At 36.6% G+C, this 144179-nt stretch overlaps 1 protein-coding gene across 2 annotated transcripts; it reads left to right on the plus strand.

Annotated features, from left to right (window-relative positions):
• Positions 1-6139: 6139 nt before the first annotated feature.
• Positions 6140-105575, plus strand: MDFIC (MyoD family inhibitor domain containing). Of its 2 annotated transcripts, XM_054495783.2 has the most exons (5): positions 6177-6273; positions 6566-6763; positions 25933-26055; positions 64283-64558; positions 102525-105575. In XM_054495783.2, the coding sequence occupies exons 2-5, from the start codon at positions 6670-6672 to the stop codon at positions 102770-102772; spliced, it is 741 nt and encodes a 246-aa protein (XP_054351758.1). In that variant the 5' UTR covers positions 6177-6273; positions 6566-6669; the 3' UTR covers positions 102773-105575. The 2 variants fall into 2 exon arrangements, with proteins under 2 accessions (XP_063523853.1, XP_054351758.1); XM_063667783.1 differs by lacking the exon at positions 25933-26055 and having other exon boundaries at positions 6140-6273; positions 6563-6763.
• Positions 105576-144179: the final 38604 nt, after the last annotated feature.

Raw genomic sequence — 144179 nt, forward strand, 5'->3', positions numbered from 1 at the left:
GACCTTACTTCGCCATCACTTAGAAATGATGGATTCATTTACATGCATTATCCAGATAGCTGGAGCAAGAAGCCTGGATGACAAGAAATTTAGGCTCCTAAGACTGGCTCTGTAATTAATCCATGAACTGACCTTTGCCAAGTCACTTAACTTCTCTGGGGCTTTCACATTTCTTTGTCTTTGTAAGTGTTATTTCTATCTGGAATTCCCTAACTTCTTTGACAGGCAAACTTACTCATCGACAATACTCAGTTTGGTATTATCTTCTTTCTGAAATGTACCCTGACTCTCCCCACCTACGCTACTTCCTTTTTGCTCCTGCAGTATGGTAAGTGTTTGTGACTGTTCTGCTGCTGCATTGCTGCCTTCTTCTGCCTCTGGCCTTATAGACTATGAACTCCCAGAAGACTAAAACAGTTATTTCTTCTATACTTGAAACTCTAGTGTCTGGCTTGTGGTTTGACATATAGCAAACATTCAATATATGTTTGTTGAACCTAGTGAGTAAACTTTATGTCTTTGTATTTTTCTATATGTTAAATGAAGGAGTTGGGTAAGACTGGTGATTTTTAAACTTGTAAAAAGCGGAAGAACCAGTTGTTTCAGTTAATAGTTAAGAGAAGGACTAATACACTATGGAGAAAGGAAGAAGGTGCTCTACTCTAAGAGCAGGGTTCCAGAAACCTGTGCACCTGACCTTCCCTGCACCTGATTGCACCTGACACAGTACTAGGAGGTGGAGCAATGCGATCAAGACAGCTTGGCCTGGGATCATGATTGCTAATTTCCCTTCCAGCTGTAAAATTGTCATTCTGTGAAATTTACTCTTTCAAGTAGCAACCTTTTTTTAAAGGAATTTTTGAACATGTTTGAAGGAGTTTTTCCTGGAATGTGAAAAGATTGACCTGACCCCCTAAAAACAGAATATAGCACTCACATAACTGACTCTTTCCTTAATGACTTAGGCTCTCATTAGGAACATTGACTATTTCACGAAGCTGAATTCACAAAGGCGTTGTTACAACATGTTTATTTTCCTGTATCTTCCTTGTCTGTCAGCTGTCATCTCTCCTGCTGTCAGTTTTTCTGACCTAATAGCTCCCTTAGCTAATCTCTTCCACTCAATGTCCCTGCGCCCTAAGTTTTCTTCTTCTAAAACAATGTGAGCTGAAACAATAGAAAATAAAGTTTGATTAGACGTGTGTATTCACAAAAGAACAAGTAGGATTTGAGAAGGATTATGTCTTTTGTGTTGGCAGTTTCTGAACATCATGAAGGTTATTTTAGGTATTTAGTATGTTGCTGTTATTTCCTGGTTTCTAGGTCATTGGGTTTGGGGATTGCCAAAGTGCTGCTTCTAACATAAATTAGGTAAATATATTTTCCAGAAAAACTACCCTTGATATAATCTGGGAATGACTCCTTAAAGGATTCAAAGCATTTAAAAAGTTTTTTTTAAACAAAGAAACAAAGCATTTGAATGTGAAACTTTAATGTATGTTTACTTATAAATCATACCCAAGTACTTTCGTACGAATGTGCAATACACTGTATAAAAACATACTCAAAAATAGAAATTAAAAATTATAACATAAAAACATATATAAATGCTCACTCTAATATTTTCTGCCCACATTTCAGTAGATTGTCTTATGCATCCCTTGGAATGCCCTTACAATTACACACCCCAGTTGTAGACCTCTGGTTTAGATATCTATGTAAGGAGATTAATTTTGACTTTACTAGGCAAATAAGCCTCTGCCCAAGTGAAAACTAATTTAGCTGCTTTCCAAGACATCAAATCAAATTTCTTTATCTCCAGAGCCTAATATGTGGCCTAGCATATAGTAGATGCACAATAAATGTTTGATGAATGTTTAATGAATGAATGATGAAGATTAAGTAGTCCATAAGGATGCTTTATAAACTCTTTTAATTAGTTCTTTACTTTATTTGCTTAGCTCATGTCAGACCTCTTTCACAATGTGCTCACATACTATTATATCATCATTAGTGTGCACATCACTAGGCAGGAATGGTTGTAAGGCACACAAGAATTTCAAAGGCAAGGGGCTTTGATCTGGGGCTAGGGCATTGAGTTCTACCGGCAGGCTGATACCCCTGGAGAATTTCCACCCACCCAAATTAAGACAGTTTAAGACATGGCAAAATCTAGCTTAATAAAGACAACCCAGGGGGATCTGGGGTAGCAAGTGGGACACTGACAGTAGTAGTACTTAAACAGTAGTGGTTCTCCAAGCCAAGCCAAAAATGGTATTATGTCACTGGGAAGGATGTGGAGAAAGGGAGAGAGGCCAGTAAGGATACATGTGGATTGAGTTCCAAGGCACAGCTGCGTCTCAGGGCTTCTGCTTTTACTCTGCACACTTGCCTTGGGCATTCTTATAACCTGCTAGTCAGCAAAGTACCATGTATATGCTTATAATCCAGTCCCATGTCCAGCAGCCTATGCAGGACAGTTCCAATTAGCTGTCTCATACATGCTGCATCATTTGCATGATTAGCTCAGCAGCTTTCCCCAAAACTGGCCTCTCCTGAATGTTTTCATCTCTGTAGGTGATACCACCACCATCAACCTAGATGCAGAAAGCTGGCAGTTGCTCTCGATTCCTCTAACTTCCTCATCCTTTATCCCTATCTACTTGGCTCCATTCCTTCTGCCAGCCAGCAGCCCTGGCCTCCAAATTGGACTCCCTAGAGCCACTCTCAGTCCTCCAAACAATTTTACGCATAATACCAGAGTGGCTTTTATAAATAGTAACTTAGAAAATATGTCTCCCCCTGCTATAGTCTGAATGTTTCTAGTTCCCCAACTTTCATATGTTGAATCCTAATCACCAAGGTGATGGTATTAAAACGTGGGGCCTTGGGAAACACTTGTCTTTTTTTTTTTTCTTTTTTTTAAGAGACAGGGTCTTGCTCTGTTGCCGAAGCTGAAGTGCAGTGGCCCACATAGCTCACAGTAACCTCCAACTCTTGGGATTAAGTGATCCTCCCGCTTCAGCCTCTAGAGTGGCTGGCTACAGGAGTATGCCACTATGCCCTGCTAATTTTTTTAAAACAATTTTGTAGAGATAGGGTCTTTCTATGTTGCCCAGGCTGGTCCTAGAGTGCTGGCCTCAAAAGATCTCCCTGCCTCAGTGTGAGCCACCACACCTGGCCTCTTGTGTCTTTTTGTAAGGACATTAATTCCATTCATGAGGGCTCCACTCTTATGACCTAACTACCTCCCAAAGGCCCCACTTACTAACACCATAATATTAGGGGCTAAGATTTTAGCATATGAATTTTGGGGAAACACAAACTTTTAGTTCATGACACTGAGTGAAAGAATGAGAGATGAACATACTGGAGTGCTTGTCAGGAAACAAACTAAGCAATCAGAACAAGCAAGTGCAGCCAGGGATGTGGGAAATGGGAGGCGTGAGGGACACTCAGGAGCCCAAACTTAACTCCTGCCATACCAGACACCAGGCTAATGGCATTAAGACCACTTCTAGGTCCTCCAGAAGGAAGACCTGGGTTACCTAGGGATGCAGGATAGCCTAGAAGAGAGATAGACCTGAGTTCTAATCCTGAAGGTACAATCCTGGCAATTTACTCATAGGGCTGATGGAAGAATTCATTGAGATCATTTGTGTCAGGTGCATGGCATGACAACCTGGTATTTTGATATGACCCTTCTGATACAGTCATTATGCCATGCTCAGCTTTACCCATCAAGATGCTTCTGTGTATAATAGTAATAATAGTTGATACTTTTGACCACCTTTTCCCTTGAGAGTCTTCCAAATTCTATAGGAAAACTACCTTACTTAGTGCTCAAAAAGAAACTCTTTGAAGAATTTCATTCTCATATTATGAGGCAACCAAGGTATAGAGTGGGTGACTAACTGTCCAAAGTCACACAGCTGAATGAGGTACAGTATTTGACAACCTTGGTGATTCTACCCTACAGCTTCTCATTTGCTCCTAATGTTATTTTAATTTTATGTCTTCTCCATTAAAGAGAAAGATTTTAAAATTTAATTTAAGGAATATCTATGGAATCACCCACCACGTGTGCAATATTAAGGACTGTGTGAAATTAAATGAACAAATACTTATTATTGATTATGACTTTCTAGAAGAAAGCTGTAACTTCTTTATATTATTGGACCTTAACATCTTTGTGAGAGAATTTTAAAAATAGGGCAAGGAATGATACAGGGATAAAACAGAATTTTCCAGAGCAGGTAAACAACTCCTTTGAGTGCAGATGATGCTGCAGTGGACTCTGAGATGTCCTAAATGTTTGTTCTCTAGTGGTGATGAAGTCATCTTCAGAACTGATCTGCTTCCATCAAACAAATTCCAAACAGTCCAGGCTCCTAGACAAGTTTTCAAGAGAGGTAATGCACTTGAATTCATACCATTTCTGAAATCTCCAAATGAAAAAAAAATGTTAATTATGTGTCATGGGGCAAAATGTCATTTGTCTTTTTGGGGAGAATGGTCTGAATGACTGTCATCAGCAACTTTGAAGGCTGTTTTTTTTTTTTTTTTTTTTTTTTTTTTTTTTTTTTTTTTTAATGGAGTCTTGCTCTTGTCGCCCAGGCTGGAGTGCAATGGCACAATTTTTTTTCACTGCAACCTTTGCCTCCTGGGTTCAAGCGATTCTCCTGCATTAGCCTCCCAGTAGCTAGAATTACTGGCACCTGCCACAATGCCCAGCTAATATTTGTATTTTTAGTAGAGATTGGGTTTCACCATGTTGGCCAGGCTGGTCTCGAACTCTTGACCTCAGGTAATCCACCCGCCTCGGCCTCCCAAAGTGCTGGGATTACAGGCGTGAGCCACCACTCCTGGCCAAAGGCTGGCTTTTTTACGATCATTGAAATCAAGTTAGAATGCACTGTCTGTTCATAGGTAACAAGTAAACCTTTGTAATCAATTGGAATAAATTCCAATGAACTTTTTGAAAAAATGAAACTTCTGGGATATTATTAATGATGCACCTAGAAAGACAGTGAATCCAATGTACATTTTCTTCAATTTTGATAACGTTACTGTGATTCCTCGCTTGTCCAAGAGAATCGAAGAATGAGTTCGTTCTAGCTTTCTACAAATGAATGCTGGATTTCACTCACAATGAAATAAAAGAGCAAAAGTTATCTGAGTATACCATTAAAGTACTATATATCTGTAAATTACTTTACACTTGCTATTCTCGGCTCATCAGATTAAGCTACAATCAGAATGTCTCATTTATAAACGGAAAGTTGATCAGCTTTTTTACTTCCGACCACAAGTTTATCTCCCCTCAGTTACCACTGATCCAGTGAGGCATTCAGCTTGCCATAGGCCAGGCTGGGGCCAGTACCATGGCATCCGCAAGGGTGCCAACCTTGTTTGCCTGGATGCCTCCAGCGGATTCGCGCATCTGCAACTGGTTTTACCTGATCAGGAATCCTGTTTGACCGAAGAGTAATTTAGGAGCCAGAGATGAAGTGAGTAAACGTTCAACCGAGGGGTCAAGGTTTCAAACGCACACTTTCTCTATCCCACCAGGAAAGTTCGATACTGTGTTTTCTTTTTTCCTTGTCCACCCTAAAGGTTTTCCTCAGGATATTCCCAAAGCCTCCGTCGGTCTGGGGGCAGGAGTAGGGAGAAGGGATGAGGTGACTTTTTGGGCGAGGTGGGGGGACGTCTGGGCAGCCAGGGACCTGCCCATTCACTCCCCTTTCCCAGCCCCGGGAGGGCTCAGCGCCCGGGTGGGGAGCCCGCGCCAGCCCAGGCCGGCTCTGGCCTCCTGACCCAGACAGCGCAGGGCGCGAGGGATCGCGCGGCCGAGCCCGGGTCGCGCCGCTCCCAGCATCGGGGCCGCTAGCCAAGAGTTCGAGGCCTTCCCGATCCGGATGTGATGAAAAGGAGCAACAGAGGGAGAAGTGTTTCAGGATTGTAGGAGTGGAAGGGGGGAAAGAGAGGCAGAGAGGGGGAAGGCCCCCTCGCAGGGGAGCCGGCTGGAGTGAGCTGGCTGGAAAGAGGGGGCGGAGTGCGCGGAGTCAGAGCCGCCACCGCTGCCGCAGTTGCCGCCACTGCGGCGTCTGGTCTGAGCCGGAGGGAGGCGGGAGGGACGCGCAGGGGCGGCCGCCGCCGTCGTCAGGCCACCGGGGCGAAAATGCGGCCGCTGCCGGAGCCTCGCTAACTTTCCGGGGCGGAAGAGGAGGAGGAGGAGGAAGGGGCTTGGAGCGACTAGGGTGGGATGCGGAGGTAGGTGGTGGTCTCCGGGCGGGGAAGAGAAGGGGTTTGATCCCCATCCCCGGGGTTCTCCCAAACCCAATCTCTCTTTCCAGCCCCTCCCCGCTGGGTCCACCTCGGACCCCCGGGACCCCGCCGCTGTCAACTTGCGCTGTAACAGTTTTCCTCGCTAGTTTCAAATCAAAACTTCCCCGGGGTGGAGTTTGAGGGAGGGAAGTGGAGGGGGAGGGAACGTCCCGCAGGGGTGGTGTGCTCTTCTCTAAAAACATTTTTTTTTAATTTTTGTATATTTTTCCGCCAGAAGCAGTCAGTTCCCTGCACCCAGCACCTCACAGCCCTTCCTCCGTGCGCCCTGCCGGGCGGCGAGCTAGACCGCAGCGGCGCGGCGCGGGCTCGGCGGAGCGGCCCATGTCCGGCGCGGGCGAAGCCCTCGCTCCCGGGCCCGTGGGGCCGCAGCGCGCGGCCGAGGCGGGCGGCGGCCGGCTGGGCTCCACAGCCCAGGGTGAGTGCGCGCTTGCAAGTGGCAAGCTTCTTTGTCATTGTTGCATTTTTCAGTTTGCTCACAAGTGTACAGATAGGGGTGGGGGGAGTGCTGTGAGGAGGGGCTCCCACTCGTAGTTGAGAACTTTTGCACAGTTCGCGTTACTCAGGCAAGTTCTTCAGGATCCTTGCCCTAGATCAACAACCGGGTAAGAGGGCGGGAACCGTTGGTCCCTCCACTCCCCCTTCCTTTGGTTGCGAAGAAACAGGATGACAGGATTGCTTCTTTCTTAAGCATATGCATGTTTGGGCCTAAGACTCAATGTGTAGGTTCTGAAGCGCTTCTCCTCTAGGTCTCTTCAGCAGAGCCAGGACTGCCGCAGCTGTCTGAACAAGCATGCACTCACTCCATTTCATCTTTCTGTTTCTTGTTGGCTCCTCTACGACCCAGTTGATAATTCAGGTTTCTGTGACCAATAGCTTTGGAATGGCTTATGCATGTTTTCAATAACTGGTTTGTTTTGAAATAAACAAGGTTTATAAGAAACACTTTCCAAGAATGAATTAGCTTCTTTGTGTTCTTCCAAAGTGTAAACACACACAGCCTATAAAATACTCTTGTGTCTGGGAAACTTCCATAACAAGCTTCTAAACGAGTTGAACCTTTCTTCTCTTGAAGGCAATATACTTCAGGTTTCCATTGGTGACAGAGAGGAAGGTTCTTAAACTTTTAATGCGTTTTACTCTAAGGATGGTTTTGAGCTAAAGAATTCTGTCACTGATATATCAGAACTAAGCAATTTTTCCAGTGCTCAAAAACCTACAATATAACCCCGATTTTAGGCATAAACTGATAGCTTTATTTCCCACTTGTACTAATGTAGTGAATCTTAGGGATTTTTTTTTAAGGCAGCAAAAATTGGGGAAGGAGTTAACTTTCAAGCTACAATAGGTAAAAGCAGAAAACATCTGTGGTTAAATTAAAATCTTCTGGCACCCAGGGCTGTTAAACTGAATTACATTTATCATTATTTTTTGCCTCTAAATGAGTGACTCAGCTTTCTAAACAGAGAAAATAAAAATGATTAACTGCAGAAAATCAGAGAACTAGAATGATAAACATATGTTTTCTGAGAACAGCCCGTGTTCTCCACCTTGTATTGTCAGCACAATCATTTTCCTGTCATTAGGCATGCCCTTAGTAGTCATATTGACTCACTGGTGGGCTGTTTATGCTCACACTTGAGCTGCTAATCACTATTGTTAAACCAGGCTTATGTCAAAAATCAACACCAAACACCCAAAGAAAATAATTTGACCTGAAAATAGCTAATATCTACAATATCCAACTTTAATAGTTTGCATTTTTAAAATCATCTGGGAGAATGTGCAGTGGTACTTAAGGTACCTGTGCATTAGGATGCTGGATGGTGTCATGTGATCTGAACTTAAGAACCCAAGCATCTAGAGTGGCCTGAAGTAGCACATTTGTTGGATACAACACACATTATCGGTGTAGAAACTCTTGGGTTATATTTTACCTGAAAATTGCCTTAGCTTTAGCAACATAGTTATACATTTTTATTATTATTAGTTTAACTTTGATCCAAAACTTTCTTTAAATAGGGATCAGTTTAATTTAAATATAAAGTTGATTTTTAAAAAGAGAATCTGCAGAATCTTGTTAAAATATTATGTCTTAAACAGGCAGATGTCATAAGGTGTATTTAAAGAAAGAAATTCTTAGAGCAAATGGGTAGAGGAAAGCTTCAAGGGAAGCTTGGTTAGGTTGGTTTTATTGATAAAGACATTTGTGAAGAAGCTTTGTTCGAAGGCCACTCTACTCTTAAGCCCTTTCTCAAGTTCTTTTATCCTCTTACTTCTGTCCTTGGATTCTTTATCATCCTTTCTGAAGAATAGCTTAATAATTCTACAGTAGGATATGGCTGCTTGGTTAACAGAAACCTAATTTTTAAATTCTTTATATTAAAGTCAGTAAGAAAAGTGGAATTTTAAATACAAATTAACAGAAAAAAATATTATTTCAGGAACGTGAAGGATATGATCAAGTCTAACCCTGCAAAGTTAAATATATATATATATAGGTAAATAATGACATTACAAGCTCTACATTTATTACTATACTATATTGTGATGAGCTATCCATACTCTTAACCAAGGGCATGGAACATTACAGTTGAAAGTAATTTTGGGGATTCTCTAATCTGAACTCCACATCAAGTCTAAAATTCAATTCTACATCCTTTTAGGTGTTTTGTTAAAAACCTGTAGTGCAGCCCATTCTAGTATTAGCATTAAGAATTAGAAAGGTTGTCCATATTGAGAGCATACTCTTCCTCCTTAAAATTTCTACCTTTTTGTTGTGGTTCTGCAAGCCTTTCTATTGTTTTGAAAGCATTAAAAAACATTACAAATCTTTCCCATGTGTTTTGAAAATAGTTACAGAGCAGGGACATAAGCTTACATGCTCCACGCTGTAAGAGGGAACCAGGATAGATGTCAGACAGTATGGTGCAATGGGGATTTTGGGGAACTGGAGAGCTCATCGGCCAGGAAACAACATTCCTCAGTTTTAGCTAATTGTTGCCATGTGGGTTAGTATCTTCAGATATTTCAAGTGATACTGGAAATCCAGAGTTTTATGTATCATCTCTCCGTTTTTAAGAGTTTGCAACTAATTAAACACAAATTTTGTCCAGGCCAAACAAAACAACCACAACTGTAGGCTGGATGTGGCCTCTGAGCAGCTAATTTGTGATCTCTCATACAGAAAATAGAAAGTAAACATGTAATTTAAAGCTATATTCTTATTTGTTACTACCTTGTGAAATATTGATTACTTTCTCATGCAAAGTACTTGTATACATGTCTTGATAGGTGAAAAGCCATTTCAGTTATACTTTATTTTAAGAGATAATGGATCTTGTTTGTGTGGTCCCTGTAATTGCCATTTGTCCTGGCTTGATTAAACATTTTAAAATTCATGTTATGGAACAACATTGAAAATGTGGGTATTTGCCCATTGGTGCAATGGTTACTAGAACTCCTATAATCCAAAGAGCCTTTGAATTAAGTGCTTCTTTCATAAGTTTGGGATTTGTAACTAGAGGGGTCTTTAGAAATAATTTAATCCAACCTGTTCATTTTTTAGATAAGGGAAAGGATGTCCAAAGAATTTAAGTGACTTGCCCAAGGTCTCATACACAGTCAGTAGCAAGAAATCAGGGTAAAAGCACAAATTATAACATAAATTGTATGTCATTGTGATAAATGCAGTTGAAGTAGAGAATCAGTTCAACTTTTTTATAGGGCTGGATGCATTGACAATAGGCTTGGGATATCGTGAATCACTTGAGCTTGTTCCCATCCCTGTATCTTTCCCCCAACCCCCCAAGACATTGCATTTGTCAAGACGTAGACTGTTGGACTCTGAGTGCTGGAATATACTTTAATGTGATAATGTGTGATTTAATGCACTTTTCTCTCTTGGGAGAGTCCTCTGAGACTATTAGGCGGACTTTTCTTAGCAGGATGCAAAATGCCGGTGAAGTTAATTAAAAATAATCTAAAATAGAAGCTGGGGAGAAAATCAAGTTGAAATTACATAAGAAGAGCTTTGATTTAGAAGCTCAGTTGAGTTGTCAGTAGTTTATAGAGGCTAATCAGATTTTCTTTTTGGGAAGCCAGTTTATTTCAGTGTATATAATGTATACTTGTACATATCTGTATTCTTCTATTTTTATCATATTATTTTATCCTTTTGCTTAAGGATGGCATTTCACAAAATGTGTCATCTTTGAACAGCTTCTAATCCTGGTTCTCTACTGGGGACAATTTTGCTCTTCAGGATACATTTGGCAATATCTAGAGGCATGTTTGGTGGTTGTAATGGGGGTGCTACTAGCATCTAGTGAGTGGAGGTCAGGGACACTCCTGAACGTTCTGTAATGCATAGGATAGGACAACCTTTACAAGAAAGAATCACCAGTAATGTTGAGATTGAGAAACTCTGCTATCCTTGGGGCAACTGACGTTTTTGGTTTCATCCCAGACTTATAGAATTAGGATCTCTGGATGTAAGAGCCAAGAATCTGCATTTTAATCAAGCTCCAGGTGCTCCTTAACTCTAGTTGAGAATCATTGTTTTTACAGACTTTAATCTCTGAAAGGATGTGTTATAGTGATAGACTCTTAAAAACAGTCCTTTTTTTTTGGAGGGAAAGACTTCAGAAAGCTTTTTAAAAGTTCACCTTTTCAAGTTTCAAAGTTTAAATTGTTATCACTCCATGTAAACTCTCTAATAATCCTCTCTAAGATTTTTTATCATATGCTTCAATTCATCCTCAAAATACTGCTGCATAGTCATCCTCAAAAAAGCTTATTTATTTTCATAATTATATGCACTATAATACAAATATATTTTTAACATTATAAAAGAAATGCAAAAGTAAAAATTAATAAGGATGAGAGACTAAATAAATAGAATTTTAATACTTTATTTCACCATCTCAGTAGATATTCTTGCTACCCTACACTTTGGAGACTCCAACATATGGCAAAACAAGGAAAGAAATCTCCAGTTTTCACATGAGTTGTGTTCCATTGTAAATTGGACTTTTGGAGCCTGGATTCTACTTTCTCATAGAAACAGAGGGATAAATTATATTTAGTTCCCTAATAAATATTAAAAGATTGTTAGAATTAAGGTTTATTAAATTTTGTGTGCTTATAATGATAACTCACAGAAAACATACTATTATAAAACTGGCAGCAAATACAAATAACCAAGAATAAAATTAAACTGAATAGAAATTGGTTTAAAACACTTTTTGAATACAGATGCTTGAGGAAAGACAGGCTTAATTAGAAAAATATAGAAGGGCATGTAGATTTGAAAGAGGATTTGGGAACATTTTCAATTTAGAAAATGAATCTTAGAACTTATACTTCTAACTTTTTATGTCTAAAGGAACTAATGTACATTTTATGATTTTAGTTATACAAGTGGAGGGCTTATCAGCTGGGCATATTCATTTTCCCTTTGTTAAGAAAAAGAACCAAATGAGTAAGAGAAGGATGTAACTGGGAAATAACTAAAAAGGGAGGAAGGAAGTGGTTAAAGAAGATATATCTGTAAATTTAAGACAGCATTTGGAGAGGTTGAACTGTTTGAGTTAAGAACTGTGAAAAAAAAGTTCTAAGGAATAGCATGGTACATGCTGAGCCTGTGGCTGGCATGTTAAGGAAATCAGTGCCATAGTAGAGGCACAAAGAAACTGTGATGGCAGAACGTGGGTGAGAGAAAATATCTCTAGTAGGGGATTTGGAAAAGCCTCAAGAAAAGTTTTGATTTGAGTTGGACCAGGAAGCATAGCATGGTTGTAGGACTCAGTTCTGTGGAGATACGTGGTAGCAAACAAGGCTTGGGGGAGATGATTACAGAATATTGGGTACTTCACCAAGACCATTGTTGGGGTTGTATGAAGGGTCGGAGAACAAGATAGCCTAAAGTCAGTTTCAGGAGGGCCCTGATTCTCTTGCTGAGGAGCTTGCATATCTCTTCTGTAGGAGTTGGTGACCACTGAAGTCTCTTAAGAAGAAAAGGACAGGAACCACTTGTGTTTTTAGGAAAACTGTTCTGGTGACAGTTCATAGAATGGTTTTGGAGGAAGAAGCAAGAGTGGAGGCAGTGATTATAATAGGCTGACAAAAGATTAGAGGACTTAGGGCGGCACTACTAGAAGTAAAATTGAGGAAATTGATTTAAAAACAATAGCAAAAATAGGATAGAACTTTACTTAGCTGTGAGAACCCCAGAGGGAATAGATTTTTACTTATTCATCTTTGAAACTCCTGAGACCAAGCACAGTGTCCACATTTTGATGAATTGATATGGTTGGGTAAAAAATATAGATATAGATATATAGATAAATATAGATCTATCTATCTATCTATCTATCTATCTATCTATCTATCATCTATCTATATATTTTGAGATGGATTCTTACCCTGTTGCCCAGGCTGGAGTGTAGTGGCACAATCTCGGCTCACTGCAACTTCCACCTCCCGGGTTCAAGCGATTCTTCTGCCTCAGCCTCCTGGGTAGTTGGGACTACAGGCACGTGCCACCAAACCTGGCTAATTTTTTGTATTTTTTAGTAGAGACAGGTTTCACCATATTGGCCAGGTTGGTCTTGAACTCTTGACCTTGTGATCCCTCTGCCTCAGCCTCCCAAAGTTCTGGGATTACAGGCTTGAGCCACTGTGCCCAGCTTCCATTCCTTTTTATAATGGAGTTAATAGACTGCCAGTTAAGGGACCTGCTATAGATATGGTGCCTCTGGATTTTGGCAATCAGACAACCTCTTTAATGATAGTTTTCTTGCATAGCCAGTGGTTGGGTAAAATATTTTATATGGGAGATGGTGGAAAAGTAGAAATTTAAGGTAATCCATAAGTTTGCTTTGGAGCCTGAGTGGAAACCTAGGAGGAGCTGTTGAGTCTTCTTAGTCACAGGAGCATTGAATATTTGGTGGATACAAAAGAGGAAAAGAGTTTTGGTTTGTTTAAGAGAAACAGGGTGCATGGAAGACTTCTCTTGCTTGGATGGGTGGATTGAATACACTCACTGTGCACTAATGAGAAGAAAGCCAGAAGATAGAGAGAAAATGAAGATGAAAGGAGATGGGGGAAGTGGTGCAGTAGGTGTTTGTAAGGGAAAGATAAAAATTCTGGGATGGAATGGGATGAAGGGACCAGTCTTTGGAAAGTTGGGAATATTCCTCTTTGAGATGGAGGTGGGAGAAAAGGATAGGTGATAATCTAGAGAAAATTTGATGTGAAAATGAATATTGAGGGCCTAGATCTCAGCAAAGTAAATGGTAACATTTTCTGAGAGCAAAGGAGGTTAGGATGAATCAAGAAGTTTGAGATGTCTGGAAATAATTTGGAAGAGGGAAGAATTAAAGAGGTAGTCAATCTGGGGCAAATAAAATGCCTGCTGGGTAACACAAAGAGATTAACTAGGACTGGATGGCATGAATTCTTAGTGGAAGTGATCAGCATTGTTGATTGTCTTTCTCAGCCAGGGAGCATGCAGGAGCTTGGGAAGGGAAGCAGATAGAATGGATTTTGCAATTAGCATAGGGTTGGAGGTTGGCAGGGTAGAAGTGATGAGAGGATGACAAGTGACAAGGGATGCGTATCACGCATGTGTGGGAAGTGTTTATGTTAACTGGTCTTGTATTCCAGGCTGGGAAGAGAATCCAGAGACCAGAAATGCAATTGACAGGCTAAGACCTCTGGTGAGAAAAAAAATTATGGCTGTTGCTTTGTTTGGTCAGTTCACATATGAGGATTTAATATATATGATTCAGTGACCTTTACATGGCTTTGAGGGAAGCTGTGGAATTTTTGGGTGTGTAAAGGCTTTTCCTGTTTCTTTGAACCTCGTTTCCTGGATCTTGTTGAGATGATTTCATGGAAAGAAGGCCTAATAACAGTGTGCAATTATTTTATTGGATTATGTTTCTATAATAATAAAAGGTTTGGGAGTAATAAGGAAACATCAATTGACACAATCTAAAGTTAGGCCATATGCAAATACAAAATTATTTAGAACAACAACACATGAAACAGATCAAAAAAATTCAACCAGATTATCTTTCTGAGACAATGTAAGTATTTTCTTGTACAAAGGCAGAGGATAAATCAAGTGATTTCTATGTTTCTACTTCTAAAAGCATTCAGTTTTTATTAAGAGAATACATTCTGTACTGACTAGATTCTAGATTTTGGACAGTTTAACTTCAGTGATTCATTGGAGTAGATCAAAGAAAGTTGCTGCAGCCCTTCTGTCTTAATCAGTGCTATGTACATGCACCAGTATTTTAGATACTTGATCTCTCTCTCCCTCCCTCCCCTTTTCCTCCTCCCTCTCTCTCTCTGTCTTTCCAGTAACACTTTATTGAAGTTACTTAAACTTTTAATATCTTCTTTTTACATTAGCCTACATGTCCTGAAGGAGGAAAGCTTTTTAACCTTAAGTTTTTGAAGACTAGTTATATTTTATAGATTCTTCTTCTAATCACTTAGGGTTTGCTAAGTAGAAACTATGAGAAGAGTTATTTTAACATGAATTTAATTTCGTTTGTGGTTTTTACTTACAGTCTACTTCTGTTTTCAGATTCACACCCACATGATCTCAAGTGAGATGATTCATATACATGTGCTTTTATGCCCAATTTTTGGTAGTTTCAGGAATAAAGTCTGAAATTAATTTTTATGCTAGCACATATATTTCACTATGGAGAAATTTGAAGGGGAAAACCCTGCCCACAAATATTTTTCGGTGTGCCTACAAGGTCCTGTGAAGATTAAGAATGTATAGTTTTGCCCACAAGGAATTTCTCAACAGGATGAGAAAGGATGAGACACAAATGTTTACCAAATTAAATTTCAATCTCTTACTGAAATATCAATTCAAGATTAAAATAACAGCCATGTGACAGATTAATTTATGGCCAGATGCCAACTAACTGGTATCATCCTGGAGCAGGTAAATTTAGAGGTTGAGAGAGGATTTCAGGATGGCGAGAAGGAATCAGTTTTGTCTAAGTTGGACTGCTAGTGACCATAGTTGAAGAATATACCGTTTGTAGAGTTTTTTGGTGAGAATTATGCCGTGTTGAGCCTTGAAACTAAGGTACCTTGTGGTCGAGCAGATGACAGGCTCTCTGAAACTAGGTGGCAGAGTATGAAGGAACCAGCTTCCTCTCTTTACTTTTGCCACTCCGAGGCATAGTCCTCCTACTCTTTTTCAAGGCGAATCAGCCCTGATCTTTCGGGTGTTTGTAAATGCAGATGCTGCTTTTGGGTTTCTATAAACATAGTTCTTATTTCTTTCATTACTCAGGCAATACATAAGATCTGAGAGGTTGTACTATTTATTTCTCATGGGGATATAAGATAAAATTATTAAGCATGGGAAAGTATAGGAGTTTACAATATAAAATATTCTAAAATATCTATGTTCAAATAACTCTATCAGTTTTTCACCAATATGCAAAACGGATATAATTCATACTTCAGCTAAGGAGTAACATATTTAATCTTGGTGTTAGGAAAGTATTTTTGATTGGAGGGTAAAGAGACTGAGGCACTGGTAGTGGGTGTGGAAAAGAAAGTATAGATTTGTGAGAAATTGGGGAGTTGTTACTAGCAGGATCTGGTAATTGATTATTTTGGAATAGGTGACATAAAAAGAAAATAAAGAGTTGAAGGTGATTCTGTAACTACTATTAACTAAGACACAGACAACAGTTATAGAAACAGGCAGGAAGAGAAGAAAAGTGGTGATGAATTTTGGGAGATGTTGAGTCTGAGTTGCTAAAGATATATTTATGTAGAGTTAAAACTTCAAATCTGTAGCTCAGTATAGGTGTCAGGGCTAGTAAAATGGATCTACAAGTTATCTCCTTGCAATTTACGGAAACTGTGGAAGTTGATGAAACTGCAAAGATGGTAAAGCCAAAAGAGTATAGGTTGTGGTCTTAGAGGAGAATCCGAAGAACTCATTGCTCTACAGCAAGGGTGGGGAGGACCCAGAAATTGAGAGGCTGAGTTAGTGAAGTTTTGTAAGTTCCTGATTTGGGCTTTATGAAAATTGAGAGACGACACACCTTCTGATTTCAATTCCATATCTACCATTCTGAAGTCCCAGAAATCAATTTCAGTATACTTCAAATTCACTTACAATTATCTTATTTGTGCCTTCGCCACTATTTGAAAGGCTCTTCTCTGTCCTCTGTTTATTTAATTCAATATCAGACTCAAAGCATAACTCTGAAATGCTCTTACAGATTAAACAATCCCCTTTGATTCACTTTTGATTTCCACTAGCCTTCATTCTTGTAATAGTGCCAAGTAAGCGTTCTTTGCTTAACTAGAGAGCTTGAGACTAAAAATGTTCTTCATAAAATAACTCTTGTGTAACTGAGAGGTAACAGAAAGGTTTTTAAAACTGTGGTGCATATGCAAGTTATCATGCTGAAAGACTAAAGATGGGTGTGAATCATCATTTAAAAAGGGGAAGATGATAGAGTCTTCCATTCTTTTTTTTTTTTTTTTTTTTTTTCCTTTTGAGATGGAGTCTCACTCTGTCACGCAGGCTAGAGTGCAATGGCGTGATCTCGGCTCACTGCAACCTCCGCCTCCCAGGTTCAAGCGATTCTCCTGCCTCAGCCTCCTGAGTAGCTGGGATTACAGGCATGCACCACCATGCCCAGCTAATTTTTGTAATTTTAGTAGAGACGGGGTTTCACCATGTTGGTCAGGCTGGTCTCGAATTCCTGACCTTGTGATCCGCCTGCCTCGGCCTCGCAAAGTGCTGGGATTACAGGTGTGAGCCACTGTGCCCAGCCTCCATTCCTTTTTATAATGGAGTTAATAGACTGCCAGTTAAGGGACCTGCTATAGATATGTTGTCTCTGGATTTTGGCAATCAGACAACCTCTTTCATGATAGTTTTCTCGACAAGATTAAGAAGGCTATTGTGTCTATAAGAGTGATTAGAATGTGATGCCTCTGAAAAGCCATTGAATCAACTGAGCATATTTAGCACAGAGAAGATAGAAGAACATGAGATACTTTCTAATATGGCACTGTCACATGGAGAGAAGATTAGACTTTGATTTTTTTACTTTGATTTTGCAAAAAGCAAAATGTGATGAATCAGTGAAAGTTTTAGGGAAGTAGATTTTAGCCAAATGTGAGGATGGTCCGAATAATTAAAACTCCGAAAGTGGAGTAAGCTATTTTCTGAGGCTGTTTCTCTATCCCTGTAAGTATTCATACCTACAGTCCTTGGCCTGTTCTTGGGAATGTTGGATGTCGAATGTTTTCATCTGAATTTATTCAGAGGTCCCTTGTCAGAGGGACCTCTGAGAGCACATCTAACTCCAGATTTCATAAGCCTATGAATGTTTGGCTTTAGTATGAACATACTGTTTGGCTGAATAAACATAACTGAAACTGTATGCGAGAAGGAAGGAGTTTGCTGTGCCTCAAGGTCAATCATCCTAAACGTTTATTCTTAGGGTAAGGTACAGTAAGTTTAGATGAAAAAGGTGCAAGAGACTAAGACAACTGAGATGTGTCCTGGTTCCTCATATCAGATTGCTGTTATCCAAGCGCTTATTTTCTTAAGTGGAAAGTACAGGAGTCTTCCTTCTCCCTTCATGAAGTTAGAGCCCTGATTTATTGAGATATATTTTAAATGATTGCTGCACTTTGTAACTATTCCTTTGCATATTTATACTCAATCGGATTTTCATATAATTTTGTAATTTGTTTTCCAATTTGCTGTGTACATATTCCATTCCTTTTACCTATCCCAAACCTACAAAGTGATTTAGTCAATATCATTTTCCCACCATTCTTTTGGGTCTAAATATACCATAAGCTTCTAAATACATAAGAAGCCCTTCAAATGAATATATTTTAGATCTTGCTCAGAAGTCTTATTACTTTTCAAAATACTGATAACATAACAATGAATTAATTAAATTACGTTGATTTTAGCATTTGATTTACTCAACAAACATTTATAATGTATGATTATATAACTTCCTTGTGTTTGCACAATCTTGAAGTTTTATGCATATGTTCACCATCTATTTAAATGCTTTGGTTATCTTAATGTGTATTTTTGGACAATGCGTTTTTAATCCATTTTAGAATGTTAGGCAAAGCAGGTTGGTTTTGCAATGTTCCTTAAAGGTCATTAGGCTTGAGGGTTTTTTTGTTTTTTTTTTTTTTGGATCAGTGAAGAAGTAAAATTCCAGAGCCTCAGGTCTTCCTGAAAGCTGCCTTATCTTTGGTTTTTTAAAGGTTACAGTTGGGAAACATTAGCAGAATTTCCACATTATTCTGAACTGCTGGGAAAATACAGACCTAGATTTTTTTTGTTACTTTTCCCAGAGATTTTAGTCTCAGATTACTTGAAATTTCATAAACTAGAATACATATTGATCATCTGTAATAATGCTGGTTTTTTAATGGAAGAGTAAATATGAAATTGTTTAAAGCAAGTTTGTTATAGATAAGGGAGGTATGAATATAAATTGCATATCAGCAATAACAATATACATAATATGCAGATTATAAATGCTCTGTCATAGATTATCATCAAATATTTAATTGAAGTGTATGAGAGCTAACATGCAAAAGTCTCAAAATTTAAACACAAAGAGAACTAGTTATACTCCTTTTTATAAGAATATAAGTATATTTTACACTGATTAAGTTTTATGAGGTTTTATGAAGATTCCTGCCAAGCAACATAATTTGTATTAGTCTTTCTTGAAGTAAGCAAATAAAGTATGGGTAACAAGTAGAAAATGTATTTTTCTTTTTTGTTTTTGTTTTTTTGGTTTGTGAGTTTACACACACCTCTGCCTGGTTCAGTAGAATATTTGAGGTGGCTTATAAGAATACTTTTTAAAAAGGATTAAAAAAGAGTAACGGTAAATATAAGTCGACTAGGAAACCCAAGTCTGGGGAAATCAGAATATATAGGTATAGGCTGTGGGGTCAAACACAGTTATTCAATTTTGAATGTAGATGTGCTTTCAAAAGAAAACTTTTGGGGGATATACTTTTCGTTGTCTATAAGGAAAAAAAAATAACATACAGCTACTCAGAGGAAATAATACTTTTCCTTGTATTCAGTCTAGAAACATACTTATTGTCTGGTTTTTCATATAGAGATCACTGAATGGATACTGCCCTTACCAGCCTCCTTATGATTTATTTATAGCATGTTTTAAAAAGGTGCTTATTGCAATAACACTTAATGTAATAATAATAGCCAGTGTGAATGAGCTCTTATTCTATATCAGACACTGTGCTTTCCTGGCTTGATTTCATTTATTTCCACATCCACCTTACGAGGTAGAGACTGTTGTTATTCCCATTTAAAGTTGAAGAATCTGACAAAGAGTAACTTGCCCAGGATCCACATCATTAGTGGTGGACCCAGGCATCTTGATTTTAGATCCTTTGCTTTTAAATGCTTCTCTAGTGCAGAGTAAATTTGGTGAGAGTCCTTCTGTCCCAGAGACACTAATGAGAATCATTTTATTTGTCAGGAAGGCTTCAAGTATTTGGACTTTTAAGTGGCAATATTGCCCCCAATTTTTTTGGAAAACTGTGGCATGTACAGAAATTTGAAGCAACATTCTCAGGTTCTTCTGTTACTATAATATTATTAGTTAAAAGCATTCAGTTATGGAGATAATATTATTGCTTGATTATAAATTGTTGGAAAAATATCCCTCTTCAATAGTTTGAACAGTTGTCTTATAGAAAAGGTAAAGCGTACATTTCTACCTACAAAGGGCAGAACTAAGAGTAGTTATAAATGACTTGATAGCAGATTTACGTTAAAAAAAAAAAGAATAACTTGTTAGTGCACCAACCTGACCAAGAATAAAAGTTGTTCCCTTGTGAAGTAGCAATCCTTGAAATTTTGGAGAAGGGCTGAGTATTGCAATAGACCTTTCTACACTGGGTGGGATGTGAAACTAGCTGAGCTGCAGAGGATTTTATCATCTTGTTTCCAACTGAATATCTATCTCTGAGACTGTTTTCTCGTCAGTAAAACTGAGCTAAGTTTTTTTCTTTATTGCGTTGTTGATGGTTCTGAAGATCAAATAAATATTATATATTTAAGTCCTTTGAAAACCATTAATATTGTAATTGCAAACATTGATTATTCTTTCAACAAAGAAAATTTTTATTTTTTTAAAACTTATGTAACAAACATATTAGTTGAGTGGCTATTATATGGCATATATCATATTTTATATGTTATTATCTAATTTATTATTAATGCTCTTAGATTTTTCTCTCTTGCTAATCACCATCTTATTATTTTATTCCCCAACTGTTGGAGACAAGCAAAACTACCAAGTTTTAAATTTAGACAATGCCAACTAGGTAAAATATTATAGAATTTTAAATTAAATGGAAATTCTATTTACCTGAATATTTTTCATTCTCCTTCAACAGGAAGAATTGAGATTGGAGAAGATTGTTTCTTACCATTCATGCCCTTCTTTAGAAACAGGAAAATAAAGGGCATTGATTCTGTAAGATAGATAGTCATTTCTGAGTAGGACATATTGTATTTAAATTGATCATTTGGAACCCTTAGTTTTTCCATTTTCTCTTGCTCAATTCAGGTTTGTCACTTTCTTTGAGAATTAATTCAAATCCAATGCCCTACAATGGCTTTTCTATGATTTCCTCTACTCCATTCTAAACACTCTTCGTTGTGTATATGAGAGTTTGGCTCTATTGTTTAGCTCTTGTGAACAATCAGATTTGCAGAATTTTAGAGCCAGAAAGGCCTCTGCATTCATCCAGTTCAACGCTCTCATTTCCTGACGAAGAGGATGAAGTCAATGAGTCCCAGTCACATAGATGGTCAGCCTTTGAGCCAGAATTATGACGGAGCAGTTGTCACTACCTTCTGTTTTGCAGTTGCTTGATTGTTTATGTGTGTGTGTTTGGTCTTCCCAGTGAGAGGATTTGTTGCCAGGGACCTCGCCTTTTTCCTCATCTAAAGGAAAGTAGTTCTTCCTCACTTCTTTGTCCAGAGTAGACACACTAGGATGCTCAGGAGCCAGCGTTTGGAAGTAGATGCCAGTGGTGTTCAACTATCCTTTGATCTAGTACTATTTTTAATGCATCTTAAATTTTTATTTTGATATCTAAAACATATTTCTTTTATCCCATTATTAGTATAATTGATTAGCGTTATATATAATTCAGATTTCATTTTTTTTTTTTTTTAAATGGGGTTTCACTCTTGTTGCCCAGGCTGGAGTGCAGTGGCGTGGTGGCGTGATCTTGGCTCACTGCAACCTCTGTCTTCCCGGATTCAAGCAATTCTCCTGCCTCAGCCTCCCAAGTGGCTAAGATTGCAGGAATGTGCCACCATGCCCAGCTAATTTTTTGTATTTAGTAGAGATGGGGTTTTACCATGTTGGTCAGGCTAGTCTCGAACTCCTGACCTCAGGTGATCCACCCACCTCGGCCTTCGAAAGTGCTGGGATTACAGGCGTGAGCCACCATGCCCAGCCAGATTTTGTATTCTTAATAGTTATCCTTACATGGAGACAGAAATAAATACCTCTATATTAATTAGATGATTAGATACAAATCTATTTTCTAGTACTTGGAATACTGTGACAAGGGGATGAGTAGCAACATCTGTATCTCAATATTTGATATACCTAAGTTTTTTTTTTAAATATAAATAGTTGTGTAGTACAAGATAAGAGTTCCCTTAGAATAGTGCCCCTCAAGCCTGGCCATATATCATGATGACATCACTCCCCCAGCCCCATACACACCTGAGTTGAAAACTCTTAGGTTGGGCCTGTGCATCTTTATGTTTCAAGAGCTGCACAGCGGTTCTAACCCCGAGCCAAAGTAGAGGACCATTGGCTTAGAAAGACAGCATTGTTGAGATAATGAAGGCCCCCTTTTAAGAGAAAATTGCTGCTTTGGGTTGGGGGGGATGTATGCCTGTAGGACATATAAATAGAAATCTTATAGAAAGGTACAGACTGATTTCATATGTGACTGAAATCAACTGATTGCCTGTGGGTTGTCTTTCAGGTCTACCTACTAGTTGAGTTGCAACTACAAACCTCCATTATCCAGAGTGAAATTTATTAAACCAGGGCTGAGTTCTCTGTTTCTCATTTCAGAAATAACGCAAAAAACCTACTCTGATAATGGAAATTGGTTACTAGAAACTTCCATTTTGTTATTGTAATGAGTAGTGGCTGACTCAACCAATTGAAAGCTTTAGTAAGGTTGGTTTCATGTTTGGATATCATGATCCCCATCTTACAATTATCTGTCAATAATCCTGCTCTCTCTTCAGAGCATTTCTTCAGTGTTAATATGTAACTGCCCACCATTTATGAGACTGCCATATGGGTAGCTCATTGAAATGAGTAAATAGTAAGACTATATTAATCAAATAACATGCATATATTAGAAAGTCACAGAACAGTCAAGTGGTCACAGAAGTTTTGTTTATACAAATGGAGAATTGGCAAAAGTCAATTTAAATTTTTTTATTGGGAACCTTTTCTGAATCTTACTTTGGGCTGGGTGCTGTGGATCACAGCAAAACCCTGAGACCAGCTTTTGAGCCAAGACATTTAGTTTTCAAGAGAAGCAAAGTTGAATAGACTGAGGATAGTGAATTAATAGTAATTGCATATTATTTACTATTTATTGAATATAATCAAACAGAGAATGATAGTTTTTTCTTTTTTGACCTGAGATGGACACTGGGAATCACCTAATTCTAGAATTTCACAAATAAGGAAACTTTCTTGAAAATGTGATAAATTGTCCATTAATAACAATTTAGAGCAGGAAGAACTTTATTTTTTGCCTAGAGTGGGTTATATAGTTGTACATCTATGTGTATATGGACCACATGGCATTTTCATTTATTCAATGGAGAGTTGAGAGGGTCTGTGTTTAGCACTCGAATATTGGACATGATTTAAATATGAGTCAAGTGTGTCTAGAGGCTTTATTCATACCTGTTTTCTTTTAGTCAGCAATGCTTCATAATGCCTTGGTTTCATGAATTAATTTTAATGGAATTAAATTTGAACAGCTCAAAATTATATAATTAATTTCATTCAGCTTCAATTAAAGTTACTAATTGAATCAAGCCTACTAGCATGACACCTGGCGGCAGTCAGCTACATAACAATGGCAGCAAGTCTGTAGGACTCTGCTGATGAGCTAGTTCACGTCTACTAGGGAGTTTCCATGAAAAATCTCTTTTATTGACAATCTCAGAATGACCTTGAGTTGACTGTAGCAGTGGAAAGATTTCTGGAGTTGTTTAAAAAAGTAAAGATTTTAATTGAAACTAACATATCTCATGAAGATTACATTTCTCTATGATAATGCTGAGTAAATGTTACATAAATCTAGAACATGTTGGTTTAGCATATTTTCAATTTATATTTTACTGCTATTTGAATATGGTTTTGTTTATAAAAATCCTTGGAAGTTAAGACCCCATTTGGTTCACAGACCTTAGCCTCTGGACTCGGTCCCAAGTGGGTGTCCCTCTATTTTTATGTGTTGAAATTTGTTTCATGGCAGAACTTTTAATTGTTGTGAAATCCCCATGGTACATGAAAAATTTTTGCATGTGCAGAAATTTTTTCCTTCCACTGGAAATGTTAACGCGGTTGACTAACAACTTCTGTTTGAATCTCTTTCCTTTCTTTGCTTCCATGGCTTGACATCATGCAGTTTTTCTTACTTCTCTAAACTCCTTCCTAACTGTACGGACTCTTCTTGGTACTTGGTACTCTTCTTGATATTTCTTAATATATTCACTCTTTTAGTGAGCTCATTAATTTGAATGGCTTTGGAAATCAAGTTTAGAAAGATGACTATTTCTAGCTGTAACCTTTTTTTCTGACTTGCAAATTCAAATGTCCAATACTTAATTCATCCACTAGACTGTAAACTCCAAGAAGGTCTGGGCAGCATTTCATAATTCATTGCATCCTCATCACCTAGCACAATGCCTAAACATCTACTGTGCAAAAATATATATTATTAAAAGAATAAACTGGTTTCCTGATTTTTAGCCTCTCCCAGTCAAATCCAAACTGAGAACTTGGTCATATCCAATCCCATCTTCCTTGATAATCTTTACAAACCTCTAGTTAGTTTCTCACATCTCCTCCCTATTCCATCTGTTATCCAGTTAATTAAACTCATATCAACTTCAATATGGACTTTGCTAAGTCTCTCTTTTAGTTTCCCCTGCTGTATTCTCCCTCTTAGATGTATTCATACTCCAATGGAATCATCTGAGTTCAGCCTCTTCTCCCTCAGTTGAAATAGAATCTTTGATTGTGGTATCCAGAAATATGTTTTTGTTTTTGTTTTTTTTTAGTTCTAAAACTACTTACAAAAAAAAAAAAAGCTCACCAAGTGATTTAAAGTGCAGCCAGAACTGAGAATCACAAGTGTGCACAAGTTTATTAATCTTCCTAAGGCATGGTTCTGATAAGGCATTTCATAAAGCTTCAGTGGCTAGTTTGACTTATTTTTCTTGCTTTCTTGCTTTTGAATTTCATCCAGATTTCTCACCTTAGCATTCTAATGTCCACACAATGTCTCTAATCAAACCTTCACAGTCTTCTCTCCTAATTTGCCACTCGTAGTACTTCACAGTCCAGAGAGTTGGAACCTTTGCCCAAACGTCTGCTTTTGGAGTTTGCCCGTGCTGTTCTTCCACTTTTCTCCCATCTGGACTTTTAGAAATCCAACGAATCTTTTAAAGACCATCCAACATGTACCATCTTCTTCAGTGCTTTTCTTGATCTCTGAATCCTGATGAGTATTTTTTCTTCCTTTGAACCTTTTTAGTGCTCTGGACCTCTCATAGCATGCATTTTACCTTGTTGCCAGTTTGCTTTTGGCTTGACTTATGCGCCCCAAAGACTCTACGTTTCCTTACATGTTGGCTTTCTCCCTGAGAACCCATAAACCCACCTGTGAATCTCTCATCCTAAATACCCCCTTCTCAGAGGATGCATTACACAGTCCTTGACTTTTTCTTCACTTTCTAGAGAGAGAATGCTGTACTTGCTTTCTATACCTCCTCACTACTCAGTCACTCCTCATTCAGCTGCAGGCTGACTTTCATCTCTACCACTCATCAGAGCTTCTTCTCTTTCACCTCTTTCCCTGCTGCTCAACCCCCTGCATGCATGGGCTCACTCACTTTCATGCTTCCTGTAACCTTTCCACATTTCTCTATCATGGAACATCTCTTGCTGTGTTAAAATTACTTGTCTACTGTAAACTTAACAGATTATTTTTACCATGAACATCTCTGGTTCTTTAATGCCAGGCTGATAGTAGGTGCTCGGTAAATACCTGTTACTGAGCCAATAACATAGGCAGCAGGCAATAGAAGTATACCTGTTCTATTTCCTTAAATTATGGCAGACTTGGAAGCATTTCAAAAAATGTATATACTAAAAAAGGAGAGAAAAATATATAAAATCAATTATATTAAATGTATCTTTTTTAATTCAGGAAAATGTGATAAAGACAATACTGAGAAAGATATAACTCAAGCTACCAATAGCCACTTCACACATGGAGAGATGCAAGACCAGTCCATTTGGGGAAATCCTTCAGATGGTGAACTCATTAGAAGTAAGTATTTTTAGAAAAAACTTTGAGTGATTTTGGGATATGACTATGATAATATATTCTTCGTTAATTGTCCCAGATAATTCTGCTACAAATCTGTAAATCAACAGTTTATCTAAAAGTGGTTTCATTCGTATTTTAAATTACAAAGCTAAAGCTAGGATATACATAATGCTGTCAGTGTTGTCTTTCTTCAGAAATGAAGAATTGACCCTTAAATATTGGACTCTTCTCAGAGAGATTTAGTCAAAATTCAGTTCCTTTTTGAGTAACAACTAAGTGGAAGTCAAACAACTCTAAGTCTATGTGGATAGAGAAACTAAAAAGAGAAAGATGGAGCTAAAAGATTAATGTTACTACGGTCTCTGTTCTTCTAGCTAACTGACTCCCAATTTTTTTATTATTAATATTTTATCACTGTTTGTTAAAAAAAATTTTTGTGATATTCTTCTTCCTAAAATTGCATACAAAAGCTTTGGTCTATTTTCATGTTATTCTTTGAATGCCCTGCAATACCATGTCTTTTGGGTGCTGATCAGAATGCTGAGTCCATGTGGGGTTCTGCTCTCGAGCTCCTGGAGTTTACGTTCTGGTCACTAAGTTCCCCTAGGTGTGTTCAAGATGAATTTGCCATACAATGAATTATTCGACATAGCAAACACGTAGGTGTAAATATTGCTGCTAAGCCACACCTGGAAGAGCATAGGGAGTAAATCTTTTGATATGCCCCTTTAGAGTAACCAAAATACCATGTTTCCTTCTCAGTTTTTCAGAGTAGATAGAGGAGAATTTACTTCTGGGATCAAATGTTTATTTTATTTTTAAAAACTTATTTCTTTAGTTTAAGTAACTTCATACTATAGATCCTTTACAGTCTTCCACATTACACTTATTTTGAAACTTAGAACATTTCTTTCCTCTCTAGAATGCCACTACCTGTCTCTAACTGAAAACTAAACAAAATAAATTAGAAAAAAAGAAGGAAGAGAGTCCAACTTAGGAGAAAATAAACAACAACAATAAAAGCACTACTGAAGGAAATTTCCAGGTTTCAAACAAAAGCTCTAAAAATGAGTATGTTTTAGGTTAATTTTAGGACCATTTTGGTTTTTATACACTTTGGTCTTGGAGAAGGGAGTAGGAAGGAAGGAAATGAGACTCAGAAATTAGTGAGGAGGAAGATTTATATAGCTTTATCCAAAGAATCATATAAACATTATTTCAAGTAAACATTTATCTCAAAAACATATATTGATTAGCGTTTATCTAATATTGACTCTGCTATTGTGAAACACATGATTTTGTGGAATAACTGGCCTATTTTATCTCTGATTTCCTAGCAACCAGAGTTAGCACTAGAAGAAGTTCTAGAGACAACTTTACCTCTATCTGTTAGGAAGCAAAATGGTTTTCTCACTTTTTTCTCGGTAGTAACAATTTTAAGTGTGTGCTTCATTTAATTGGTTTATTTCCTTAATCTCTTTTCCTAGGGCCCACAATAGGAAAATGTGAATAAGATTTCTTAGAACAACAACAACAAAAAATACAAACACTATTAAATAAGAATATGGAGAGTCATGCTAATGTGTTAAATTTGTTTATATTATTTGGTGAAGCTCATATTAGTCATAGAATCCATACCATTAAAAAGAATGAATTAAAATGATTTACTCTATGGTTTCATTGGTTAAGTGGGTACCAATCAAATATATTGTAAATTGCATGAGTTTCTTTATTGAGATAATGATGTATCCTGTGCCATGGGACTTTGGAACATTAGGAAACAACTGTCTAGTTTCTTACTAATACTCACTGAAGGAATGAAGAGATACAGAAATTTACACCCCCCTCTGAAAGGGCTGCTGGGGAAACTGACAGTTGAATGGATATACAAAAGATACTGGCCAAAGATAGCAATGCCACTCCTGCCTGAAACATAAGATGGCAAGCATTTCCAAATATTTGTGGGTGAAATCTGACTCTGAATTTTGATTATAAATTTCAAAAACTCCATTTTTGTTATTTTCCCAGTCACACTTTTCTAGACAAAGTCTACTTTGTTGGACCAACAGAAAAAATTTGATATCTGGATTTGCAGAAGTGGAACATTTTATATGATCTTTAAAACTGACTCAATTCTGGATAGCATTTGAGAGTTTGGTATTGTGGTAGCTTCTGCTATTCCAACTCCTTTGATATTAAACTCTCAGAGCTGCCTGACTTTCCTTCTTTGGCCTTCCCCACAGAGTCATTGGCCATCTCTGTGTAATTTAATGTCTGTCTGTCTTAACTCTGAAGTTAGGAAGATGTGTATTTTCCTCTTGCTTAAGCATCTCGCACATTTTGGGGGCCCAGAAACTCTTTTGTAATAACAATAGGCCCTGGAAAAGGAGACTCTGGCTCAGAGCTTCATGGGAGGAGGGGAACATCTGTGTTGAGTCAGGCCCGGGCTGGCTCCCATTCCAGGAGTTCTGTGTGGCTCTCTGAGCACCGTGGAAGAAGCGGACAGCTGGCTCTCACGGAATTGATGTTAGTGTTCCCACTGTAGCGCGAGTTTGGCTGAATAGAGGGATCATCAGAAAAATGAGTCTGGCTGGGGTGTGGGAACATTTTCAAATGCACAACCCACTCTTTTTCCAAGCTTCCATGGGGCAGATCAGCTGCATACGCAAGAAATGAGGGAGACAGACGCGGTCGAATGTGACTTCTTTTTCTTTATTCTTGAAAGTGGTTAGTGAGGGCTTGGCAGCTCGTGTCTCCGTTGTGCCGGATGGCTGCTGCCTTCTTTGCCGGACACTCAAGGCATAATTTATAGGGGACTGTTAGCTGTCAGTGTAATGAGGCTGTTTTTACTTTTCTTTGCTGAGAATAACTGAGCTCTGGAAAGTCAGGGAGTGGCTGCTTTGGAAATTGTATTCTAATTAAAGGGTGTATTCTCAGGCCTTATAAGGGATATTCAAGCTGAGAATAATTTCCAAATTATTCTATGAACTTTAACCCTGACCTTAGCAGACTACCTGCTTGAACTCATACTTGGTTCATGTTCTACACGGAAGTTTGTACTTAGTCTGCTTTCCCTGGTCCACCTAGAAAACATTGCGGGTGAAAGACCTGGGGTATTATGGTTTTTCAGAGTGTGGATTTCAAATTGGTGGCCCTTGAATTGCTAACATATTACAGAGAATACATTCTGGAAGTAATAAATAAAAAGAAGAAACTCATATGGAATCAAACATTTCGAATAAATAGGCCACACACAATCTGGTCAGAGAACGCACATTTTGGTTCTCTTTCCTATGAAATTTAAATTTAAAAAGACAATTCTAACCACTTAAATTTGTTTAAAAATTTCTAAATCAAATTAGTAAAGAATTAAAAACAATAGAGGTTTTATGAAAAAAGTTTATAATTGGAAATTCTCTTTTTTTATTTTATGACTTTTTATCCTTTTTACATTTCAAAAGGCTTTTATACTCTTAGAACATATTTTAGTGTATAATTTAATTTCTGGAAGGTGGCTTAAATTTTGGAATTTATAAGAGCACCAACTAAGCCTTTGGCTTTTCCCCTCAGATTAGCATATATGGTATTGTATATAATTTGAAGCTGTGCCTTGTTTTAATTGTCACTATTCTTCTGACTTAGTAAAATAAATGTTACAGTGAAGCGACACCATCAATTAATATTCATTTTTCTATTTAACCCGTAATATGCATAAACTGATAACAGGCAATAGGCAACATTTCATGTTTTAATTAGACAAGAAAAGGAACAGAAGCAACAGAAGCAACATTTTGATCTCAGTCTTTGGGGGGATTTCTAAGGTAGGAAGAAGAGTGTGTGTGTGTGTGTATGTGTGTGTGTGTTACTGTGCTTACACTCAGGCATGTGTAATATTTTCCTTTAATTTAGGTCAAATTCTACTATTCTAATTATTTCCTATAGAGAGCTTACATTTTTCTTTGTTCCTCTTTATAAAGTGCCTCAGGTCTCTATCTCAGGTTTTTCTAGGTCTTTCTGAAAATTCTTATTACTTAACTTTATCCTTGGACATTGCTTTTACATAAACGTCTCCTAATTCTGAATGTCATTACTTAACTCCAGAAATTTTCCTTAGCTTCTCTTCTGAAATAAATTTCCCATTAAATTAAACTATTTTGTTCAGCTAATTCTCTCCTTTGTGATTTTATAGAATTCCCATGATCTGAAGCAAAGTTAAAATGCTCTACTTAAATGGTAATCCCCATTCTATTTAACCCATTTATTCATTTTGAAGAGTTTTTAGCTCTCATAATAGTAAGCACTTAATTGGCAGTAGAATGCAAGCTCTTCTCCGGCTCACACTTGCTCACCCTTATGGAGCTGCTGTATCATGCCTTTTCACTCATCTTGCTACTTGAAACCTTTCTCTTGGCATCATCTGCAATTCCTCTCAACATCAACAGGCTCTGTTATTCGGAGCTCTATTATTTCTTTTCTTAGCCTTTGCCAACTTAATGCAGATCACCCCTTAATGCATACCATTTCATCACTTTAGGGAATGCCTCCTTTATGTAAAATACTGAAAGAAAAGCAGATACTCAGGTGTGCTATTTATATACTTAGAACATTTTTACTTTGTTGGTAAGGAAAGAGCATTGAGAGGTTTGTATTAAGTTTATTTCACAGCTCTCATTTGAAGGCACGTTTCAGTAAGTGTTAATTTGGATTTCCTTAGAATTCACTTTATATGGAAAAGGCCATCAACCAGCCCCTAGATAACTATGACCTAGTTAAGACTGGAAGATATAGCTATCGCATGATGTTTCTTGGGTAATCTAGGAGGTTTTTCCCTAATATTTCATGCTCATTCATTTTTGGGAGTACATATTGGAAGCAAATAATTCTGACTTTTGCCTTGCTCAATGTCTTTTCCTCCTCCATTTGGCTCTCAGAAAAATTCTCTTTTTATTCAATATGTTGGACAAACAGTTATGTGGCTGTAGTACACGTGCTTTGATTATTGTTTTAGAGGAGGATCTTTATGGTCAGTTATTGCAAAATCAAACCAATCGTTTGGGTTCAAGATTGGGTGGATAATCCTAAGTCAGTTTTGATGGGCTCCTGTATTTATCTCATTGGTCAATGGCAGCCATTAGGCTGTATTCTAGAATGGAGGTCAAGTTACCTGACACACTTCTTCTCAAGCTGCATTATTCCATCCTCATCTGGCTTCTGCCCAGAAGCTGGGGAGAACCATTTCATTTTGAGCCGATTTTTGTTTTGAGTATTTAATGTTCTGGGCCTGAGAGGTCAATGGAAACTGACTTCTAGGAGTCAGACTGTGGCTGTGTCATTACTGCTAATGCTGGGTCAGTTACCTAGGACCCTCTGTGAGCTCTAACTGCTCATTTTTAAAAGGGAGGTGCTAACACTTTATGCCTCATTGTCATTTTGATGATCATACAAGAAAATGCATATTGTATGCTTCCTTAGCACAGAGCCAAATGAGTAAGTACACACTGAATTTATTGGTTTTCGTTATTATTATCCTTGAGCCCAACTATTAGCTCTAAGGCTTGTTTTGTTTTGTTTTTTAAGTTCATCATAGCTGCATTGAGTTACATGTCCAGACAGGCTGGATCCAAAAGGTCATGTCTTTCTGAGACCCTTGATATTGTCTACAACAATAACCAGCACATTGATTGCTGCATGGTTTATGCTTAATAAATGCATGATGACTTAAGTGTATTGAATTAATGAGGGGGAGGGAAGAGATGCTTTGCCTACCTTGTCTCTATTATTTCAGACGTTAAGGTCCTGAGATGAAGATTCTAAATCACTACAGTATTCCATTTATTCTTTCTAACTCCCTTGTTACTCCCAGGCTTCACGTGGTTTATTCATGTCAAGTTTGAAGTATGTATAGATGACTTTTATGATATTAAAGCAATCAAGTTCTAAATTTGACTGTTGTTTACTGATAAGGCTACTTTGAAGAGTTTTCGGTGAAGTTCTTATGGTAGTGCTCTGTATAACATTCATTTTCTGAGGAGGTGAATAGGAATGACACTTTATTTATGGCCTTTTTTGCATCCAATATTCCTTATTTTTCTTGCCTACCCGTAAGAAAAAAAATTCGAGACGACCTTAGTTCCCTCCCTGCCTTTTGCATCCCTCCCTCCAGCTTGGATGGACTTTCCTTCCATCCTTCCTTCTCTCCCTCCCATTCTTTTGTCCTCCTTTTCTTCCTCTTTTCTTTTTTTCCTCTTTTCTTCTTCTTTCTTATATTATTCTCTGCCTTTCTAACAGATGTGTGTAATCCTACTGCATATATAGATATTGTTCATCAGTATAAAGGTATATATAATGAAGTCCATTAGTATTTAAAGATTGTAATTGGTAATAAATTCCTTCTCATATTTACCTCTAGTTCTCTGGATTTGTAAATTGGAATTTGCTCATGGATTTTAATGAGTTGTGAAATGACAAGTTATATACAAACGAATTTGCAGAGGGTAAGAAAAAAAGAGACTGCTTTACAATTTATGGAAGTAGATGTTTCTATGTATACTTCTCTGTGTTTCTCCCAAACAAAGCTTCTTTTTGTGTTTTTCTAGATACTTTCCATTGTGCTTAAGTGATCAGATTTGTTTTCATGAAGATTGGATAAGAGTATTTTTAAAGTGCTTTGTATACCATAAAGCACAATATGTGTTGTTATTATTGTCTTATTATTATCATTAATATCATTATTCTAATTTATTACTTTACCTTTCACTTTTATTACATTCTATGACATTTGATTTGTAATCTATATCCTACTTCTTTGGTTAAAGGTTTTTAATCTCTTCCTGTTATTCCTAAATTATTTGGGTCATTGTTGGGGGAAATGAGATGGCATTAAAGTGTAAGTTGTGGACAAGGGCTCAGTGAGGAGGCAGATTTATTCCTCTCCTATTTGAGAGTGTTTCTGAGCCTCAAGAAGGAGCTGAGGCTTGGGAACTGGCTTAGAGATCATCCCAAAAATGCTAACCACTGAAGAAATAAATAACATTTAATGATCAAGACCACAAATGCTGTGGTCTAGATAATTTTAGTTCTCAAACCTCAAACTTCCTGGATCTGAACACTCTGTGAACTTACACATAAATTCTATTTTTGCAGATCATGTTGTTATATTGAAATTTGTGAATTAGGAATTAAAGAGTAATTTTAAAAACAAAATAAAAAATTGATTACATGAAGACTGAATGCTTATGGTTTACCAACTGCGTTTTGTTGGAGATAACAGTGATGGGTGTGGGTTCTGCATTCAAAGTTTACAGTCTTGTGGGAGAGACAATTTATTGTGATATGATAATGTGTATTATGAGTGCTCCAGTGGGGAAGTGCAGGCTGTAGTAGGTTCTCATGGGATAACACAAACCCTAATGTGGGGAGGGGGCCAGAGAGAGCTTTCCAGTGGAAGTGTTGTCTGTGATACCTAAAGGGAGTCCACCAACTGAAGCCATTCATGGGAGGGGCTGAAGCTGGGGTGTTCCAAGCCCAAAGCACAGCACAGCTACAGTTCTAGAGGTAAGAGAGGACATGGCCATTTTGAGGGAAGCTGGGGAAGTTTTGTGTAAACTGGGATGTAAATGTTAGATGAGGTGTGGAGAGAGATGGGAGAGAAAGAATCTGTTAAAGACTTAAGGGAAGATAGCATTGAAGGGAGTAGTGACCTAATCAACATTGTGTTTTAGTTCGGCTATATTTTAGGATGATGACTCTGGAAATAGTGAGAAAATAAATAGGAATGGGAAGGACTGAAGGCATTAAGAGATCAACTGGAAGACTGTTATATAATGTCTCTGAGAAAGGAAGGTGTCTTGGACTGGAGTAATGACAGGTAGGATTACAAGGAGGAGATGGATTCAGCTTTCTATGGGATGTAGCCAGTAAGACATATAGGGTTAAAGGAATGACAGGTGCTGAGAATGAAGCCCAAGGTTTTAGTTTGGACAAGTGATAGTTGTGATGAAATGACAGTGGGGCAAATGATTTGTGGATATTGTCCAAAGAGGGTGTGAAGAGATGAGCTACGGCTATAAAATGGGTAGGGAAGGAAATAAAGACAAGAAGGGCATCACAAATAAGAAAAAACATCAGAGGGGTTAATAGTCCATAAGTTTTCTGTTGTTTCAGAAATAAAACAGGTATAGATATAGTAAATGAATGGAAAATATGGGAAGAGAAGATGCAGTATGAGAATGAGAAATATGAATTTAAGATTTCTGAGTTTGAATAGTCTCAGGGGAGGTAAAGGCTCAAGGTATAGTCATAAGGAAGATGGGTGACTGAAATAGTTTCTCCTAAACTAAAAGTGCTATATTCAGAAAAGGCTGCACAAAAATTGCCATGTATAACAGCTGGGGAAGAGGAGATCTAGAGGTTTGTTTTAATCAAATATATCCAATAATAGGTAAAGCAGGGTTTTTATCAATGTTTCTTGAATTTCAGATGCCTCATTGAAGCTTAAAGGGTCAGGAGGGGCCAGGCACAGTGGCTCACACCTGTAATTCCAGTACTTCAGGAAGCCAAGGCATGAGGGTTGCTTGATTTCAGGAGTTTGAGACAAGCCAGGGCAATATAGTGAAACCCTGACTCCATAAAACAAAACAAACACAAAAAATTCATTAGCCAGGCATGGTGGTGCCTGCTTGTAGTCCCAGTTACTTGGGAGGCTGAGGTGGGAAGATAGCTTGAGCCTAGGAGGTCGAGACTGCAGTGAACTGTGATGTATCACTGCATTCCAGCATGGGTGACAGAGGGAGACCCTGTCTAGAAAAGAAAAAGAAAAGAAAGACAAATGGTTTAGGAAGAATAGCCAGTTGGTCTGGTCATCTCTGGTTCTTTGCTGCTTTGGCCTAAGGTCAGTCACCTGTTGGGGATGAATGGAATAGTAGTTTGATATTCTCTAAGGTGAGGTCCCTGAAATGAATGGGGGAAAAAAAAATACAGATTTTTTGGAACCAGTCGTCATTATTGTAAGATTTCAAAGAGTCTTCTCCATTTAGTCTAGTAGATATACAAAATGATAATTTGAAAAAAGACATACGTCAGTATGTGTGTGTGTATATATAGATACATATGCATATGAAGGAAAGATTAATATCAAATTATACATGTGTGTTTATTTTTTTTCTTAATGCAAGATATAGATCCATTTCCTCACAATAGTTACCTTTAGGGAGTTATTTGAAGTTGAGTGAAAGCATATGGGTGAAGAGGACTCCCACTTAATATTCTGTATTCTCTTTTCTGTGTTTTTTTGTTCCCCATGAAGTGAATTATTTTATTATATTAAAACAAAAATATTTTAAAAAGAAAATTATCACGTGATATGGCAAAATATCACAGTGGGGTACCACCTCTTTAAAGTAGCATTATAGCTTAGTTACCTGTAGAAGATACTTCAGGTTATAGGTAGACCAAGACATTCAGCTTCCTTCAGGTTCTGTAGGAGACAGGACCAGCTACATGATTCGGAAAATGGAGGGCAGTGCAGAACGAGAATGCAGGGTCTCTGGTTAAAACATTATTATGAATTTCAAGAGAACAACAGCAGAACATTAAGCCAGCATGGGGGTCTTTCTAAGTACAGGGCTTTCCGCAACTGCATAGTTTCGCACCCATGATGCTGGGCCTGGCTGTAAGCATTGAAGGGGTGGGACTCTATTTCTGGTAAACATAAAGTAATATTCTATACCTATTTTTATAATTGTTTAATCAGTAAATTCCAAGAATTCAGGAAAGAAGGAGTTTTTCTGGGCTTGGGCGAATCAGTTGCTATTCTAGTCACAAACATTAGAAACTTGTATAGCTATGTGAAACAATTGCCATGAGCAAGCTCCAGAAGGCAGTGGTTCTCAGCTCCTAGCTGGCCACAGCCAGCAGAAGGCAGGAAGACCTGCTTCCAGTTTTATCCAAGGCTCCGTACAGTGTGTAGGGGTCTATCAGAATGAGAGGGGCTGGTGGAAATCCCTCTCTAGCAAGCTGAGAATCAGTACCTGATTTGCTCCATTTTTTTTTTTTCAACTAGCCTTTAAGGAGTTAGTGACAAATCCATGCTCCACAGTTTTCCACCAAAAGCTGGATTTTTTCGAGGCCCCTGAGTTCTGCAGCAAGATACACGAAAGTCAAGGGAAATCTCTTCTAAAACACACAGATGCTGTCTTAGAGGGTGAAAATTACATTAAAGTGAACCATAGAAGAGAGTGGGTGGAGAAATTTGTTCTGCTTTGGAACATTCTTTAATTAAGTATATTTTCCATGGTTCATGAGAACTTGTGAGAACTCCGATTAGAAAATTTAAGAAAAAAAAGATTCCCACCATCTCAAATTGTCATGAATAATTGATTCATGCCAGTGTGATCATAATAAGATCATACTTCAGATGCTGCCCATCATTCTCTGTCTTTATGAAAAAGATATTAATGTATCATTTATGTGTAGGCCTGTCTTTGCAGGTTATCTTCACGATATTCCTTCAGCATTGCAAAGGCGCTGTCATAATTACAAAGGAGACTGATAATGTAGGCAGCAGTGGCAACAACACCACACCCAACGAATGGTGTGATTATTAATAATTACCATTTTCTTCCTATTCTTTGTGAGTTGGGTTCTTATTATTACACTTCTCCCATATTCAGTAGATTTTTAAGTCTTATCAAATGGTTTTGTGTGAAAATATTTACTATTGAACATGGAAGATTAAACCCATATTCTTACATATTTAAGTTTTCAGTATTTTAGCCAATTTATGATAGTTGATTTTTAGTCTAGCTTTACATTTTTTAAATAAAAAGTCATTCAGCATTTTTAATTCAAATACATGTAACTTGTTTTTTGATTTCTAAATAAAAGGTTGTCTTTTAAATTTATTAAATTTCAAATATTTTACCCCAATGAAAGAAAAAAATAGGTATATATAATAAAAATGTTTTTTAAAAAGAGGATTGGAATAATATTGATTTTTGCCATAAAGGCTACATGTGTTTGGACTAATTCAAAGTAGATTGAACAATTTTAGGCTACAAGAACTTTTGATTATTTCAACGTTAAATTTGAAGCTTGTTACCAATCTGGGTCCTGGGTAGTTGATGTGAAGGGATGTTGATATTATATTAATTCCCAGTGTCACAGAAAATCAAATAGCAGTACGTGAAATTAGTCAGTCAGTCACTGTGTGAAACGGTGTTGAGTGTGATATGGCTGTGACTCTTTATGCCTTCTGCTCCACTTTCTAGCTATGTGGTCTCTACTACAGTTGTCCCTTCGGTATCCATGAAGGTTTGGTGCCAGGGCCCCTGAGCATACCCTAATATTCGGATGCTCAGATGCCTTATATAAAATGGCATGGTATTTGCATATAACCTATGCATATCTTCTAATATACTTTAAATTGTCTCTAGATTACTTATAATACCTAATACAATGTAAATGCTATGTAAATAGTTGTTATACTATATTGTCTAGGGAATAATTAAAGAAAAAAAGTTTGCACATGTTCCGGATAGTTACAACCACCTTTCTCCCCCTGCTAGATATTTTTGATTTGTGATTGACTGAATCCACTGATTTGGAACCCATGGACAGAGGGAGCTGATTTTAGTGTCTTATTTGCCTTTCTAGATCAGGATTTCCCAGTCTCAGACTGATGTAGAGCTTCTTTTCATTTCTTTGAAATCACATTGATTCTTTAAGTCTAACAGCTATACCTATTTCACTCATTCCACCCTACACAACATATTGATATATCTTGGACCTTTTTATTATGGAGATCTGCTCCATTCTAAGGTTTTGAAACCAGAAATTCACATTCTCATTTCTCCCTGTCCTTTTACTTAATAATAATTGTGCCTAATCTGCTAATTACGTTCTTTTCCTTTGTAGTATCTTATCCCCTTCTTGACTTCACCTGACTGTTTTCATGGTCAACTGGAATCTGCAAATGATCTTTCATGATCTCCCTAAATTCCATAATCTTCTGGCATTTCTGCCACGCTTGTGCTGAAACTATGGTAACAGACCACACATCGGTCGGTCTTCTCACTTCAGGTTCCGAGCCTGTGGGGCATAGAGAAAGAGTGTTATGTAATGGAAGGATTAATTAAAGAATAAATATGTGTTCTCTAATCTCAATTGAAATGTCTCTGCTTCTCAGTTTTTAGTTGGTTTCCATTTTTGGTTCATTATTGCCTTTTGATTTTATGACACTTACTGTTCTGTAAGGATTCAGATTATATTCTAGTCCCCTCATTACTGGGTCATTGTAGTTTATATTCAAGCACAGATCCTGGTAGTCAAATCCAGTTCTGGTCTACATGCCTGATACCTTAAGCCATCTTGGTCTATGTCCTGGAAGAATTAGTAAATACTACTATAGTAGTGTTTTGAGACTGATAGGTTGTGTTTCTCATTTAGTGCAGTGGGCTCTTATCAGTCCTTATTCTATCTGTAGCATTTGACAGGACATGTTTTCTGCTTGAAATTCCCTCCCTATCCTGCCACTTCACTCACCACTTTCTGCCTCTATAGTTCATGTTGACTTCCTTTCAGTCTCTCAGATGCCACTAGGTTCCTTTCTGCCTCTGGTCGGTCTTTTGCATACCAGATCTTCCTTCAGGCTTCTCCCTTCAGAAAGGCCTTCACAGACCCCCATCTACAATGGCTTTTCCTATTTCTCACAACACCCTTTCCTTTTTAGCTGTTGCCACAATTCATATTTATTTGTACAATTCACATGTCTAACGTCTGCTGGCTCTAAGTTGTACCCCAAGCAATCAGCATAATTCCAGGACCACAATAAACCTTCATTAAGCAAATTTGGATGATTGATTTTAAAAATTAAAATAAATTGATTTTTTTTCTCTACTACTTCCTTTCATGAACTTTTGCCACAGCCAAAATATGTTATTTGCACCTCTGTCCACTTGTCTAGTATTTTCCTTTTCCCAGGCTTCACTCATGTTACCCATCTCTCCACGTCTCCCGCCCAACAAGCAAGGCCCGTGTGATTTCTGCCTCATCTGGGACTGGGAGTGTTTAACTGTATCTCTCCTAAAGGATTCATTAATTTCAAAATTGTAATACAGGTGTTTATGACCCTCTTCTCCATTACTGGACTGAAGGCTCCTTAAGGGTAAGATTGGTGTCTCATTCAGCTCTGTAGCCCCCACATCCCTCAGCCCAGGGCCATGCACATAATTTCCCCCAAATACATTTATGTTAATTGTTGAATAAGTGAAAGTCTTTACCTTCTGACTACATTTAGCGTCTGTGTAGGAGACTGACAGCTTTCAATTAGTTAAGCTGTGGTAATTTGTTTAAAATGTGGATTGACTATCTTTGCTTCTCTTAAGGAGCTAATTTTCTCAGTTCACAGTTCATGCATATTAAAGGATGTTTTTATTAGTAATATTAACAATATTATTACCATAGCTTTTTACAGTTAATGAAGTTTTTCATATATTGATCTAACCTGGCCTATCAGCAGCTCAAGCATATGGGATGAGTATCATTATTATTTATCTATAAGACTGAGCTCAGAAAAGTCAAACAACTGGCCTAGGGCCATGCAGCTAATATCTTGATTTTTCAGCATACACCCTTAACCCTAGAGTGATTCTCAAATGGAAAGTGGGGTAGAGATAAGGGTAGGGAAGGGACTTTGTGATATTTATGGTCCTCTAGAGAGTGTTAGAATCATAGGAAAGGAGACAGTTTTTCCAAGTTATAACCTTATTCCAAGCTCCCAATTCTAGTCCACTTTCCTAGTTGAAAATTACTGCTGTTTTACCACTAGTATTAATAAGACTGCATTCTGCCCTTGTGTTGGCAAGAGAAAAGTTGGAAAAATTGCAGTATACTATACTCCTTCAGAACTTCATCTTTGTTGTGCTAAATTCAAAACAGTTCTTGGGCTTAATACATAAATATTATATATATATACACACACATATGTACACACACATATATATACACATATATACATATATTTGACATCTTAGAAAAAAGGCTTTTTTATTCTTTAATATCATTTACTTATTGCCTCCTGGAGAACTTGGTCTCATTCCAATGGATAGGTAGAGAATCTTAGCATATGCCATTTTTAATGTGCGATAAATATGCATTTTCCTTCTGCAGCAAGACAAAATCTTGATAACTGAAACTGATGATATGAGGTGAGGAAGGCATTATGATTCTATAGTCATATCCTTTTGTGTGAAATAATGGCTCTCAACTCTTTATCTTGGCTTAAAATACATACTGATGTGCAGAACCCACCCCAGACCAATGAATTTAGAATCATTAGGGGTAGGGCTTGGGCATTTGTAAGCCCCCAGGTAATTCTGAAGTGCAGCACAGATTGAGTATTAAGGTTTTTGACTGAAAATATTGCCCTAAAACAAAGCTTGTAAAATAAGTTGAGTATTAGTCACTTATTTGAATACTTAAAGACCTTGTTTCAGAAAGTGGTTTCTTACAGTCATGACTGATGGCCCACAGGAACTGATAGGTATGGCTCTCTGTTTGGGATAGTATGTGTATTGGCTCCTTGGCTTAACCCTTAGCTCTTTTGGGAAGTTGTTTTTTCAAGAGATGTCATCATTGTTCAGAATGTGTTTCTTACTTTTAGTTTTACTCTGTAGCACTTTTACCTAAGTTTTATAATATTACAAAAGAATGATTATAATTTGCACAGGTACTCTGGCTAAATGGTACAGTGAAAAGACTTCAAAATCTTTCAGATGTAATCATAAGAAATTATTTGATTATCTTGGGATTCTTGATATATTAAATCGAAATCAAGGTTTATGTTATATTTGAGTAAAGTTTTCAAGGATGAAAACTATTTTGCCTATTTTTTTCTGAAGAATTACAAACACCTGCTTCTTTCGTCTTCCTTTGACACTCTGTTCCTGAATTGGGGTAAGCTGTGTTTTTTAGTTAAAAATTTCTGGGATAAGCAGCCTTCCAATCAGGGGTTTGTAGATATATTGGAAATAATGTCTCCTTAACTATTATAGCTAGAGTTTGTTCTTGGCGTAAAGCAAAGTCTCTTATAATAGAGATACAGTTTACCTAAGAGTCATATTAATAAGTAAAAAAAAGATCAGCTTTTTGAATAATATATAAATTCAGATGGTATCAGTGGCATCTAGGCATTTGGGACAATACATAATTAGTTTCAATTCCCTTTGAGAGGGAGATGTGGATGTTAAAATAAATTGCTGATGAAGCATATACTTTGGAGAACAGTGTATTTCAAAACTGTGCAATATCAGCTTTTTCTTTCAATGGTATGGAAATATAGTGTAAGACTAAGAAGATTTATTAGGGGCAGCTTTAAGCCATTCTTACTGTATAAAAGTTCATAGTTTGCTCATTTAGGAGTAGTTACCAAAACAAAGATAATAGCAAATATTTATAAGCCTGCTAGGAAAATATTGCATCTATACAACTTTTGGCACCATTATGGTCAATAAGCCAATAATAATTATTTGCTTGTGTAAGAATAATCTGTATCACAATATTTAAGCATTTAATAGGGTTTGGTCATTTAATTATTGAAAGTTACTCTTTTATTAAAAAGTGAGTCATGAACTTACTCCAGAAAAACTAGCACTCACAAAGTAGGAAAACTTATCATTGTGAAATAAATATGTGCTGAGAAAGAGTAGAAGGAGCACAGCTTGTAATAAGTTGATTTTATTAAGTAAAAGTGAAGAAACTGCCTCTGTGGAAGGAACTATTTAGCTACCAGGAATAAATATTATAAACTAAACTGTTCTTGCAGGGTAGAATTCTAATCACTCTCACATTGAGGGAGTTCCCTCAATGGCTTTAGTGTTTCTGTGGAAACTAATTAGGATACCACATCCACAGTCCATGTAGTATAAGACCATATGCAAGCACAGTTTACCATATACTCTGGATTTTTTGGAGACACACAAACAAAATACGCTGTCTTCTTATTTTTTGCATAATTCTGTGAAGTCTTTACTCTGAAATTGATGAAGGTTATCACCGTTACCTTAAATATGTTTGAAACTATTTTCCCAGCTGGGCGAGGTGGCTCACGCCTGTAATCCCAGCACTTTGGGAGGCAGAGGCAGGTGGATCACCTGAGGTCAGGAGTTCGAGACCAGCCTGGCCAACATGGTGAAACCCTATCTCTACTAATAATACAAAAATTAGCTGGCTGTGGTGGTGCATGCCTGTAATCCCAGCTACTCGGGAGGCTGAAGCAGGAAAATTGCTTGAACCCAGGAGGCAGAGGTTACAGTGAGCTGAGATCGCACCATTGTACTCCAGCCTAGGTGACAAGAGTGAAACTCCATCTGAAGAAAACAACAACAACAACAAAATAACAAACAAACAAATAAACAAATGATTTTCCCTAAAATATGCAGCCCATTACTTAGCTAAGGATTCGCCACTCCTTGTTTGTTATCTTCCTCCGGTTTGCTTATTTTGATAAACATTGGGTTCATGATCAGTTCCTTGTCCTCATTAAGCCTAGAGGCAATGAGGGGTTTGTTGTACCACTCACTGGGAAGAAGTCTTCAATTTTGTTTGTTTATGTTATGACATCTACAGTGTTAAAGTAAAAATATTTAAATGATACAGTTCACAGAGTACATACTTAATGTGCAAAAAGCACAAATGTGTGGGAGTGTTCATTTTCTGAATTTAATTTTTCTTTTTACTAAAAATGAACAAACACAAGACCAACTATTACTTCTTGAGCCTAAAAAACAAAATTAGATAACTAAGCTCTCAGAGTCAGAATCTACAGCTCTGGTATGACTGAGTAGGTGTGATCATAGCCTGGTCAGTAATAATGACAGATTTTAGTGTCCATTTTAGTGTATGAAACACTAAATTACAGTGAATTGAAAAATGGGTGGTTTATAGTCCTAGAATAGTATTTCTCAGAGAGCAAATAAGACATTAAATCATTTGGGGATGGTTTTATTCTTCCTCTTAATTGAAGATGTAGTGTCATTTTCACATCTTTGTACATTAATACAAATGTGAAAATATTTGTGAAAGTTCTCGTGGAAGACAGGCTCATTATCATGTGCATCTCCACTTTTCACATATCTGCATGATAGTGTTTTGGCATACAACATTAAAACTTAGTCTTTTGGAAAATGCCATAAAGAAGTTTCATTATTCAGATAACTTAATTTCAACTTAGAGGGTTTCCAGTTAGTCAGGCCTATTGCAGTCCACTCTCGTGTGCCTTGGGAAATAACTGCTGAAATTTCACACACATAATGATTGTGTAGGAAGACTTTGGAATAAGTGGAGGCGTCAGTGACTATAGATACAAACATAGAATGGTGCTTTAAAAAAAAATAATGGAAGATACACCTGTGGTAAGCTAATTATCTTGACTCCCACATTCTAAATAGACTAATAATAATAATAATAATAATAATAATAATAATGATGATGATGCAACTGGAGGAAAAGTGAAAATAAAAGAATTGTTAAAAGTGTACCTTTCTTATCAGCCACTTCCTATTTAATAGGAGTGAGGCACTTAGTTAGACATTGTAAAGGTGCAGGCAGCACATAACACCAGTGTATAGTGAAAGACTATATGCACCTAGAGAAGGTGAGGTGTGGAGCTCTGTGATTCGGATACTAATCCTCACTAAAACTCATTCACTGTGGGACACTGGGTGAGTCACTTTGTCTTTTAGCTTTAACTTTTGCGTCTTTGAAATGTACTTGGAGAAAATCCCTTTCCTCACTACCTCACGGGGTTGGTGAAGGGTCAAATATGAAAATCAAAATGGAAATATTTTGTTAAGTCTCAAAGTCTCTAGATGGATATGAGTTACACAGAGTGATGAGAATAACCAGCACTTAGTTAAAGAAGAAGTACAGGGCCATTGTGAGTTATGCCATGGAAAGCATAGAACCTCTTCCTTACTGAGTTTTCAGGCTGATCCAGAGATGCTAAGCAGAGAACCAGGGAGAAAAGTAGAGCTTGACCCCTGGATCCTGCCACTGATTATCCAAGAGTAAGTGGGAAAGAGTCCAGTAGGTGTACAGTGTCCTTTTTTAAATATAGTATTAAAAAACCCCGCAAACACATATCAAAAGGGATTTCTACATATTAGGAGATGAGCCACTGCACTGAATAGACCCCTTTTATTTCAAAACTAATTTTCACTTTTAAATATAATGAAAGATCTCAATCAGAAAAATATGCACAAGAATATTATAAGCACCAGTCTCCCAGACACTCAGATTTAATAAGTATTAACATTTTGCCAAAATTTCTGGAGTTTTTTGTTTGCCTCTTAGGAAATAAAACATATTTTGTTCAATATGCAGATTCAATATGTATATTCTATGATTTTTGAAATCCCACTTAAATGATAGTAAATTAGTAACACATTTTAAAAAGGTATACGTTTAAAGAGATGCACAGACAAGGAAACAATAGTGGATCAAATAAGTGAAGACATTTCTTCAAGACGGCAAGTGGATGGAGAAATAATAACTAATTTTATGGTTCTGAAAATCTGGAACGTAAATGTCAATATGACACAAAACACAGTACTACCCCAAAAGGCTCAAGATTTGGAGGACCCAAGGCTCTTGGAAGATGGGATGAAATTTAGACCTGAGAAGAAGAGTGTGCAAGATTTAGAATATAAGGTTTCCTCCGCACGACCCCTGCCCGCTCTGGGCACTAGGCATAGCAGAGCAAGCATGGGAGTGTCATACTAAACACAGGGTGCTCAGTGAAATCGACTACCGAAAGGATGAGACACAATCCTTTCCCCCCGCAACACATGAACAGTCCTAACCTCTTTCTCTCTTGATCAATGTTGGCCATGAACCAGAGATTGTGAATTAGAGAACATGTTAGTTTTCATATTCTCTTTTATTCCCTAGTTCTTTAACTCAAAGCAAAGAAAGGAAGAGATTTAATCTTACCTCCTCCTGGTTGCCATTGCCACTAGTAGCAGCCCTGAGCTCCTGACACCAGGCTGAAAGCAGAGGGGATTATGACACTAGTATAGTTAATAATCGTTGGCTGTAGGTAGACAGAAAAGGGCTCAATCACTTTTCTCATATATGTCACTCATATACTCCTTATATGAGTCCATTCTTACACTGCTATAAGAAAATACCTGAACCTGGGTAATTTATAAAGAAAAGAGGTATAGTTTTCTTGTGCATATGCATGCTGTACAGAAAGCACGGCTGGGGAGGCCTCAGAAAACTCATAGTCATGGTGGAAGGTGAAGGGGAAGCAGGCACATCTTACATGACTGGAGCATGAGGAACAGAGCAAAGGAGGAGGTGCTACATACTTTTAAACAAGAAGATCTCATGAGAACTCACTATCATGAGAATAGCAAGGGGGAAATTTGCCCCCACGATCCTATCACCTCCTATTAGACCCCCTCCTACAACATTGGAGATTACAATTTGACATGAGATTTGGGCAGGGATACAAATCCAAACCATGTCACTCCTGCAGGTTAATTTCACTCTAACTGAATGTTTCTATTGAAGATATCATATCTTCCACGCTCTGTTATTTGTTTCTCTAGAAAAAGAAGAAAATTTTAATAATGATGTTGATAAATATTATTTAGATGACTTAGATTCTGAATTGCAAGGCATAATGAAGTGGGTCCTTACGTTGATTCTTTCCAGATTTTTTTCTAGATATCATGTCATATACGCATTGTTTTTCTACATGTTGACAATAAATCAGGGATCTATACTCTTGTAATTTAAAGACAGGGAAGGTGATCAGAGATCAGTGTGTTCAACCTCTGTGTTTCTCAATGGACAAATTGAAGCAGAGAAGTAAATAGTCTGTCCAAGAATACTCAGATAGTGGCAGAGCCGGAGCTATAACTTTTGAAAATGATCTTTGATAATCAACGAGAATATGTAGTAACCACTTGCAATTTGTAAACCATGATATGGGATTTGAAAGGCTGTATTAATAGAAAGTAATTACTTGAAATTAATGGGAGTTTTTAAGTTCCCAGATATATAGACATTTAATTCACCGTCAAGTTGCCCATTTTGTTCTCCCATAAGGGTTTGCCTTTATGATAAAAACTGCCCTTGGTCATCATTCTAACCATCCATGTTTCCAGTATTAGAATTATGATTCTCCAGTGAAGTGCATAAGGCAGGAGACAAGAATCTCTGGAGGAAGAGTCTGTTTTTTTTGAACCACACAGGATATTACTAGAGGATGTGCAGTGCTCAGATAAACTCTGTGGAGTTGGTAAAAGGTTGAGAACTACTGCTAGAGAATTATGTGTTTTAACCGAGTAAAGGAACCAGATTTATGAAATTAGACAAAAATATGAAGTTAGATACAAATCAGAGTGATAGTGTCATTTCTAAAATCTGAGCAGATTCATAAGAATGGCAACATGATTCCCTCACAACTATTCATTTCATTATTAAAGAGCATCAGATCATTCATACTATTCTTTCTAGCCTAAGAACAATTTTCATTCAATTTCAATATAAATAAGTTTGTATATTTCAGAGAAATGAATGTATGTGTTTCTTTCTTGGAAAGTAATTGTAGTATAAAATTTCTGTAAGTGTTTTCTAATATTCCAAATTGTGGTTGTATTTTACATTTCTATACAGTTGATGGCCCTTTATGTAACTTCAAAGAACCTTTTATTGGGAGTGTCTTAGTTTGCAGTAAATATTTAAGCCAATTTCTGGTCAGTTATACTGAGAGTCATCTTATAAATGAATAATTTATGATGATAATGGCTTATATGGTAAATAAGCACAATATTTGGAAGACTATTGCTGGGAATGGTTTATGGAAGTACATTCTGAGATTTTTCTAATATATTTGTTAATGTTTATAATTTGAATTAGGCAATAAATATACGTCCAGGGGACAGTGTGTGTATTCTCTAGCCACACTGGCTTTCCATCAGTTCAGCAAATGTGCTGAGCCTTGTTCGGCTTCAGGGCTTTGCAGGTGTTGTTAGTCTGGTCTGAGACCCTGTTGCTCCTTGTCTTTGTGGGGGCCCTTCCCCTTCAGATCTTTGTTGAAATGCCATTCCTTGCTATCCAAACTAAAAAATTCCCCTTGATATTCTCTCTGCCAGTAGTACTTTTATACTAGTTGCCATAATTTAAAATTGTGTATCTATTATTTGTTTGTTTTTGAGGCAAGACGTGTCAGCCTGTCACCTAGACTGGAGTGCAGTGGCACAATCATAGCTCACTGCAGCCTCAACCTCCTGGGCTCCAGCCATCTACCAGCCTCAGCCTCCTAAGTAGCTAAGAGTACAGGCACGTGCCACCATGCCTGGATAATTTTATTGTTTTTGTAGAGATGGGGTCTTGTTATGTTGCCCAAGCTGGTCTTGAATTCATGGCCTCAACTGATCCTCCACCTTGGCCTTCCAAAGTGCTGGGATTACAGGTGTGAGCTACTGTGCTGGGCTTTGTTTACTTAGATGTTTAGTGTATTTTTGTTTACCTTTATTTAACTCATCTTAGCACTGTGTCTGGTACTTTCTAGTTAAATGTCTGGTAAAAGAATGCATAACATAAATAAAACATAATTTTATATATAATGGGTAGTTCAACTTCCTGTTTTTCTTCAAGTGCTGAAATCTTTTTATTGTTCTATTTTTTTATTAGCTCCATGTATTATTCATGGTTTTTGTCTACTGTTGGAATACAGAGTTATATTTTTCTAACTATTGATGAAATTAATGTGAGGTCTATGGTGATGAATACATTTGACATTGTCATTTTTCCAGCTAATTTGAATTAGAAATAATAATTGGCCTTATGAATTATGTGCATGGGATGGTTTATAGGGGTTTGAAAGAGGCAGACACTTGCTACAGGTTTTAAAAATCATCAGGGTTAAGTAGAAGAAGTGTTATAGCAGGGAAGTACAGGGAAAGGCAATTGCATTATTTTTCTTAATTTGCTTTTCTAGGTAAGCAATATGTACTTATTAAGATTTTATTTAAACAATTGAAATGGGGAGCTGCAGAAGAACATTATTGTTTGTTTCTATTCTTCCTTGATGCTCTCCCCTCCCTTCCCCTCCCCTGCCCTTCCCTTCCCTTCCCTTCCCCTCCCTTCCCTTCCTTTCCCTTCCAACAGACTCTCACTCTGTCGTCCAGGCTGGAGTGCCATGGCACGATCTCGGCTCACTGCAACCTCTGCCTCCCGGGTTCAAGCAATTCTCGTGCCTCAGCCTCCTGAGTAGTTGAGATTACAGGCACCCGCCACCATGCCCAGCTAGTTTTTGTATTTTTAGTAGAAACAGGGTTTCCCCATATTGGCCAGGCTGGTCTCGAACTCGTGACCTCATGATCAGCCTGCCTCGGCCTCCCAAAGTACTGGGATTACAGGCGTGAGCCACCATGCCTGGCCCCTTGATGTCATTTTTCTATGTGGTCACTGTTCTCAGTGCTGGATCAGAAGAATAGCACTGTATGTATGTGGGCTTCCATGTGTCATTTAATAAATGTTTGTTGAGTGACTATATGAATGAAGGAATGGAATGTTTCTTGTTATGGAAAAGCATACAGTTTGGTGGAGAGGACAGATCTTTAAACAAATTTTGCTCTAGAGGCAGAGGAGGGAGCCACAAGGTTCCCAGGGGAACAATTTAGCAAAGGCAGATAGTAGATGACATTTCACCTAGGTGCTGATATAAGAGTAAGAGGTAGTGAAGGGCATTCCAAGGAGAGGACTAGTAGGTGCAAGGCCTAGAGGCATGAAAAGATTGTGATAAGTTTGGGAATCAGGAGAAATTCAGTGTAGCTAGAGTGTGGGAAAATAAGGAAAACAATGGCATAGGAGTTTGGAGCAATACTGTGAAGGGTTTGGAAGAGGCTACTGAGTTGTGATTTTATCCTGGAGATAGGTAAGTACTGCTTCATCTAGGACAATAATGTAAACAAGTTTTGTTTTTGGTTTTATTTTTTAGAAATGTATTTTTGGTAGTGAAATGGAAGATGGGCTGGAAGAGAAAAATCTGGACTCCCAGAGTTCAGGTTAGGAGACCAAGATAATCTAGATAAGAGATGATGAGGACTTAAACTGATGTTGACCAGGAAGACAGAGGGGAAAGGATGGATTATGGAACACAGTTGACATTTGAGAGATACTTGTGTGCAAGGCACACAGCAAAGGCTACTGATTCAGTTAGTGACAGGTGTCGGGGGATGAGCAGGGATGGGCCAGTTTTGTAATCAGGGAGAGTTTTCGAGATGTATTCCCTCTCTGACATCTATTAACTAGCACAGAGTCTTCTGGATATTATTAGGTGCTCAATAAAAGTTTATTGTATGAGAATAAGTAATATTTTCTTTATCTCTCATTTGGTTGTTATCTTTTCCTACTTTGTTATTTCATTTTTTCTTACATTTTATAGTTATATTCTGACACTATTTCTTAGTTTTGCTTTTGTTTTCCCCTAGAAGAGTACTTTGGTTAAAATGTATCATATGCAAAATAGAATAACACACCGCCATACAGTGTTGCTTCAGGTTATAATTTTCCATATATGTACAGTATGTCAAAAGGATGCTGTTTCTAGAGAGAATGTTTAAAATCCAATTCTCTAGATTTCTTTAAAGTTACTTTAGTGTTTCACATATTTGCCAGATGTCATTGTCATTGAAGATAAGCATTGTTTAATTTCAGAATTTTATTAATGAAAGCAATCTTTTGAGCAAATTTAGAAAATAAATTTAGTTTTGGTAGGGTATATTATTTATTTTTTTGTAGCAAAATTAGTTCTTCATAATGTCAAAGATAATAGTTAGTGTTTTATATTATCAAAGTAAATTCCCAAAGGTAAAGAATGATTTGTGAGTGCCACTGGGCTTGGCTGTGCTGAAATTGTGAGCCTGTTGTTACTTCTGATTTAATGACTGGGAGAGTCTGTGTTCATTGTGCTCACTCTGATGTCCTAGTCAGGAAACAAAAAAAAGCGAAAGGAAAAAACACCACCAAACTGGGTGATGTCATTTTAATATGGTTATTTTTTCTATCTGCAAGACAAAATCACCAAGATAACATTTTTGAAGCACCAACCTGCACTTCAGGCTGATGAGTACTAGTGGAAGGCATCATCTTGGAATTTTACAATTCACAGTCACATGACTACAGTTCCCACCAACAATATATCAAAAAGAACAGGTTGTTTGTGTCACTAAACACTATAATAAAAGAAAAAATAATATTTACAGAATAACAGTTTATACTAGAGCAATAGTTTAAAAGCTGGTTGTATATCAGGATTACCTGAAAGCTTTTTTCAAATATTGTTTCTGGGTTCCACTCCCTGGAAGATTTTGATGCCACAGGGCAGGGTTAGGCCCGTAGAGTGTATGTAGAAGTTGTATCTGGGAAGCATGGTTAGTAGTGATAGGACAATATGGAGGACAGGCTATTCTAGGAGATTGTTAATGGACAGAGTTTAGCTTCTTAGTGATGTTAAGGGATGAAGGTGCTGATATTCAGTCATTCAAAAAAGCGTATTGGATCTTTTTTTAAAAAAATAAATATATCTACTTAAAACAAATGTGTAAAAAGTTCAAATTTTAAAAATTCTGGTAAACTTCTGGGTGTTATATATTATTCCCAATACTTTTCTTTGTTTAAATTTTTAAAAAGTGTTGATGCAGTTGAAATTGCTTGTTGCTCTCTGAACATTTGCATCTTTCTTAAGAGATTACAGATTTTGTTCAGATGTACAAAAGTCAGGTGAAAAGATTCTGATTAGTTTCAGTCAGTCATGGTCATCCTGTTCCCCTTGCAAGTGATTGGTTTGGGGGTCAGCCTGTGACTCAGTGCTGACCAATGAGATGTGAGAAGACACCTCCTGGAGGGTTTCTGGAAAAGGGTTTTTAAATATTTTTAGAAAAAGACATTAAGGGAGAATGCCCCCTTTTTTCAAGGCTTGATGTCATTCTTTGATGAAATGCCTGAAGCTGCATCATAGACTCAGCTATGAGGGCAACAGTCAGATGAGAAATTTGACATGCTGGAGATGACTGTAAACATATGGAACCTTTGTCTTTCATGATATAAAGCTGTGAAATGAATAATAGTAGAGCTGCCCTATTTTCAGATTTTCTGTTATATAAGATGATAAATATTTGTAAGTTATATGAGGGCCAGGTCTTTATACATTTATTCTTTATAATATCCCTTATTCCAAGAATGGTGCCTGGCACCACAGTATATAAAACAAATATTTTTTGATGGGGTTGTTTGTTTTTTTCTTGTAAATTTGTTGGAGTTCATTGTAGATTCTGGATATTAGCCCTTTGTCAGATGAGTAGGTTGCGAAAATTTTCTCCCATTTTGTAGGTTGCCTGTTCACTCTGATGGTAGTTTCCTTTGCTGTGCAGAAGCTCTTTAGTTTAATTAGATCCCATTTGTCAATTTTGGCTTTTGTTGCCATTGCTTTTGGTGTTTTAGACATGAAGTCCTTGCCCATGCCTATGTCCTGAATGGTATTGCCTAGGTTTTCTTCTAGGGTTTTTATGGTTTTAGATCTAACATTTAAGTCTTTAATCCATCTTGAATTGATTTTTGTGATACCATCTCACACCAGTTAGAATGGCAATCATTCAAAAGTCAGGAAACAACAGGTGCTGGAGAGGATGTGGAGAAATAGGAACACTCTTACACTGTTGGTGGGACTGTAAACTAGTTCAACCCTTGTGGAAGTCAGTGTGGCGATTCCTCAGGGATCTAGAACTAGAAATTCCATTTGACCCAGCCATCCCATTACTGGGTATATACCCAAAGGACTATAAATCATGCTGCTATAAAGACACATGCACATGTATATTTATTGCGGCATTATTCACAATAGCAAAGACTTGGAACCAACCCAAATGTCCAACAATGATAGACTGGATTAAGAAAATGTGGCACATATACACCATGGAGTACTATGCAGCCATAAAAAATGATGAGTTCACGTCCCTTGTAGGGACATGGATGAAATTGGAAATCATCATTCTCAGTAAACTATCTCAAGAACAAAAAACCAAACACCGCATATTCTCACTCATAGGTGGGAACTGAACAATGAGAACACATGGACACAGGAAGGGGAACATCACACTTCGGGGACTGTTGTGGGGTGGGGGGAGGGGGGAGGGATAGCATTGGGAGATATACCTAATGCTAGATGACGAGTTGGTGGGTGCAGTGCACCAGCATGGCACATGTATACATATGTAACTTACCTGCACGTTGTGCACATGTACCATAGAGCCTAAAGTATAATAATAATAATAATAATAATAAAAAAAAGAAAAAAACCCAAATATTTTATAATAATGTATTTAAGTCAGTTTGCAGCCAAAGTTACCTTGAGAGATTTAGTGGGTTTTAATGGCACAATTAGAGGAAAAACATCTGTGTAAATGGTCTCAATCACGTTAATCTTTTATTTCTTTTCTTTTTTTCTTTCTTTTCTTTTCTTTTTTTTTTTTTTTTTGATGGAGTCTCTCTTTGTTGCCCAGGCTGGAGTGGTGCAATCTCAGCTTACTGTAGCCTAGACTTCCCAGTCTCAAGTGATTCTAACACCTTAGCCTCTCAAGTAGCTGATACCACAGACACATGCCACCACACCGAGTTTTTTTTAAAAGACGGGGTCTTGCTATGTTGCCCAGGCTGGTGAAAAACTTGTGGGCTCAAGGGATCCTCCTGCCTCAGCCTCCCAAAGTGCTGGGATTACAGGCGTGAGCCACTGTGCCCAGCCTCAATCGTGTTAATCTTGAAATGTGGTTAATGAGTTTGTCTCTCTGTGCCATTTGCAGATGCTTATGTGTTAAGTAACATTTTATTCCCAGGGAGTTTAAAATTGTCTTGCTAGTTGGATGAAGACAAAATCTAAAATTCATACCCCCCAAATCATGCTCCAAAAAATTAAAGCATGGGCAAGATTTTAATCTCAGGAGAAAGCAAATGAGAATAATGAGAAAATAGTGTCATTTTTACTTATTCATTTATGTGCTAGAAATTTCCATTATGTTTAAGCTAGCTTTCACATACAAAAAAGAATTTAAAATTTGTATATGTGAATCTACTTCTGCAAGTTTGGAAACTTTTGTTGCACGATTTATCTGAATATTGTTGTTCGATTATGTGGGATAAGCAGCTTGTTCATTACTTCTTTATGGAAGAAACTCACCAGGATTTTCTATATGGGTTGGACAAGATAATTAGCACCATCTCAGTTTTTTTCCTAAGTCAATTCTTAGAACTTTGCTTGCAGTCCTAAATTAGCAAATTATGTCAGACAGAGGGTCATCTATAATGAGAACTGTTATTAGAATTAAAGCACAAAGATTTCCTTTTCTCAGTGCATTTTAAGGGAATTTCTGGAAGCCCTCCTAGTAACAACTACTCACCAATGAACTTTGAGGGCTATGAGCACTACTATTAAAGTTTTGGAAAGGTATAATAATAGTATTGATTTTCTTCTGATTTGCCTTGTGTAAACTACCAGAAATAAATTTAATTTTGTAAATGCTCAGTTAGCAATCTGTATGTTCCTCTACATAATTCCATATCTCATAACTGGAACTTCATTTGCATTCCCACTGCCCTAATCTCAAGGAGATACAAGTTTCACTTGTATATTAAGTTGGGTTTGCTTTTATTACAAGGAGGAAAAAACTTTCAGTTACAAAATTTGACTTTGACTTTTCTGACGCTGTTTTCAAAAAGGTTACTTAACTAGTATTTTTGATGCATTTCTCTACACATAGTATGATATCTGTAACTGAATCTTTAATTCCCTAGTTACAACAGAGTGAATTTCTTGAATCCTTGCTACACTTCCACCATCCTCATATTATGCTTTTACAGCAATTCCCCAGACTCATGAAGGTGAAGGATGAAGTTTATAATGGTATTGAATACCAAACTGTTGCTTGATTTATTCAGGAAGGTTGTTATATGCTGGGATCAAATGACAGCTTAAAAGCTAGTATAATTCATCATCATCAGTTAATTTTCACTTGGTGTCCACTGGGTGCTGAACATCGTACAAGGCTCTTTGTCAGCATATATGTGTCTGATATGGTTGATGGAATTCTAAGAATATAGGATCTTGTACTGAAGGAACTCTATATAATCAAGGCAAGTCAGCAAATGCCCAGTATTGTTGAACTCTGTGTACAAAATGTATTTTATTAAAAATACTTTATTTTTGTGAAGGGTTCACGTCAGTAAATTGAGGTCCCAGATGCAGTATCTATGCTGCTACCAGAAGAAAGGGGTGATATTGGATAGGCCAAGAGCAGTTATCTACTATGGTCTTGTTTTTGGCTGATCAGCACACACTTATGTGTGTATAAACATGCAGATAATGTCACAATGTTTCTACTTAATGAGATCCAATGATCCCTCACACAAACGTATATGTACTTCTCTCCCTAATGAGAAACAAATCAAAGTAACATCCAGATGAAGCATCTAGAGGTAGTGTCATGTTATTCCACACACCTCTAGGTGATGTTTGTTCCTCCTCTGAAGTAATTCAGAAATCTGTCCTAAATCAAATTTGGAAGTAGCCCTTCATGATCCTGCAACATATGGCTTAAAACACCTCTGGATAGGCAGAATGTAGGATAGCCACAGTGTAAACTTTGAAGTACAGTGCTGGTCTAGGGAATGCACCATTTTTCCCTGATTAGGGCTGCTACAGAAGATAATATGGCCAGGGACTGTCATAAGCATCTTGTTGTTGAGTTTCTTCCCTCACCTTGGTCTGGGTTCTGTCCCAGTGGATTTGTTTACTGAAGGATTATCTGTTAAGAAGATTCCCCTTGTTTGGGGACCTTCATAGCCATCTCTGAGAAGGGGTTCAGGGAGGATTTCCTTGCAGGGGCCTTAGCTGTTCTTTCTTTGTTGGCAAAAAAGGACTTGGATTCAGATTCCCTTAGGGTGGAACAGTCATAAGCCTTTATTTGCTAGGCTGGGGATGTTTCTAGCAATACAGTTTCTTTATTATTTTTGTTGATTGCTTATCTATCTTATTTTTTTGGAGGTGGCAGTAGAGGATTTCATTTTCTGGTCACTGGCTCCAAATCTGTGTGAAATAATGATCTTTGACTCTGGTCCCTTGCTTCACCACTTTCGTTTTTGGGCTCTGGACTATCCATATCGCCTTTTGTATCAATTTAATAGCTTCCTGTCACTAGCTCTACCTCTGCAAGTGGTGAGGCTTGACCTGGGTTGCTGCGCTTTCCCCAGGATTTACTCCTTGTGAATGAATGATCTGAATGACTTAAAGGCAGTGAGTGGGGAAGGCACTTGGATGAGCCTGGAGTTTCAGTCTTCAACAGTTCAATCTCCTCCCTAATATTTCCAGCACTTTAGTCAGCGTACTAAATTCAAACAAGTAACTTGGCTGCTGAAATTCAGCTAACATGTATATGATTATCATAACTTTAGTGGTCCCAGATCCCTGGCTACCAAGGCTGTTCCTTAGTTTGTACATGTGTGAATGGCATAAAGGCAAGTGGGGGCTGAACTTCAGTTCTTTCTCTACTCACCAGCGCTTGAACCACAGCAAGCATGACTTTTTGAAATGTGTCTCTACAGAGGAGAGGACTTTGAGTTTACACAATAACAAATTTATTTGCACGTTGCTGGCTGTGCCTGTATCACCTGTAGGTAAAAAACAGCTTTTAATAAAGCCATCTACTTTTTCTAGTTGGCTTTTACTTCAACTAGTTAGAATGATGTTTATTGTTTTGTTGCAGGAACTTCCGAAGGCCATAAAAAGTCTAACATACCAATACATGGGCAGTTTTCTGCAGAGTGTGGTGAAGATCCAGTCTTAGTATACACATTTCAAGAACTGATGAGCTGCTCTTTAATATTAACTGCTGATTTTTCAGGTTAGGATGGAGTGATCTCATTGTTCCCATTCTTGCCTTTTACTTAGCTAACTTCACATTTCAACAATCTACTTCTGATACAGGTGTTTATATTAGGTCAGAGTTCTTGGTTTCAAACTTTTTGATATATATCCTTGTTTTATCAGAGAGCCTGAATCACACAGAGGAGAGTAAAGGGATCCAAAAGCAGGGCTGGGTCTGGGACCTCTATCGGAAAAGCGTTCTGCATCTATCTAAGTTTGTCAATGTATTCATTGAGTTGAAACCTGAGAGTGCTTCCTGCTTCTTAATGGGAGGTCTTCTTGCATGCTTTGTGGCCTCTATTGCTTGCTTTTATGCTTTTATCCTCAAATGAATGACAAATTTGGCTTTACATCAGGCTAGCTTTTGTACATCATAATTTCTAGTTAATTTCTCTGGATAATAAGCATTAGAGAAAAGCTATACTTGGATAAAATATAGCGGATTTTTTTTTCTTCATTGGTTTACTATCTGGGGATGTTTTAGTAATACATGCAGATCTTAAAAGAAAATGCTGATTATTCTCTTTAAAACCTTATATTTGGATTTACTTTTCTATCACATCATAGTTTTTCTGAAAAATGAAAGAAAATGTTTGTATATATTAACTTGAAAAATGTTTATTTGCAAAAAGGTTGTGGGCTGATTTACAGAAAAAGAAAAGCCAATAACACAGAATAAAAAAACAAAAGACAAATAGTAATTCAGGAATAAATGGGGAAAATTATGTAGAGGAGGATAAGGAAATGGAAAAACAAGGGTTAGAGGCTGGGAAGCTAGGCCTCCCCGTACATAGGAGGATCTGTCATTTCTCTCATTCGCATGTGAAGTCCTAATGTGGGGGAGGGAGGGAATGTTTAGGGTAAGGGGTGAAGTAACTTTTGTAAGACCACAGAAACGGGAAATACTGACTCTAGCATTCAAACCCCGGTTTGTCTTGTTCAAAATCTACATGCTTACCACTATTTATTTTTGCCAGTATCTTGTTTGAGGAAAGCTGTTAGCAGTTACACATACATTACTCCTGATACAAAGGTGATCAACTCATCCCAGATTGCTGGGGACAGACCTGGTTTAAAACTAAAAATTCTTCATCCCAGGAAGCCCCACCCCACTCCACCACCCTCTTAGACCTGAGTAAACTGGGATTGTTGGGTCACCCTATCTGATATCCTCCTAGCCGTGATTAGGGTGGAAATTTGAGAAAATTTTATATAATGGTATTCAAATGGCAAAGTAAGGTGGGATGGATACTTTTTCTGCAAAACTACATGATATCATTATTATACCTTATTAATAATTAGACGTTGCATTCTAAAGATTGTCAACTTTCTTTTTCTTTTTCTCTCCTTTTTTTTTTTTTATTTCTTTCTTGAGACAGGATCTCCGTCTGTCACTCAGGCTGGAGTGCAGTGGCCTGATCATGGTTCACTATAACCTTGCCCTCCTGGGCTCAAGCCATCCTCCCACTGTAGCCTCCCGTGTAGCTGGGATACAGGCATGTGCCATCACACCTGGTTAATTTTTTATTTTTTTGTAGGAACAGAGTTTCACTATGTTGCTCTGGCTGGTCTCGAACTCCTGGGCTCAAGTGATCCTCCGACCTCAGCCTCTCAAAGCGCTGGGCTCTGCACCTGGCTCAGATTGTCTACTTTCTAAGATCCACTGTAGCTGTGGATTTAGTAGCATTCTTTCTAATACTATTAAGAGATTGTTTATATGTTATTAATAGATTGTTTATATTTTTAGCCGATCATCCTTTAAACATTTCCTTCTTGTGAAATTTGGCATATTTTAAGTCATTTGGGCTAAGGGCAGTTTATGTATCGTGTGTGTATATATATATATATGAATATGTGTGTATATATATGTGAATATATGTGTATATATATGTATATATTCACAGTACATAGTTGTTAATAGGCCTTGATAGAAGCTATTAATGTTTTATAGAGTCTCATCATTAATTCTGTAGTTTAAATAGGATAAAAGTTAATTCCTTATGGAACAGTAGGAAATGAGCATTCCAGGTCAGTGAGAGGCTCCCCTCCCTGCTGCCATACAGATTCTTTTTGTTTGGTCTCTGGAACATCTCTTAAGATATTTCACTCAGCTGTGGTCAAAACTGGTTTGCTGCCAACTGCAAAAAAGAAAGTATAGAGAGGGCACACCCGGGTTTTAAGGCCCAATCCTAAAAGTGGCAGAAATAATTCCTGCTCTCATTCCTTTAGAGAGAACATAGATACATACCTGAACCTAACTGCAAGGGAAAGCTGAGAAATGGGACTAGCACGTACTCAGGACAATTGGGAAAATTAATTTGGAGAAGAATCTCTTACTCCAGGCATTATTTAAATCTAAGTACTCTCTAAATGTTCTTAATGAAATGCAGAAAAATTATTGCCTCTCTAAACAACTTCTAAAGTTTTATCCTTTCTTTGGGGATGGGGGTAGTTGTACTTCCTGTTGTCATCTGGAGATTTATTTTGCAATCGTTAAAACCGAACTAATGTTAGAAATTCTGTAAGATGTGATATAATCATAAAACAATTGCCTCCTTTGCGAGTTCCCAGCCAGGTAGTTACAGAATTTGACTGGGATCCTTAAATTGATCAATGTTCCAAAAAATGTCAGGATTCCAAAATGTATTTCAGTATGTTAAATATATACATCAAATAAAATAAAGATGGAAAATATGATGTCTTAAAAGAGTCCAGAAGCTCAAGAGATAAATAAATAAAAGATTAGAAGGCCCTTGCCGGGGAACTAAAGAAACAGATACAGAAAGTGCCAGAAGCTTCTAGACTATGTCAGTATTGGGATATAGGGTCCATGTAGGGTCTCCATATTGAGGAAGATTTGGATCAAGTTGATGAAAAGAGTTGGATATTAGGATGTTTATTTTAGTTGATTTTAGCCTAAATTCACATTATATAGCAATAAAAATGTAAGATAGTTTTTATCATATTAGTTGATATTGAAGTAACTTTTCATCTTCCTTTTAAAGTTGTTGTATATATGCATATAATTGCATATATATGCATATTATATATTTATATATCTTCTACTATCTGTGTGTGTATTTGTCCCATTGTGACCATGGAGTAGTAAAGTCCTGGGCACCAGTAAAAGCTTTGTTGCCATCCCTGGGAAAAGTCATTTAGATTTACACCAAGTCATTTTCCCCCTCCATATTCTACATCAATCATTTTGTTACTGAAAATTTTACATCCTGAGCATTTAATTTTGATTTTTTATGTGTACAACAACCATTTAAACTGAATAGCATGAGAATTCTTTTGTAATTTTATTAAATCTGACTTGCGTAAAGAGACCAGTGGCTGAAGATGATTTGCACATGATAATAGATTATACGCTATAGCAAAATGTTGCTTTATATTGCTACTCCAGCAGCTGTGGTTTCAAGTATAGTTATTACTAGCTACAATATCACCAGTTTTTTAAAAAAATTGTCAAAAGAAGTTCATGCTATTGACTCATTTACTCCCATATTTTTTATTATTATTGAAAATCACTAGACCTAATTCTATTGGTTTCCTTCCTGGTTGAAAACATTTGAACCTAGAAAGTGCAGTATTTCTTAAGACACTTGTAACTATTCATCATGGATATTAAAATTACAATCATGCTGTATTGTGTCAGCAATGATTAAAAAAAAATCTTTACGCATATGCTAAGCCGGTGACCAATGCTACCCAGGTTTGAAGATGCTGAATGTCCTTATAAGTGGTATTTGAAATTTTGATGTGTATTGCATTCATTACTGAATATCAAGAATACTTTTTTTTTGCTAGTATTATGGAGTAAATTTAAAATGGGGTCTTTTGTAGAAGCACCCATGCTGTTCAGAATGATATAACAGATGCCGAATGTTCACATATCAAACAAAATGCCAGCTTTCTGTAGAAAAGAGGTGTCAAAAAGTTTCTTTGTACCTTTAACGCATGTGATTATGTAGTACAAAATGCAGAGTTTGTAAAATTTCTTGAATATACAGGCAAAAAAATGAATAATTCAAAACAACTCATAAGTTCTACATTCTATTGTCCCTTTATAACGCAGGCAGAAGATAGCAGTGCGCTCCCAATAGAGCTGAATTTGCACAAGTTACACCTCTGAAAAATGCCAGATGGTCTATGGTCTACTTTTGAGAGCTGTCACATATGTAAAGATTTGAAAAAAGAAAGACAGCTGAATGAGAGCAGTGGATCATTAAAGGGAGAGCGAGGGTCCCTAGGCATCACTTGTGTTTTAAGAAGCATTGTGTCGTTTCCATATTAGTGTGCTTTTTTTTTTTTTTAAAGCCATACACAACTTTGACACAATAAGGAAGGAAATCTGTTTAAAGCCAAGTTGTTGTGGTTTAATCAGTCAGGCATTTTTGTTCTTTATTTGAAAATAAAATCATGTTTCCAACTTGGCTTTAACTGTAATTTTACCATAAGATTCAAGTCATACCCATAAATAATTATCAATAAAGTTAAATTTAATTTCTGTTGAGATAGCTAATGTATTTAAGGCTTATCCAGTTTTGATTTGACTTATATAATGCACACATCTGGCAAAGTCATTCAACTAAGAAATATTTTAATGTAAAAAAACTAGAGTAAAGGGATAATACTTGGTTATCTGATCATAATCCAAACTACAGTGAAAATAATTAGGTGACAGTGAAACAAAAATAACGTACTATTATTTATCTGCCAACAGAAATGTATATCATTTTGAAGATTGAAATGCGGATAAACCATTAAGGATGCGTGAGAATATCACTCCAGTCATACCTAGTAATTTGCAAATAGTCAATTTTGATAGCAGAAAAAGGTCAAATATGTCCATTTTAGAATTTGGTAGCCAGGATACAAGTGTCTTTTACCACTTTTATTTTTATTTACTAAAAATATTTATTACATAGTAATTCTAAATTTATTTTGAATTATGAAATATGACAGGATGTTTTTGATTGACAAGGAGTCTCCCCAGCTTTGGTCAATGACATTTCAACTCAATCAAGCTCTCAGATTGCTTGAATTATTCTTTCCAGAGGAAAAAGTGGTTTTCCAGAGGAAAAACCAAATTAGGTTTAACTGTCTTTTTTGGCATCTTTTTAAATACATATGCATAACTAGCTTTATGTTCAATAGTGGTCATTAGAATGTCATTCTAGTTGATACAAGAAGTAACAGAAGCAGCAAATTCATCTCTAAATCAAACCATTGCACACCCATAAGAAATAGATCTCCTTTTACAGATGCTTTGTAGATTTTAGTTATGAAAAGGGCATATGTAACTGCTAAACAGATGTTTACTTTTAGACTATTATTCCTCTTTATCACTAAAGAACTGAAAAACTGTAACAGGATGTTCTATATTAATTTTTATAAATCAGGTATTAATGCTAATAGACTTGGTATGAAAGTGTGCATTTAAGTAAAAAAATCCATCATTTTTCTAAAAATATGCTAATAAATGAGTAGAATATTTTGATATGTTAAGTTGTTTTTCCTTCACAATACATAGGATGTATGAACAAGAATTGAAGTAAACAATGGCTTACTAAAGACTTACTCAGATGCAAACTGTCTTTTTTTTTCTGAAAAATGCTTCAAGTCTTATGTAGTCCCCAAAGATAATAAGTCTTCTTTAGCACATTTATCAACCCCATGTATAACTGTTACAGCCTTAAATGCAATACTTTTCCAAGTGGAACAGTACTTCGTAGTCTTATGTAATTTACATTTCATAATTGCTCATAATCATGAACAGAAAAAAAGACTAATTAAAACAGTAAGTTTTAGGTTTTGAAATTCCAGGAAAGTATAGCACAGTAAAATTTTCACAATGAATGTTTTTTGTTGTTGCTGGTGTTTTGGCTGAAAAGCTGTGATATATAGCTTTGCTTAAAATGTATATAATGAAGATGATGATTTTAATACTTAATCAATGTAAACAGATAACTTTTGGGGGGCATCAGGGCTTTTAGCTGCAAAAATCTTGGCTAGTTTAAATAGAAAATAAATTTATTAGCAGCACATAGATGCTCCCAGAGTTATACAGACAAGGATCATGTCCATCCATTCAGTAGGGCTTTTCTGTTGAAAATCCCACTGCTGTAGCACTGGGCCACTGTTTTGCTAGGAGGTGAGGGACACCATAAGTTGTCCCTCACTGCTAAAATCAACAAATACCTCTTCACTCCCTGTGTTGAGAGGCTCCACCACCCTGGTGTGGCTAACAGCTTGCATTGATCACTTCCAAATGCAAGCCATACTTCTGTTTGGCAGAACTTAGATCACATCCTTGTCCTCTAGCTCCAGAGTAGCCTAGGGATGTAGCAGAGGAATTTACCTAACTCCATGAGTGTGACCAGAAATGCTAGACAACACAACACAACAGGCGAATATTCACATTTGTTTTATGATTCATTGTCTAAAAAATCATATTTGTTTGTGCTTATGCTATTAAAACAGTCTCCTCTATTTACACTTTAAATAAAAAGTTTTGTTTTTTATATATAGGCATTTAATACATTTGGAATTTGCATGTACTAATTATATTATATTAAGTATACTATACCCAAATATTAATTGTATAAATATTAACATTTATATAATTATATTTTATTTATATATTTATATATCATATAAATATTATATATGTATTATATATTTATATAATCAACATAATTATATTAGATTATATTGATTATAAACATTAATATTTGTGTTAATATTATTATATTAATGATATAATAAAATAATTATGCATATTAATTATATTGTACCCAAATATGTAGGTGTGTGCATGTCTACCTTATATTAATATATGAGTCCCATATTTGGGGCTCAATAATTTCATAAGCTTCATTGGCTTGTATGTCTATGCCTGGTCCAATGCTGTACTGCTTTAGGTGCTGTGATAGAAATATCTCATACGTCAAATCCTACAACCCTCTTTTTCTTCTAAAAATTTCCTTGGTCTTTCTTGATTACTCTTCCATATACATTTTTGGATCAGCTTGTCAAATTCCATAAACAAGCCTGTTGGAAATGTTATGGAAATGGCATTAAATAATAAATCGGGGAGAATTAACATAATTAACATATTTGTAGTCTCTCCACTTATTTGGGTTTCTTCTATGCCTTTCAGTACTGTTTTGTAATTTTTGCCATAAAACCTCTGCCCATTTTTTTCTGGTTTAATTCCAAGATACGTATAGTGTCTTTTGTTTGTTCGTTGGCTTGTTCTTTCTTTTTTTGCTATTGTGAAGAGTTATTTTTCTTGTTTATTTGTTAATTGGTTATACTGTTTGCTTACAGGAGCATTGTTGATTTTATATGGTTGTGTATCAATCTTGCTACATTTTTAGACTTTCAGTATTTATAGTCTTAAACTTAGATTATATATATACTATATATTTGAATGTTCCCCAGAACATTCAAATCTGTGCACATCTCAAAAATTTTGTTTATTCCTGTCTAGAAGTCAGACCTATTAAATTTGTCTTGTTTATTGCTTGTACTGTGATCTCCTGCATAATATTGCATAAGTCACGTAAGGGTGGGCATTTGACATACTTCTAAAGTCCTGACATTTAATTTTGGTAGATATGTTTTATTAAAGAAATTATCTTGTATTCCTAATTTTTCATAACTGGTTTATTTAAACATCAAATTAAAGAATAAATATAGAAAAGATTTTCTTCTGCAGGATTCACAATGGGATTTTTTAAAAAAACACTGTACTTTTCTTTGTATTGTCCAGCTTTGAATACCAGAACTTATCATTTCTTTCCTTTTATTTGAAAAGACAATTGAGTAGTTTGTTAGTAGTAGTAGTATTGAGATAACACTGTTGTGTCTATGCACAAAGAGGGCTCAGCATATAGAAAATAATCAACATTCTCTGAATGAGTCTTAAATTACCTTTTCAGATTTGTAACTTAAATTTTCTTTAAAACTACCCAAAACAGTATTTCTCTTGTCTACTTTTTATATCCTCATGCAAACCCACTTTTGATGACCCCATTCCCATGTTCCATTTTAGTAAATTATACTTTCTCTATGTCTGTGTTAGTATTTTTCTTTCTTTTCTTTGTTGCCGCTTCAGTATTGGTATCATGGATAAAACCCCAAATCTCTGTTACTGAATGTATTTTCATTATTTTAAAATATTAATTTCCTTTTCTTTAACTGGCTGACTTTTTCCTGTTTTTAATTTAGCCCAACCTCAGCGCTTGCCTCAGCTTCAGACTTCAGCACAGGTGCCGAGTGATGAGGAAATAGGCAAGATAAAGAACGGCCACACAGGTCTGAGCAATGGAAATGGAATTCACCATGGGGCCAAACACGGATCCGCAGATAATCGCAAACTTTCAGCACCTGTTTCTCAAAAAATGCATAGAAAAATTCAGTCCAGCTTGTCTGTAAACAGCGATATCAGTAAGAAGAGCAAAGTAAATGCTGTCTTTTCCCAAAAGACAGGCTCTTCACCTGAAGGTAAGTTGGAGATATATGTAGATTTTATTTGACCAGATGTAAAATAATATTTCCTGGTAATTATTTGATCAAGCAAATATAATTGAAGAATCTTGCTTATCCTTCAGACAAACAGGAATTTTGGTAAAATGCAGATTAACTTTCCCAAAGGAAAGCACAAGATAGAAAAGGAAGCAGTGGCAGCTGACATCCTGCTTTTAGATAATCGTCTTCTAGAGTGAATAGTCATTACTTTAAATATAACTGCTATACTTCTTTTTTTAATGCCACATTTAAAAATATAAATACAACATTTTGATGGCATACATGAGTGTGTGTGTGTATTTTTATCCCTCCCTGATGCAATATGTTATTCTGTAGTTCAGAGATAAGATTACCTGCTTGTATTTTTGTCTTGCAAATCAGTTCTTAAATAGACAAAGCTAAAATGAAAGATTATGTAATTTTCATGTTTTTGCCAGGGAATAGGCCAGGTGATTTCTGTTGCTTGACTGACCAGCATCTTCCAGCCGCCATGTTGGCCAGCACCGCAACCATCTCCTCTCCCATCCCATTTCAGCCTCACTGTGGTCTGGTCTTCAGCTCCTCCTTTAGAGACACTTGGCTGTGTTCTCTGTCCCCTGGGGAACTAGTCATTACCTCTTCAGTTCTATCTCATCCTGCCCTTGGCTGGGTTAAAAGCAGGTTAAATACTATGAACCTGAGAAAGTTCTTTATTAATCAAACAAATTGCACATGGTGACAATTAAAACAGACTCCCTTTACATGATTCATTGTATTATATTTAAAAAATAAAAATCTCCTCCCATATTTAAGGATCCGAATTTCTTTCCACGTATCCATGGTTCTCTGGTTTTCCTCCTTTCCCCTTTTAGCAGTTATTGGATGTCTAAAGTCTTGAATCTGTTATATGTATCTGATATACATATATTTCTCCTTATTCCCCTTTCCTTTCTATTTTGCTATGAAATCTTAAGTAAGAGAAATTCTGTGGAATGCCTCTGTGAAGTTGGTCATGCTTATTCATAGAGACAAATTGGGTTGTAAATAGGAAATTGTATTGAGAATTACCAGTAATGAGTGGGAGAAAGGATATTGCATTTTGGCTACAGGTGTCTCAAACTCAACTGAGATAAAGTGTTAGGTTGATCAAATGATATGATAATAAATGGTCTGCATAGTTCCAGGTCAGTGACACTACTTTCCAAACTAATTAGATTGAAAGGGACTTGATTGACACTTTAAAATGAGTTTGACATGTAAGCTGCATGGTCATCTCCGAAGCATAGGTAGGCTGTTAACTAAACTGGCTCTCCAAGGAGTTGGGAAAGCAATGCAATTTTCTTTAGAGGATCTTCACTTCTAGGTGATTGGGTGAAATAATTGAATGCAATTGAAATGTACTTGTTTTATACATTTGAATTCACTTATTATGTCCCTAACCTCTTATTTTCCATTTGATATTTACTTATTTTTGTATTAAAGAATGGTAACATTTGCATATCAATCCTAACTTGAAATAGCTTATGGAATGTTTATAAATTTTTTTATTATTGCTTGCCTTTAATACCATGTCTGAATTTATTTGTAATGTAGGAATGCAGCTTCATAAGTAACATATGAAGGAGGAAGAAAATCACCAGTATATGAATGAGATATAGTTTTACTCTTCCTCTTTCTCTCCCTTCTCTTTTATTCTCCACCTTCCCTCCCTCTTTTACTTTTTCTTTCTCTTCTTCTCTCATGCTCACATTCACACTTATGGCCTACCACAGAGCTCTGGATAAGGGAAGTCCCTTGTAATCTGTGTAATCTGCTTTTATCACAAAATATGTTCCAGATTGGGTTGGGGACATGAGGAGCATAAAATACAAATTTAAATATATAAACATTTTGCAAAGTCTTATCCATATCTTCATTGTAAGAGTATAGAATTTAGACAATTGTAGGTTTGTTTTATTGTGATTGCTTGAATCTAGATTAAAATTTGATTGTCCATATTTTTCTCAAAGTTCGATAGCTTCACAATTTGTTACCATTTAAGGTTGTGCCCTAAAATTTTGTGTTTCTTCTGACTTTCAGTTTTGAAGTTATGTTTATTCTCTGGCAATGTGCTGTAATAAAAACCAAAACCAAAACAAAAAAATCCATTGAACTGGTAGATGGCAAATTAAAAGGAAAAACATTCTCAATTCTGCCACCAGCTTGCTGGGGTACTTGAGTTTCTATGGGCCTGCTTTTTCCGTGGAATGAAGGGTTTGGATTAGATAATTTTAAAAATTAAGTTTAGTTCCAAGATTCTGTGAGTCTCTTTTTACAGCACCTGCTTTACTCTCAGGATAGATCTCTTGCTCTATAGAATATGTGATCTCTTGTTGAGGAAACACCTAAAACCTGATGTGCAGAGTGGGGCAGTGGCAGAAACAGTTGTGGTGAACAGAAATAGCACCTGAATTTCAGGAGGCCCATATGTCAGAACAGTAGGCCTTGAATAGGCGGCATGATTTATTGTGCAAATAAAAATGGATGGAAATGATTTTTTATAAAGCAATAAGAGTGGAGAGATTTAGTGGCTAGGTGTCTTAGTCTATTTGTGCTGCTATAACAAAATACCTGAGACTAAAGTTTGGTCAGGTTGGCTCATATCTATAATCCCAGCGGTTTGAGAGGGCCACTGGGGAGGATTACTTGAGACCAGGAGTTCAAGACCAGCCTGGGCTACATAGCAAGATCTCATCTCTACAAAAAAGAAAAAAAATCTACCTGGGCACAGTGGCATGCACTTGTAGTCTTAACTACTCAGGAGGCTGAGGTGGGAGGATCATCTGAGCCCAGGAGTTTGAGGTTACAGTGAGCTATGATTGTCCCACTATATTCCAGCCTGGGTGACAGAGTGAGACCCTGTCTCTAAAATAAATAAATAAATAAAACACCTGAGACTGGGTATTTGATAAAGATCAGAAGTTTATTTTCTCTCAGTTCTGGAGGCTGGGAAGAGCAAGATCAAGGTGCTGGCAGGTTAGGTTGTCTGGAGATGACCATTCTCTGCTTCTAAGATGATGCCTTGTTGCTGCATCCTTGGAAAGGGAGGAGCACTGTGTTCTCACATGGTGGAAAGCAGAAGGGCAAGAGATCAAAAACTGCATGAAGACTCTTTTATAATGGCCTTAATCTCATTAATGCGGGAAAAGCCCTCATGGCTAAATCACCTCTTGAAGGACTTACCTCTTAATATCATCACATTGTCCATGATATTTCAACATCTGAGTTTTGGAGAGGTGACATTCAGACCATAGTACAAGGCTTTTCTCAGTTTTATGATTGTAATGCTTCACATTTTTGTTAAATCCTCATCTTCTATGCCTGTTCTTCCAAAGGCAAATGAGCAAACAAGTGGCAAAATAATCATAACTAAAATTCTCAAAGCAGCTAATCATGCCCACTTTGACAATGTTTTATATGTCTGGGTACGTGGTGCTTGTGGTTGTGATTTTTGTACTGCATATAAATTTTATCAACAACTGGAATAACATTTTTTTGGTTCAGATAATGGAATAAAATATTTACAAATTTTCTAGTGTTTGATTAAGAACACTAAGGGCGTCTTTTCTAACCAGGATAGCAAAAACACTGCTAAGACATGATCCATTGCTTATACAGAGGTAAGGTTTGAACCAGCCATAATTGAGTCTGTGGGTTGGCAAGATGTTTTAACATGTCTGTAACTGTGAGTGTCTGAAGACCTGAAGACAAAGAAGCCTGCGCTTCATCAGGTACTTTTTTTTTTTTTTTTTTTTTTTTTTTTAAGGCGGTGTCTCACTCTGTTGCCCAGGCTGGAGTGCAGTGGTGTGATCTCAGCTCACTGCAACCTCTGCCGCCTGAATTCAAGTGATTCGCCTGCCTCAGCCTCCTGAGTAGCTGGAATTACAGGCGCCCACCACCACGGCTGGCTAATTTTTTTGTATTTTTAGTAGAGACGGGGTTTCACCATGTTGGCCAGGCTGGTCTTGAATTCCTGACCTCAGGTGATGTGCCCACCTTGTCATCCCCATCAGGTACTTTTTAAGCGATGTTGATTCATGTAATTAGAGTGCCTTCTATGTGCTACTTGCTTCTCTCACATGAACTCATTTAGTCCTCCCAACAACACTGCAATTCTATGAATTATATGAAATTATCTAATTATAAATGAGGAAATTGAGGTACAGAGAAGTTAAAGGAAGCAACCAAAGGCAACAGGTGCATGGTAAAATTGAGACTCAAGCTCAGACATTCTGGTTCCACAATCCGTGTTCCTAACCTCTGTGCTATTTTGTGTGACTAAAGTTTTCTGAAAAAAAGGTAATTTATCAGACATTTCAACATGATATAGGATATTAATGGTGTTACAGCTGTGGACCAAGCAGGGATCTTCTTCTTAGTATATATTTGCCTCTTAAAGCCCTTCTTACCACAGTTTTAAAAGCAACTCTCACACCTGTGCTCTCTGTTTTCCTTTTCCTACTAGACTGTGAATTCCTGAAAAGGCTGGACTGAATCTAAGTCAATTTTTTTTTATTGTACAGTGGTGCCCAACATAAAAAGTTTCTCATGAGTTAACAAATGATACAATGCTCTATTCCAAATCATTTTATCTTACCCTTCCTTGAAACCAGCCCTGGAAAATAAAATGTGTGCTCATAGTCACAAAAAAAAAATGTTCTTTTAAAAAGTTCCATTTTTGCAATGGAGGAAAGAAAACCCATGTGGGAAAAAAATTGCACATTTTATTTAAAGGTTATTAAATTTGTAGATTTCTACTTGTTTTGTATAATTAAATATTTTCATACATACTTTAATTTTCTGATTGCATCACCCAGGTGGAGAGTTTTAAGACTAAATGTTTAAGATTCTTGACCTTTGAAATAATTATAGTATAATTTAGTATCATATAATATTCAAATTGCCAAGGGTTTTCATTAGACTCAAAGACACTTTTCTTATCATAGAAATGGTAAATCTTAATATGTTTTACACGTGCCAGTTACATCTATATATTTTTGTAAAAATTAAGTTCCAACAAAATGCTTTTAAAGAAATTTTATACTTTTTAGGAATTTTTGAGTTAATTTACACTCCACACTTGATATTCTACATTTAGTATGCATAGAGAAATACATATCCAGTCCTAGTATATCATTGAACATAAATGCTGAACAAGACAGTGAAGAGCATTGTGTAGATGGAAGTAACTACAATCATCTCATTTTTAATCACATAGAAGCAGTGTGGTGTAGTAATTAGAGAACAGACTCTGAAACTAGCCTGGTTGGGATCAAATATTGGCTTTGCTACTCACCAGTGATGTGCCTTTGGGCAGGTTACTTATACTCTTTTTGCATCAGCGTCTCATCTCTAAAATGGGGATATTATTAGTGCCTACTTCATAGGATTGTTATGAAGAAGACTTGAATTGGTACTGCTTAGTGCTTAGAATACAGACTGGCTCAGATGAAGTGTTCGATATGTGTTAGCTGCTGTTATGATCATTAGTATAAAGGTTCATAGAGGGGTCAGGAATGTTAGTTTCTTGGAAAAGTCAATGCCTGGATGGGGACATGAAAGACAAGACAAAGATAGTTTAGGGAGTTGAGAATAGAAGGAGGCATTCAAGGCCAAAGGATTTTGTTTTTCTTTTTTCTTTTCTTTGTGTGTGTGTGTGTGTGTGTGCTCTTCTTTTTGTTTGTTTGATAAGTAAGGTTTGTTAGATAAGTAAACATGTGTCATGGGTGTTTGTTGTACAGATTATTTCTTCCCCCAGTTATTAAGCCTAGTGCCCACTGGTTATTTTTTTCTGATCCTCTCCCATCTCTCACCACCTCCCTCTCTGAAAGTTCCCAATGTGTGTTGCTCCCCTCTATGTAAATTCATGAATTCATATGTTTTATTCAGAGAACTACAAACAGTTTGCTGTTGTTGAAAAGCTAAATTAGTAAAGAAGATACTAGATGAGTAGGAATGAACCTACAGTCTATGGAGCCTGGGATGGCCCGTTCTTCTGAAGCTATTAATATCACACAGATCTATATGATTTATCTAAAGGACATCATATCCCATATATACTTTTTTGAAAAATTATGTTTTCTTTTCTCTCTGTAATACAAAAATTCCATGGTTGGAATTATATAAAATCAGGGTGCTTTCTTACCTGTAGCCAATACCGCTATGTATTAACCTGCCCTACTGTCTGCACCCTGATTACCTTTGCAGTTTTTTTGTACATTAATAATGAACTGTTATCGAAAAGGAAATGATGAATTGGTTTTAGCCATGTTGAGCTTGGGATGCTAATGAGCTCTATAGGAGACATTTGGACCTATAGAAGGACTGAAACCCAGTTTGTATTTTACAGGCTTTTCTGCTTTCTTTTTTTTAAAACTATTTTTTGGTTTCTGAGGTCTGTGACCTTTCTTTGTTTTCTTTTTAGGCTTCGCTTCTTTTTGGTGCATTTTCTCTTGCATTTATAGCAGAGGAATTTTTCAGAATATACCAGAGGGATAATGCATACTCCCCACCAGTAGGAGTACAGCCAAGATTCTCCAGGAGACAGTCTGGATAGGGCACACAGCTTTAAAAAGGGATTAAGCAGAATTGGGCAGGACAATTAGATAAGCCCATAAAGTGATTTCCCCTCCTTCTTGTGAATCACTGGTAAAATGGTAAAAATATCTTTCCTTGACCTTACTATTTCCCCTTCCTTTCACCATCTGCAAACTCCAGGTCTAACTCCTTGCACTTGGAATTGTGCCTCTACTGTAATGCATAGACATGTCTGTACACATGGACAGGTGAAACACTGCTGAATGCCTTTGTTTCTTCTCTCCCCTCAGCCTGGTATGTTCTCATTACTCTCTTTGCATTCTTGATCTCTACACATTTTTTCAGAACTCATCTTAGTCATCATCTCCTGATGCCCCATTTTGGGTGAATTGCCCCTTTTTTGGGTCTCCCACAGCAGGCTTGGTTGATCTATTAATCTATTAATCTATTGATCTATTAATCTGCCTTTCTGTATTAAAATGTAATCTCATTGAAAGCAAGATTCTGTCTTACTCATCTTTTAATGTTTAGCATACAGCCTAGTGCCTGGCTTATACAAGTTCAGTAAAAAGTGAGTTAGGAGTGTCAACTGGAGAACTAGACTTGTTCTTTATTACTCCACAGACATTGTGGTTGAAAGGGCAGGAATGGCTGAAATTCTTAAAGGAGAGAATGTGAAGGAATAAAAGGAAGGGCAAATATTTGAGCTAAAAGAAATTCAAAAAGAGACCCAGCACAGGGACGACTGTAACTCAGAGATCCTACCTCCCAGCCTCATCAAGTTTTCTCACTATTCCATATGGGTTTCAAACGACTACATATTCTTGAATCCTGAAGCCGGGAAAAGAAATTAGAAAGGTAAAATTGCAATTGAGTTGTTTGCTGTTAGTTTCAACAGTATTGTAAAATCTTATATTCATTTTTTCCCATAAAAAGCTTTTCCGTTTTGCCTGTAATTGTAGAAGTACTACAGTAGTATTTTAGTGGAAAGATAATAATAGGAGCTCATGATATGACCATAAAGTTATAATCAGAGCTTCCAGAAACAAATTTTCTGTGACTTTGGCAAGATATGTCACTGCATTCCTCAAAATACTTAATTTGCTTGGATGATGTTTTGTTTTGTTATGTTCTGTTTTCTCAGGCGCAGTGCCTTCCATCCCATGTCACAATCATGGTGTGGGCGAAAGGTTTAGAATTCTGCTTTCCAATGCAATATTTGCTAGTTCTTTGGAAAATAGGACTTCAAGAAATGTCACTGCTCAGCCAACACATTAAATTGAAAAATAGTAATACAATGAGGAGTGTGTGTGTGGAGAGTAGGCATGATCAAAGTTGACATATCAAAGTATAAATCATTCTGCACATATAAATCATTAATTTTTGTTTACTTGAAATGTTTAAATTGGCTTTTTTTAAAAAAATAAAGCAATTATCCATCAGAAGTGTTTATAAATAGTAAGTGTTTCTGTAGGGCCAAAAGTAAACATTTAAGTACCTTATCTTAAAGTTTAGGAAAATAAGTTAACTATGTAGTTTGTTCTCATACCTATGTATTTGGTGAGGAGCAAAGAAAATATTTTACAAGGTTCTGAAAAATATGTAACTTAATATTGAAACTTAGAGATAACTCAAAATATGCCTCAAGCCTCAGAGCTCTTCTTTTGTAATAACCAACAATTTATAGGCCATCTTAAAGAAGAGATAGAAGCTATCAGCTATGTATGGACTTCACCGTTAGTTTTTTGGGTTTGTAGACAAGCTATCTTAGGTCACTGCTTTAGCAAATTAAATTAGCTCAGCCTTCACTCAGGAGATGGGTGGGGAGGAAATAAAACAATGGAGATACAGATAGATTGGCCAGGAAGCTTTAGGGTGTGGGGTAGTTGGATGCAGAGGCTATTTAGAAACCAGGCTTCAGAATAATGGAAATAATTGAATAAATCCTATGACTCTACTAATGCACCAAAGTTTTGTTTTGTTTTGTTTTTTAGTACAGTGATGAAATGTTCAGTGATTTTTTTAGGTCAAACATAATATGTAGGCACAGCAGCCAGGCTGGAGATGAAAGTTTGTTCGTGAGGGATTCAACCCCAAGAGCTGTATCAAGTGCAGGCAATAGAGGAATTGAAGATTTACTTTAGAGTTTCAGGATTGAATGAGGTCCAGAGCTAAATCTGGGTAGACTTGGAAGAGCAGTCAGATATGTATTATTCTGAGCAGGACTGTCGTTAACATTTTAGTTCAATTAGTTTGGAAATTGAATAGAAATTAGGAAATTAGGAGGAATAGCTGAATGTAGTTTGGAGAGGATCATGAGTTGAGTTTTAGATCTGTTCAGTTTTGTATGATGATACATAATTCAAGAGGAGAATTCCAAAATGCATTTGGAAATACACAACTGGAGCTGGAGAGAAGGAGTTAGAGGCAAATATACTTATTTATGTTTGTTCTCATAGAGGAGACACTTCACTATAAATCTGGATAAGTTTTTTTAAAGCAGAGATTTCAGAGAAAAGGTCAGATGGCTGAGAACTGAGTGACTCAGCGATCACTGGAGGCCAGCCAGTTTGGTGGGATGGGAGTTTGGGTTCAGCTTGTGTGCTTGGGAGGCAATCCCAAGGAAAGTTCAGATTTTTCTCCAGAGGTAATATCAGATAGACAGTAAGTCAGAGTAAGGCCATACTGATAAAATAGCCTAGAGGAGCGGTCACAGTGCAAAGAGAAGGGGACGATTATCTGGCTGAGAGAAAACAAGAAAGGTGAGAGGGAAGACAGACTGGAGAGAATGACATCATGAGGCAGGGAAATAATGTTTTAAAAAAAGGAAGAGAACTATATCAAGGTGCACCAGATATTGATGACAGGGTCAGTAAAATGAACACTGAAATATTTCCGTTGGTTGTGACAACATGGACATCATTTAGTGACCTTATTAAGAGTTGTTTTCATGGAGAAGCCACAATGATGTAGGTTGTAGAATGTGTAAACAGTTCTAGAAAGGCCAAAATTCAGGGCAGAAGTGCAAGTCCAGAAGGGTTGTTTGTTTGGTGTGTATTATTTTGTTTTAAGATAGGAACAATTTCAGTATGTTTCCATTCATCTGGAAAAGATCCAGGAGAGAAGGAACATTTGAAGATATGAGAAGGCAATAATGATACATTCTTGACAAACCAGCATATAGTGTATTTAGACTTTAGATCTATAGTTTTAATACACTGAACTAAATGAATGCATTGACATTGTCAAAGCAAGAGAATTGAGCAACCAGAGAAGTATTTAGCGAATTCTTAACCTCGATGGCTCTGCTCTGTAAGGGTTATGTGGTTGATTAATTTTAGAAGACTTCTCAGTAACCTCTATGGAATGATTTGGTACGAGGACACGTAACCTTTGGTGATTAAAAAGCCTTTCTCAAATCCCTACTCCTACCTCATTCCATGAGCATTCATTGAGTTTGAATGGAGGGAATTGATAGGGCCTTAGAATTCTGAGTTCCAAGTCTCTGACTTTTGTGTTTTGGATCACAAATTGATTAAAATCAATAGCAGCTTATACTTTATGTTCATAAGGCCCTTAATTGAATTTAATCATAGCTTTTACACATAGTGTAGTATAAGAAGTAAAAACAAACATAGCTAAGCAAACAGTTAAAGAGAAGAAAATATAAGTAAAGGAACCACTGCATAATGCGGACAGATGGGAAATGGTAGGTTAATTTTAAAATATATTTAAAGTAAATTTATGCTTTAGTATGCCCTACTCATCATTGAATTACTATCACAAACAAAGGCTTGAAAAGGTTAAAGCTTAATCTATAATAAAAATGAGTTTTGATTAATTGTGATAATCTTTTACACAATGATTCTGATCATTTTTCATCACATGGGCTTCTTTGAGAATCTGACAAGAGTTATTATTTCCCCTCCCCCCCGCAAAGTTTTAAAGACAGACAACAAGATCCTGTTAGCACTTTTTTTTTTCTTTATACTTTTAAGTTCTAGGATACATGTGCACAACGTGCAGGTTTGTTACATATGTATACGTGTGCCATGTTGGTGTGCTGCACCTATTAACTCATCATTTACATTAGGTATACCTCCTAATGCTATCCGTCCCCCTCCCCCCACCCCATGACAGGCCCCAGTGTGTGATGTTCCCCTTCCTGTGTCCAAGTGTTCTCATTGTTCAATTCCCACCTATGAGTGAGAACATGCAGTGTTTGGTTTTTTGTCCTTGCGATAGTTTGCTGAAAATGATGGTTTCCAGCTTCATCCATGTCCCTACAAAGGACATGAACTCATCATTTTTTATGGCTGCATAGTATTCCATGGTGTATATGTGCCACATTTTCTTAATCCAGTCTATCACTGATGGACATTTGGGTTGGTTCCAAGTCTTTGCTATTGTGAATAGTGCCGCAATAAACATGCATGTGCATGTGTCTTTATAGCAGCATAATTTATAATCCTTTGGGTATATACCCAGTAATGGGATGGCTGGGTCAAATGGTATTTCTAGTACTAGATCCTTGAGGAATCGCCACACTGTCTTCCACAGTGGTTGAACTAGTTTACAGTCCCACCAACAGTGTAAAAGTGTTCCTATTTCTCCACATCCTCCCCAGCACCTCTTGTTTCCTGACTTTTTAATGATTGCCATTCTAACCTGTGTGAGATGGTATCTCATTGTGGTTTTGATTTGCATCTCTCTGATGGCCAGTGATGATGAGCATTTTTTCATGTGTCTGTTGGCTGCATAAATGTCTTCTTTTGAGAAGTGTCTGTTCATCTCCTTCGCCCACTTTTTGATGAGGATGTTTGTTTTTTTCTTGTAAATTTGTTTGGGTTCTTTGTAGATTCTGGGTATTAGCCCGCTGTCAGATGAGTAGATTGCAAAAATTTTCTCCCATTTTGTAGGTTGCCTGTTCACTCTGATGATAGTTTCTTTTGCTGTGCAGAAGCTCTTTAGTTTAATTAGATCCCATTTGTTAATTTTGGCTTTTGTTGCCATTGCTTTTGGTGTTTTAGACATGAAGTCCTTGCCCATGCCTATGTCCTGAATGGTATTGCCTAGGTTTTCTTCTAAGGTTTTTATGGTTTTAGGTCTAACATTTAAGTCTTTGATCCATCTTGAGTTAATTTTTGTATAAGGTGTAAGGAAGGAAAACAGTTTCAGCTTTCTACGTGTGGCTAGCCAGTTTTCCCAGCACCATTTATTAAATAGGGAATCCTTTCCCCATTTCTTGTTTTTGTCAGGTTTGTCAAAGATCAGATGGTTGTAGATGTGTGGTATTATTTCTGAGGGCTCTGTTCAGTTCCATTGGTTTATATCTCTGTTTTGGTACCAGTACCATGCTGTTGTGGTTACTGTAGCCTTGTAGTATACTCTGAAGTCAGGTAGCATGATGCCTCCAGCTTTGTTCTTTTGGCTTACGATTGTCTTGGTAATGTGGGCTCTTTTTTGGTTCCATATGAACTTTAAAGTAGTTTTTTCCAATTCTGTGAAGAAGTCATTTGTAGCTTGATGGGGATGGCATTGAATCTATAAGTTACCTTAGGCAGTATGGCCATTTTCACTATATTGATTCTTCCTATGTGTGAGCATGGAATGTTCTTCCATTTGTTTGTGTCCTCTTTTATTTCGTTGAGCAATGGTTTGTAGTTCTCCTTGAAGAAGTCCTTCACATCCCTTGTAAGTTGGATTCCTAGGTATTTTATTCTCTTTGAAGCAATTGTGAATGGGATTTAACTCATGATTTTGCTCTCTGTCTGTTATTGGTGTATAAGAATGCTTGTGATTTTTGCTCATTGATTTTTATCCTGAGACATTGCTGAAGTTGCTTAGCAGCTTAAGGAGATTTTGGGCTGAGATGATGGAGTTTTCTAAATATACAATTACGTCATCTGCAAACAGGGACAATTTGACTTCCTCTTTTCCTAGTTGAATACCCTTTCTTTCTTTCTCCTGCCTGATTGCCCTGGCCAGAACTTCCAACACTGTGTTGAATAGGAGTGGTGAGAGAGGGTATCCCTGTCTTGTGCCAGTTTTCAAAGGGAATACTTCCAGTTTTTGCCCATTCAGTATGATATTGGCTGTGGGTTTGTCATAAATAGCTCTTATTATTTTGAGATATGTCCCATCAATACTGAATTTATTGAGAGTTTTTACTATGAAGGGCTGTTGGATTTTGTCAAACGCCTTTTCTGCATCTTTTGAGATAATCATGTGGTTTTTGTCTTTGGTTCTGTTTATGTGCTGGATTACGTTTATTGATTTGTGTATGTTGAACCAGCCTTGCATCCCAGGGATGAAGCCCACTTGATCGTGGTGGATAAGCTTTTTGATGTGCTGCTGGGTTCGGTTTGCCAGTATTTTACTGAGGATTTTTGCATCAGCGTTCATCAGGGATATTGGGCTAAAATCCTCTTTTTTTGTTGTGTCTCTGCCAGGCTTTGGTATCAGGGTGATGCTGGCCTCATAAGATGAGTTAGAGAGGATTCCCTCTTTTTCTATTGATTGGAATAGTTTCAGAAGGAATGGTACCAGCTCCTCCTTCTAACTCTGGTAGAGGGTAGAGCTGTGAATCCCTCTGGTCCTGGACTGTTTTTGGCTGGTAGGCTATTAATTATTGCCTCAATTTCAGAGCCTGTTATTGGTCTATTCAGGGATTCAACTTCTTCCTGGTTTAGTCTTGGGAGTGTGTATGTTTCCAGGAATTTATCCATTTCTTCTAGATTTTCTAGTTTATTTGTGTAGAGGTGTTTATAGTATTCTCTGATGGTAGTTTGTATTTCTGTGGGATCAGTGCTGATATCCCCTTTATCATTTTTTATTGCGTCTATTTGATTCTTCTCTCTTTTCTTCTTTATTAGTCTTGGTAGCAGTCTATCAATTTTGTTGATCATTTCAAAAAACCAGCTCCTGGATTCATTGATTTTTTGAAGAGTTATTTGTGTCTCTATCTCCTTCAGTTCTGCTCTGATCTTCGTTATTTCTTGCCTTCTGCTAGCTTTTGAATGTGTTTGCTCTTGCTACTCTAGTTCTTTTAATTGTGATGTCAGGGTGTCAATTTTAGATCTTTCCTGCTTTCTCTTGTGGGCATTTAGTGCTATAAATTTTCCTCTACACACTGCTTTAAATGTGTCCCAGAAATTCTGGTATGTTGTGTCTTTGTTCTAATTGGTTTCAAAGAACATCTTTCTGCCTTCATTTTGTTATGTACCCAGTAGTCATTCAGGAGCAGGTTGTTCAGTTTCCATGTAGTTGAGTGGTTTTGAGTGAGTTTCTTAATCCTGAGTTCTAGTTTGATTGCACTGTGATCTGAGAGACAGTTTGTTATAATTTCTATTCTTTTACATTTGCTGAGGAGTGCTTTACTTCCAACTATGTGGTCAATTTTGGAATAAGTACGATATGGTGCTGAGAAGAATGTATATTCTATTGATTTGGGGTGGAGAGTTCTGTAGATGTCTATTAGGTCCATTTGACGCAGAGCTGAGTTCAATTCCTGGATATCCTTGTTAACTTTCTGTCTCGTTGATCTGTCTAATGTAGACAGTGGGTTCTTAAAGTCTCCCATTATTATTGTGTGGTAATTTAAGTCTCTTTGTAGTTCTCTAAGGACTTGCTGTATGAATCTGGGTGCTCCTGTATTGGGTGCATATATATTTAGGATAATTAGCTCTTCTTGTTGAATTGATCCCTTTACCATTATGTAATGGCCTTCTTTGTCTCTTTTGGTCTTTGCTGGTTTAAAGTCTGTTTTATCAGAGACTAGGTGTGCAACCCCTGCCTTTTTTTGTTTTCCATTTGCTTGGTAGATCTTCCTCCATCTCTTTATTTTGAGCCTATGTGTGTCTCTGCACGTGTGATGGGTCTCCTGAATACAACACACTGTTGGGTCTTGATTCTATCCAATTTGCAAGTCTGTGTCTTTTAATTGGAGCATTTAGCTCATTTACATTTAAGGTTAATATTGTTATGTGTGAATTTGATCCTGTCATTATGATGTTAGCTGGTTATTTTGCTCGTTAGTTGATGCAGTTTCTTCCTACTGTCGATGGTCTTTACAGTTTGGCATGTTTTTGCAGTGGCTGGTACTGGTTGTTCCTTTCCATGTTTAGTGCTTCCTTCAGGCGCTCTTTTAGGGCAGTCCTGGTGGTGACAAAATCTCTCAGCATTTGCTTATCTGTAAAGTATTTTATTTCTCCTTCACTTATGAAGCTTAGTTTGGCTGGATATGAAATTCTGGGTTGAAAATTCTTTTCTTTAAGAATGTTGAATATTGGCCCCCACTCTCTTCTGGCTTCTAGAGTTTCTGCCGAGAGGTCAGCTGTTAGTCTGATGGGCTTCCCTTTGTGGTAACCAGACCTTTCTCTCTGGCTGCCCTTAACATGTTTTTCCTTCATTTCCACTTTGACGAATCTGACAATTATGTCTTGGAGTTACTCTTCTTGAGGAGTATCTTTGTGGCATTCTCTGTATTTCCTGAATTTGAATGTTGGCCTGCCTTGCTAGGATGGGAAAGTTCTCTTGGATTATATCCTGCAGAGTGTTTTCCAACTTGGTTCCATTCTCCCCGTCACTTTCAGGTACACCAATCATATGTAGATTTGGTCTTTTCACATAGTCCCATATTTCTTGGAGTCTTTGTTCGTTTCTTTTTACTCTTTCTTCTCTAAACTTCTCTTCTCACTTCATTTCATTCATTTGATCTTCAATCACTGATACCCTTTCTTCCAGTTGATCAAATCGGCTACTGAAGCTTGTGCATTCATCATGTAGTTCTCGTGCCATGGTATTCAGCTCTATCAGGTCATTTAAGGACTTCTCTACACTGGTTATTCTAGTTAGCCATTCATCTAATCTTTTTTCAAGGTTTTTATCTTCTTTGTGATGTGTTCGAACTTCCCCCTTTAGCTTGGAGAAGTTTGATCATCTGAAGCCTTCTTCTCTCAACTCGTCAAAGTCATTCTCCATCCAGCTTTGTTCCGTTGCTGGCGAGGAGCTGTGTTCTTTTGGAGGGGGAGAGGCACTCTGATTTTTAGAATTTTCAGTTTTTCTGCTCTGTTTTTTCCTCATCTTTGTGGTTTTATCTACCTTTGGTCTTTGATGATGGTAATATACAGATGGGGTTTTGGTGTGGCTGTCCTTTCTTTTTGTTAGTTTTCCTTCTAACAGTCAGGACCCTCAGCTGCAGGTCTGTTGGAGTTTGCTGGAGGTCCACTCCAGACCCTGTTTGCCTGGGTATCAGCAGCGGAGGCTGCAGAACAGCAAATATTGCTGAACAGCATATGTTGCTGCCTGATCGTACCTCTGGAAGCTTCGTCTCAGAGGGATACTCAGCCGTGTGAGGTGTCAGTCTCCCCCTGCTGGGGGGTGCCTCCCAGTTAGGCTACTCGGGGGTCAGGGACCCACTTGAGGAGGCAGTCTGTCTGTTCTCAGATCTCAAACTCCGTGCTGGGAGAACCACTACTTTCTTCAAAGCTCGGTTGGAAATGCAGAAATCACCTGTCTTCTGCGTCGCTCACGCTGGGAGCTGTAGACTGCAACTGTTTCTATTTGGCCATCTTGGAACCACCCAGCATTGTGTTATTCTTGAAGGTAACTGAAGAGATTGGATAACTTCAGATCTAAAATCAAACATCTCTAAGAACTGACCAGATAATGAGGTGCCTACTGAGCCATTGTAACGTTTTTGATTTTGAGGTAGGAAAACTGCATCAGGTGATGGCAGATGGCTGACATGATCTAACTTACCATTTTTAAACATCACTTTGCCTTTTGTGCTGATAGTAGACTACAGGTACACAAGGTCCAAAAAAGGGAGACCTGCCATGACACTATTGCTGTGATTCACGTGGGAGGTAATAGGATTGGATCGGGGTGACAGTGATGGAGGTGATGAGATTTTGTTGCATTTGGGTGTATTTTGAAGGCAGAACAAGATTTGCTGAAGAATGAGATTTTGGTGTGAAAGACAGGGGTTAAGGATGACTCCAAGTTTCTGGGCCTGAGCAGTTGAAAGTATGGAATGGCCATTAACTGAGATGAGAAGACTATAGGAAGAACGGGGTTTGGTTCATAGAGGAAGGTCGTGTTTGGTTTTAAATATATTGAATTTGAGATACCCATTATCTGTACAAGTGGTGATGTGGAGGAGGTGTTTGGATAAGGGAGTCGGGAGTTTAAAGGAAAGGTCTGCAGCTTGAGATATGTTTTATGAGTTTTCAAGGTGCAGAATGTACAGTGGATGACATCACTGGCAACTGGGGTTCTCAACCCTGGCCTCTGGATATTTGGAGAAAGAGCTTTATGGCAAAGGGAATAGGAAATAAAATACAAATCAGGGATTATGATTCCTTTGGAATGGAGTGGGTCCAAGGTGTCAGCATCCTTTAGAAGCTCCCTATATGATTCTAATTTGAATGCAGGATTAAGAACTCTTGCCCAGAACATAGATAAAGTGCAAAAGTACTCCAAAAACTGAGCCCTGGGCCATTATGCCACAGTAGAAAATGAAGAGAAACCATCAAAAAAGTGAGGATGAGTAGCTAGTAATGGAGAAGGGATAAAGAGGGCAGCTTCGAAACCAAATGAAGGAAGTATTTTAAAACAGAGGGAGTGATCATGTGTCAGAAACAACTGAGAAATCCAGTAAGATGAAGGAGAAGTGACCATTGAAATTGTCATGTAGAAGTCACTGGTGACCTTCACACTTTTGGTGTTGTGATGGGGATAGAGTGTGATTGAGATGGATTCCAGAGAAAATGAGAAAGGAAAAATTGCAAATTGCAAATCAGGATTACTCTATCAAGGAGTTTTCTGAAAGGAGAATAAGTAAAAAGGCTGCGATATAAAGGTGAAAGTTTTTAGAAATGGGGTACATGGTTAAGTGCTATTGGTAATGAACTAGTAGAGGAGACACTGATGGTGCAGAAGAATGATGTTTTTGAGAAGGTGAGAGGGGAGGAGATTCATTACAAAGTACCCTGTGGTGTTGTAGGGGAGTGTATGTGCGTGCATGCTTATGTGTGTGTGTGTGCGCGCGTGTGTGTTTTATCTCTCTCAGATTTTAAAGAAAGGGTCACCTGGGGCAGTGGCTCACATCTGTAATCCTGGCACTTTGGGAGGCCAAGGAGGGAGAATGGCTTGAGGTTAGGAATTTGAGACCAGTCTGGACCTCATCTCTACAGGAAAAAAAGAAAAAAAGAAAAATTAGCCAGGCATGGTGCTGCGTGCCTGTGGTCCTGGCTACTTTAGTTAGGAGGCTGAGACAGGAGCATCACTTGAATCCAGGAGCCTGAGGCTGTGGTGAGCTATGGTTGTGCACTCCAGGCTGAGCAACAGAATGTGAAAGCATGACCCTGCATCTAAACAGAAAAAAAAGAAAAGAAAAGAAAGAAAAGAAAGAGAAAGAAAGAAAGAAAAGAAAAAAGAAAAGAAAAGAGAAAGAGAAAAGAAAGGGCCCATGCCTGCAGAGCACTATTTTTTACAGTGACTTCTTTAGTTCTGTGTCTTACACATATGAGGCACTTTCAATTTGTTCAAATGGAGCTCTTTCAAATGACCGGTAGGATATTCCATAGTAGATTTACAAGTTTTGGAGACTTTCTACCTAAGAAAATATTTTATCATTTGGGATGATGAAAAATACACTAAAAGTTTCCATTCATTTTAGAACCATTTCAAAAAATTATTTCTTAGTTACAATAATAGCACTAGACACTGCATAATACTACAATTCAGAGGAGGAAGTTTTGGGGAAAAATACAGATTGTGCAGGATGTTTGAATTTTCTGACAAAAACTGCCTAATGACTCATGAGTGTCTTGTAGTTTATAAAGGGTATACATAGAGAAAAATAGTATCAGAGTATTATTCATTGAATATAGCTTTCAACTTCAGTTATTTGAGATAACCACCTGTAGTAAAACCTTATCTCAGATGCTCATGTTAAATAAAAATATTTTCTTTATATTTTGCATTGGCCTAAATTTTACTTTAGCTAAAATATTTTACCTTTTCGAAAAATGAGTTGCATTGTTGAGGGTGGAAGAGTGAGTATATTTAAATCAGCTGGACTAAAGAAACATACTGATGTGTAATACATGCCTTAATTCATGTCCAAATGCCACATGATTTACCTTTTGGAAATCTGGAGAATGGAGAGCATTCTAAATTTTAAGCTTAGATGGATTATATTTGTATTCTTTGTCATTAACTGAAAGTACTTCTTATGATACTATATTTTATATTTTTTATTATTGCCTTTGGTGTCTTTATAAATTACCTGTTTTCCCCCCAACATTTTGTTACTATATTCTTTCCATTTCTTTTTGTGTGCTTCGATCTCTGTATATACTTAAAAGATCTGTTGTTTGCCTGGCTGAATTGACACCAAAATGTTTAAGAACAGAGTATGTTAATATTGGGGGAAAATTAATTTTGGACATGAAGTTTTTAAAAAAGAAGATTTCGAAGGAATAGGAACAAAAGGGTACCACTCATGTCAAGGGGTGTGACTGTTTTATGCTCTAGTAGGAGGAGCATCTTTGCAGATCTTTGCAGATCAAGCCTGCCACCTCCAGAGTTTTGGTTATCTCATTTTGGTTGTTATTCCAAAGTACACCTTCCATATCTCTGTCTGACTGTCTCTGTTCCCCATGTCTCTTCCTCATCTCTCCTTCCTCTCTTCTCTCATTTCTCTATTTCATACTTTCTCTCCCTCCCCTCCCCTTACCTGTTTCATTTGCAAATTTTACATGATTTCATTTAATTATTGACTACCATTTATAGAAACCCAATGGCAGTGATTAATGACACTTTCCACAATAATATTTGAATACTTTTTCAGACAGTTTTATTCTTAGCTTATATGTTTGTGAGTTATGGGTACATAGCTTAAAAGAAATAGCTCCAAAAATCTCCATCAAACACCTGGAATTTTTCAACAATGATTTTTTTTTTCTAGATTGAATTAGATTCTCATGGTATTTGAGTTGATTATTATTCTTTCAAAATACATACTTATTTAGCTATTTTTTTTAAAAATTACATTCCAAGATGACCCACCCTGACTCCCAAAACTAACTGAAGCAACATAGAAATACTGACTTCTCTTAGAAATGCTTTTATTTTTTAAATTACTTACATATAGTGTTAAACTATTATGGTTTTGAGAATATTTTATAATTAATATATATAATTCTTAACTAGTATTTTGTAAAATAGTATAGAAGGAACCTCATAATTTAAAGTTGACATATTTCTTAAAAACTCTTGTAATGGGAATTTTTTTAAATATAGATGGTTTAAGTTGAATATACCAGGAAGGTATTAGGAAGATTCACTTATGAACCTCCAGCTCAGGGGTCCTTAGCATTGGGGGAGGGTCCAATGTAAGTCTGAGAAAAGATAACCAACTTAATTTCACTAATTTCTAAACTTTAAATTAAATTTAGTATTTCTCTCAATTATACATATAGGCAATAAACTTCAGTGGCGTTAGTAGTACCTGTGTCTTTGTTGATGACATTTTCATATATTAAAGTTGTTGCAGAAATCATGAAGTATTATTTATACTAATCGCTACTTTTAAAATAGTACTTATCAGATCGCCACTAGAACTTGTTATTAATGTCTTTAAAAAGAAGCACATATTTATTCTACCTCAACTTTAATATTATCAACTATAGTCATAGGGCCACATAACATTTCATTCAACTATGAACCACGTATAGCATGGTGGTCCCATAAAATAAGAACACTGTATTTTTACTGTACCTTTTCTATGTTTACATATACAAATACTTACCATTGTGTTGCAAGTACCTACAGTACTCAGTACAGTAACATGCTGAACAACTTTGTAGCCTAGGAGTGATAGGCCATACTATATAGCCTAAGTATGTCATTGACTATACCATCCAGATTTGTGTAAGTGCACTCTCTGATGTTCATACGAGGAAATCACCTAATGACCCCTCCCTCAGAATGTGTCCCTGTATTTAAACATAATTGGTTTCCTTCAAAATCCTGTGTATTCTATTTTATGGATTTAAAAATACTTTATCTCCATGGCACATCACAGAAAACTAAAAATGCCTGCTCTTGCCCCTCGGAATCCAAAGCATTCTTTATAGTAAAAGTAATTTATTTTGTAACATACATGTTTTATAAATTTGCATTTCTGTATGTAATTTTCACAATACAGAGAACACAGATTTTTTTTTGAACAGCTTCTTTTTGCTTACATTAAATTGAAATGATAATAAAGGACATATTCAATTTCTCACCTTAAAAAACTATATTAAATATTAAATTCCTAACTAACTTGTTTTCATGTTTGCATTTTAATGTCATGCTTTTACCAGTGCATAGTCAGCAATGCCAGGATGCAGAAGAACGGAGAAAATGAACTTCTTGGGTTTTATATGCCACAATTTAGATAGTCTTAATTTAAATTTCCATAAATAAGTGCAAGAGAAAACAGAGGAAGTGCTTCGAAGTCAACAACCTGGTGACACATATTTTTCAGGGTTTTCAGGGAAAACTTCCCATGGGATTTTAATTGATATGCAACATAGTGTGGCCTCAGGCCCCCTTCCAAGCACAGGACTCTGGTAATTTGTACCAGCTTTCCTTCCTCTTGTATACTTGACTGAAGGGAAAAATGGAAGATGGTAGACATCCTCTCAAGTGGATGTAGGAGGTAATTAGAAGAATAAAATTGAATAATTATTAAGTAGTTTGCTCAAGGATATTAAGCATTCTGCCCACTTTGAAGGACAAAAAATATTCCTACAAATAAATAGTAGTTGTCTCTTAGAAGACTGAGAAATCCAGGAGTTTGGGGGAAATGTGAATATAATTGAAAGAAAAGAGCAAAATGGATTAATATACTAGTTTTCCAAAGAAATATTAAACCTGCCTAAATTTCCACTATAACTTCTCTTGGGAAATCAAACTGGAGGAACTGGACCTCTTGGGAATAATATCACCATAACATAACATAATTTGAAGTTGACACTAGAAGTTGAAGTTTATTTTTTTCCTAATAATTATGCTCAGGGAAGGATGCAGAAATTGCATTTTGGAATGACACAAGAGTAGTTATTTTAGAAAGAACATTTTAACATCTATGGTAGATATCTCCTAGAAAATGTGTTCTGTGGAGTGACAGGAGAAGCTAAAACCAAAAGCTATCATTACCTTAGGCCATAAAACTGAATTGCATGGAGTCAACAGGTGTTTATTAAGGGTGTGCTGTATGCCCAGGCCAGTGTGTTGGAGTTTGTAGAGAAGTCCTCTTTTATTTTTTAATCAAGTGCCTTTGATTTTTTGTTCCTGTTACTTTTAAAAAGTACACCCTTAGTTAGAAATAAGTATGAACCTACTGGCTCTTGAACTCTAATTAACCATGAAAAAAATATATATGTATGCGTATAAATATGTTTAAAACTGGCCTCCCAGCCCGGCACACTGACTTACACCTGTAATCCCAGCATTTTGGGAGGCCAAGGGGGGCAGATCACCTGAGGTCAGGAGTTTGAGCCCAGCCTGGCCAACATGGCTAAACCCTGTCTCTACTAAAAATACAAAAATTAGCCAGGTGTGGTGGCACATGCCTGTAATCCCAGCTACTTGGGAGACTGAGGCAGGAGAATTGCTTGAGCCCAGGAGGCAGAGGTTGCAGTGTGCCGAGATTGTGCCACTGCACTCCAGCCTGGATGACAGAGCAAGATTCTGTCTCAAAAAAAAAAAAAAAAAAAAAAAAAAAACTGGCTTCCCGTTATCCAGAATTGGATTTCCTGATGAAGCATTGAACTTACTTGTGACTCTGTCATTCTGGCATACCATCCTTTCAGAACCAAAAATCTGGATTCTCTGTCTTTTCAACTCCCCTGTCTATACTAGGGAGCTAAACACTCCTGAAGAAACCTTGATGACCATAAAAATCACTATCACTATGCATGTGTGGTCTCAGGTCTCAACCAGAGCCTCAGAATCCCTCCACAGAACTTCAGTATGTCCCAAATTCCTGCAACAAATCATTCTTGAGCACTTACTCTGTGGCAGATAAGTGCCACACTCTTCCAGGTACAGTTTGGGGACACAGCAGTGAACTACAAAGACAAGCAGACCTGCCCGCTCCCATTTTCCACAGTGGCCATCTCATTTTGGTGCTGTTCTTTTTAAAGAAGCACTTGGCAACTTTCCCTCCCCCTCAGGGGAAGAAGAGGCCATCCAGCTTTTCCTCAGGGTCTCTCCACCCTGGGCCCTACCTACAAACCTACCTGATTCTGAGCCTGTTTTTACCTTCCATTCAAAGGAGGAGATACAGCTCTTCCTGTTGCAGCACACACCGCATCACTGCCCATCTTTTCATATACTCACTCCATTGAGTAGCCCTTTCTGCATTCGGTTTGAACTTTCTTCTGGAGAACAGTGAACATATGTTAAGTCTTTCCTGTCTAAGAATGTATGTGTAGTGAGTGTGTGTAGGTGGGAGTGTATCTTTTCATGGACTTTGCATCCTCAGTTTTCTCCTTCTGTTTACAAATAGATGTCTTGGAAAGATAGCTGCATGTGCGGTCCCTGTTCCCTCACTTTCCAGTCACTCCTCACGTCACTGCTATTCATTTCTAGCCCTAACACATCGCTAAAATTTCTCTGGCCAAACAGAGTATCTGATACAACCTCCTTGAAATATTGTTATCTCTCACTTCCATGGGATCTCCCTTTCCTAGAGTTTCTACTTCCATGTTTACTCCTCTGTCTCCTCTGCCAGCTCCTCCCTTCCTTAAATGCTTTTGTTACCTTGAATCTCTTGTCACTGAGTACATTCTCCCTGGGTGGCTGAATAAGCCCATTCACTATGACAGTTTCAGCCACCTTTCACCCCCTAGCCCCAGACTAACTATCCCCCAAACTCCGGATCATGGTCTGCAGCTGCCTCTTGGAACATTTCCTTTTGAGTATCCCCAGACTTAGCAAGGTTCACACTCAACATATTTTAAAACCAAACTGATTTCCTCCTGCATTTCTTCCTTAGTAAATGGCTTCAGAAACCAGGGAGTCACGCTTGACTCTTCTCATCACTGCTTCATCCAAGGTCTTATCAACTCATGCTAATCCTACTTTCTTGATATTTCCTCAAAGTCATCCTGTCTGACCCCATTGGCACTATATTATCACTGCATGTCGTTCCTGCTTCCTCATTTCTGACAAGGAAAATTGAAGATGTTTTACCTGGTTTCTTTAGATCCAACAAAATATGGAGCCACTGGCATCTCTAAAACTGTCAGCTTGCCTCTGTGTCTTTGCATAACTTCCCCACTGGCTGGAACAATCTTTGCTTTTATTTCATCTAACATATGCTTCTTTAAGACACAACTCAGGAATCACCCTTACTTTCTCCTTCTACCCTATGCTCTCTCCTCTTCCCTTTCAGAGCTCCATCTTACAATCTGAATTGGATATTGGATATTCCATCCATTTGTGCCTCAGTTTTTCATCTGTAAAATGAGGTTAATAATGGCATTTATCTCATACAATTATTCTAAGAGTTTAGCAAGTAAATATTTATAAACTACTTACAGCAGTACCTGGACTGTAGTAAGCACTATATAAAAGGTTGCCAAATAAAAATTTAAAAAATACAACAAAATATGGAAACACTATATATTGGTGATGAGAACAGTCTTTGGAATCACATAGATCTAAATTTGAATCCCAGACCTCCCCTTAGTACCTTTGCACCTCAAGCCACTATATAAAGATTTTGAACCTCAGGTACCTCATCTATAAAATGAGCCAAATGTTTACCTTATGAGATTGTCTATCATGCAGAGGTAATGCCTGCGAGGCACTTACTATGTAACACCCCTTGCTCACTATTTACTCCAGTTGGGCATGGTGGCTCATGCCTATACTCCTAGTAGCTCATGCCTGTAATCCCAGCACTTAGGGAGGTAGAGGCAAATGGATAGCCTGAACCCAAGGAGTTGAAGACCTGCCTGGGCAATATAGTGAGAAGCTGTTCTCCACAAAGAGAAAAGAAAAAAAGGACAAAAAACGAAACAGTTGAACTCATTACTTACTCTACCAGCACGATGTGTTTGTTCAAATCACAACAGTTATCGCACTGTATTGTAACTATATTTTTATTTACCTACATTTTACGTTCCTTGATCTTTGTCTCTGAAGTTTGGGCAGAATCTGACATGTAGTCAAATGCCCAATGAAGACTTGTTGAATGAACATTTAACCATGAAGGTGTTGTCTCCAGGCTTCTATGCTGGTTAGGAATGAAGACTGTATTTATTCCATTTTTTTTCCACTTCCTATGCACTCACTGCTCTCAGAGAGTCTTTTGTGGCTAATTCCATGTGCCTCTAATGTCTTTAATGAACCAGAGTACACAGTTTACACTTTGACCATTGGCCATTATTTATATGAAGCCTACTTTCCAGGCCCACATTCAGCATCTATGACAAGGCAGGCAAGGCCCTGTCTTTGTGGGGTTTCTGTACAGTATGGCTATTTGCTCCTGGGGCTTAGCCAACTTACAGTCAACTTATATTCCGCATTAATTAACTTTCCATTCTGTTTTGAATATTGCATTAAACCCAGTAATGCTCCTGTTCAAGGCCAAGAAAATACCCTGTGCTAGATTTAACTATCTATTGGTTATAGAAAATAGATTATATCTTCCTAGAACTTTAGAGCTTGAAACAAACTTAGAGAGCATTTTCCCTTTCCTTGTATGTGTATCGACACCAAGTGAAATGACCTGTTCAAGATACTCACTCAGCCAAGTAGTGACAGAGCCAAGACCAGAAAGCTGGTTTTAAGTTTCCAGCATCACAATCCTTATACGTACGCTAATACTTGGCTGTCTTTGCCACTTATGAAGATGGAAAGGTGATCATTAATTGAAATACCTTTGTTTTTGTGCCCCCACTATGTTGTGTCCCTATTGCTAATAGCCTTATTTAAACCAAACAAACAGCTGTAACAGCCACAGACACTTACAACCCTTTCTTTTTGTAGTTCTGGCATTAGCTTGCCCAAATGGTAATAGGAAGTAATGAGCTGTGACAGGAATAACTCAGTTGGGGAGTGGCTCAGATGAAACGCAGGGGATTGGGAAGCACCTCAGGAAGAGGGTTTTAATTTTATCTTATTTTCCCCAGTTTAAAGTAATAATACACTAGGCCACAAAATTTTTATTGCATAAGAAAACTAGGTTTATTTGTTTTCAGCAATTTTAGAGTATGCTTGCAAACAACATGTTCATAGATCATTTTTGGCTCTGGAATTGTTTGTACACTAAATTAAGGCGGAGGTATTTATACCTTATAATTTCAATGTCATGCGGTCCTGTTCATCTGTGGCTTGCAATAGTGCCTTAAAAAAATCAAATGGTATTAATAGATAACATGGGTGGAGAGGGAGGGATGTGGAAAGAGTAACAATGCCATCATTGATTCACAAATTAATTCCATAAATAATAGGATTTACCTCCTGTGCACTGCTTTGAAACGTGCTTTGGTGTCTCATTTCGCTGTAACATTTCACTCTGCTTGCTTCGCTTCATCTTGCCTGGCCTGTCTGTTAGACTGCTGTGCTTCTTTGGTTGGGGCCTGTCTCTTCTGTCAGGGCTGGGGAGTGCATCCTGGGTCTTCTCAGGCGAGGCTCCTCCTGCCTGTGTGAGGTCTGCACCTCCTGCTGGGGATGCTGCCCTTGCCTCCAGGGGTCCTACAGGAACAGTCACTGCTGGGGACCTCTCAGCCCTTTGGATTGGAAAAGTGCTGTTTGGACTCTTGCTGAGCCCTGGCTGGTCAAGTGCCTGGAGAATTGTTGTGTATGATCCCAGTCCTGTGAATATTGTCAGTATCAGTCAGCTTTCTTTTAGTGTGTTTGTTTCCTCCCATGCTGCCATAAAGACCTTATGTCCTAGGTAACCTGGCCAACCCTGTGCATCTCTGTAGTAGGCTAATATCAGTGACTGAAAACACTGGATATGACCAAGGTGTTATTTTACTCATCATCATCATCATCGTCATCATCATCATCATCACCTTTTACAGAATCACCCAGTGGGTACATTATGGTTTAAGTTTTGTTAACAAGACAAAACTGATTTATTTTCATTTGTTACTTGCACAATGTATAAGCCAAAGACAAATGAAAAGAGATGAAGCTGAAATGTGAATTGTGAAATAAACACAGTTGGGAAAGTAAAATTGGAAAATATATTAAGCATCTGGGAGAGATTTTTTGGATTATTTTTACCCCAATATGCATTTTCATTAAAACTAGAGGATTTACTTGCATGTATTTTTGTCCTAGCCATAAATGGTATTGTTACCAACTTGAGTGAACTGTTGCACATTGATCATTTCTGGGAAAATGTGTTTAAGATCTAAAGTAGATTTTATTATCCAGAAATTATATTCAACTTTGTTATTATTTAAACTTCTTATATTAGAAATATTTCAACTGGCCAACTGAAAATAGCACCGAATAAGTTCAAGTAAAGTATAGTTTTACTGTTTTTGCTTTCTAGCTTCTGGAAAAAATAAATAGATAATAATTGAAATATGGAAAAAAGAGGTTATTATTTTTAAATCTTCAGCTGTAGCCAAACACAAGGTTACTAATTCTCTCTGGGCAGACTTATGCTTCACTCCTCTGCAAATTCTGTTGCTTAGAGTTACCTTCTTGGTTCATTCTTTCAAGTGTTTGAGCTGTGGTCAGAGCCTTTTACAAACCTCCTTAGGTTCAAATAGAATGGCCCGATGTCCGTGTGGTAATCAGAGTAAATGGAACATAGGTAGGTGGAGAGGTGTGGTTTTCCTAGAATAAATATTTTGCTATCATCTTCACTGCTGTCACAGTAATAATATTTAGTAAGCACTTGCATGTTAAATCCTTTATTAAGTACTTAATGTGCATTATCTCTTTTAATCTTCATCATAACCCTATGAGGACAGTAATGTTATTACCAGCTATTAAGCTTGTGATCTTAAAATGTAGAGATTCAGTAAGTGAATGTAAATATTATTTGCACCATTGATATTTTCTAGCCTTTCTTTCCCTCCTTTCTGCCCAAAAACTGACTTTCTGGGTAAAAAATTTTAAATAAGCACTTCTAATAACTAAACTTTTACCCCTCTTCAGATTTCTGTGTTAAGCTTCTAAGAATCAAAATATTTTCTGAGATCTATCTATCGTGTGTGTGTGTGTGTATATATATATATATATATATATATATATATATATATATATATATATTTCCTGGACTTTGTTTTGTTTTGCTTTTGATATAGAGCTCACTCTGACACCCAGGCTGGAGTGCAGTGGCATGATTATGGCTCACTATAGCCTCGACCTCCTGGGGCTCAGGTGATCTTCCCACCTTAGCACCCCCACCCCCCTACCCCCTCCCCAAAATAGCTGGGACTACAGATACCCGCCAGCATACTCAGCTAATTTTTTTTTTTTGGTAGAAACAGAGTTTTGTCATGTTACCCAGGGTAGTCAAACTCCTGGGCTCAAGGGATCCGCCCACCTTGGGATTCTGCCCGCCTCGGGATTCCAGGAGTGAACTACTGCCCCCCAGCCTAATTTCTTAGACTTTGTAAAATGCATCTCTTTAGAAAGGACTACTTGACCAGTGCTAGAGTTAAGTCATGACCAACAATTACTGGATTTGATGTCTCTGAGAGTTTGGAATATTTAATGAATCAACCACAGATCAGGCAACAGGGTAAACAAATAGAAGGAAAAAATCTATGCTATCCACTCGCTGTCATTTAAAATATAAAAGCAACTCCCATAGGATGGAGATGGATTCTAGGATTTGCACCTGTGGTAGGAAACTTATTGAGGAGTCAGTTTGTGGGGTGTGGGAGGGCAGTGCTGTTTTTTTTTTTTCCTAGGTTCTTCTGACTTTGTTGAGAGGAAAGATAATAATAAAGATTATTGTTCAATTTCCCAAAGTATGGTGTTCTTTGTCCTGCAGTGGAAAATGTAGCTTTTCTCTAACTTTCTTTTTACCTCCTGACCCATCTCACTTTGTTCCCCACTAGGAAAATGTTGACTGGATTCTGGCTAAGATGTGTGGCCTCTTGGGAGAGTCTTGTGCCAGAGCGTTCTGTGTAAGAGGCTCACTTTAGGCCAATTTATTCAGGCAGCAGGTCAGGCTAGGGCTGTTGGCCAGAAGTGCTGTGCGTCCTCTGTCTTGGAGACATGGAGCTACTTGGAGCTGAGCTACCGTGTGGTATTAGTAAACATTTCCCGCCCCCGCACACACTTGAGGAGCAGAACTCCCCAGAGATGTCTGTGTCTTGTCCCTCACAGCTGGGTTTTCACAGAGGCTAGATGCTCACTTAGCCATCTCGGCTGTGATTCAGGATAACCACAGCCTGCTTCTAGCTTGCTTTTTGATTTTCCCATTGGGAAAGAACAGTCGCAGTAAAGCAGTATCTAGGAAGAGGAAAGCCTTCACCCAGTCAGACTTCTGCACAGAGTCCTCTTATACCACCACTGGGCAGATGATAGTCATAGCAGCTAAAGAATGAGGAACAACTGGGGGTGCTCTGTGGTGTTGATGTTAAAGCTACAGAGTCAGGTTTGACCTCAAAGCAATTTCCTAAATTACTAAATACACATAACTCTTATTGTTCATGTTTTAATCCGTGGTCTTTGGTATATTATTGGCCTGTTAAATGCTAATAAACCTTTGTTTCTCAGCATGTAGTTTACATGATGGGGACTTGATTAAGAAAGTACTTTCAAGCATCTTATTTCATAGGAAACTTTATTAGAGATAAGAACCATTCAAATCTGCATTCTCTTAAAAATGGGTTGTGAGTTATTCTCAGAATTCTCTGCTGTCTGTCCTTTCCTGTACTCCACTTTAGCTGTTTGGTATCTCTGTTCCAGGAAATTCAGAGCACCTGTCATACCACATCTTAAAAGGAGGAAATGACAGAGATAAAAGAGGCTCATTTAGAGGAGAGCTGAGTTTATTGTGTAAATAGTTTTCTGATGACTCAATCAGGGTTCCTTTCACTTTAATAAACTGCATTCCTCATATTCCCTAGTGTAATTTGGCCACATACTGATCAGGTATCCGTATCAATTGGGATAATTTCATTATAAACTTACTTGTTTTTACAAAAGCTAATCTTCACTTTCATTTTAAGCAGCACAGAGTTCCTGGGATCAGTCACAGACATTTTCACCAGACTTCTAAGATGCCGTTTAAGTCAATTCCAATTGTTACTTTAATGCTGTTGAGGAGCTAGAAGCTCTCCAGATAACAGGCCAGCTGCCTGAGCATAACACTGATGACCTTTCATAGGACTCAAAGATTTTGTTTGGGATTGTGTCTTTGGTAATTCATAACAGGTTTTGTTGCTTTTTAAATCAAACATGGTAAAGATTTCCTTTTATGCTCTCCTTTTAGCTACTTGGCTTCTGGAGTGTTACTTTGTTTTCCTAAATTTACAGTAGCTGCCAGTCTTGTGCTGAGTTCTCCTCCAAGTACACTGAATTGTGCAATTCTTGCTTGGCCCAGTTTTGGACAGACATCTTTCCCAGAACCCAGTGGGCTTCTCAGAGGTTAAACAGTTTTGGCAAAAACTGTAAATAATGACTGAATAAAACCATAAAAACTGAAATCTCAAGAATAGGGGAAAAAGATGATTCCTGACTGCAAGCCACATGGATGCAGAGGACCCATTTTTTTAAAAAAAAGTTTGTTTCTCTATTCAATCCTTTTTAAGTTTGATCATTCTTATGATCTTCTCTTTGCCTCAAATAAAACCACCATTATCGTGCCTTTTATGATTCTTGATTCCTGTTGGCAGTGGTAGGGATAGGAACTATAACAACTGTTTCTTCTTAGTTTATTTTAACCTTTTCATTACCCTGAGTCACAGTCAAACTATGACTTAGAAATAGAAGGTTACAAATAGAAGGGTTTTATAAAAAGACCCACAAAAAAAATTCATTTTTGACAAGGAATAACAATCAGATCATTTAAAGATTTGGTGGAATTTAAGGAAACTTTTTTGGCTAATTTTTTGTTGTAATTTCTAGATATTTTTCTATTTAAAAAATATAGAATATGAATGTGTTTCTGGTAGATACTTCTGTAGATACATCTTGTTTAATATCTCTATGATCTTGTAAATGCATTTTGGTTTGCGGCTTCTCTAGATGCCTGTTAATAGATTTGGTTTTTCAGAGTAACCCAAAGTACTTTTCTAGTAAATTATAAAGGACTTTGTTTTAAAACAATGTCTCCATTTTGTAAGTTTTAATATTTACATAAATAGCTACTGCATATGGAGGTCTTGATCATGTAACTGCAGTCCTTAACGTTTATGTTTATTATTATTATTATTATTATACTTTAAGTTTTAGGGTACATGTGCACAATGTGCAGGTTAGTTACATATGTATACGTGTGCCATGCTGGTGTGCTGCACCCATTAACTCATCATTTAGCATTAAGTATATCTCCTAAAGCTATCCCTCCCCTCTCCCCCCACCCCACAACAGTCCCCAGAGTGTGATGTTCCCCTTCCTGTGTCCATGTGTTCTCACTGTTCAAGTCCCATCTATGAGTGAGAATATGCGGTGTTTGGTTTTTTGTTCTTGCGATAGTTTACTGAGAATGATGATTTCCAATTTCATCCATGTCCCTACAAAGGACATGAACTCATCATTTTTTATGGCTGCATAGTATTCAATGGTGTATATGTGCCACATTTTCTTAATCCAGTCTATCATTGTTGGACATTTGGGTTGGTTCCAAGTCTTTGCTATTGTGAATAGTGCCGCAATAAACATACGTGTGCATGTGTCTTTATGGCAGCATGATTTATAATCCTTTGGGTATATACCCAGTAATGGGATGGCTGGGTCAAATGGTATTTGTAGTTCTAGATCCCTGAGGAATCGCCACACTGACTTCCATAATGGTTGAACAGTTTACAGTCCCACCAACAGTGTAAAAGTGTTCCTATTTCTCCACATCCTCTCCAGCACCTGTTGTTTCCTGACTTTTTAATGATTGCCATTCTAACTGGTGTGAGATGGTATCTCATTGTGGTTTTGATTTGCATTTCTGTGATGGCCAGTGCTGGTGAGCATTTTTTCATGTGTTTTTGGCTGCATAAATGTCTTCTTTTGAAAAGTGTCTGTTCATCTCCTTCGCCCACTTTTTGATGGGGTTGTTTGTTTTTTTCTTGTAACTCTCTCACTACTCCTATTCAACATAGTGTTGGAAGTTCTGGCCAGGGCAATTAGGCAGGAGATGGAAATAAACGGTATTCAATTAGGAAAAGAGGAAGTCAAATTGTCCCTGTTTGCAGATGACATGATTGTATATCTAGAAAACCCCATTGTCTCAGCCCAAAATCTCCTTAAGCTGATAAGCAACTTCAGCAAAGTCTCAGGATACAAAATCAATGTACAAAAATCACAAGCATTCTTATACACCAATAACAGTCAAACAGAGAGCCAAATCATGAGTGAACTCCCATTCACAATTGCTTCAAAGAGAATAAAATACCTAGGAATTCAACTTACAAGGGACGTAAAGGACCTCTTCAAGGAGAACTACAAACCACTGCTCAATGAAATAAAAGAGGATACAAACAAATGGAAGAACATTCCATGCTCATGGGTAAGAAGAATCAATATCATGAAAATGGCCATGCTGCCCAAGGTAATTTATAGATTCAGTGCCATCCCCATCAAGCTACCAATGACTTTCTTCACAGAATTGGAAAAAACTACTTTTAAAGTTCATATGGAACCAAAAAAGAGCCCGCATCACCAAGTCAATCCTAAGCCAAAAGAACAAAGCTGGAAGCATCATGCTACCTGACTTCAAACTATACTACAAGGCTACAGTAACCACAACAGCATGGTGCTGGTACCAAAACAGAGATATAGATCAATGGAACAGAACAGAGCCCTCAGAAATAACGCCACATATCTACAACTATCTGATCTTTGACAAACCTGAGAAAAACAAGCAATGGGGAAAGGATTCCCTATTTAATAAATGGTGCTGGGAAAACTGGCTAGCCATATGTAGAAAGCTGGAACTGGATCCCTTCCTTACAACTTATACAAAAATTAACTCAAGCTGGATTAAAGATTTAAACGTTAGACCTAAAACCATAAAAACCTTAGAAGAAAATCTAGGCATTACCATTCAGGACATAGGCATGGGCAAGGACTTCATGTCTAAAACACCAAAAGCAATGGCAACAAAAGCCAAAATTGACAATTGGGATCTAATTAAACTAAAGAGCTTCTGCACAGCAAAAGAAACTACCATCAGAGTGAACAGGCAACCTACAAAATGGGAGAAAATTTTCGCCACCTACTCATCTGACAAAGGGCTAATATCCAGAATCTACAATGAACTCAAATGTTTGTTTTAAATTTATAGATTTGTTTCTTTTGATTGAGACATCATCTCCCTCCACACTGCCTTCTCTCTTATGTCTATTTTAACAATGCAACTGGCAGTTTATTAATTCTTCAACTTAGTGATGACTTTGTTCTTACATATTGAAGGGTAACATTTATTTTCAACTTTTTATTAAAACGAAAATTCAGAATAATTTTTTAAAAAGAAAAGGAACACAAACCAAGGCTAAAAACAGATAGATGAACAAAACAAATCAGCAGAAAGTTTTGGATTTGTAACTGATCTTCCTCCAAGGAACATCAACCCAGTGTTAGAAGTGACCCACTCCTGTAGCAGCAGCATAGCTTGCTGACTGAGAGCATGGTCTCAGGAGGTTAACTGCCTGGGTCCTGATCCTGTTTCTGCTACTCACTCCCTCTGTGATGTTGGGAAAATTTCCTAAATTTTCTGTGAATCAGTCTCTGCATTGGTAAAATAGGCATAATACCAGTATGACTTCTTAGGAGTATTATTAGAATAAAATTAATCAATATTTATAAAGACCTTACAAGAGAGTTTAGTACAAAGTAAGTTTCTAATTTTTTTTCAAAAATGAAAAATTGATGAAAACATTTCTACTTTTAAGATAATATGTTTCTCAATTTTGAAAACAGCAAATAAATACTTCTCCTGCATTGAAGCTAGAGCTCCTATTCTAGTAAAGCAACCACTTACACCAATTAGTTATAGAAAACAGGTTTTGTTGAAGAAGATAAGTTAGCAAAGGAGTGTTTGATCTATTTAGACCTAAGAACTAAAAAAAAATTCTTTGTCTACTAAAAATAAAATGATATTTTAACAGGCAAATTAATTTGTAAATCTTGTTTACTAAAGTAGGAGTTATGAGAGATTCATTTCTTGGCTTAAGGCTTTTAAAATCTTAATGACGTGTCATTGTAGTCTAAGATCTGGAAGAAATATTAATTCTCAAATGAATATATCCTATGGGAGGCAACTAGTGGTTTAGTTTGGCATGTCACTCCCATCTCTTTTCATCCTCAGGGCTATTGATCTCACACCAATCACATCCAATCTCTCTCTCCTAATTGCTTATTGGTTTCTTCCACCTTTCTGTCATTGGCATAACTGAGTTCCTTGTTTTGAATCAGACACTAAAACTTTTTTATTTCATTCTGCTATCAAATCTTATTAACACCTCTTCTTCTTTATGCTGACTAATTATCAGATTTTTCTATCTGTCGCTTAACTTACTCAGCCATGTAATCCCATATCCAGTGTTATCAAACAAGATTTAATTTAGCTTTCCCTTCCTCACCTTAAACTCTCTGAGTTCAAAAGTTAACTTATCTCCCTTTTGTTAGTTTATTTTCATTAAGACAAGTCACATTCTGAGAGAAGACAATCATTTAACAAAGGACCAGTATCTCGAATATCTGAAAAAGCTTTACAAATTAATAAGAAAAAGGAGGCAACCCAATATAAAAGTTAGGGAAAAACATGAACACGCTGAACACACACTTCAAAGAAGAGAAAAATGAATGGCCAATGAACATGAAAAAATGTCCAAACCTATTAGGAAACAAGGAAAGGCAAAATAAAACCACCATGAGACTCCATTTGACACACAACTTGCACATGTTAAATTGTGACAGTTTCAAAGATTGGTGAGAATGTGGAGTAATGAGCACTCTCACACTTGGTTTGTGGGAGTAAATTTTGGAGCAACAATCTTGGGAACAAATTTGGCATTATCTAATAAGATTAAAGATGAGCAAGCCTGTGACCCAACCATCCTACTGCTGGTTACTTAGCATGTATGTTAGGAGACTTGGATAAGATTGTTTCAAACTGCAATATTAAGAACAGCAATGTTAGGAGCACCAAAAACACTGGTGATGACCAAAATATCTATAGATAGTAGAGTGAGGCTGGGCACAATGGCTCACACCTGTAAACCCAGCACTTTGGGAGGCCAAGGCAGGTGGGTCACCTGAGGTCAGGAGTCCGAGACCAGCTTGTCCAACATGGTAAAACCTCATCTCTACTAAAAATACAAAAAATTAACCAGGCATGGTGGCCGGCACCTGTAGTCCCAGCTACTGGGGAGGCTGAGGCGGAAAATCGCTTGAACCCAAGAGGCAGAGGTTGCCATGAGCCAAGATCGCACCACTGCACTCCAGCCTGGGTGACAGAGTAAGACTCTGTCTCAAAAAAGAAAAATAAAAAATAGTAGAATGGATAAATCAATCATTATATATTAATTCAATGGAATACTAAGCACCTGGAAAATGAGTGAACCACAGCTACATGAATCAACATAGATAAATCTCAAATACAGGATGTTGAGCAGAAGATGCTACTCACAGCAATTTGCAGAGTATAGTTTCTATTCTGATATATTTTTTAGGGGTGTGTACACATGTACTGCTGTGAAAAATACAATAAAAAGCAAAGGAAAGATCATTTAATATTTAATATTTAAGACAGTGGTTACTTCTATGGAGAGGAAGACAGATTCAGGAAAGGACCAAAGGAAGCTTCAAAAATATTGTAACCATCTATTTCTAAGGCTAGACGAGACATTCTTTCCCCTTTAAAATGGATAGACCCATTACATATAGTTCTATGTCTGATAAATTTTATGACTAGTATATAAATAATTTACATAATCAATAACTACTCTTAGGCTTTTAAAAATAGTCAGTTAAAGGTTCTTCAATGTCAAGTGGGTTTTTGTAGAGTCCCTCCCTCAATCTTGATATTTAAGCATTGCATAGTGGAATAGAAAGTTAAGGTTTCAGTGAGGTATTGTTGGAATTAGATAATATGGATATTCACTTGAAGGTACATTGAATAAAACCGGCTTGCTACCAGTTAAACACTATCTTCTGAGTAATAATGAAGCTAGCTCTTTATAACATTACAAATATTTTACAAATCATGACGATAATGTAATTCTGGAAAAACTCAACTGAATAGAGTCATATAAGAAAGATGCTGCGATGAAAGTATGGAAACAGTGTTGATAGAGGGAAACCACGGACACTGTCTAGAAATCCAGAACGTTGTAAGGTTATGGGCCTTTATTCATGTAGGTGGATTTTAGAGATCCCCTGAAATGATTGGTTACTACCAGAAATCAATATTAGGGGAAGATGGAGAGACCTGAAAACTCTCACAACTCTGTTTTTGTTTTTGTTTTTCCAATTGCTGCATGGACCATCATATGTAAAAGTGGGCTTGGCACTAAAAAGAAAGGAAAGAACAGTGTGTCCTTCTACAGACACAACTCTGGAATTTCCTTTTTGAGTTCTCTCTGACCCTTCCTCCTTTTCACCATCTGCCAGGTGGAGTGTATGACTTTGTGTTTCCACATTTTCTCCTTTCATGCCCTGAATTCTCTGCAAAGTTAGAGACTGCAGAGAAACAGAGGGGTGTTCAAGGAGTTAGGGAGTTTATGATGGGATGCTTAGGGATAGGCCTGTAGAGTTAAGAGACTGCTGTAGGTACACTGGTGTTTGTTTTTCTTAACCTGAAGCATTTGTAGCCGAGGAATTTATAGTAGAGGGATTCTGTCAATTCACATCTACTTGCAGTTATATGGCATTCCATAGAGAAGAGCATGATTTTTTATTATAGCATGGCTGCCAAGCAACAAGCTGGTTTTCTTTCCTTCATCTTTGGTTTTCACAGTTTGCTGACACTCCATCGAAGGCACTTAATTTTAATGCCAAATACAGAAACACAAAGGACATGTGACAATGGGAAGAGGGTGGGGTTGTTGTGTCTTATCGCTATTGTGGGTTGTGGAATCTTCTTATTAAAACTTACATTATACAAAATACAAAAACAAAAAAACAAGGAACCCACACAAAACAACCCAGAATTAATTCTGGTAAAAATTCACAACTATTTCTGATATGAGGCAAATGTCTTATAACATTGGTTTTAAATGATGTTATTACATGTGTTAAAGTTATCTAGAAATAGAAATTTCCTTCCATTACTCCTCTCACTTGCCCCAGAATTATAAAGGAATGGACATTAGAACATTAGAATCTGAATTTATTAAATTATAATCTGTTTGATTTCTCAACTTTTTTATCAGTTTATGAAGTTTAATGAACATTGTTGTTTAGAGAGGCATTACATTATTAGAGATGTGTCAGGAGATAACAGAGATGTTAAAGTTCTTTGCCACCAAAGGAAGTGGGAAAGCAATGTTACTGTGTCATTATTCACATTTGCTAAGGTACAAATTCCTTTGTTAGAAGTAGGCAGAAGAATCACTCTAGAAATGATAGTTGGACCCAACCAGAGAGTCTCACTGTTTTTATTTAATATTTGTGAAATAAAAAGCCTAAAACCATGAAATTGAATCATTTGTATTGGAAAGTGAAGTCTTAATGGATTCTGGTTTAACTATTGAATTAATTTTTCAATAATACATAAAATATTTCTTATTTAAATTTGTTCTTTTCCAATTTTAGAGCAGGTGGGTGGACCAATTGAAGGAAATTTCTATTTCTGAAGGACTTTAATAACTATAATGCAATTGTTTTAGCCCAGTGTTATAAAAAGCAATAGGATATAGAAAGATGAGTAAGAAGGATAGAGAAGTGGTATCTAGGACTAAGGGTCATTGCACAGTTTGTGAGAGTAATAATCTAATACATGTGAACACATGTGCATACACACAATACTTTTTTTTTTTTCAAACTAAGTACTTCTAAAGATCATTCATCTAGAGTTTAACTTAAGCTCCTTTTTGAGCTTCCAGCTCACAAAGCAAACTTCATTTGGGTTGTGGATTACTTAACTATTTTGCTCAATTCTTATTGAGTCAATTGATAACATGTATTTTGTGTTCCTCCTTTTTCTCACTATATGGTCTCCTCATCACTGAAAATGAAGATTGTTGTGTCCACTGCATCCTGGCTTGCTTGTTCTGCGAATTCCTGACCCTTTGCAATATTGTCCTGGGACAAGCATCATGTGGCATCTGCACCTCAGAAGCCTGCTGCTGTTGCTGTGGTGACGAGATGGGGGATGACTGTAACTGCCCTTGTGATATGGACTGTGGCATCATGGATGCCTGTTGTGAATCATCAGACTGCTTGGAAATCTGTATGGAATGCTGTGGAATTTGTTTTCCTTCATAAATATTTATCTTTTGTTTGTGTTAAAACTGGAGAGTGTTTAAAAATTTACTTTTGAGGGGAAGAAAAGCACATTGTAAAATTCTCATGAAACAACATGGAATTTGCACTGTTAACTCATTATTGTAAGTAATCTCTGGAAGCCTTTTTACTTTAACCAAATCTTCATGGTTTAATATGTGAAAATTTAACTACTTTAACTAGTTTTATAAACTTCTTAATATGTTACAATAACTTAGGGACATTTTGACACCCCCCTCCCCAAATGTTAAATGTCTTCTCCTTTTTCACTGATATTTCTGTTTCTTCTAACCATTCTCAGGAGCACTTTGCTCCAAATATATTATTTTCCAGTGTGTATTTAAACCAGGCAGTTTATTTTGATATGTATCTATTCATGATTGAAAGAAAGCAGTCTTGGCCAGGCACGGTGGCTCACGCCTGTAATCCTGGCACTTTGGGAGGCCAAGGTGGGCAGATTGCCTGAGCTCAGGAGTTCGAGACCAGCCAGGGCAACATGGTGAAACCCCGTCTCTACTAAAATACGAAAAGTTAGCTGGGCGTGGCGGTGTGTGCCTGTAGTCCCAGCTACTCGGGAGGCTGAGGCAGGAGAATTGCTTGAACCCGAGAGGCGGAAGTTGCAGTGAGCCGAGATTGTGCCACTGAACTCCAGCCTGCACTCCAGCCTGGGCAACAGAGCGAGACTCCATCTCTGAATAAATAAATAAATACATACATACATACATAAATAAACCAGTCTTTATTTTAAAAGAAACTTTAGGAAACAAACCCACATAATAGTTGGGAACCAGTGTTGATCTCTCTCCCTTACCTTCTTCACTTGTTCAACAGACTCTGAATGGCTACTGTGTAGACTCTCTTCCTCAGACTGTGGGGACAGATACAATTCCACTCCTGTCCACAGGAACATGAGATTTAGCAGACTAAGGAGATCTGTAAAGAATGAACCATACCACAAGGCATACTGAAGTGAGGATTATAAGAGAAATAAATTGAAAATGCTGTCGGAATATGCAGAAAATTGCTACCAGAATATTCAGTAAGGCTTCAGGGAGAATGTGGCATTTGAGGACTCTCTTAGAATGAGTGATTCATCTGCTATTTAAATGAATTATTTAGATTTTTGACGAAGTTTTAGGTGGACACCCTAAACTGTGTGTGCCTTTAACCAGTTAAAAGAATAGTGCCTTCAGCATACTTTTTTATTAGTTGTAGGAATATAGCTTTTTAAACAAGCTATAAAGTTTAAACTAACTAAAAATATGCATTTTCTTACACATAATTTAAATGTTATCATACTTTTTTTGATGAAACATAATGCCTTAGTAAAATAACTCTATTTAATAAAGAAGATTGAGTACTCTGACACATTTCATTTAAATTAGGAAATTTTTAATATTAAAATCCCAGTTTTATGAGTTATTGAAAGGCTTTCTTTTCTTTTGAGAGCTTTAGGTCTTTTTGGGATGAGAACATTTTAGTTGTTTGGTTTGTTTCTTAAGCAGTGCTATTTTTTGTAAACACAGATAAATGGAAACCATTCTTTTCAGTGCAGAAGAAATCTAGATATCCACTACTGTGACCAAATTTCTGTATTACGATTTTATGTTAAATTAAACTAATATGGCAGGTTATAATGATCCTTAAGTGTAAAGAAATCAGTCAATTACAAGACTAATTATATAGTTATTGAGACGTAGCGTGTGTGGCTTAGATGAAAGGGAGAGTGAATTTTCATACCATGCACTCTCCTACTCAGTTTGATCTCTCTAAAATTGTAGTTTGGTTTGATTTAATGTACTTCTTAGTAGAAGTTTTGAAAGTATGCTTTGGGATTAATAATTATTTTTATTTTTTCTGGCTGAATATCAAATTGATAGTAACAACAGAAGCATAATTTTAGGAAGGCTTTCGCAAGCCTAGCCTTTTAAGAGAGGTTTTTAACCTGAAGCATGAGAATATATCACCTGTGGTTTTTCCTTTGAGATGAAACCTAGTTTCTAGTTATATCAATACTTAAAGGGCTTAAAAAAGAAAAAACTTAGCAAACTTTTGAATCTTTCTTTTATTGCTATTTACACATACATACACACATACAAAACCTTTAAATTTTGGGATCTGAATATAATTCTGGTAAACAGCTGTCTTCATTTTTCTCCTCTAAAGAACTTAATTCAATTGTTACATAAAATATAAGGAAATCTTTGTACTCTTTTACAGTAACCACAATCTAAATATTTACATATACCCAAAATTAACTTATGCTCATATATTAGGATGTGAGAATATCATCTGTTTATGGACACATGAAACCTCCTAATGACCTGGAATTGTTAGAATATTTGACTTTTTATATGCAAAGTTTTTCAACCAAGTGATTTGTCTAATATTTAAACATGTACTGGCACAATTTGTGATGAAAATATTAGCACATTTGAAATAATGTTTCTGCATAACAGAGAATGTTAATGGATACCAGAATTTTATTTTTGTATTTATGTTCATAGTACGTTTCCTCTTGTCTACTCCAGACAGTCATTCCATAAAGCATTTGTATAATTAAAAGGAAAACAGAAAAAGGAAAAGTAGGCAAATGTGAAAATAGTTTCAATATATCTTATGATTTCTTAATGTAAAATGTTTTGTTGAAGTATATGGCTATCATGACTAAGTGCTAGAATTTGTAGTTATAGGCGGTGTCCTTTTAAATGTGGAAAGGCTTTTAAAATATTTTAAAACTGGACCTGTATTATCCTGAATACACTATTTTGAAAATTTTTAAAAATGACTTCTTTATTTTGCTTTACCATATGTTTATATCTAATTGACATATTGACTAATATTTGAAAGAATTCAACCATAAGTTAAAACCTGAAGGTTGTCTTTATCCTGTTTCACCCCTGTCTGAAGATTTCCTAGTCTTCTTATGTGAATCACATGACTCATGTCCATAAATGAACTATGAAAGATATCGATCAGTTTATGATCATTGACATGTGATTTCAAAACACGGTGTTCTTTTAAAAATCTATAATATGTCAAAATACAAGGTTTTTTTTACATCGTTTTAGTAAATTAATTTCATTTATTTACTTTGGAGCTGTATTTCCACTTAGAAAAACTAAGGTAATTTTACAACATATGCCGAGATTAAAAACCAAGGTAAAAATGCTCAAACATCTATGAAATCGAGTCTTAGATTTAATGAATTTCACTCGAAAATAAATGATCAGAAGAATTTTCATCTAAGGCATAGAGTGGCACAATTTTTGTAAATGCTTGCAGTTAGCATCTAACTAAAACAATACAGTATGACTTTATTTAGGAGAAGGCTTTTTATTTAGAAAATTATTTTTTCATTTTTACAGTGTATCAGCCGTATCCATTTTCCTCACCTGGATAGTCAATGTTATCTGAGCAGTTCAAGGAGTAACCAAGGCAACCTTATGTAATAACTTTCCATTCTTTATCCATACAAACTCTTTCAGTGCCCTAGATTCCAGCGTTATAAACGTCAAACATCACTGCCTAACATAAATAAGACTCGAGACTTAACATAAATAAGTATCTTGCCTTCTTGAATGCTAGTTAAATGCTTAGATTTACCTAACTGCCTAATGAATCAGGTGATTTATTAATAAGATAATTTTTCAAATTATTTAAGACCTTTATGCCCCTTCCAATTACTTGTGATTTGTGGGCCTGTAGGATTGTTGCATCTAATCTGACTGGCAACAGAAAATGTCATCAAATACTATAATATCCATTTTGTTTTCTTTTACACTAATACAGCAGAACATATCATTTTTGTTTTAAACAATGGTTAATATATTAATAGGGTTTGTTCCACACTTACTATTTATAGTTTTTATAATCAAGCATTGGGTATTAAAAGAGAATCCTTTCAACCCTTCATCTCCGTATGCCCATACAGTAAATCGCAAGAAATTGCAATTTCTTGAGGCACCTCAAGAAAGTCACATAACCCCCAAGAAGTTTCAACCCTGGGAATAAGTTTGGCATCTCCCGTGAGAAAACAGTTTCAACAGTGAACCTGCCAGTATTTACTTCCTCATTTAAGATTGCTTTTAGAGTCTGCTTAAAATAGAAGGCGTTGAGGAGAGGGGATACTATTGTAATGCAGCCCTAACATGGAGGGTGGGTGTTGCAAAAACTGTCATTGGTGACTAAATCTTCTACATACATTGCAAAATTCTCAGTGGACAATGACTGCCCCTTTTAAAACACTGTAACTCAAAATATCATATTTATGACCAAATTTTTATGAAGACAATAGACAATCTGGAAATGAAATAAAGCTACAGCCGAGCCCCACCTGGAAAGCAGTGTCTCTATGCAAACAGAATCTGCACCACCCATTCTTCACCAAGCTGTCATAATAGCATGACACTTTCCGCTAGAGCCTCAGCTATAACACTTAAGCAGCCAGATGTCAAGTTAAGTAGCTTCCTGCCTTCTGACTGAACTGTGGCTAGTAGTTCTACTTCCATTGTTTGTTTGTTTGTCTGCTTATGCCCTCAATTCCTTACCACATCCCATTTAGTGCTCACTGAAAAGGAAGCATTAATTTAGTTGTGAGGTGACCATGAAGAAATCATTTCAGATAACCATCCTTTGACACATTACCAACATGGGGTATAGATATATGTGTTAAAGACAAAGTATAGCTCTGCAATTAGGTGTTCACTTCCAGGCAGGTCTTTGTGTGAGGTTTAGTTGAGAATGTAATTATTAGGAAAATGGTGAAAAGCAAATTCAAACAAATTCTAAGTTTAGCTTGAAAAATGGAAAAGGTTCTTAAGTTCTGTCTGATGCATAAAGGGGTAGAAGCAAAGGAATTATGCTCCAAAGCCAAGAAAGAGGGTGTACAAAAGCAGCTGATCCACTTGACATAGTTCATAGCCTTTTGCAAAGGAATAAAAGCCTGTTGAGCAGGGAACCAAAAGATCTCATTATAGGATGAAGCCAAGCCATATTAAAGCTTGTGCACTAGTAACTATGTCTAAAAACAGCCTGCTGTTTTATATTGAACCAATACATTTCTTAACTTGGTAGGTTGCAGTGTAAAGATGTACAGAGCCTGTCTGCTGGATGCTATGCCAATTACAGATGTGGCAGAGTGGTGTCAAACACCTACAAACAGTTAGATCGCAAGCAATCTTAGAGTGAAACAAAAGAAGTTTTAAAATGTCACCTCAAAACCTAGTTCATCCTGTGTGTTTGGCTTTTAGAGTCTTGAAATCACCTTTATTATATAATTTCATGTGGACGTCATATGCTCCCTCAATCAGAATGCACAATTCTTTCAAGGACATGAATAGTGCCTGAGAGATAAGGAGAATATCTTTTAAAAGTAACATCTTTAGATGACAAGGTGTCTCTGATCAGCTCTGCAGAAACTGTGTTTTATTGGTGCTGAGGTGAAGGAGGAGTAAAATACTCATGAATACATATTATGTTAGATTTTGTTAGATCATCAAAAAGAATAATTGGGCGTATTTACGCAATTACATTTTAGTAAACTGTTATGCCAGCTTAACTATAATACATATTCTGGTAAAAGTACATTAAATCGCAATCCAAAGGCAATTTAGCAGCTGAGGACATTATTTTTATCTAATTATTCACAAATTAATGAATAAAATTAAATTCCAATCACTGAAGAAAATGAAGCAATGGCGAGAATCAGAAGTACAGATTAGTTAAAGCAAAGATATGCAATGCATAACAGAATTAAAGCATTTCTTTTATTCAAACTCAGTGCTTAAAAAAGAACAAATCCATCATCTTGAAATTTGACTTGTAGCTTGACATTAAAAATAATATGAGTAGAATTTTCAGTGGGGTAAGCACAAAACTAGTTCAAGTTGTGTCACTCTCAATTACTGTACTCAGGTGGTGTACCCATTAAAATTCCCACTTGTGGGTTCCGCTCGCTATGCAAATGGGGTCATTACCTGGAGAATTTAATTGGTTATGACACTGGGAGTAGGACTTTTCCTTTCATAATAAACCTACTTACACACATTTTCGCTAGAAATTTGATTGTTATATATAGTTTGCATTGTTTTGCTCTATAAATATTTACAACAATTAGACTGCCCTTACTTATTTTTTACAAACAATTAAAAATGGGTCCAAATTAATATGATATGGTTTATTTGTCTGTAAGGCTAGTTAAAATGAATCTTTTGTAAGTCATATTGCTTATCAAAACATTATTTTAAAAAGCCTTTGTATCTTCCCAACCATACATCAGATGTGGGTACATTTCCAGCAATGTTTTTCATCATTTAATAGTAACATTTTCTCTTTTATAATAGTTCTAAATATTTAATTTGAAAGGTTTCTTCTATTTTTCTCCTTTTTGTCACTTTAAAAAATATGCAGCTAAGGAGATAACCTATCCTTAGATTATATATAAAATATATAATATGTAATATTGCTGAGGAGCCATGTCTATAACATTTCCAAGGTCTTTATATTCACTGATAGCACTGAATGGGGGCGTTATGTTGTCGGAGTCAGTCCTAGAGACGCTTCCACTGTTAGCCATGAGACTACTAAATTTAAAGCGAAAAAACACCAAATTGGTGTGAAAAGCACAGGGCCCCATACAATTTTAATTTATTGTGGCAACTTCAACTAGAGAACACTATGTTTATTAGCCACCTAACAAAAATATTGATAATGGCCTGAATTTACAAGGAACACTGAAATTACAGTGTGGTTTAGTGGATATGATATCAAAATGAACATCCAAGAATTGAGTTCCTAGACACTGACTCTAAGAGCGGTTCCCAGAGTGAACTTGAAGTGGGAACAGAGTTGCTGTAAGTATTAATGGGATAATCTCAGGGAAGCACTAACAGTTTCTTGAAAGAGGGGGGTAACACAGTCTAAATTTTTATTACTACATCAAGCTCTACAACAAGCCAAGGTTTTATCACTAGTTTATCTGGACCTAAAGGGAATATTTTTCCTTTAATGTAAAAAGGAAATCAGAGAAAAATAATTCCAAGGATATAGAAAAGGAAATACTATAAATTTATAACTGGACCATTGGGCAGGATTTTTAACATCTGAAACTATGGGGAATTTCCCATAGAATATCAAATATGGATCCAAGTCTCTGACATTCATTTTTCTATGATATTTCTAATTGTGCCCGGAGGATAAGAAAGAGTTGGCGCATCCAATAAATATAATCATTTACATGCACGGAGCTCCCTTTGAAGTTAATAGGACCTATGGAAAGGGGAGTTTTGCACCACGAAAACGAAGTTCAATGTGAATCTAGTTCTTTCTTTTTAACATGCAGTGGTATTGCCAATGCATTTGGATTTTCTTGCTGCTTATCTTTCCTTTGTGTGTGATGTTTAAGTTGGAGCTGAGGGAAGTGCTCCATGTGTAGAGGAAAGATAGCCCAAAAAAGAGGATGTGGTGATTGGCAGCTTACACTCAGGGACAGCTTTAGGAGATAGCAAAGTTGATAGGGCTGACATTTGTAGAGCTTGTTTAACTTTTCAGAAGAAAGCCGTATCTGTTTTCTCATTTGATCTTCACAAAACTATGATTCTTCTAGGATAGACGTTTTAACTTCCATTTTACAGATGAAAAAACTGGGACAGATTGCTTAAGTTTACTTTTTAAAGTAACATTGTTAGTTACTGATAGACCGAGGAAACCGAATTTCTATTTCTGGATCTTTCCATTAGAAGGGCATATTTCTTATGTAATTTTGCATATTACCAAATGTAATAAATAGATTCAATCAAAACAGCTTGGCTTGAAGCTGGGATGGAAACATGCGGATCTGAAGTCTTGCCTGTCTTGTTTCTTGGCTCCCATCTTTCCTACCTTGAGTGGGTATCATGACTTGGGCTCTAAGGGCGGATAAAATTCATAGCTACTGTACTACTTATCTTTCATGGCATGCATTTACCCAAAAGTCAATGAACTCACAATGTGTTACTGTTCTGTGCCTACTTATCAATGATGTCCATTGTTTTTGGGTGGATGAAGAATCAAGAGTTAGATGTTCTTCGTAAGATTAGGTGTCATTCATTTTCCATTTACCACCCTCAGATCAGTTTTCTCTTTCTGCCTGATTTTGTGCCAGGGTATCTTGCTTTCTGATTTCCAGTTGGCTTTGGCTGATGGTAGGTACTGGTGGGAAATCAAAAGATGGGAGAGAAGTCAAGGTATTAATTCACACCCCACCCTTACCCCTGTTCCTTCCAGACAGTGTTTGATAGTAGCTCTGTTCCTCCACATTAGGGGTTCCTGTGCAATTGCCCCTCTCCCATAGCTACAGCTCTCTCCTGGTACCTCTTCAGGCTTGTAGAAGTAGAGGTTTTCCAGTGTTGTTAGTTCCTGGAACTTTAAACTCCTTTGTTGGTCTTCTTACAACTGATTGTTTCTCTGCTAACGGTCCCTTTTATTAATCTCCCTTCAATTAAACCCTATGAGGGAGCCATCTGTTTCCTGTCAGTACTCTGAATAATGAGGTATTGAGAAAAAGCGATCTTGTTTGTGTGCAGACGCACGTGTCTGAGTTCAATCTTGTTATCATGTATTTCTAAGATTTATGAAAATATAAATCCTGGGGTATCTTGTATATTTGTGTCTATTTACCATTGACAGTTACTCAAATATAATAATACAATAATACAAGAACTACACTAGACACTCCAGAGACTTAATAGTTTTGGTTCAATGCCTACATATCCTCCTTGTTAACGTTTGACACTGTAACAATCTGGGGATGGGGGACAGGGAAAGAAAGAGGGTATCAATACCATGAATGATACGAAGTTTATGGTTGAGTTACAAGGCTTTAGGATCCGCAAAGGTGAGGAAATTTTCCTTCATTCCACACAACCTAAAATGACTCAGTATCACTATCAACATAAATATACCCATAGGAGAAATCTTAGCTTACAGCTTGCAGATCCACCCAGAAATGCCATATTTGGGGATTCTATATAAATGTACCCAATGGTTAAAAGTTAATATGGCATCTATATGCCTTTGGCACCAAACATTTCTAAACTAAGGTGGGTCTGTTATCAGATCTTAAACACGTAGTTCAATCCTAAGTTAAATAACTCACTACTTTTTTTTTTTTTGGGGGGGGGGACGGAGTCTTGCTCTGTCACCCAGGCTGGAGTGCAGTGGTGCAATCTCAGCTCACTGCAGCCTCCACCTCCAGGGTTCAAGCGATTCTCCTGCCTCAGCCTCCTGGGTAGCTGGAATTACAGGTGTGTGCCACCACATCGGCTATTTTTTGTATTCTTAGTAGAGACAGGGTTTCAGTATGTTGGCCAGACTGGTCTCAAACTCCTGACCTCAAGTGATCCACCCACCTCGACCTCCCAAAGTGCTGGGATTACAGGTGTGAGCCACAGTGCCTGGCCTAAAGAGACAGAATGCACGTTAATTCAATAACATTAAATGGTTGGAATAGAAACAAGTATAATTGCAATGAGAGTTGAGAAGTGAGAGTGACTAAGTCTCCCTAGGAGAATCAGGAAATTTTCTCAGAAGAGGAAGCATTCAAACTTGGATTTGGAGAAGTTTTCATCCATGCGTTATTTATCCATGCATTGTGTATTTACAGTTATGTTGCAGCAGGATGGAGAGTAGGGACCGATAGGAAAAAGCAGAACTGAGTCCAGTGAGGCAGCACCTTAAACACCTTGCTGAAGGTTCCCAATTTTGTCTTGTAGGTGATACGAAGCCTTCTGAAGATTCAAATCAAGGAAATGGTGAGATCAAATTTATATTTTGATCACATTTTTATGGGGGCAGCAGTATGGATGATGAACTCGAGGAGATGAAGAATGAACTTGGGTAGGCAGTTGAAAGATTTTCCATTCATTTAAAAACACAAAAGATGGTGAGGACCTGATTTAACACATTGGCTGTAGGGACAGATGGGTGAGAGGGAACTGGAAGTAATACCTTTCTGGAAGGATATTGAAAGACTATCCTAGGTAAATAAACATATTAAATGTGCCCAGTGTTTGCATACAAACTGACTATCTGAATGTTAAATAAAAGTCAAGTTCATAGAAGTTATGAAGTACATTCATGTTTCAGGTCACAAATGTTATATTTTCCTTAAGCAATGCAACAGATTTGAAAGTGATTCACAGGCAGTTTCACTAACATTAGGAACTTTCTTCATAATTCCTATTAGGGTTTACATGACGACAGTGGTAGTATATGTGGTGCTTAGGTGGGTGAACTAGTAAGATAAATACCAGAGTAAAATCTTCCAGTTCCCTAGTATGCCAATGTTGTATGTTAGCCAGAGGGTGCAGTAGGCAGAAGTGAGAGAAACACAGGAGCCAAGGAGAGATGGACAAGGCATATCCAGAGTCCCTGGTATATAAGAGATGTTCAATTATATATTTGTTGGTTTTTAAGTGAATGAATGGGTAAATATATATGCATATTATAGGATGAATAACCTAAATAATGTGAACAATTGGATATGTAGTCCTAAGATGCATACTGCATGACAATTGCAAGCATAATAATTGAAAGAGAGAAAAAATTTCCACCAACCTATATGCACACACTGACTTGACCATTTTTAACTAAATCAACTGATTGCTAATTGATTTTTAACTTGCTTAATGAAGAAGTTCAGTTCCCATCGTAAGTCTTAGGTACTGTATGATCCAAATCTCTTTGGTTGGCCTCCAGCAGCTCTGCAATTAGTGAGTAAATCTTCCAAAATTATATTTTTGCCAGCCTTTGTCTTTTTACACAACCTGATTCAAATTCTCAGTCAGGCATGTTCCAAATTTTGTGTTAGTCTGGGAGGGTGTTTACTGGCCCCAAGAGATTGCCTAATTTGTCATAAATTATGTGCATCACACGTTTTGTTTTCTTAGGCCGAATAAAATGATCCAAATATGCTTTAACAATTTTATTTTCACAATAAATTACAAAAGGGTCATGGAATGAAAATTTGTTTTTCTTTTCAAAAATAATTATGCTAAAACATAAATATTTAAATCTGCATTGGGAATACAAGTGAAATTTCAAGGTCTTTAAAATACAGGTGCTTACAAAGAAAAATAAGTGAGAAGAGGAGCCACCAGGGCAAAAGCAAGCCACATGGATTATTTCTGTCTCTAGTGGTAGAGGATGCTACTTAAATGAAATCACAGGGCAGCTTCCCAGGCAGATGTTCAATTTGCATCTGGCAACTAGATCATCAAATAAGAATAAAGAGATTTTATCTGTTCTTGCAAATATTTATTTTGAAATAATTGTTGAAAGCATGGGAGACAAGGCAATGGGAATCTAAACCATAATATGAAATCTTAAATTTACCAGAATCTTGAAAGGTTTTATATTCTGATTCCATGAGTGTTTTTGTGTTAAGTGAATGCCATAGACTAAAAAAGGAATAATGGCTGAGGCTTTCCATTAGTAGTGAAGTCAAAAGGTTGCCATTCATTTGGATTACATTTTCTCTGAAGCAAATATTTTTAGGCTCTTAGTCCTAAAATATGATGAATTGTACTAAATACATAGACAATGCAGATATTTAGGCAGAGGTTATCACAAAATCTATCTATTTTTAAAATATTTCAATACTCAGTGCTAGCATTTTAATTATTTCTTCTTCAAAGAAGAGCATCCATCTCTGACAAATAACTATTTCCATGGGGACCAAAGTTAATATTTAATAAGAGAAAACATTTCACTTTTATGCTCTCTTAAATTTCAACAAATATATAATTTTGAAAAGTATCAAAATGCCAGAATATCTTTGTGATAAAAAAGTTATATCCTTTCTAAATTCATTTAAAAATTCCCATTATTTATGTTGTCAGACTGTCTTCAAGAAGTTTTTTCTAAATGAAAAAAATATGGTGCGATAACATATTGCATAATTACATTCCAGGTTTGCATTAATAAAGTATTATACTTGTAAGTTTTACAAGTAGAAGTAACACTGTGGTTGTCATATATTACAGTACACAAAATTTGATTGTTATGGAGTAGACATCTGCCAGAAACATTTCAGTTTAGCATGATGAATTTACCTTAGCCCTGTCAAGAATAACATTACAATGCCAAAGTATTGCTTTGAATATATGTTGAAAAACAGAAATAAATTTGTTGAGGTAGGGTTTCAAATCCCCTCAGAATCATGTCATTACTGGTACTAGGCACATGTGAGCTCAAGTTACTCTGTGGGGGATTTACCAATAGTGAATGTCACTCATTTAATCAGAACAGCTAAAGAAAAGATATTGTTGACTGTGGGTGATGCAAGGAGTTTATCAGCATCACAGCAAGGATTCTAGCATACTCAATTTACATAAAAGTATAAGGATATTTAAAACATAATCCCTTTCCAAGCCACTTAAACATATTTGCACAGGAAGTTTCTTGTCTGTAGCCCATTTTTCTGCTAATGGTATACTCCTCTGAAAGAATTAGCCTAATAACTAATAAAGGCTATATTTACCTAAAAATACTGAATTATTGCCTTCTTCTTTTTGTTCAAATAGTGGAAGGTACACTTTCCTTGTGTGTGAAGTACAAGGTTATTACAAGGGAGACAGCAGGAGAGGCAAACAACAGGCAGATTGTTCCAAACTCACGCAGGAACTAGTGACACATTGATTTCCAGTGTCTCTGGGAGCCTTGCTAGATCACTGTCTCCTCTACAGTGCACTGTGGCAATGCCAGATGAAATTTTACTCTAATTTCTTGAAAGACCTGTGAATTCTATCAAGAATTTGCTGCACACTTCGGAAAGATTTTACAGTGTAGACATGACCACATGATAGGCTTCTTATATCCATAGCAACTTTTAAAGTCTAAGATGCAGAATAAAGACTACTGCCTTAATAATACCAAAGGGCCACATCCACATAGGCAAGATTGTGAGCAAGGTTCACAGTTTAACTACCATAAAATTTAGCTGCCGCTTTCATTTGAGAAATGTGGCAGATAAAAGCAGTTTCAATATTGCACCATTGCATTAATGTAGATGTCTCACAGATATATTAAATTTTTTCCTCTCAACACCATGCTCTAAGAAAGTAGTAAAAGTATTATGTTTGCATGATACTGATTTGACATGTAGTCTGAGAAATACATGAAATGTATTTTTAAAGGACTTGGCTTATGAAAAGTCATATCTGAGGGAGTGTGGAATCAATTCTCAGGGATAGTTTATGGTCCAGGAACTCTTACAAGGTAATGGGAGAAACTGGTGTATATATGTATGTAAAAAACTCTAGCAAAAGAAAAATTAATATCCTACATTGAAACTCATCAAAGGAGAATAATAAAAATCATACAATAACTTTTTATGTTTATATACGCAACATGTCAACAACATTCCCTTAGTTTAAAAATTATGTTGATGTCATTTTCCAGTTTGCATTTTGTATCTTCTGGTTGCTTCCAACTCAGCTAGAAGTACAGATTTTTATTATATTCTGGTGAGCTAAGTATAAAGAGATTCCAGAAAATAATAAACTTTTAATGGTGTACTGATACAAAGACATACACACATACGTAATTAGGATATAGGAGATCTATCTATCTATCTATCTATCTATCTATCTATCTATCTATCTATCTATCATCTATCTATCTATCTATCTATCTATCTATCTATCCATCTATCTATCTATCTATCTCATCTCCTTGTTTGATGTAACCACCTATATCCTGGAAGAACATTCTGAATATCTGATATGGAGGAAGTTCACTGACACTACTGTAGCAAAATCTGAATAGAATATAGGCATGAGGAATATAGTTGTCTCCTCCCAAAAGGGGGAACCCATGGAAAAATAGCTCAGATTAACAGAAAACATGGACAGGTAGAGAACAGATAAATACAATTATAATATACTAAGAAAACATTAACAGAGACCATTGACAGTGTTTAAGCCAAAGGATTTGTAGAACATCGAATCGTGACACAATGGACTATCACATCACTGCAGAACAACAGAAAAGGATCACTGCACTGTTGGGAAAATATTATTTTTATTAGAACTCTGGAAAATCCTTTTCCATATGAATTCAGAATGCAGGGACATCATAATACATTTGGCATCTCTCCAACATATCTTCTATATTGAAATTGAAAAAAGATTTCAAATCTTATCTATTTGCGTACTACAGTCTGGGGAGGGGAATTAACACTATAAATCAAAACGATTTCTTCTAAAGTTACTTACATGATAAAGCATGTTGAGTTTTTTATTTGTGAAAGCTTCAGAGACTTTTTGCAGCCTAATACCACTATTCCTGGGGTTCCACCTCTGGCTTTTAAATAAGGCAAAATATGAGAAACTCAGAAACTGATGCTCAACATTCTTTCTGACACACAAGCCTGGAGCACCAAGTTTCCTAAGAGAGAAATTGCAATTTATAAAACCTTTCAAAATAGGAAATAACATTCCAATAACTTAATATTATTGCACACATAATGCCTTTGTGTGCACAATAATTTTTAAAGAATAATTTGAAATATTAAGCTAAATTAACCCTAAGAATATAGCAGTTTGTATAAATAGAAGCAATACTTTGGAAATTTAGCATTAATCACCGGCAGGACAAGTTTTGTTTTTAAATTACGGCTACATCTCTGGACCTGAGCATTTGTCTGTGCCATGTGTATTACTCTTCTCTTTGCATTCTGGGTGTGGACATTTTTCTTACGACTTCTGACTTTCCTTTTATATTTGAGCTCCATTTTCATTCACCACTCTTTACTTCTCCCAAATTGTCTGTTTATAAATAAGTTCTCCTCAGTTGATTCTCTGTACCTTTCAACTGAGTTTGGCACATAGTTTTGAAGCAGCCACTTTTTTCTAGGCACTGGGAAGACAAGATAAATCAACATTGCAGCATTTATGGAGCACACAGTAGACTCAGGGAAATAACAAAGTGAACAAATGTTAAAATCCATTGTGAGAAGACAGAGAAATGTGAAAATCCTATGGGATTGCAGAAGACCAAAGCTTGGGAGGAGCCAGAATTATGATGGAAATGTTATTTGAGTCAGTTCTTGAAAAATGATTTCAGGCAGACACGAGAGAGGATTGTTCATGCAGAAGGAATAGCATCTACTACAAATACACGAAGTGGTGAAGAGCACAAACTTGTTTTAAGACCAGAGGATGTTCAACGTGGCTGAAAAACAACTTCTACAATAAGGACAAAGTGGAAGATGAAACTGAAAATAAACTGTGGCTACATTGTGAAGGTTTTTAAAATTTTTATACCATGCCAAGTAACTCATATTTTGTTCTCTCTGAAATAATTTAAAGCCAGAAGTGCAGTTTCAGATTTGTGTTTTAGAGAGATCATTAGGCAAATACAGTGGAAGATACTGGAAATGAGGGAGAGGCAAGGGAGAAAGTGAGACCAGATTATGAGGCTGTTAGTATAGAGAGGTAAGTGATTGTCTGGAACTCAAGGCTAAGGCTAGGGCAGTGGGGAAAGGAGGAGGGTGGGTGAAATGAGACATTCGGGAGATAACTGATGGTCAAAGAGAATGAGAAAGAGTCAAGGACAACACCAAAGTTTTTTTTTATTTTTATTTTTTATCTTGAAGAACTTCCTTATAATGATGTCACTAACCAAGATAAGGGACATTAGATGAATGGAATGTGCTAAGAGTGAAGGCCCCATACAACATGAAAGTTAAATTATTCATGCAGTTTGACATGCTGGATGGTACCTTAAAAGAGAGGTCAGTAGTAGAAAAGTGAATTTGAGAGTTGTTTTAGCTTGGATGGGGTTGGCCTGAAAGAGGAGTCTGAAGCAAAAATTCACATTTAGCTTATTTGGGAAGTGATCTCGAGAGCAGGCATGAGGGAGCAGGAAGAGGGAGACAGATAAGGAGGAAAAACCAGGTTGAGTGTCATTGAGGTTGTCACTGTGGGTAGTGGGGCTCCATTCCACCACTGAGAAGACACACGATGTTTCCCAGAAATGTGCACCTAAAGGATAGGAAGTAGGGACATTAATCCGGAAACTCCTACTCCATTGCCTGACAATGCTCCCAGCAGTCAGATCCCACATTGCTAAGCTGCACTTACTCTGGCCAAACTGGATTCCACGGTGGTCTGAGCTAGAACTCTTGACGCAGAACATTAGTAAGGGGTTACTTGATGCTAGATTTTATCGGCAAGCCCTCAGGGGACTATCAATGCTATCCGCAGCTGAAACAGAGGTAGCACTCTTAGAGCGCTAAGAGGTGTGTCAGGGCATTAGATGTGTTTGCTATAAAAGGCAACCACAAACAGGTGCTTGTTGAAGCTACTAGACTTGATGAGATCACTAGAGTAAACACATAGACCGGCACCTCTTTTCATGGCCAGATTTCACTGTAAAATCATAGAAAGTATGAGATGGGTTTGTATTTATTTCTATATGCACTTTTCTGGGAAATAAGTCCATCATTTTCTTCAAGCTTTCAAAGCGGCTGTTGATCCAGAATGGCTTAAGAATACAAATTTGGAGCAGGCATAGAAGTTTCAGAAAATAAATTTTGAGAAAACATTTAAGAGTCAGAGAGAAAATGAGGAAAGAAGTAAGTGCCCAGGCTTTGGAATCATAAAGGATTGGGTTTGATCTGGGCTCTGTAATCCACCGTCTGTGTGAATTTGAGCACATGACTGCCTTCTCTGAACCTCATTATGCTCCACTGTAAGAGGGATAAAATGGAAATAATAACACATATTATGGGGGTGTTGTGAGCATAAAATAGGAAATACGTGCTAAGTACCAAGGATAAAGTAAATGCTCATTAGGCCCGGCGCGGTGGCTCACATCTGTAATCTCAGCACTTTGAGAGGCCGAGGCGGGTGGATCATGAGGTCAGAAGATTGAGACCATCCTGGCTAACACGGTGAAACCCCGTCTCTACTAAAAATACAAAAAACTAGCCAGGCATGGTGGCGGGCACCTAGAGTCCCAGCTACTCGGGAGGCTGAGGCAGGAGAATGGCGTGAACCCGGGAGGCGGAGCTTGCAGTGAGCCAAGATCGCGCCACTGCACTCCAGCCCGGGCGACAGAGCGAGACTCTGTCTCAAAAAAAAAAAAAAAAAGTAAATGCTCGTGCTCATTAAATGTAGAGTTGTTAGAAGGTGGAATAATACCCATAAAGAAACAGTATCATAGAATCCAAGAAAAAATTGCAAATATAGTTTTAATTAGGCAAGTATATAAAATATACTAAAAAGGGCTTATTGTATTTTTGATGACTTTGTCAAGAATAATCAAAATGTATGTGTTGTGTAGAGGTGGTCAGGGAAGTCGTGTGTTGGTGAATGTAGTATTGAATTATCAAAGCAGTCTCACACAAATCCAACATCACACCCAGTATTAAGCTTTACAAATAATTTTAAAGTTATCCTCAATCTAGCACAGATAAAGCAGAAAGTTCTGGGACTTCTGTGTGGCTCCTTGGGTCCTTCTTTTTAGACTGTGCATATTGTCTTTGGCCCAGAGTCATATGAGGCTTCCAAGTAAGGTCGTGCAGTATCACTTGATACAGTCAGAAGCATTTAAATGATATGACATTTCCATTTTTTTTTAAACCCAAGAAAGTTCTACAATTTATGGGACATTCTCCTAGAAGTCATGCCTCATAAATCCATAGATTTATTTGGATGTATTTATTATATATGGATATATTTATTATAAATAATCCCTTCCTCAGGGACATCCTGCTAAGAGACTTCTGTGAATAAGGTCTCTTATTCCTAGCTAATATTATTAGCCTATTTGCATAGAAGTCCAGCTGACAAGGAGATTAGATCAAATTACTTTTCCTTATTTTCTTGAAACCAGAGGTCCTCTCCATTGGCAAAGAGACTGAACGTATCCTGAACCAACTGCTTGAACTCTGTTCTCCTCAATATCTGATTCATTGCCCCACTCATCTCCAACCCAAATGCCCATTCACATTTCTCTTCTGGTAGATAAGTAATCATCTGTAATTATTCGGTGCACATTCTTCCGGAAAATTATTTTAATATTTACATACTTATTTGTGTGTGTTGAGTTCAAGAATGGGTTTATAATGTGTGTATATTCATATGTGCTCATGCATATATATGTACATATGATTACATATATATATAACATGTGTATGTATTCATATACGCATATGTAGTTTTGAGATTTTTTTCCCTTAGCAATATGTCTTGGAGATCTTTCCACATCGTTTCATGGAGACTTATCGCAGTCTTTTAACAATGCCTACAACTGTGAAGAGTCTGAGAGCTATACTATATCTGCAAGTTAAAAGTCAGCCTGCCACAGTTTCATAGATGCGATCAGAAGACAGAAGATTCCTGGGCTAAAGACAAATAACATAATTACTAACAGAAGTAGCAATATCCAGAATAACATCATTTGCACCAGGTCTATGAGCTCCAATTCCCACAGGATAAAACAAAGAGGGATAGGCAATGCCTGTACATGCAAGAGACTGGGTTACCCAAGCTTAGAGAACTCACATATTTTCTAATCTGCAGCAAGCGAATGTGTTCTACTTTTGTCCTGGAGGAATATGTTATATTTATTACACTGGAGAATAAGCAAACATGACGAGGGCTTCAGAAAGAGATGCTATCTCTATCTCCCAAGGATGTTCATTTTACAAACATTCTTGTTATTCATGCAGAAATGTGAGACACCCAGTATCTGAGTTGGATTTTGGGTTTGCTTCAAGTCTGAATGCCCTTCTTCCTGCCTCTCAAAACATACGTTTTCCTATAAACTATGATCTCAAGTAATTTAAAGCACCTATTTTCATACTCTTTTCAAAGAACAGTGGGAGCCGAAGGCAGGGAACAGGAAACAACTTCCCAGATACTTGTATCAAGAACTAAGCTTGATGTAGGTTCCCCACATTGTGTGGGGTCTTCAGTACATCACAGTAAAAGAACTTTCTGCTATCTTGACCTGTGTGTGGGTCCAGACCTCAGTGGGGACACAGCCTCAGCTTCATTTATCACTTCATGTACCTGTTTCAGTCTATTCTACAGAAGCTTGTTTTGAGATAAAATCTCTCTCTCTCTTCCTATATATAGAATCTATCCATCTATATATATAGATATAGCTAATATATATCTATACAGATATTTGGAGAGTAAATTTACAGTTTTGTTGAAACTATTGATTTTATTTCCAATCTCAGAACTTTCTTTCTGCGCTAATAACTTGATGACTTTAAAACACTTATGTATTTGCCATATATTAAATATTACTGTCAGGTCTACCAAGTTATAATTACCCAGAATCCAGACACAGATCTCCTGGGAGGCAGGGACAGAAGAGGATATCAGCACAGGAGTAATGAGGAATTAATATGCTCAGTTTTAAAATATATAAGGTTTGTCAATATTAAAAATTGAACACTATTTTTTGGGCCAATGATAACCATCTTTGTATCTCAAATTTAAAAAATCCAAAAGTAAGAAATAACATTTGAATATAGCTCAGAATTCAACGAAATTTTTTTATCATTTAGAATTCTATAAACGTAGAAAGAAAACCATTTGTCTTTTAAGAAATACGGTAACTCAAAATACAACAGTGTAGCGTTTAATTTTCTGCTGTTATTTATAAATAGTGTGAAACATAATTTTTAAAAAGGTTTCAAAGTTTGAATAAATTTTTAGGCACAATTAGTGAAGGACAACGCAATCAGTCCTTGAAGGACTTTCTTTTCTAATATTGTGTACTTTTTACTTAGATTGTCACTTATCTAGTAATACGAATTAAAATAAGGTGTATATATATATATGTGTATATATATATACATATATATATTTAAAACAGCATACCTACATATTCAGTGGGGAAAAATTAGGTAAATATCAAAAACACATCCTTCAACTAAATCTTTATCTTAGAAAAAAGACCTAAATCATTTTCCAGTTCATTTTTGTGTTACACACAGAGTTAAAAATAATACCCTTCAGAAGATAAGATTTATTAGAGGTTTTCCTACCTGAAATTTTTTAGAGAAGTTACCAGATTTATAAGATTTTAGAAGATATAATATTTATGTTGCTATTTTGTACTAGTAATATTTAAATTAATAATGGTGGCCATTAAAATGTTGTCTCATTCGGATATTCAGTCTATATTTCCCCCTGAATCTCCCTAGAGCCTCATAGTATGCAGAAATTTAAAATCAAACTTTTGGATGTCTTAGACCAGTAACATTCCAGAAACAGTTTTAAGAATAAACAGGATTTTTCAATTATTTTGTTTTGCTATGAAAATACAGTGTTTTAAAAAAAAACTGCTAATTTTAGTTCATATCATCAAAAGACTTTTTAAACACACATAAAATTAATCAGAGACATAATGTTGGAATAAGACATCATGTTGAAGCAAACTCCCTGCCTTCAAAAGATTACACTTCAGGAAGAAGAGACAATAAACAATATATGTTAGCTGGTGATGTTATATCAGATTGAGAAAAATAAAGCAGAGTAAATGGAATAAGGAGTGACAAAGGTTGTTATTATATTGTATAGAATAGATGAAGAAGACCTCTCCAATAAGGTGAAATTTGTACAGAGGCCTCCATTATCCGGGAGAAGAATGTTCCTGGCAGTGGGAAAAGGAAGAGCAAAGTCCCTGAGGCAGACACGTGCTTGAGATGTTAGAGGAACTGCCCAGCATCCTGCATGGCTGGAGCAAAGTGAGCTAGGGAAAGACCACCTAAGAAAAATACTAGAAAGTTGGTGTGTGGCCAGATTATACAGGGATTTTAAGCACTTTAGCTCTAACTTTGTACAAAATAGTTAGCAAATGAACTTTGAGCAGAGGAGTAATTTTGAGCTCTGTATGTGGGTCCTTGATCTGCCTTAAGATTTTTATCCCGCAAAAACTTATTGTTTTTAAATTTTAGAAGAATCTTTGGATTCATTGAACAGTTGCAAAGACAGCAATGAGAGTTTCTGTATTGTTATTATCCAGTTTCCCCCATTAGTAATAACTTACATCATATTTTTCAAAATTAACAACCAACATTGCTACATTACTATTAACCACATTTCAGAGTTCATTTAGATTTAATCAGTTTCTCCATTAATATCCTTGATGTGTTGTACAGTTCAGTCCAGGGTGTTGCATTGCTTTAAGTTGGCTTGGTTCCCTTGTCTCCTCTGGTCTGTCACAGTTTCTCAGTCTTTCCTTATTTTTTGTGACCTTGGCAATCTTGGGTAGCAGTGGACAGGTTATTCAGTAGTGGTGGTTGGCTAGGGATGGGAGGAGGATGTTTGCCAATTTGATTTTTAAAGATTCTTTGGATTAATGTTATATGTTAAACAAAACAAACTATTATTCTAACAATGAGCAATAGGACTGGATAAATCACAGGCCTTCCCCAGGAATCTTGTCAGAAAAATTATCTAAAGAAGAGGTTCTCAAAATGTTGTCCACATCCTCCTGGGAGCCCATGGGAACTTTGCAGTTGGTCTTCAAGATTAAAACTATTTTCATAGTAACAGGAAGACACTATTTTATGTTTTTCATCATGTCAATATTTGTATACTTATGGTGCAAAAGCATTGGTGAGTAAAACTGATCTTTAACACAAAGCATGACATTGGTACCAAGCTGCAAAATTAATCATTGTCTCCTGTGTCAGCACAAGCTGATATTAAAAGAAGCTGCCATTTTCCCTTAAGAATATATTTGATGAAGCAATAATACCTACTAGTTGCATGCAATCTTGACCCTTAAGCACAAGATTTTCTAAATATTCAGCTTGATAAAATTGGAAGAACACTTTTGCATGCTATAATAAAATGACTATATTGAGGAAAAACACTTGTGTGTTTCAATCATGAGCTAAACAAGCCACTTTCGTGGTGAATCATTTTTTCTTGAAACAATTACTAATAGACAACCTACCGTTTTTCAGGCTGGTATGGTATTTGGCAGACTTATCTCAAAAATGGATGAAGTAAATCTGTCACCTCAAGGGAAACAACGGTCAGCATTTATTGTGAATAATAAAATTTGAACTTTCAAGTGAAAATTTGAATTTTTGAAAATGTGTATCCATTACTCAGAATCTTTTTTTAAAAATAAAATCAATGATAATAACAATAAGTGCAATTTGAAAACATTTTATAATGAGACATAATGAAAGATGTTAGTATTCGGAAGCTCTGCATAACTAAGGGAACCAAATTTCCCAAAGATAAATGAATGATGTTATAGGATTGTGTAAGGGTAAAAGACCACTCAAAGTGCAAGACAGGTCAATAGATTTTAATGCAACAGTACAAAAAGCTTATTGACATGGTTCCAGATTTCTAGTTGCAATTAACCTGTAAGAGACTAGTGTGTGTGCAATTATATATGCGATATTTTGTGTGTAAGGACCATCAAAGAAGAATATCGACAACTATTTTAAAAGGCTATCATAATATTCTTTCTTTTTCTATCAACATGCCTGTGTGAAGCTGGAGTTTTCTTCCCCTAATTTAAGCAAAGCACCGTATTGCAATAGACTGAGTACAAAAACAGATATTAGACTCCAGCTCTTGTCTATTAAGGCAGACATGAAAGAGTTTTGCAAGTGTGTAAAAACAATGGAACTCATGGACACAGGAAGGGGAACATCACACTTCGGGGACTGTTGTGGGGTGGGGGGAGGGGGGAGGGATGGCATTGGGAGATACACCTAATGCTGGATGACGAGTTAGTGGGTGCAGCGCACCAGCATGGCACATGTATACATATGTAACTAACCTGCACATTGCGCACATGTACCATAAAACCTAAAGTATAATAATAAAAAAAACAATGAAACTTTTCTTCCTAAATATCATTTTTCACAAAAACATGATATTTGTATAGAATGTATTTAAAAATATAGTTTCACAAAATATCTTTGTTTTAATTTCTAATATGGAAACTATGGACAGATATAACCCAGCATAATGGAAACCTGAAATTAAACGTTTGAAAATTGCTGCCCCAAAAAACTGCTCTGATCAAACCACCAGTATCTTTTATATAAATATTTAGTGACTTTTTAGGTTTGAAAGCAATGGGGAAAAGACATAATGTTGAAACAAAGTCCCTGATTCCAAAAGATTACACTTCAGGAAGAGGATTCACTTCATGAATTTACAAAATATTAAATAACCAACTTCAAAACACAGAAACAAAATTATTAGGCAAAATGGCTAACTGGGAACATTGTTACCACAAACATTAAGAGACAAGGTATTGATATCCTTTATGTAAGAATACAGTGCTTTTTTTTTAAAAAAAAGAGTAAATTCCTAATTTCATAAAATTTTCTCTCTAGCGCTCTCACTCTTTTAGAAAAATACGCTAATACTTAATAGTGGTTGCCTCTAATTGGTGAGATTTGAATACTTTTAGTGATTTTTGTTCTTCTTTCTGTGATCTGTGTTTCCCAAATTTCTAAACAGCATGCCAGGAAAAAAATAAATTGCTAAGACCAAGTATTTCAGGCATTTAAAAAATTATTATTAAATTGATAATTTATCTATATTAGTATTCTTTACTACGCAAAACCAAAAATCAGTCATTCTGAAACTTTGTAATTATTTGAATAAAACAGTTAAGAGTGCTTAAATGCATTTATATATGGTTTCCTTATGGATATTAATAATTAATAGATTTTTTGATGCTTCCTCCAAGCATTTTGTACTGTTTCAAAAATAAAGTATATTACATATAACTTAAAAACGCAGAGCCCCAGTTGTTAGTGTATTAATAAGTGTCTTTGATTACTTACAATTCTGATTTTTAAAATAAGAAATATTTGATGAGATAAAAGAAAAAAATATTAGTTTAAATAGGTTTGGGTAATAAATATTGATTTAAATTATTCTTGCCTTACCAGTACCCTATTATTAAGACAAATCAAGAATTGTTAATATCTGATCACACATGATTTTAGAGATTGGCCAAAAAAATTTGAATTGTGGAAGAATTAGTATTTAACTTATTGTGTTTTTATTTCCTCACTTATATTTCAGTGTGAGATAATAAATGAGAAGGGAACATTTAAATTAATTTAAAACTCTATCTTATTTACATGATGGCATTTCAGCATTTCCATATATTTAAAAATTTTAAAATATGCTAAAATGAAATAATAAAAAATTAAAATTCTACTTTGTATTTTCTCTACAGTAAAGTCAGATTGCAATATCTTTGCTCTATGAACCATCAAATCTGTCAGCAGAATTTGTGATAGTTTAAAAATGTCTGTTCATGTACATTTTTTATTTCTTTTGGTTTTCCTAGAAAAACAATACCTAGCCATATCAACCAAATATAGCCAAATTCAACCTCTCTTCCCCAAAAAGCTTATAGGTATTTTTAAAAAATGTACTTTTAGAGAACTTAAAGTGAATGGTTTGCAGCTGATCTCTGCCATTTTTGAGTACTCTGGTGCTCTTCGAGACATCAAATGGTGAGTTTACTAACAGGACCCTCAATTCTGAATTTCTCTTACCCACTCGAAATTCTGAAAATGGTTGTGCTTCTAGTGATTGTGCTATGAACTCACTTTACGAGAATTGTCTTTAGAAAGTTTTGTTTACATTATATTCAAAATCCAACAGGATACTCTTCTAGGTGATTAAATGTACAATAATTATAATTGCTTTTCTTTGTGAATTACCTAATAACTTATGTTTCCACATGTTTTTACTAGGCAGAAAGGGATTCCATTATTAATTATAGTCATCTATAGCTATGAACCAGAATAAATTTTTATCCATTAGGAGTTCTGTTGTTAATATGAAAATCCAGCTCAGCTCCAATTTCGTCCCTTTGTTTCCCATTGTTCTTCCATTTCTCACTTGCCTTTTGATTTCTTTCACTTGGTTTGCACCAGTATTCACCTCTTCATCTGAGAGGGCTGCCTCAGATTGCCATTAGGTCAGAAGTCACAAGCTTCCTTTAACTTTTGTTTGCTTTTCAGCACTCTAAGCTAAGCCAGTTGAACAGATGTTCATATTTGTTGTTGAGCATGTTAAGGAATGCTATAGAAAAAAATTATTTAGGGTACTTCAACCCTTGATGTTTATTTCCCTAAAAATCTTGAGGCAGTTGAGGGGCAGTTGTTTTTTCTCCTTTTTTCTTATTGTCTGGTTCGATCAATTTGTCTTTCCTTGTAGGGGTATTGAAAAGGTCTCATTTTCATGTTTATTTCTCCCAAATGGAATGAACTTTTTGTATGCCTTCATTCAAGTTTGTTCCTACATACATTTTTATTTTAATCAAAGGCTTTCTTGGAGTGAGTGAAGGCCACCTACAGAGCTAGTTTATGTCTTTAAAAGCTTTGTTTATCACCCAGAGTGATAGTCTATCATAGAGGATTCATTTTGGTTCAAGGACATATTATTGTCTTGATTGGGCTTATACATCAAAAGAAAGAATTAAAGGGTTCTGATGAAAACTTTCCACCCGACACACAGGTGGCTGAAAGTATGTGCTATCTTTTCTTGGGTCCTTTTGTCACCTTTCTTAGCTTTCTTGTTTTGAAACATGATAATAGTAGTATTTGAGTTTTCTGGGGATTTTTGTTCTATATTGCATGCTGTGAAAGGATTTTTCTAGGTTCTGCTTCTGGGCTCCCTCTGATCTTGTGATGTTAAACACACTGCTGTCTTCCCTCGGCATTACTCTCATCATTTTCTTCTCCACTTGTTCCACTTCTGTCCTGTGTATGTGGGAGGGGGCTGTATAGAAGATGTGAGAGGAAATTTAGTAGAATGGCAGGGTAGGGGGATGTCAGGGAATCACACTGCTGAAAAAAAGGCCTCCACAACTTCTAAAAGAAAAAAGGATAGGCTGTACTGGTCTTTGCATTTTTTTTTTCAACATAACCACAAAAGTTAACTTTTTTTTTTTCCAATGAAAGCTTTAAAAAAGAAATAAGAAATATTGCCACTTATCTTTGAATTTTGATACCATCCAGTTCCTAGAGTTGTGTCCCAAATTCATGAAAATTCATGGTTTGTTTTCTGAACAGTAGAGAATGATTTATGTAACTCAAATCCATATTTTCTAGTAAGACTAGTGTCACTTTGACCTTGAAGAACTGTGTGACTTGTAATGAAAATAAATATTTCGATAAAGCATGACATCATATCTTGATTCATTGTGTGTTGTGTGTGTTTAAGGAAATACTAGTACTTCCTTCTGATAGTTTTAATACCTTGGGAAATATGTTGACGTTTGCTTTCTGCTTGCCCCAGGGTCATGTTTGGAAATTCCACTCAGTATTAGAACCAGATTTAGTCGGTCAACAACAACACGGAATGTTAAATTTTTCATTTTTTGGACTAGATAACACTTTTTAAACATTCTCCCTATGCCAGTCATTCTGGTGAGAAATATATATACAGATAAACACCAAGGAAAGTAAACTGTTGACAAATATATTGAAGAGTAATTTAATATGGATCAAATACCTTACATATAAGATCTTTCCACTATCACTTTCTGCAGTTCCATGCTACAGTTTAATCTTTGATTGTGTTTTGTTTTTTTCTGGAATGAAGGGCTGGAATTATATAATTAAAACAACCTGCGTGTGCTAACATAAATTTGATTGGTCTAGACATAAGGATTAAATTTAATAGTAACCATGATAAGCTTTGAGGGTAAATAATCAGACTTTCGGAGGCCATCTACTTCATACTTCATAATCATCAGAAATATTTTACATATTTCTGAGCATAGTTCCTGGCATGTATATCTAGAAGATAGATAAATATATGCTTTTGTTGAATGAATAGATTAGGGATATACCAACCAAATGAAGTACCTAACAAGTTTTTCTTTTCTTTTCAAAAAGATATTTTGATTCTAAGAGAAACAATGCTTAAAAACAAGCATGTAGTGGACGACTAAGACAACTGGAAAATAAGCATTGAACAAGCCATAAACTGAAAAAATTAACTGCTCTCTCAGCTCCCTTAGTGAAACACAAATATATTTGTGAGTAAAAAGGGTATGTTGCTGAAGTCTTAGCTTTCAACACCTAGTGCCTTCGTTCAGTAATGCACACAAAGTGTTGTAGGTTTATATTTAAAAACCTCAGAGGGCAATTCACAGTTTCTCTTATTAACATATTCTAATGCTAGTGAGAGTTCTCTTTCTTTCTCTCTCCAGGTTATAGTATATTATAATTGGTTTAAACAAAGTCCCTCTCTTGTTTTATCTATTCATTTATTTTCTTTTATCCACACACCATACTCCCATTCTTTCTCACCCAATCATCTTTGGATACATTCTATCAAATAACTTATTGAATTTTTGCATATAGTTTTAAATTTTGTAAATGATATTGCTTATTGAATCACCTATTTTTTCTACTTAGGACGATATTTTAGATCTATCTGGCTGAGCGCAGTGGCTCACACCTGTAATCCCAGCACTTTGGGAGGCCTAGGCAGGCAGATCACTGGAGGTCAGGAGTTCTAGACCAGCCTGGCCAACATGGTGAAACCCTGTCTCTACTGAAAATACAAAAATTAGCCAGGGGTGATGATGCATGCTTGTAATCCCAGTTACTGTGGAGACTGAGGCAAGAGAATTGCTTGAACCCGGGAGGCAGAGATTGCAGTGAGCTGAGATTGCACCTCTGCACTCCAGTCTGGGTGACAGAGCAAGTCTCTGTCTCAAAACAAAACAAAAACAGAGTTAGATCTACCTATGCTGCTCTATGCATATCTAATCCATTGCTCCTGCATACAATTTCTACTGGCATACTAATTGTTGGTTATATAATAATGGATAAGTTACTTAAAGAAAGGCTCAATTTATTAATAAAATGGTGGATGATATGTCCACCTCATGAAATTGTATAAAAATTAAATGATCAAATGCATGATGGATATTTTCAATTAATAGCAACACTTTATATATATATACAGAGTAGTTTATATATATTTTAAAGTAGTTTATATATATTTTAAAGTAGTTATATACATTTTATATAAATTTTCAGTTAATAGCAACACTATATATATGTGTGTATACACACACACACATATATATATGAAGTAGTTTACTATGACTTGGCAAAATACGATAAAGGATGGTAGGAAAAATGTGGTGGTAATAAATAAGATGAAGCTGGAAAGTCTTGAAAGGTTTTCCTAGAACATGGTAGAGAATTTGTATTTTAAATTTTCAGCCACAGTTTCCATTAGATTCACCTGAGATTGAGAATTTATACTCCTGGACCCTAACCACAGAGATCTGACCTACCCACCTGGTTTAAATTAATTTTTCTAATGCAATAAAGTTGATTATGTTTCTAATTTGTGTCATGTTGACTTCTGCCCTTGAAATTAATAGTAGGGAAGTTGTTTCATTTCTAGATCTGGGTTTTAATGCCTTGAAACTTGGGAAGAGGATAGTGCTTAGAACAGTGTTTAAAACATAATGTCAATAAACTTTTAAATGTGAGGGTGATTGGAGCTGGGTATATCATGTATCAACCAGTCATCTGAGCCTAGGTCAAAGCTATTACAATTTTATATTGACTCTGTCCATCTCTAAGGAAGAAAAATGATCACCTCATCTATCCCTCTCACCTTCAGTATCTAGGGAAAAAAATGACTATTAATTCAATAGGCTGTTGGCTTTTAAAGTAAATAGATGAATGATAGATGATAGAAAGATGATAGATTAGATAGATAGATACACAGATTGATAGATAGGCTAAAACCCTGAAATAGACATTTTAAACCAGTTATTCACATAATCCTTAGGCATGTTAAAGTTTGAGAACCTTTTGGCAATGGGCAGCCATAAAAAAGTATCATATATTTTAGAACTAGCTTGTCTAATATTGTAGCCACTAGCTACATGTGGCCATCTAAATTAGCATTAATTGAAATTAAATACAGTTAACATTTCAGTTTCTTTGTTGCACAAGCCACATAGTATGTCCTCAGTGGTCATACGTTTCTAGTTGCTACTATATTGGAACTTAAATGTATAGGACCTTCTCAATATTGTAGAAAGTACCATGGTGAACTATGTTTTAGAAAGATCATTCTAGTGGCAAGCAGGGAGGGTACACTAGGTGGGAATAAGCCTAGAGTCTAGTTGACAAAACATTTTTTGAAGTCAAGAAAGAGTGTCCAGAAGATAACAATTACTATTGTTGAGTACTGCTCAGCAGTTAAGGATAGTGAAGATTAAAGTTAGTCCACTTGATTTGGCTATCAGCAGGGTTGGTAACCTGTCAGATCAGTATCAGTGGAGCTGGTGGAGACCAAAGGCAGAAATGGGAGAAGGTGAAGGAGGCTGCAATAGAGAAAATATACTTTTAAAAGGCTTGGCTGTCAATGGGACAAGACAGTGCATAGAGGGAAGGAAATGCAGAGATGTGGGAATTTTATTTTAATTGTAGGTGACTTAATTAATTTACAGACTAGAGAAGGGGATGAGTACAGAAAGAAAATGAAATTACAGGATTAACAGCACACATATTGGATGACTTTAAGTATTTAGTGGCCAAGGAGGTGATGACAATGGGTTTTCTTTTCATATCTAAAACAGTTTTCATTGAGAAGAAAAAAAAAAGAATAAAACACCTCAGAAATGAATAAAATGATTTGAAATCAAAGAAATATTACCTCAAAATCTTACAAGCATACTTCAACAAATGTTTAGGAGTACATATAATATTGTTAACATGCCTCAAGATACAATGAATAAATATGACAGCAATAAGGAGCATGGTGCTGTTGGCTTCTGAGAAGCAACCTTTCATTAGTGATACCAGATATGAGTTTCCGAAGTGAAGTGGTGAGCAATTGGTTGAATTTCATGGTACAGACTGTGTTGGAGAACTTTAGATGAGTAAGAACTGTAATAATCTAAGGAAGCTTTTTGGTTAAGACTCTAGACTTTGAAGGATGGCTGGCATTTGTAAAAGTAAAATAGTAGAAGAACAAGATGAGAGGAAGATGAAAAAGGTGGGAAAGTATCAGTGAAATTCTGATTTATGAAGTGAAAAATATTTGCCTTGACAATTATAAAAAGGAATTTGGATTAATGTAATAGCAAAGATAAAGTCATTAAGAAAGTTTATTCTCCACTTTTTATAAATTAGAATACTCATTGCATTGAATTTGGAGGATGTGAAGTGTAGGCTGGGCATGGTGACTAATGCCTGTAATCCCAACATTTTGAGAAGGCGAGGCAGAAGGATTGCTTGAGCCAAGGAGTTAGTGACCAGCCCTGCAACATGGTGAGACCTTCTCATCTCTATGAAAAAAAAAATAAAAAAATTAGCTGGGCATGGTGGCGTTCATATGTAATCTCACCTACTTGTGAGGTTGAGATGGGAGGATGGCTTGAGCCTGGGAGGTTGAGGCTGCAGTGAGCCATAATTGTGCTACTGCACTCCAGCTTGGGTGACAGAGCAAGACTCTGTATCAAAAAAACAGAAATAAAAGAAAGAATTAAAAAAAGAGTATAGAGGAAAAAAACCAAAAACTACTTGTTATCTAACCACTGGGATTGGTTATTGATATTTTATTACATTTCCTTCAAATCATTTCATATGTATAAAAGTATTATAGCTTATGAAATTTTAAAACATACTGTGCTATACAGAATAAAGTACCTCAAAGATGTCCATGTCCTAATCCCTCAAACCTGTGAATATATTAGTCTATATATTGCCAATTTACATATTGCATGACAAGGGGGAATTAAGGATGCAGGTGGCACTAAATTTGCTAATCACTGATCTTGAAATAAAGTGATTATCATGGATTATCTGGGTCTGCCCAGTGTAATCCTAAAGCCCTTTATGTTGGAAGTGAGAGAAGAGTCCATACGTATCAGAGTAATAAAATGCGGTAAAGACTATCAATTAGTGCCTTTGAAGAGGGAAGGGGGCCATTAGCCAAAGAATGCAGGCAGCCTGTATTAGTCTGTTCTCACACTGCTATAAAGAAATTCCCAAGACTGGGTAATTTATAAAGGAAAAAGATTTAATTGACTCACAGTTCCACATGGTTGGGGAAGCCTCAGGAAACTTACAATCATGGTGGAAGGTGAAGAGGAAGCAAGCACCTTCTTCACATAGTGGCAGGAAAGAGAAATGCAAGTGGGGAAGATAGCAAACGCTTACAAAATCATCAGATCTTGTGAGAACTCTCTTACTATCACGAGAACAGCATGGGGGAAACCACTCCTATGATCCAAACACCTCCCACCAAGTGTCTCCCTCAATGCCTGGGGATTACAATTCAAGATGAGATTAAAGTGGGGACACAAAGCCTAACCATATCAAAGCCCTAGAAGCTGGAAAAGGCAATAAAACATTAGAGCTTCTGAACTTCTTTATAGCTTCTAGAAAAGAAGCCTGATTTGCTAACACCTTTTCAGCCCAAGGAAACCCATTCTAGACTTCTGACTCCCAGAACTGTAAGATAATATGTACTGCTGTTTTAAGCAACTAAGTTTGTGGTATTTTGTGTCACAGCAACAATAGTCAACTAGTATATGCTATATTTGTAATTTTACATTTTATAAAATTTTACATTCAATTATATGTATTTTCCTATGGCCAGTATTGTTAAAGAATTATATGTTTATGTCTATATCAAAATATCTTATATAACCATAAATATAGACACCAACTATGTACCCACAAAATTCTTTTTTTTTTGAAATGGATTCTCGCTCTGTCACCGAAGCTGGAGTGCAGTGGCGCGATCTTGGCTCACCGCAAACTCCGCTTTCTGAGTTCAAGTGATTCTCCCACCTCAGCCTCCCGAGATCTATTGTTGAACATGTAGGTAATTTCTCATTCTCTGTTTTTGTAACGAATTACTTGAAAACACTTTCATAAACATATTCTGATTTTGTCCTTTCTTAAGAAAATGAATAAAACTTTAGTTATACTGCCAACTGGACTTAAAAAGGCACTTAACAGGTATTACCGGATTGCTCTTCAAAAAGGTCGTACCCATTTGACATCCAACCTAAATAGCCCACTGACAGTGGATGGCATTGCTGAAAAGAACTTTTCAAAAATGATTATGGAAACATGGAATCTCATTTTTAAAGACTGTTATTTACTCTTTCTGGTTTGTCTATCTTAGAAGTAATTACATTTTTGATAAGCATAATTTAATTTTCATAAAATCAAAATTATTGACTTTTTCTTTTATTTTTCTAATAATATTTGCACACTAAATGATCCTTCCTCTTTAGGTGCTAGGTTATATACACTGTGGAAATTTGAAGTATTTTGTTTATCAATGAAAATAGTTTTTAGAAGAGTCTTAGGTAGGATCAAGTAGGATCATAGATTTTGGAAACATCGACTTGGGGAAATGGACACATGACCAAGTGGAAACTAGGAGGTATTTGGAGGTTGGGAAGTAGAGCTCAGTCTAGAGGAAGGGGCCAGCAATATGGCTTTGGATTTGGAGAAGAAAGGAGGTAGCTGAACTAAGAAAGAGGATGAATTATTGGAAAGAGATATTTACAAAGAAAGGAACAGAATCTTCAGATGTGGGCAATTCTCTTCACCCCTTCCAAAATCCACCATGTGTTGTATGCACTTGGATATCAGTTAGCGTGGGGAAGCAGGTATGGATATCACACCACAAAACCCCTTCCTATTACAAGCAGTGAGCTCAGAGCACATCTTCATGAGAGTTACGCTGCTCTCCTATATTTCCACAGCCCGCTAATAGGTTGCTTGCTGCACCTTCAGTCCCTTCTCAACATAGTTCTAATTCCTCTGTGACAGTAATATGGTTCCTATGCCTAAAACCTCAGGTAGAACCCCAAGTTCTTTCCAAGAAGGCTTCCAGTCCCGACTGGATTATCTGTTCCACTCACACCCACTCTGCTCTCTGACCTTGTTGGTTGACTGCACTTCCTAACTTATTCCTGCTTTTCTGACTATAGTAGACTCTTTGCTCTTCCTCAACAAGCCATTCACACTTTCATTGCAGTACCTTGGCCTTCTGACTGTTATGTGCCTTCCCCCTTATGACTTGGTTAACGACCTCAGATTTCTTGAATCTGTGCTCATGTTTCACTTTTTCAATGAAGCTCACCCTGACTATTCTATTTCCTCCTCTGAGTGAAACAAAACCTAAGACCCTCACTGGCTTCCTTCTTTTTAGAAGAAAGTAACAGGGAAGAGGCTTGCATATTCCCTTTTAACAAACTGATTTGCTACATTGAGTTTTCTGTTTCCAGCCCCACCAAGGCAGATAGTATGTGCTCAAATAAATATTTGTTGAATTATTTATTTCCTACAAACTGATTAACTTCAGTTCTTTCTACTCTTTCTGTTAAATAGCTTTGCCATATTTACTGGAGTTCAGTTTCAGGCCATTAAGAACTCTATTTTTTATTTTTCTCTTAAAATAAACTTATTGGAGCAGAGGTCCTCATGTTAAGATTTTTATCATTTTGTATTTGCATTTTATATAAACCTCTGTTTTGCTTGTGTAAATGACAAGTGTCTGGGAAATGGTGCTCACCAGCATCTCACACCTGCCTTATTGATGTTTGATGCTTGATTTATTTGTCTAGTTCATTCATAATTCCTTGAGAAATTTGGCAGAGCATTTCCAATGGTCTGGGGGCATTTTCTATGGACTTGCTGGCAATGTGACTAGTTCCCCCTGGTGTTATAGCTTTTGAGAGGCTAAAAATAAAAGACTGAATTATTCCTTTACCTGGCAGTCTTTATTGCTGCATTTCATCAACTCAATCCTACTAAATCATTAATTTGTTTTACTCACATGCTTCTACAGGCATGATGAAGAGGGATCTGCAAAAATGCCACAAAATAAAGTGCCTTCTTTATTGCAAACCTGACATTTGTATACAACAGAAAAATTCTCTTGTAAATTCTCTTAAATTTTTCTATAAAACAAAGGCCTGGCCTCCTACATTTGAAAATGCAATAAAATCACTCATATCAACACAAATTTTTAAACAGTGTGGAAAAGTCTTGCAATGCCACCACAAGACTTCAAGAGCATTTATACAACCAGTGGATGAAGAAAGGCTCAAGAACAATTCTGTGACTCCTCCTCTTTTCTTTTTAGATCTAGGGCACTGTCTTCTCAATTTTCTAGAAATTCAGTATGCTAGTTTCCTTTGGTATCTTCACAAAAGGATCATATTCCATGATATTGAATTTTAAAATTTAGAGCTAGAAAGAAAATTAGAAATTATTAGTATAATTCTCAGATTGTCTTTGTTTGGGCTGCTATAATAAAATACCACAAGTTAGATAGCTTAGAAACAACAGAAATTTATTTCTCATAGTTCTGGAGACAGAAGTCCAAAGTCAAGGTGCTGGTAGATTGGGTGTCTAGTGAGGGCTATTTCCTGGTTCACAGACAGCAGACAGCACTTTCTTGGGATGTCCTCACATGGTGGGAGGGGCAAATGAGCTCCCTTGGTCCTGTTTTATAAGAGTACTAATCTCATTCATAAGGGCTCTGCCCTCAACACTTAATCAAAGTCTCTACCTCCTAATACTATCACCATGGGAGTTAATATTTTAGCATATGGATTTTGGGAGAACATAAACCTTCAGAATTTAGTACACATCATTTGGAACACAGTCTGGATCACAAGGCATTAGAATCCCTCTCCAGTGTCTTTCCAGATTAATTATCATCTTCCATATTTTTCAAACTTGAAGACCTACAGCTAGGAGAAAAAATCTAGTTCAGACTGTTGCTGTCAGGTGGATAAAACATTATTTTCTCCAATTTACAGATAAGGCAACTGAGATCTAGAGAGTTTATTAACTCCTCCAATGTTATAGTTAAATTATTGCTAGAATTCATGCTGCTCAATTCTTCAAGCCCTCCAATTTATAATTACATAAACAAAACTACTTAACATTAAGCATAATTGCAACTCATCTCAATTAATCTTCTACTCAATGAATTGTTATTTTATTTATAAATATTTAGAGAATTTTTGTCATTGGTGATAACCTAAGATCTGGATTTCATATTTTGGAACAATATCTATTCTTCTAAGTATAGGCACTGTAATTTTTTGGTTGCTCATGAAATATTTATTAATGCTAATGCCAATAAAAATAATGCCATGATGATTATACTCTTCAGTCATTAATGCCCTGAAAGAAGTAATTTGCAAATTGGTACACTGTCACTCAAAGTGTTAATTTACCACATGTGGGTAACAAATTACTCCTGGAATCAGGCTAGGCACAATTGTTGAGGCCCTGGAGTTTTTCTCCCCTGTAGCATTCACATCCAATCAGTTTCCAAATCTTGTAGAGCTATTTCTACAGGCATCTCATCTATCCTTCCTCCTCCCTCCATGATACTGCTACTGCTCTCATCTGAGTTTATTTCTTTCTTATCTCTTGTTTAGTGAACTGTAAAAGTAGCTGGTCATTTTGCTGTTATTCAGCCTCTGTCCAAAACCATCCTACACCGCTACCCGATGAGCATTTTGAAAACACAGTTTTGCTTCTTCATTTGCTCCTAAATAAAACTTCTTTTGCACACCTTCAAGTGAACACACATGCACACACATATACAATGAGTGCCAACTTTAGTGCACATTGGAATCTGCCAGAGAACTTTAAGCAAACTCATTGTGAGTAATTGATGAAGAGTGCGGCCTTGTCAGTGGAATTTTATAAAGCTCCCCAGATGATTCTAATGTGCCCTCAGGGCTGAGAACCATCTTTTAAACTTACTAAAAGAGGCAAATTGTTGTAGAAGGGAAAATAACTTCTAAGAGTCAGGAGATTGTTCATTTCTGGAATTTGCCATTGGACAAAACATGATCTTCAGTACATCAAATACTACCACTGAAGCTCATTTCCTCATCTGTAAATGTAACATTAAGAAATTGGGCTAGGTTAATTTATTTAGCTAACATTAACACAGCACTTATTACTTGGCTCTGTATTTGAAGCTGAAAATCTAGTCTTTGCTCTAATCAACTTTACAAAGCACAGAGAAAATGATAAAGAAAATAATTATAAATTATCATAAAAGCTATGAAGAAAATGATTGATGATTATTATAATAAAAAATATGGGGTGGAGATAGCCAGTAAAGGCAATAGTTAGCAATCAAGATTTTTGCTTTTCAGATGACCCTGATCTCAATCTTATAAAAATCAACCAGGTAGACCACACCAATAGAAAGTAACAATAGTTTCCTGAAGGGCTTATTATTTGACTAACAGAATCTCATAGGTTAAAAATTCTTGTTTGGGATTCTGCTTCATTTTCCCTTTCACTTTATACAGTCAAGTTTTTAGGAAACATATTTAATCCATTCTTTTGGATACTTTAATTGCAACCAAAAAAGTTGGTTTAGGGTGACTGAACTTAAAATAATCATTTGTCCTGTGTAATGGGACTATAATAGAAATATCCAATTTGGGGCCAGGTCTGGTGGCTCACATCTGTAATCCCAGCCCTTTGGGAGGTGAAGGTGGGAGAATCACTTGAGGCTAGGAGTTTGAGACCAGCCTGGGAAACATAGCAAGACCCCATCACTACAAAAAATTTAAAAAGTTAGCTGGGTGTGGTGGGGCATGCCTGTAGTCCCAGCTAATGAGGAGGCTGAGGTGGGAGGATTGCTTGAGCCCAGGAGTTCGTGGTTGCAGTGAGCTATGATTGCACTACTGCACTCCAGCCTGGGCAACAGAGTGAGACCCTGTCTCTAAAACAATAACAACAAAAGCATCCGAAGTTAAAATAGAAAATAGAACTATCGAATTTTTCCTTACTGGGGATTGATAAAACTGAGTCCATTGCTTCTGGAGTACAATCACTTTTTGAGGCAACATAAATTTCTCAACCTTGTAAATTATCCAGATATTGGTAATCCTTGGCTGTTCGTCCAAACTGGCAGTGCAAAAAATGCAATGCTCTTTTCCTGGGACCATCTTCATGTGGTTTATTATGGCGGGAATTCTAAGGACCCCCTTAAGCCTGTGAGGGGGAATACTGGGGACAATTCCTAGGGTTCGGGTGCTTTGTGCTTTATAAGCTATTCGTGAAGTAGACAATCTGGATCCTTGTTAACAGGTCCAAATGGAATAAGACAAGAAGTGTGAGCCAAAATTCCAAGCCAAGTGGGTCTGGAACCGTGAGTGGCTGCCAACTGGAAGAATCCCACAAATCAAGGAAAAAGCAGATTATTGAGGGTGAAAGTGGAGATGAATCTGAGAGTCTAAGGAAATGTCTAGGCAGTGAAAATTTTTACTTTTTATCCACAGTGGTCCAATTTTGCTTCAGTTCTTCCATTCACTTTAAGTACCAACTGTTTTTGATGCTATTCTTAGGGAGGTTTGATTTCTCAATGCTCTTGAAAAATTCTCTGCAATTAATTTCTTTTGTCCTTGTAAAAGGCTTCTCCGTCCCTTCAGTCATAATAATAATGATGATAAAATAGCAACTAGCATTTATAGAAGATTTGTCACCTGTCTGGCAGTGTGCTAATATCTTAACGTTTTGGCCTCTATTCTGCCTCTCTTTAATTTGAAGGTTAAGCCCGAACTATGATTTTAAGAATGTTCTTGATAGCCAGTTGCTTTTGGCAGAGAAAACTAATATCTAGAGAGAGTGGGTTACAGAAACTCCCATGCATTCTCTCTGTTTGTTTTTGGAAGAGTAATAGCCTCCCTGCTCACAAGGTTTTGCCTGAAGAATTTCATGTTCATGATTGTGTTGCATACCTCATCAGGGTTACTCAAGCTCAGCTCAGTTCTTGAATATTATGCTTAAGAAAACAGCAAGGCCAGGTTGACTGGTTCTGCTACTCTGAAGCCAGATAGCAGGGTCAGGAATTGTTGCTGAGGGGATAAGGAAGTAGAATTCTAGGATCTGGGGTCCTAGAAATCAGGAAAGGAAAGTATTTCATGGTAATTGTTCTGAGAGACCCACCGAGCTATTGTAGTATTCTGGCTTGGACCAGGAAGTCATGTTCACCTACCCTCCCTCTGGAGTTATTGGATTCTTAGTGCTTCTGCCTATTGGTATTTGGAGTCACCTTCTTTAGTTAGAGAAGACTGAAAGTAACTGAATCCCCAAGGAATCAGACACCAGATCCTTGCTGCTGTTATCTCTGACACTTTCCTCCAAAGACTAAGGAGCTGCCCAATTCACAGAAGCCATAATACCCTTTTATTTTTGGTTCAGCATGTGAATGTCCTTTTAAGTCCCAGATTTCATTGCTTTAAATATTTGGTTATTACATATTATAACCATATAGGGGCCCGAAACATTAGACAAAGGGAGAGAATGTATGTGAGCAGCTTCACAAAAAAAAAAAAAAAAAAAAAAAAAAAAAAAAGAGTAAAACAGTAGCTCATACTCAAGGGCAGATGTGGTTACAAGGGCTTTAAATACATTAACTCATTCAGTTTTCTTCATAACATTATGAGGTAGGTTCTATCATTATTCCCATTTTACAAATGTAGAAACTGAAGCATAGAGAAATGAAGCAAGGTCACAGAACCAACCACACGCGGCAGGGGCAGGACTCAAACCCAGGAAATCTGATTCTACCAGCTGTGTTCTTAACCACTACACAGAAAGTTATATTTAAATAGAATGTATAAATTTCACTTCACTCTTGTTTATGTAGAGTGTTTTCATAAGGTGGATTAGGTGAGATATTCTGTAGTCTGCCACTTAGACAGAATATTAATATGTTATTAATATGTTGAAGTTTCATCAGGGTCAACTACCATGCTGTTTTGTAAATTAACTTGGTTGTGCTCTAGTCAAACTGCATTGGGAAGTGAAAGGCTTTTCATTTTGGGTCTTCCTCATTTACTCACAGGCAATGCCAGCTGTGTCCAAGTGGCTTATTTCTTAACTATAATTTAACAAACGCTGCTATATGATTACATCATTTTATTTAGAAAATTGAAATGTGGCAATACAGGCTCTTGGAGTACAAAAATAAAACAGGATCTGGTGATGTTTGGCAGCATAATTTCAAGAAAATGCTCAAAAATATTCAGTGAGAAATATATCAGGGTTATTCAGAAGCATATGCCTATAAGGCCTTTCATGCTGTTATTTCCATGAAAAAAACATGTTCTCGACACAAATGGCATCATTGTTTTTAGTTAAATTAAATGCCTGAGTAAAATAATTATGAACTGCTTCATTCCATTGTGTCTCATCCTAGCCAAGGGTGGCTACTCTTAATATTAAGAAATTTGTTATTTTCTAAGGGGTAGCTAGGCAGTGTTTAGCATGTATTAAGTTAAAGAAGTGCCATTGCAAATACAAGGACAGGTATATTGGTATATAATTCTAGTTTATAAATTGAACATTAAATAACTGAATGTATATCTACATAAACAATTTGAATTAACCTTATTATGTTCCTCATTTCAAAGAAGAAATGTTATTATGTATGTTTATTATACCCATTAGTCTCACTTTGTAACATACCTCACATTATGCCAAAAGGGTACTCAATTCATGATTGTGAATGATACCTCCTTTACAGAGATATAAAAATGACTCCCTTAGGATGCTACTTTGTCATGCATCTTTCATTAGAAACTGACATCCTCGTCCTTGATTTTGATGAAATTTCTCCTCATTGTATTCTTGGGTCATGTGATATTTGGAAATTGTTCATCAAGGGAAAGCAGAGTTGGAAAAAATAAGATGCAGAGATTTATCTAGGGCTGGATTCATCTGTAGAGCTATCATCAACATATTATCCAGTTGGTTTTACCTTAATTAAAAAATTGATACATAAATAGATAAGAAACTTACAACATTCAAGTCAAAAAGTTAATAAGACATCAATAAATTAAAACTAAAGAAAGTAAGTAAAAATAATTATTAAGGTAAAGGTAGAGATTCATGTTTTAGAAAGCTACATTTTTCAAGTAAATCCAAGCACTGATTCTTTGGAAGAAAACAATAATATAGACAAACCATCGAGCTGGTTTTATCAAGAAATAATGAAAACAAACACAGAGAGACAACATTATAATGGCTATTTCTTACTTACCTCCTCAATATCTCTTCCTGGCAGCAGCCATGATTTTCATTTGATAAGCTACCCCCACCCTACCAAGGGTTACTACTCAACCCTGGAGAAGAAACATGCAACTTAGACCTAAGCCAGTCAGCACCGCCTATAGTAACTGGATAATGTATAGCTACATAGCCCATGCTGGCCCCAAGAGAATGACACAGGACATTTGTTGGTACAAAAGCTCTTGCTTTTTTATACTTTATTTGAAGCTGGAAATATCCAATCTTGGGAGATCCTGGCTGCTGTCTTAAGACATATTTGAGACTGTAGGCCAAAGAGAGGCAGTAGATATGAAAGTAGAAAAAATCGATTTTTTTATAACATATTTTGAGCCCCTATATTCAATAATGCCTCAAGTGAGAACTAGTCATATTTTCAGCAATGCAAATAAATGAATTGCCACTTTTGCTCAAGCCAATTTGAGTGGGATTTTCTGTCAATTGAAACAAAAGCATCTTACTTGGTATATAAACTAAATTAGGAATAAGATGGGGTGACAACACCATAGGCTTAGAAGGATTTTTTTTAATTTTAAAAAAAGAACAAAATGAAGATGAGTTTGAAAATCTTGATAAAATTGCTGTTTTCTTAGAAAAATAGCTTGCCTAAATAAACTCAAGAAGGAGCAAAAAATATTTTAAAATAGAAAAAAGAGATTATAATCACTATAGCAATAAAAATGCTAGAAAAAAATAATAGAGTCCTTTGACACCATTTTTCTTATTGTAGCTTTATAATATGTTTTAATATGTGGAAATTTAAGGACATATTCATTTTAGTTTAGTTTTTCTTTCAAAATATTTTTCTACTCTCCTTTTTCCCATAAATTTCAGAATAAGCTTGTAAGTAGCATAGAAAATTATTTTTGATATTTTTGTGGGAATTACATTAAATTCATAAATTTAGCTAGAACTAATACCTTTATAATCTGTTCATAAAAGGTGTTATTAATAAGGTTCAGCAAGATATCCATATGTCCCCCTTAAACTGCTCCCTATCCTTCAGAAATTAATCTCTAAACTTCCCTGTAGTATTTCTAGGGCCTTGGAAAAGGTGATTCTGTATTTCATTTCAAAAAATAAACAGGCAAAAATAGCCTAGAATACATACAAAAGAACAAAACAAGAGAGAACTCTAATATATAACATGTAGATATTAAAATATAAAATTAAAACTACTAAAGATTATTGTATCAGTGCAATAAAAATACTGTAAAAAAAAAAAAAGAAAGATCCAGTAATACAGCA

The sequence above is a fragment of the Pongo pygmaeus genome, chromosome 6, assembly GCF_028885625.2.
Source record: "Pongo pygmaeus isolate AG05252 chromosome 6, NHGRI_mPonPyg2-v2.0_pri, whole genome shotgun sequence".
In the NCBI taxonomy this organism is placed as follows: Eukaryota; Metazoa; Chordata; class Mammalia; order Primates; family Hominidae; genus Pongo; species Pongo pygmaeus.

Coding starts and splice junctions, on each gene's coding strand:
- MDFIC (XM_054495783.2), top strand. CDS start 6,670: ATGTCCGGCGCGGGCGAAGCCCTCGCTCCCGGGCCCGTGGGGCCGCAG. Junction 26,056..64,282: donor AGATGGTGAACTCATTAGAA/GTAAGTATTTTT, acceptor TTTTTAATTTAG/CCCAACCTCAGCGCTTGCCT. Junction 64,559..102,524: donor GACAGGCTCTTCACCTGAAG/GTAAGTTGGAGA, acceptor CTGAAAATGAAG/ATTGTTGTGTCCACTGCATC.